General features: G+C 49.8%; 1 protein-coding gene and 4 long non-coding RNA genes across 7 annotated transcripts in view; 1 reads left to right on the forward strand and 4 right to left on the reverse strand.

The window, feature by feature from the left end:
* The window catches only part of LOC127462123 (uncharacterized), a 2,838-nt gene extending 1,097 nt beyond the window's left edge, over window positions 1-1,741 (reverse strand). The window contains exons 1-2 of one of the 2 annotated variants that reach the window (XM_051770537.1): window positions 1,424-1,741; window positions 1-658 (exon numbers count right to left, since the gene is read on the reverse strand). The exon at window positions 1-658 is cut by the window's left edge and continues 1,097 nt beyond it. In XM_051770537.1, the coding sequence (XP_051626497.1) occupies window positions 371-658; window positions 1,424-1,669 (534 nt within the window). In that variant the 5' untranslated portion in view covers window positions 1,670-1,741 and the 3' untranslated portion in view covers window positions 1-370. The remainder of the gene's footprint in view (window positions 659-1,423) is intronic. The other variant, XM_051770536.1, reaches the window with a different exon arrangement.
* A 4,246-nt stretch (window positions 1,742-5,987) lies between these two features.
* On the reverse strand, window positions 5,988-18,854 carry LOC127462136 (uncharacterized). 2 transcript variants are annotated; one of them, XR_007900301.1, is made up of 3 exons: window positions 18,000-18,854; window positions 6,681-6,861; window positions 5,988-6,328 (listed from the first exon to the last, which is right to left on the reverse strand). It is a non-coding gene; the product is annotated as an uncharacterized LOC127462136 (long non-coding RNA). The 2 variants fall into 2 exon arrangements; XR_007900302.1 differs by having other exon boundaries at window positions 17,698-18,854.
* Window positions 10,933-83,532, forward strand: LOC127462142 (uncharacterized). The gene is made up of 3 exons (XR_007900308.1): window positions 10,933-11,070; window positions 75,066-75,158; window positions 83,432-83,532. It is a non-coding gene; the product is annotated as an uncharacterized LOC127462142 (long non-coding RNA).
* LOC127462152 (uncharacterized) lies at window positions 72,863-74,846 on the reverse strand. Its single transcript, XR_007900320.1, has 3 exons — window positions 74,565-74,846; window positions 73,438-73,607; window positions 72,863-72,999 (listed from the first exon to the last, which is right to left on the reverse strand). It is a non-coding gene; the product is annotated as an uncharacterized LOC127462152 (long non-coding RNA).
* On the reverse strand, window positions 75,526-81,106 carry LOC127462137 (uncharacterized). Its single transcript, XR_007900303.1, has 3 exons — window positions 80,908-81,106; window positions 77,386-77,423; window positions 75,526-76,708 (listed from the first exon to the last, which is right to left on the reverse strand). It is a non-coding gene; the product is annotated as an uncharacterized LOC127462137 (long non-coding RNA).
* Window positions 83,533-118,307: the final 34,775 nt, after the last annotated feature.

The raw sequence follows: 118,307 nt of genomic DNA on the forward strand, positions 1-118,307 counted from the left end.
TTAGTCATTATTTCCCGAGTTGTGTTTATCATGTGTATTTCTACATACCTATAATCAAAACTCCTTTGAATCCAAACTACACACATGTATGTCCCTTCTACGGTTTTAGACACCTCAGGTACCTGCAGGACGGTATAACCCTTTTGTTGTGTCGCATCCCAAACTGTTGTCACTCCTTCTGTTATGATTCGATCTTGATCCCTCCGTCTCCACTTGACGTGGACATCTCTTAATTCAGCTCCCTGGTCATCTGAAAACAGACAAGTTAAGTTTACATCAGTGTGTTCTGGTGCAAACAAATAAGGATCTGGGGTCTCAATTCTCACGGTGGTCTCTGCTAAACTTATCAACCCCAGGAATACCACAATCTTCAATTGTTGGCTCGAAATACCATCTTTGTAGGTGAGAGAGGTTCTACCGACCATGAGACTGGAACCTTCTTGACTCGGGTGTAATGGATCCAATTGTCGATTCCCTCGACTTTCACCGCCGTATAAGTGGTCATTATCACCTGGCGAGGACCGTCCCATGTTTCCTTTAATGGTTCCACTGACCAGTTTTTCACATAGACTTGGTCTCCTGGAGAAATGTCATGAACCGGATTCTCCAGGGGCAGAGGCCGATTCCACTGCAGCGCTCCTCTGAGGGCTGTGAGGGTCTTATTCAAAGATAACACATAGTTAAATACTGCCTGATCACCCACTACATGAGGATCCCCTTGGTAAGTAGCCGCATGATAGGGCTTGCCATACAATATTTCGTATGGACTTACTCCTATTCTTTCCCTTGGTTTAATCCTAACTCTCAGCAGAGCGAGGGGTACTGCTTGGGGCCACTGGATTTTGGCTTCCTGACAGATCTTCTTCAATTGACCTTTTAATGTCTGATTCATTCTTTCTACTTGTCCACTAGACTGCGGTCTCCATGGTGTATGGAGATTCCATGTTATCCCTAATACAGCTGACACATCTTGGACTATCCCTGCTGTAAAGTGCGGTCCTCGATCAGAGGACAGCCCTAGGGGAACTCCAAATCTTGGGATGATTTCCTTCAGAAGGGTTTTCACTACTTCTTTTGCCTGATTGGTCCTGCATGGAAAAGCTTCTGGCCACCCTGAGAAGGTACAAACATACACTAGCAGATATTTAAAAGTTTGGGCCTTAGGCAACTCAGAAAAATCTACTTGCCAATAGTCTCCTGGTAACTGTCCTACTTGTAGTTTTCCCATTTGTACTTGCTTCCTGACTACTGGATTATTCTTTATACACATAGGACATATTGCATTCACCCTTTTAGCTAGTGTTAACATCTGGTTTGAGAAAATTTCGTTTTTCAAGAATTTCACTAGTGCTTCTGCACCCCAGTGGCACTTGTTGTGTTCCATTTCAAGCACTGCTTTCATTATTCTGACTGGTAAAATTACCTGTCTCGTAGGAGTGATATACCACCCCCTGATATTTTTCTTCGCTTCCATCATCACAGCTAATTTCTCATCTTCAGGTGAATAATGCGGTTTCTCTTCCATGAATGCTATTGCTGGATTATTCCGGGTTGGTAAAAGAACCATTTGAGTCCATACCTCTCTCGCAGCCCTCCTGGCTGCTTGGTCAGCGTATCGATTTCCCTGAAACTCTCGTCCTGGATCAGCCTGGTGTCCTCTGACATGCATTATTGCCACTGCTGAGGGCTTATGTATTGCCTCTAGCAATTGTAAAATTTCTTCCCGATGTTTAATCGTTGTCCCCTGAGAAGGAAGAAGTCCTCTCTCCTTCCAGAGTGCTCCGTGAACATGAACTGGTGCCATTTTCCACAAAACTAGATCCGTCGGTGTACAGCTCCCAGTCAGGATCTGTCAGTGGTTCGTCCTTCAAGTCTCTTCTGCTCGCGTAGACTTGTTCAATGGTCTCTACACAGTCATGCTCCAGGGTGCCTTCTTCCTGTGTAGACCTAAGGAATTCTGCTGGGTTGAGATGGTTAGTAATTTTCAGTTCAACATCATCTTGTTCTCTCAACAAAGCCTGGTATTGCAACATGCGGCTGGAGGAGAGCCAATGCCCCCCTTTTTGCTCTAGAACTGCTATGACCATGTGGGGCACGTACACTATCATGTGTTTTCCCAGAGTCAATTTGCGCGCTTCCTGTATTAAAATGACCGTCGCTGCCACAGCTCTGAGACACCCCGACCATCCCCCACTTACTGCGTCTAGCCGTTTGGAGAAGTACCCAACCGGTCTCTTCCAGGATCCTAATCGCTGAGTGAGTACTCCTAAGGCCATTCGCTGTCTCTCACAAACATAGAGCTGAAATTCCTTGGTTGGGTCCGGTAGTCCCAGGGCAGGTGCTTCCTGGAGGGCTTTCTTCAGTTCCTGGAATGCTTTTTCTTGCTCTGTCCCCCAGGTTAGCTTGGACTCCTTTGCTGCTTCATACAGTGGTCGAACAGTCAGTCCGAAGTTAGGAATCCACAGCCTGCACCATCCGACCATTCCTAGAAAAGATCTCAGTTCTTGATTATTTCTAGGCACAGGTATAGCACATATTGCTTGAATTCTATTTGTTCCCAGGTGCCGGACTCCTTGGGAAATTTCACATCCCAGATAGATAACTTTCCGTTTTACTAATTGTGCTTTTTCTTTTGAGACTCGGTAGCCTGCTTGGCCCAGCATGTTTAACAGTTCAATAGTTAACTGACGACAAAGTCCCTGTTCTGTAGCCCCCAAAAAGACGTCATCAACATACTGAAGCACTATATAAGAAAAAGGAGATTCTTTTACCTGCGTCATCTTCCACTCCTCAAGTTCCTTTGCCAACTGGTTACCAAATATTGTAGGAGAACACTTGAATCCTTGTGGTAATCTGGTCCAAGCGAGCTGTCTCTTTCGTCCTGTCTCTGGACTTTCCCATTCAAAGGCAAAGATTTTCCAACTTTCTCGTGCCAGTGGTATGCAGAAGAAAGCATCTTTCAAATCAACCACAGTAAACCACTGAAACTTCTCAGAAACAGATGTTAGCAAGGTATAAGGATTTGCTACAACCGGGTGAATATCTTTTGTAATAAGATTTACTGCTCTCAAATCTTGTACTAATCTATATTTACCGTTTGGCTTTTTAATTGGAAAAATAGGGGTATTAAATTCTGATTCACATTCTGGTAATATTCCTAGAGTTAGGAACTGTGAAATCATAGGGGCTATTCCCTTTCTTGCTTCTAAACTAATTGGGTATTGCCTAACTCTGACAGGTTGTGCTCCTTCCTTCAACTCTATTTTAACTGGGGTGGCTGCTTTAGATTTCCCAGGAACCCCGGTCTCCCACACCCAGGGTACAACAGCCTGTTCAATCTCTTGGGGTATTTCTTCCTTTTCCACTTCTTTCACAACAAAAATTTTTGCTAAATTTTCTTCTGGAATTTCTATCTTGACTCTCCCTTTTTCAAATATAATTTTAGCTTGCAAGGCTGAAAGCAAATCCCTTCCTAATAAACATTCAGGACTGTTGGGCATGTACAGAAATTGATGATCTAATTCTCTTCCCTTAAATTTGATATCTAGAGGTCGCAGAAATGTTCTTTCCTCTATCTGTCCTGAAACTCCCACTACTTGTACGGTTGAATCACTTAATGGCCCCATCAATTTATTCATTGCCGAAAAACTAGCTCCAGTATCTATTCTAAATTCCGTCGGCTCCCCCTCTACTTCCAAAACAACCTTTAAGTCTGAATCTAGCCGACTCTGTCTTCCACAACTCCCTAACATAAATGCTTGGGCGACACCCTGTGGCGTGCCCATACCAACAGGGTTTTGTGGATTCACAAAGCTTTGAGGATTCCAAGGATTCATTCCATTTCCAGCATTTAATGGGCATTCGTTTTTCCAATGTCCTTGTCCTTTACAAAGAGCACACTGATTTGGTCCTATTCTACCACGTCCTCCCCCATATTGATTTCCAAATCCCGACTGATTGTTAAATCCTCTACCCATTCCTCCCCTTCCCCTTCCCCTTCTGCCACGTCCTCTTCCCCTACTACCGACCCCGTTGTTCTCTCTTGAAGCTTGTAAAAGTGCCAACAAGCTCGCTTGCTGTTTCTTAGTACTTTCCTTTTCCCGATTGTTATATGCTTTCCAAGCCACTTCTAACAATTTCTCTAAATCTCTTGTTTCTCTCCCTTCCAGTTTTTGAAATTTCTTTCTAATATATTCTTGTGATTGTCCCATAAAGATCAATGTTAATTGTAATTTTCCAGACTCGTCTTCAACATCTAAATCTGTATACTTCCGAGCTGTTTCCTTTAGCCTTTCTAAAAAGGCAGAAGGGGACTCAGTCTTATCTTGCATTACTGAATATAACTTAGACCAATTCAACGTTTTTGGAATGCCACATCGCACTCCCTCTACCAATAATTCCTGGTAAATTTTTAACTTTTTATAATCTGCGGGGTTATTAGCGTCCCAGTCGGGGTCCTCCCGCGGTACAAAATCGTTTACCGTCCCCCGCGCTGCCCAGGGCAGGGTACGAATCCTTTCCTTTGCTCTCTCCACCATCACCTTTAATACCATTTCTTTTTCTGTTGAATCTAAAATTGTATCTATTAATACCTGTAAATCATTCCAGTCCGGGTCTTGTGTTTTTATAACCATTTTTATAACACGAGTCACCCGCTCAGGATTTTCTCTATATGTCCCAGCTGACTGTTTCCAAATTAGTAAATCATTAGGCGAAAAAGGAACTTTTATCATGATTTTTCCCCTGCCTGCTCCAACCGCTTCTCGCAAGGGAGCCATCAATCTAGGGGGTGAGAGTGAAACGTCTGTCTCCCTCCCCCCTCCCCGTCTTCTTTCCCTCTCCCTTCGCCCTCTCCGAGTCCGTTCTGCTAGAGGAGTTCTGTCACATTCCCGCCCCCCTGTTTCTTCCTCATCCGAGGATGATTCTAACGGGGGCATGGTGTGTGATTGTGCCCTTGCACGTGAAGGGAGACTATTTCTCGGGGGCGCACTTGGAGTTACTCCGGGGGAGACTAACAAAGACACATCCTCCTCTGGTTCTGAAAACCGTATTTTCCGCTCATGTTTATCATCCAATCCTTTCAATATCTTTATACTCCGCTCTTGACATTTCTTACATTTATCATCCTCCAGTTCCAGTTCTTTCGACACTAAGATACCACATTCCTTTTGCCATTCAGTGTTTTGTTCTAAATAATAAAACAAATCCAGATACGGTATTTCATCCCACTTCTCATTCTCTCGTAAATATCGCATCAAAGGGGTTATAATTTCCAAAGTCAGTGAACCATTTCTAGGCCACTGCATCCCTGAGGGTGGGGGAGGGGCAGGAGGGACCCCGAGGTGGGGGGAGGGGCAGGAGGGTCCTGAGGGTTGGGGAGGGGCAGGGAGGGACCCCGAAAGTGAAGGAGGGGCCCTGAGGGTCCCTGAGGGTGGGGGAAGGGTAGGAAGTTCCCCGAGGGTGGGGGAGGGGCAGGAGAGTCTCTGAGGTTGGGGGAGGGGTCCTGAGGGCCGCTGAAGGTGGGGGAGGGGCAGGGAGGGCTCCTGAGAGTGGGGGAGGGGTAGCAGGTTCACTGGGGGGAGGGGAAGGAAGGGACCCTGAGGGTGGGGGAGGGACAGGAGGGACCCTGAGGGTTGGGGAGGTGCAGGAAGGGGGGGGAGGGGTTTTGGGGGGGCCCTTAAAGGTGGGGGGAGGGGCTGAAAGTGGGTCCATCATTGGGAGGGGACACGCCCACCCAAAACCCAGTAAGTCTCAGTTGAGCTCCCAGTTCAGGGAGGGGGAGAGGATGCAAAAGACACGCCCACTTGCAGAGGCTATGGCCACCTTGGGATGGGACACGCCTATCAGGGAGAGACCACGCCCACCTAAAGAAGGGACACGCCCACCCCCAAACCACTAAGTCCCAGCTGAGTTCTGCCTTAACTGGTCCTTACTGGTCCCACCACCCCATTCCGCGTTCCACTGACCTGTACTGGTCCATGCTGGTTTATACTGGTCTATCCTGGTTTATACTGGTCTGTACTGGTCTGACCTTGATGGAGATGCTGAAGTGCCCCCAACCCCCTTAACTGGTCCTTACTGGTCCCACCGCCCCATTCCCCGTTCCAGTCACCTGTACTGGTCCATACTGGTTTATACCGGTTTATACTGGCCCATACTGGTCTATACGGGTTTATACTGACCTGACCTTGATGGAGATGCTGAAGTGCCCCCAACCCCCTTAACTGGTTCTTACTGGTCCCACCACCCCATTCCCCGTTCCAGGGACCCGTACTGGTTTATACTGGTTTATACTGCTCTACCCTGGTTTATACTGGTCTGTACTGGTCTGACCTTGATGGAGATGCTGAAGTGCCCCCAACCCCCTTAACTGGTCCTTACTGGTCCCACTGCCCCATTCCCCAATCCAATGACCCGTACCGGTCTGTACTGGTTTATACTGGTCTATACCGGTCTATACCAGTCCATACTGGTCTATACTGGTTTATACTGGTCTGTACTGGTCTGACCTTGACGGAGATGATGAAGCGCCCCCAACCCCCTTAACTGGTCCTTACTGATCCCACCACCCCACTCCCTGTTTCAGTGACCCGTACTGGTTTATATCGGTTTATGCTGCTCTACCCTGGTTTATACCGGTTTATACTGGCCCATAGTGGTCTATACGGGTTTATACTGACCTGACCTTGATGGAGATGCTGAAGTGCCCCCAACCCCCTTAACTGGTCCTTACTGGTCCCACTGCCCCATTCCCCATTCCAATGACCCGTACCGGTCTGTACTGGTTTATACTGGTCTATACCGGTCTATACCAGTCCATACTGGTCTATACTGGTTTATACTGGTCTGTACTGGTCTGACCTTGACGGAGATGATGAAGCGCCCCCAACCCCCTTAACGGGTCCTTACTGATCCCACCACCCCACTCCCTGTTTCAGTGACCCGTACTGGTTTATATCGGTTTATACTGCTCTACCCTGGTTTATACTGGTCTATACTGGTCCATACTGGTTTGTACCGGTCTGTACTGGTCTGACCTTGATGGAGATGCTGAAGTGCCCCCAACCCCCTTAACTGGTCCTTACTGGTCCCACCACCCTGCTCGCTGTTCTAGTGACCTGTACTGGTCCGTACTGGTTTTTTACTGGTCTATACTGGTCCATACTGGTTTATACTGGTCTATACCGATCTATACTGGTCTATGCTGCTCTGTACTGGTCTGACCTTGATGGAGATGCTGAAGTGCCCCCAACCCCCTAAACTGGTCCTTACTGGTCCCACCGCCCTGCTCCCCATTCCATTGACCCATACTGGGTCGTGGTGGCAAGAACCCCAGCAGGAGCCAGGTGGGGTCTCTCCTGCCATTGGATGAGTGCTCTGGGAGGTCAGGGCTGCTCACAGATCCAGATCACAGCAGCACATTTCCAAGAACACTGTCAAATGGGAAGGGCAAAGCACAATTATTAGGAAGGAATGGAGCTTTTCTCAGTCAGTGTTTCCAGTTTCCTACTCCTGAGGAATCTGGGGGTTGAGAAATGGAAAAGAAACTCTCATGTTGGACAAGTCACTGAGACTCCTGAGCTGTAACTTGGAATGCACAAGTGCTTCTGTAAGCAACTTCCTAAAGTGCTTTCGGTCTCTGCTCTGCTTTTGACAGAAGCAGCATCACTTCTGCTGGACCCATCTGTTTTTTCTTTATCTACCCTTTTCCACCTTCCTGAGGTTTCTCTCAGGTCAAAGTGAGAGCACAGACATTTGGATGGAGTGCTGACAGGGAAGTCATGAATGGATTTCTGATGTTGAATCTACTGTTTTGAAATCAGAAAATGTGGTACTGAAGTCATCGTTAACCTTTGAGAGGGAAACAGGAGAAAAATCGGATAAACTTGTTGCTAAAAATGAGCTGCTTCAAACTGAGGTTGACCACCTTCAAAGTCTTGTTGCGCCAGAGTGCAGAGAGAAAACTGTTGCTAAAAAAAACAGGCTCCTGGTTTGGTCAGGCAACTTCATAAACCAGTGTCTTACCCTGGCATTGAGACTTGGGAAACCACAGAGAACCCTGATTCTAAGTCTCAGGAGAGAAAGAAACAAGGAGAATTTGAAGTTCAACTGATGTTTCTAGAGTCTCCCAGCTTTCCTCACATTAATGAAAATACACTGAGTGATCCCTGTGATAATGAACAAAGGGAAGATTATTCTTTACCTCCCTCAATTTCCTTTGTGCCTGATACTGAATCCACTAAAAAACCTTGGACTCAAAAAGAGAACCCGACCCAGAAAACAACTCAATTCATTCTGATTCAAGTGGTTAAAGAGCAGAAGCATTATGGCGATAAACCTGGACAAATTAAAAGCCAACCAGTGAAATCCTATCAATATATCACATACCTTCGGATTCCACTTTGTTCTCATCAACAGTTAATACAATTTCCAATGGATATGGGGACAAAATGTTGGCAGCAAAATGCCAAAGATGGGATTAAAACCCAGACGAAAAAGAATTAAAATCACTGGAGAAAAAGAAGAAACCAGTCTTCAACCAAGAGCTTCACCCTGTTACTGTTTTGTTGATATTACCTTTTTGCTTTTTATTCTAATAATCATATTGTATGTTAAAATTTGGATGATTATGAAACAGTCAGCTCACTGATTACCCCCATCAATACTAGACAATGCCCGCAGTATACACCCGTCCCAACCCCTCCAGGAACCCTCAAATCCCATCCTGGTCCCACAGGACACTCCCAACTTCCCCTCAAACACTCCGAGGCCCCCAGATTGACTCCCAGATCCAGAAAACTCTTGCTGCCTGCCCATGGAGTGCCCAGTGTGGCCCACCAACTGCACCACAAAGCCAAAGCTTCCAGGCTTTCTTTCCTGGGAATTAGGGCTCTTGTTTCCTGTTTTCAGCCATGCCTCCCAGCTGATAGCCCAACTCCCAAACTGCTAGCATGCCTGTTGATACAGAATTGTTAAAATAAACCTTGCCAGTATATGTTTTCAGACACCGATTATTTAGTGTCGTTTCATTTTAATCCACCCCAAGGGAATTATTAATAAAAACCTGAGTTATCCCCTCTCCCCTTTTCCTGGGGCGGGTTCTAACACCAATCAGCACTGACTCCGCCCAGTAGGCATAGCAAAGGAAGTTTCCTTTTGGTTTAGGGTTTAGTGTTAGGGTTAGGGTTAGGGTTAGAGTTTAGGGTTAGGGTTAGGGTTAGGGTTAGGGTTAGGGTTAGGTTTTGAGTTAGGGTTAGGGTTAGAAAGGGTTAGGGTTAGGGTTAGGAAATTTAGGCTTAGGGTTAGAGTTAGCATAAGTTAGGGTTAGGGTTACGGTTAGGGTTAGGGTTAGCAAAAGACAGGGTTACTGTTAGGGTAAGGATTAGGGTGAGGAAGAATTTGTCTCAGTGCGCGATCTAACAATCGTGGTTTTAGCCCATTCTGGACACGCAGCGCTGCCCAATAAGCCCCTCTGGGGCTATAAGCCCGATTCACTGCCCACCGCTGTCAGAATCTTTTGCTTTTTCTCTTGGGTCTCTGCTTTTGCTGTTGCTGTTCTGTTGCGTGTCTGGCAGAATACCCACCGCCGTCCAGTATGTACTCTGCTTCTATAGAGCACTGTCCCCCGACCCCAACATTAAAAGAGAGACTGGAAGCTATGTGCAAACCCTGTTCCTTAACCCTAACCCTAACCAAGAGACTGCAAGCTATGCGCAAACCTTTTTCCCTAACCCTAACGTTAAAAGTGAGAATGCAAGCTATGCGCAAACCCTTTTCCCTAACCCTAACCCTAAAAACGAGACTGCAAGTTATGCGCAAACCCTCTTCCCTAACCCTAACCTTAAAAAAGAGACTGCAAACTATGCGCAAACCCTGTTACCTAACCCTAACCTTAAAAAAGAGACTGCAAGCTATACGCAAACCCTTTTCTCTGAACCTAACCTTAAAAAAGAGACTGCAAGCTATGCTTTCGGCCTCTGCTCTGCTTTTGACAGAAGCAGCATCACTTCTGCTGGACCCATCTGTTTTTTCTTTATCTGCCCTTTTCCACCTGCAAAAAGAAAAGTTGCCCAGTCAGTGCGCTGCAAACAGGCAGGTTTCTCTCAGGTCACAGTGAGTCCACAGACATTCGGATGGAGTGGTGACAGGGAAGTCATGAATGGATTTCTGATGTTGAATCTCCTGTTTTGAAATCAGAAAATGTGGTGTTGAAGTCATCGTTAGCCTTTGAGAGGGAAACAGGAGAAAAATCGGATAAATTTGTTGCTAAAAATGAGCTGCTTCAAACAGAGGTTGACCACCTTCAAAGTCTTGTTCAAATTTGGATGATTATGAAACAGTCAACTCACGGATTACCCCCATCAATACTAGACAATGCCCGCAGTATAAAGGCAAAAAGCCCTCCCAGCCCCTCCAGGAACCCTCAAATCCCATCCCGGTCCCACAGGACACTCCCAACTTCCCCTTAAACCCTCCGAGGCCCCCAGACTGCCTCCCAGACCCACAAAAACCCACAAGATGCCCCCAAACCCCTCCCAGTTACCTCCAGCCCTCCCAGGACCTTTCAAACCCTCTCCTAGTTGCCCCCTTCCCCTTGAGTATGCCCCCAAACTCTCTCCCAGTTCCTTCGCGCATCCCCGACGATTCCCCAAAACCCCTCACAGCTGCCCCAATCTCCCCAACCTCCCTCCCAAACCCCCAAACTCCCCCAAACACCTTCCCAGTTACCCCCACGACCTCCAAGCCCTTCTCAGCCTCCCCATTCCTTCCCAAAGCCCCTCCCAGTTGCCGGCCCGTCCCCCAGGCTCGGGTGAGGAGGTGCCCCAGGCTGACGGGCCCGCCCAGACAGGGGCAGTTCCAGCAGCATGTCAGGAGCCACCCCCTGCCCCGAAAGCTCCCGCCCGCCCTGGAGCCACCTCAGCTGCCCCTGCAGGGGAGAAATCCAGGCCGGAGCAGAGCAGGGGGCAGGGCCGGGCTGGGACCTCGATGCCCTTTCCTGGGCACTTGAACACTCTCTGCACCCCCGTTCCCGGCCGTGCCGGCTGTCCTTCCTCCCCAAGCCATGAACAGGTTTTGGGGCTCCCTCGTTGGTCGCAGCCAATAGAACGGCTCTGCTGGAATGACGTCATTGCCAAATTCTGCTGGGCCCCTGTCCTTGTGCCGGTGAGTCACCCAATAGAACGTCGAAACTTCCGCGGGGGCTGCCGGGAGCGGGGCGGTGATGGCGGGGGAGGGGAGGATCGGGATTGAACCCAATTGCTACCGATCGATCCCGGCCCCAGGGTCTCCCCCCGCCGCGCTGTTTTTCACGTGTGGCCCCAACGAGGCCATGATGGTGTGGGGTGAGTTCAGGGGGTCCGGGGGCTCCTGGTGACCCCTCCGAATCTCCCCCAAGACTCTTGGGAACCGCCCAGATCCCCCCCAAGACTCCTGGGGACCCTCCGCCTTTCCCCCTCCTCCCCCAAATCTCCTGTGCATCCCCTTAACCCTTGAAAATCTCCTGGGACTACCTCAGACCCCCAGACTCCCTCCTGGGGGCCCCCAAACACTCTTCAGGACTCCGGGGCCCCTCCCGACCCCCTCCTAGAGTCTTTTGGGTGTCACCAACCCTTTACGGCGGATTCCTCCGTCCATTTTTCCACCCCGGACTGCTGGGGGTCCGCCCCCCCAAGAAACTACTGGGAACTCCCCAGTGTCCCACCACGAGATTCCTGGGTCCCTCCCCCCCCCCAACCCCCTGTGGGTGCCCCCATCCTTTCTTCCCCTCGAAAATATTCTTGGGGGTCCCCCAATGTCTCCTCCAGCCCCCATCCTGCCAGGGATGGATTTGGGGGGATCTCCTTCCCCTTCCCTCTGGCCCGAAGGCAAATGCCCTCCCTGTCCTTCTTCCTTCGCCCCCAGGCAGAAAAGAGAAGAGAAACAGCCAGTTGGCCCTGGCAGGTGTGGGTGTGTGCAGGCTGTGGTTGAGTGGTTGAGAAGGGAGAGGAGGGCGCTGGTGTTTGGGCCAAGTCCAGCAGGTGATGTCTTTTGTATCTGGCAGTCCTTGGTCCGCTCCACGACCATCCAGCTGTCAGTGTTCATGACATACCCATCAGCCCTTCTCTTCTTGGCTCCTACACTTGCCAACCCTAAGCTGCTCCTAAGTTCTCTTGCTGTCAGTTCATAAAGAGGTCTTGTCAAGTGTTACTGATTTAGAAACTAAACCCTGACATCTTTGTCTTTGCCAAAGATGTGTGTGAAAGGGCAGTGCGGTTGCAAAGCAGTGTTGAGCTTCACATTGGGTGACTTGGCAGCTTCCTCTGCATCACCCATGCACCCTGGGTTTCTTTGAAAAGTACTTTTCACTCCAAATGTGACACCACATTAGCCTGTAGGACATCCTGTCCCCAAATGGATAACTGTAAATATTAATAATTAAAAAGTGACCCCCTCCATTATTCAAGAAAAGCTTGTATCTCTGTCCTAAAAGCATCCAAGGGTCACGTCCCCCAGTTTTCTATCTGACAAGGGTTTGGAGGGGCTGCTTTGTGCAGGGAACCCTTTGGAGGCCCCTTGCACATGGGTAGGGCTGCACTCTGGGGGTGTGGGGCTTTGGTTCTTTGGTTGCCAGGGGCCACTGTGAGTCACTGAGCCGGGGTGGGGACAATGGGCAGGGCTGGCTGGGACAGGCTGTGGCACCTGTGACATAAAAGGGAAGTGTCCCCGTGGGGCAGCTCTGCAGGGCCCATCAGGGGATGCTGCCCAGTGCAGCCTGTGCTGTGGGGAGCACGCACACAGGGAGAGGCTGGGCCGGACGAGGGCCGGGGAACAAGGCCGCCCCAGGGAGTGGGTTCTGCCCCTGCCTGCAGGGCCCAGCCCCTGGCAGGAGTGCCTTGGGCAGGGCCCGGTGCTGCTGCTGGGGCAGGGGGTGAGGTCTTGCCGCCTGCCAGCTGCCTGGGCCCCTGTCCTTGCTGCACCACATCCCCGAGGCTCCATCCCCGCTCCCCCAGCGCCAGCTCCCTCCTTCCCAGCCCCAACCAAGCCCTTCTCTGTGTCCTCCTGCAGGCCATGGCTTTCACAACATTCCTTTTGGTGCTTGTGCAAAGCATCATCCAGTCCCTGCAGGCGGTCGGGGAGGGGCTGCACAAGACTCAGTGAGCTTGGAGGTCTTTTCCAAGCTGAAGGACTCTTGGATTCTGTGATTGTGTGCTGGATTCAGCTGGGTCCGTGTTAGCAGCATTAGTTTGCTCCCAAAGTTTCCTTGCTGTCAGCTCTTGTGGCCTAAGGCTTGAGCTCCTTTAACTCCTTGTGCTGAGCTACTGATGGGAAACGAGAGGCCTCTGCGAGCAGATTCCTGGTGTTCCCTGTAGAACAGTGAGGGAGAAGGTGTAGTCAAGTGGGAAGAGGAGTACTGTTTGTGTGTGGCCTCCTATGTGGCCTTGGCGCCTTTGAGGGGCTTGAAGGAGAAAAGAGCTTTGTTAAAGTGAGAAGTGAAATAGTGTGTTGGCTGTTCTCTCTGCAGGGAGAAGCTGTCGGTGGGGGAGGGGTCACCGAGTGGGGGAGAGGCCATAAAGTGGGGGAGGGGCCACAGAGTGGGAGAGGGGTCACAGAATGGGGGAGGGGTCACAGAGTGGGGGAGGAGCCACAGAGTGGGGGAGGGGCCATAAAGTGGGGGAAGGGTCTGAGAGTGGGGGAGGGGTCAGAGAGTGGGGGGGGGGCCATGAAGTGGGAGAGGGGTCACAGAGTGGGGTAGGGGCTACAGAATGGGGTAGGGGCCACAGAATGGGGAAGGGACCATAAAGTGTGGGAGGGGCCACAGGGTGGGGGAGGGGTGACAGCCTGGACTCGGGGGGTCAGGGCAGTGACCTCGGGGAGGGGGAGGGGTCAGGGCATGGGGTAGGGGTCTCACCTGATCCCGGGGCTATCGGGGCCATGGCGGGGCCGAACCTGGTGGGGACACCCAAGTTTTTCCCAAATTTCCCCTCATTTTTCCCAGTTTTTCATCCATTTCTCCCAAATTTCCCACTCTTTCCCCAATTTTCCCCCCATTTCCTCCATTTTTCCCAAATTTCCCCATTTTTATCAATTTTTCCCCATTTCTTTTCCAAATTCCTTCCATTGTTCCCAAATTTCCCCCATTTTTTCCCATTTTCCCCAAATTTCCCCCCATTTTTCCCAACTTTCCCCAATTTTTCATCCAATTTTACCCAAATTCCCCCATTTTTTTCTCAATTCACCCCATTTTTCCCAAATTTCCCCATTTTCCCCAAATTCCCCCATTTTTTCCCAATTTTTTCCTAAATTTCCCCTAATTTTTCCCCATTATTCCCCATTTTTCCTGATTTTTCACCCGTTTTCCCCAAATTTCTTACTCTTTTCCCAATTTTCCCTCCATTTCCCCTCAAAATCCCCCATTTCCCCAAATTTCTGACTTTTTCCCCAAAATTTCCCCCGTTTGTCCACATTTTCCCGGATTTTCCCCCAGTTTTCCTAAATTTCCCTCCATTTTTCCCCATTTTTATCAATTTTCCCCAAATTTCCCACTTTTTTCACAAATTTTCCCCCATTTTTCCCAATTTTTCATTCGTGTTCACCAAATTTCCCACTTTTTTCCCCAATTTTTCCCCATTTCCCCCAAAATTCCTGTTTTTTCCCCCCCATTTTTTCCCACTGGGGAAATTTGGGAAATTTGGAAAACTGGGGACCCAAAAATCCAAGAAAATGCGGGGAAATGGGGGATAAATGGGGGGAAAATCTGGAGAAAAATGTGTGAAAATGTGGGCAAAATGGGGGGAAAATCAGGAAAATGGTGAAAAATCTGGGAAAATGTGGGCAAATGGGGAAATTGCGGAAAATTCTGGGAAAAATGTGAGAAAAATCCGGGGAAATGGGACAAAATGGGGGAAAATGTGGGAAATTCTGGGGAAAATGGGGAAAAATATGGGAAAATCTGGAAAAATGAGGAAAAAAGGGGGAAAATGGGGAAAAATGTGTGAAAATCTGGGAAAATGTGGGGAAAATGGGGGGAAAATCTGGGAAAATGGGGGGAAATCGAGAAAAACTCTGGGAAAATGGGGAAAAAATTGGGAAAAAACTGGGAAAATGGGGAAAAATTGGGAAAAAACCTGGGAAATTCTGGGGAAAATGGGAGAAAATCTGGGAGAAATGTGGAAAAAATGGGGGGGAAAGGGGAAAAAATGGAAAAAATCTGGGAAAAATGGGGAAAAATGAGGAAAAATCTGGGAAAATGTGGGAAAAATCATGGAAAATGGGGGGAAATTGGGAAAAAATCCGGGGAAATGTGGGAAAAAAAGGGGGGAAATGCGGGAAAATGGGGAAAATAATTGGGAAAAAATCTGGGAAAAAATGGGAAAACTGAGGAAAAATCTGGGGAAAGAGGGAGAAAATCTGGGAAAATGTGGGGAAAAATTTGGGAAAATGTGGGAAAATGGGAAAAAATCGGAGAAAATGGGGGCGAAATGGGGAAAAATCTGGGGAAAATGGGGAAAAATCTGGGAAAATGTGAAAAAATTGGGAAAAACTGTGTGAAAATGGGGGAAATGAGGAATTAATCAGTGAAAATGGGGGGAAATGAGGAAAAATGTGTGAAAATGGGAAAAAATGGGAAAAAAATCCGGCAAAATGGGGAAAATCGGGAAAAATCAAGAAAAATGTGGGAAAATGTGGGAAAATGTGGGAAAACCTGGAAGAAAATCTGGAAGAAAATCTGAGAGAGAAATCTGAGAAAATGTGGGAAAAATAGGAAAAAATGTGGGAAAAATCTGGGAAAATGTGGGAAATTCTGGGAAAAGTGGAGGAAAAATCTGGGAAAAATCCGGGAAAATGTGGAAAAAATTGGGAAAAATCTGGGAAAATGGGGGGAAAATCTGGGAAAATGGGGACAAAATGGGGAAAAATCTGGGAAAATGGGGTAAAAATGGGAAAAAATCTGGGAAAATGTAGGAAAATTGGGAAAAATCTGGAAAATGGGGGGGAAATGGGGAAAAATTCAGGCAAATGTGGAAAAATGGGGGAAAATCTGGGAAAAATGGGGAAAATGGGGGGAAATGTGGAAAAATGGGGAAAAATGTGGAAAAACTGGGTTAAACTGGGAGGAACTGGGAGAAACTGGGCCAGAGGGAAAGGGATGTTGCCATGGAAATGTGAGCCCGCCCCTCCCCCACCCGGCCCAGGGCCCACGGGGGGGGGAACTGGGTTAAACTGGGACATACTGGGAGGCACTGGAGAGGACACTGGGAGTTACTGGGAGCTACTGGAAGCTACTGGGGGGGTCACTGGGGTTACTGGGATGGACACCGGAGTTACTGGGAGCTACTGGGGGGGTCACTGGGGTTACTGGGATGGACACTGGGGTTACTGGGAGCTACTGGAGGGGTCACTGGGGTTACTGGGAGTTACTGGGAGCTACTGGGGGGCTTACTGGGAGTTCCTGGGAGCTACTGGGGGGGTCACTGGGGTTACTGGGATGGACACTGGGGTTACTGGGAGCTACCGGGGGGGTCACTGGGGTTACTGGGAGTTACTGGGAGCTACTGGGGGGCTTACTGGGAGTTCCTGGGAGCTACTGGCTGGACACTGGGGTTACTGGGAGCTACTAGGAGCTACTGGGGGGGTGACTGGGGTTACTGGGGGGGTCGCTGGAGATACCAGAGGCATTACTGGGGTTACTGGGAGCTACTGGGAGCCACTGGGAGCGGCCCATCCCCCTCCCTCCCCAAGGTCACCCCAAGGAAACGGAGGGGGGGCGGGGGGGAAGCCCTGCCCCCTCCCAGTCCCTCCCAGTCCCTCCCAGTTCCCTCCCAGTCCCTCCCAGTACCTGAACTGGTCACACTGGGAGCGGCTCCAGGTCCCCCCTCCAGTTTGGGCCCCCGGGGCTATTTTTGGGACCCGGTGACGTCACTGGGGGGGAGGGGCCTCGAGGGGGCGTCCCCTCCCCTCTCCCTTCCCAGTACAGACCAGTAAGGGACCAGTAACGGCCCCAGTGGGGGGGGGAGGGGAAGGAGGGAACACTGAGGGTGGGGATGGAGCAGGATGGTCCTTGAGCGTGGGGGAAGGGCAGGAGGTTCCCTGAGGGTGGGGGAAGGGCAGGACCGTCCCTGAGGGTGGGGGAGGGGTAGGCGGGTCCCTGAGGGTGGGGGAGGGGCAGGAGGGACCCCGAGGTGGGGGGAGGGGCAGGAGGGTCCTGAGTGTTGGGGAGGGGCAGGGAGGGACCCCGAAAGTGAAGGAGGAGCCCTGAGGGTCCCTGAGGGTGGGGGAAGGGTAGGAAGTTCCCCGAGGGTGGGGGAGGGGCAGGAGAGTCTCTGAGGTTGGGGGAGGGGTCCTGAGGGCCCCTGAAGGTGGGGGAGGGACAGGGAGGGCTCCTGAGAGTGGGGGAGGGATAGCAGGTTCACTGGGGGGAGGGGAAGGAAGGGACCCTGAGGGTGGGGGAGGGACAGGAGGGACCCTGAGAGTTGGGGAGGTGCAGGAAGGGGGGGGAGGGGCTTTGGGGGGGCCCTTAAAGGTGGGGGGAGGGGCTGAAAGTGGGTCCATCATTGGGAGGGGACACGCCCACCCAAAACCCAGTAAGTCCCAGTTGAGTTCTGCCTTAACTGGTCCTTACTAGTCCCACCACCCCATTCCGCGTTCCACTGACCTGTACTGGTCCATACTGGTTTATACTGGTCTATCCTGGTTTATACTGGTCTGTACTGGTCTGACCTTGATGGAGATGCTGAAGTGCCCCCAACCCCCTTAACTGGTCCTTACTGGTCCCACCGCCCCATTCCCCGTTCCAGTAACCTGTACTGGTCCATACTGGTTTATACCGGTTTATACTGGCCCATACTGGTCTATACGGGTTTATACTGACCTGACCTTGATGGAGATGCTGAAGTGCCCCCAACCCCCTTAACTGGTTCTTACTGGTCCCACCACCCCATTCCCCGTTCCAGGGACCCGTACTGGTTTATACTGGTTTATACTGCTCTACCCTGGTTTATACTGGTCTGTACTGGTCTGACCTTGACGGAGATGATGAAGCGCCCCCAACCCCCTTAACTGGTCCTTACTGATCCCACCACCCCACTCCCTGTTTCAGTGACCCGTACTGGTTTATATCGGTTTATACTGCTCTACCCTGGTTTATACTGGTCTATACTGGTCCATACTGGTTTGTACCGGTCTGTACTGGTCTGACCTTGATGGAGATGCTGAAGTGCCCCCAACCCCCTTAACTGGTCCTTACTGGTCCCACCACCCTGCTCGCTGTTCTAGTGACCTGTACTGGTCCATACTGGTCCATACTGGTCCGTACTGGTTTTTTACTGGTCTATACTGGTCCATACTGGTCTATACTGGTCTATACCGATCTATACTGGTCTATGCTGCTCTGTACTGGTCTGACCTTGATGGAGATGCTGAAGTGCCCCCAACCCCCTTAACTGGTTGTCATGGTTTGAATCTTGTTTTCCCCCAGAGGCTAGAAAAGTGGTAGACCCCAAGGGGTGGAAACCCCTGGAAGTTTTGGAGTTCTGTCCAATGGGCGCTCCTGCAGAAATGTAAACATATCACAAGCTCACCGGAAAAGAAGAGTAGTAGTTTTGGTTGTTGTTGGAGAGGTGGCCATGTTGTGAGCCACGAGGAAGGGGCTCTGAGCCCCTTGGGCCCTCTGGGCCCTCCCAGCCCCTGGCTGGGGGGCTGCAGGGACCTGGAACAGCATAAAGCTGGGCTAGGTGCCTGTAGTTATGCCGGGAGATGTTTTCTCCATGGGCGCAGAGCAGCAACCGGCACTGACCAGAGAAATGGTGGCAGAGAGCCAGGAGAGATAACACCTGAACTGAAGGAGCAGCAGAAGCAACATGCAGCACCAGAGAAAGGACTCCTGGAAGGAGAGCCGGGAGGAAGAGAGAGCCAGCAGCCTGAGAGACAGAGTTCTGGGGGTAAGACTGTACCAACCCCCCCAAAACTCCTTTGAGATCCCTCTGAGAAAAGAGGGAGATGGACTCCTATTAAGGAGAAGAGTTTTAGACATGCAGCACTGGAGAGAGAGAGAGAGGAACTGAGAAGCTCAGAGTGTCCCGGAGCTGGACCGGGACGGCCAGAGGAATGCGGGGGGAGTTGACCTTGGCTCCCCCCCCTTGCACTGCTGCCACAGTGGCAGCCTGAGAGACAGGGCACAGAGACCCTGCAAGGAGCTGAGTCTCCTGGAGATACCAGACCATCACGAAGACCCCCCTGTGTCTTCGTGATATGACGTGGTGATACGACCTTGTCTGGGGTTACGAAGCCCACGGAAGACCCCTCGGTTGGAGGCGATGGGGCCGAGAGAGGCTTGAATACCTCCCTCGTGAGTGCTGGCAGAAATCCAGCTATCAGCTGCTGCATGTGGAGAAGACAGACAGACTGCTGCCTCAGAAGATGCTGCTGTTCAGAGACTGGAAGGGATCTGTCCTTCTTTCCCTCCTGGACTTTTATTTGGAGGGGAGAAGAGATCTGATCATTGTAAATACATATGTCATGGTAGAGATAGTTTGTGATCATGTGTATAGTGTGATATGGTATTTATTTATACAGTCATTGTAATATATTCCCTTTCCCCCACTTTGAGTCTGGTGTGTGTTTTGTCTGGAAAAACCCATCTCACATTAGGTTGAGATGTGGGAGGGGGGATGGAGCTAGGGAATTGGATTTTGGGGCTATCTCAAACCATGACACTGGTCCTTACTGGTCCCACCGCCCTGCTCCCCATTCCATTGACCCATACTGGGTCGTGGTGGCAAGAACCCCAGCAGGAGCCAGGTGGGGTCTTCCTGCCATTGGATGAGTGCTCTGGGAGGTCAGGGCTGCTCACAGATCCAGATCACAGCAGCACATTTCCAAGAACACCGTCAAATGGGAAGGGCAAAGCACAATTATTAGGAAGGAATGGAGCTTTTCTCAGTCAGTGTTTCCAGTTTCCTACTCCTGAGGAATCTGGGGGTTGAGAAATGGAAAAGAAACTCTCATGTTGGACAAGTCACTGAGACTCCTGAGCTGTAACTTGGAATGCACAAGTGCTTCTGTAAGCAACTTCCTAAAGTGCTTTCGGTCTCTGCTCTGCTTTTGACAGAAGCAGCATCACTTCTGCTGGACCCATCTGTTTTTTCTTTATCTGCCCTTTTCCACCTGCCTGAGGTTTCTCTCAGGTCAAAGTGAGAGCACAGACATTTGGATAGAGTGCTGACAGGGAAGTCATGAATGGATTTCTGATGTTGAATCTACTGTATTGAAATCAGAAAATGTGGTGCTGAAGTCATCGTTAGCCTTTGAGAGGGAAACAGGAGAAAAATCGGATAAATTTGTTGCTAAAAATGAGCTGCTTCAAACTGAGGTTGACCACCTTCAAAGTCTTGTTGCGCCAGAGCGCAGAGAGAAAACTGTTGCTAAAAAAAACAGGCTCCTGGTTTGGTCAGGCAACTTCATAAACCAGTGTCTTACCCTGGCATTGAGACTTGGGAAACCACAGAGAAGCCTGATTCTAAGTCTCAGGAGAGAAAGAAACAAGGAGAATTTGAAGTTCAACTGATGTTTCTAGAGTCTCCCAGCTTTCCTCACGTTAATGAAAATACACTGAGTGATCCCTGTGATAATGAACAAAGGGAAGATTATTCTTTACCTCCCTCAATTTCCTTTGTGCCTGATACTGAATCCACTAAAAAACCTTGGACTCAAAAAGAGAACCCGACCCAGAAAACAACTCAATTCATTCTGATTCAAGTGGTTAAAGAGCAGAAGCATTATGGCGATAAACCTGGACAAATTAAAAGCCAGCCAGTGAAATCCTATCAATATATCACATACCTTGGGATTCCACTTTGTTCTCATCAACAGTTAATACAATTTCCAATGGATATGGGGACAAAATGTTGGCAGCAAAATGCCAAAGATGGGATTAAAACCCAGACGAAAAAGAATTAAAATCACTGGAGAAAAAGAAGAAACCAGTCTTCAACCAAGAGCTTCACCCTGTTACTGTTTTGTTGATATTACCTTTTTGCTTTTTATTCTAATAATCATATTGTATGTTAAAATTTGGATGATTATGAAACAGTCAGCTCACTGATTACCCCCATCAATACTAGACAATGCCCGCAGTATACACCCGTCCCAACCCCTCCAGGAACCCTCAAATCCCATCCTGGTCCCACAGGACACTCCCAACTTCCCCTCAAACACTCCGAGGCCCCCAGATTGACTCCCAGATCCAGAAAACTCTTGCTGCCTGCCCATGGAGTGCCCAGTGTGGCCCACCAACTGCACCACAAAGCCAAAGCTTCCAGGCTTTCTTTCCTGGGAATTAGGGCTCTTGTTTCCTGTTTTCAGCCATGCCTCCCAACTGATAGCCCAACTCCCAAACTGCTAGCATGCCTGTTGATACAGAATTGTTAAAATAAACCTTGCCAGTATATGTTTTCAGACACCGATTATTTAGTGTCGTTTCACTTTAATCCACCCCAAGGGAATTATTAATAAAAACCTGAGTTACCCCCTCTCCCCTTTTCCTGGGGTGGGTTGTAACACCAATCAGCACTGACTCCTCCCAGTAGTCGAAGCCAGTGACGCAGAACAATCAACACGGACTCCACCTCTTGACTCCACCCAGTGGGCGGGGCCAGTGCTCTATAGAAGCAGAGTACATACTGGACAGCGGTGGGTATTCTGCCAGACACGCAACAGAACAGCAACAGCAAAAGCAGAGACCCAAGAGAAAAAGCAAAAGATTCTGACAGCGGTGGGCACTGAATCGGGCTTATAGCCTGAGAGGGGCTTATTGGGCACCGCTGCGTGTCCAGAATGGGCTAAAACCACGATTGTTAGATCGCCCACTGAAACAAATTCTTCCTAACCCTAACCCTTACCCATAACCCTAACCCTAACCCTAACCCTAACCCTAACAGTAACCCTGTCTTTTGCTAACCCTAACCCTAACCCTAACTTTTGCTACCTCTAACCCTAACCCTAAATTTCCTAACCCTAACCCTAACCCTTTCTAACCCTAACCCTAACTCAAAACCTAACCCTAACCCTAACCCTAACCCTAACCCTAACCCCTAACCCTAACCCTAACCCTAATCCTAACCCTAAATCTAGCCTTAGTAGCTTGCAGTCTCTTTTTTAAGGTGAGGGGTAGGGGAAAGGGTTTGCGCATAGCTTGCAGGTTTTTTTTAGGGTTAGGGAACCGAGTTTGCGCATAGCTTGCAGTCTCTTTTTTAGGGTTAGGGTTAGGGAAAAGGGTTTGCGCACAGCTTGCAGTCTCGTTTTTAGTGTTAGGGTTAGGGAAAAGGGTTTGCGCATAGCTTGCAGTTACTGTGTGGACCAATCAGCACTGACTCCACCCAGTGGGCAAAGCCAATGACGCAGAACAATCAGCACTGACTCCACCTCTTGACTCCACCCAGTGGGCGGGGCCAGTACTCTATAGAAGCAGAGTACATACCGGACGGCGGTGGATATTCTGCCAGACACGCAACAGAACAGCAACAGCAAAAGCAGAGACCCAAGAGAAAAAGCAAAAGATTCTGACAGCGGTGGGCAGTGAATCGGGCTTATAGCCCCAGAGGGGCTTATTGGGCACCGCTGCATGTCTGGAATGGGCTAAGCCCGCGATTGTTAGATCGCACATTGAGACCGATTCTGCCTAACCCTAATCCTAACCCTAACACTAAACCCTAACCCAAACCCACACCCCAACCTTAAACCCCAAACCGTAAACCCTAAAACCTAAACCCTAACCCTTGCTAACCTTAACCCTAACCCTAACCCTAACATCTCATAGCAGAGGGAGGGAGGGGCCTGATTCCTCATCAGATATATCAACAGTCAAAAGCCTGTAAGCTCAGCTCTTGCCTTTTCAGGGCTTCACACCGTCAACACTGGAGGGAGGGAGGGGCCCGACTGCTCATCAGAGGTATCATGCAAGTCAAAAGCCTGAAAAGTCTCCTAGAATGCATAAATCATTTCAGTCTCTGACAATTGGTCCACACAGTAACTGCAAGCTATGCTCAAAGCCTGTTCCCTAACCTTAGAAGAGAGACTGCAACCCTCGAGATGTTGGAGGCTCGAGGCATGGTCCGTGACACTAATCATGGCTATAACTCATAACTTCTTGGAGTATGGGGACTTCCCTCCTTCACCCCCGGCAGATCAAGGCCACCACTTCAACTGACAGACATGGAAGCATCGCTGGACCCCGTGGGCGGTGACTATTCATCTGTCCACTCAGCTTTTCTTTCTCTTACTCTCCCTTGCTCTTATCCTGCCTTTCTCTCCCCTATGCATTTTCTTTCCCCCCACCAAAGGTTATCTCTGTGTGTAGCAGTACCTTTGGATACATGTCCGGAATAAAGACAAGTGCCAAAAAATACTCAAGCACACAAAATATCTTTTATTACAGTGAGAATAATAATAATAGTAATAAACTTAGCAAGAGGAATTAAAAACTAAAAAAGGATACAAAGTAACTATCTTATCGGGTGGCATTAAAACAAATACTACAAACAGCATTTAATACAGTATTAACTAGTGAAAAGGGATACCAAAAAAAAAAAAAGGATCTTAGTAAAAGGGGAAACTAAAGGAAAAATACGATAAACATAAAAGGGGAATTAAAGGAACACTAAAAGGATATTAAAAAAGTTTGTTCTCTCAGTTGCTTCCTATCAAAAAACTGTGCTTACCCACACAGACAGGCCAGGGCTGTCAGGATCTGCAGCAGCTGGTCGGTACCCATGCTTAGCGGGCGTCCCCGTGGAGCAACACAGTCTCGGTGGTAGGATGAGTATCGCTCAACTCAGCAGCTCCGACACCCCATTTTTATCAGTTCCACATTACACGACGTAGGGCCAGTACGCAGTATAAGGTGATGCCTGAATGGCAGCCAAACACCGCCTGATCATTACCTCGTGGCAGCAGTCTGCGCATGCCCTACTTGTAGGGCAAGGGGCGAGCGACCCCTGCCCACATAATCTTCCTCCCATCATCATCTTTCTCACCCCTATGGATGACCTCTACCATTGTGTCTCAAGGGTAGATGTATCTATCTTGCAATATGTAACAAAACCAAGGAAGAACTCAGCTCTGATAATAGGGGATATCAGGCTGACTTGCTAAAAAGCAAAATGGACCTTACAATTAGCTTGTGCCATGAAGTTACATTGTACCATACTCTAGCTGGTTTCACATCCTAATATGATTCCGTTCTCACGCCTCTATGCTCCATTGATCATCTAATTCAAAAGTACCCCCCTTACATACCACCGCGTGATCAATGGTAGCAAGAGGGTGATAACGAACTACTCAAAATTGCAACGCATTTAGCCTGGTGTTTATCATTTGACGTACGCATGTTAGTATACAGGGAATCATGCACAATATGCATGTTATTATACATCCAACTATTGACAAGCCTATTAACGCTTTTCGTAACCAGGGCCATCCCCATTTCCAATCACCAAAGAGGTTCCATTCATCATGAACATGTAATTGTTGAGTAAGGGCTTTTAATTTCTGGATGCTAGCATGAACAGATTCAGAATGATCACTTAAATTCATGCAACACATGCCCTCAGAATCTTGACAGCCATGTACCTGGGCTAACAACAAAAAAAAAAATCAATAGCAGCTCTATTTTGTAAACTTGCATGTCTAACAGAGTCTACATCTGTGAGCAATGCACTCAAAGCAGCAGAAGTAGCATTAGCTTCTTTAGCCAACCAGCATCCTAGTTTATTTAGAGAAGCCAAAGCATGAGCAGTCCCTATCTGAGATATTACACTAGCAGTTATTCTTTCAGCCTTATTCCAAAACTCTACATCAGAGTTACAGTCTGGAATAAATCACCGTGTGCTATGTCTGCGTCTTCTTAGTTTAGGCAAGGTTACGCTGCGAGGATGAAAAAAAGTTAATCGTCCAAAGGTACAAGGGCCTCCTACAGCCTTTCCCGGAATACCTTTCCATACTCTTTGTCCACAAATGAGAAACAGATCCTTTGGGAGACCTATTGCATCAGATCCAGGAATAAATTGTTTTTGCAGAGTCTCATTGCACCAAGTTGATGCGTTCTGGTATATATCTCTAAGAAAAAATGTCAACTCCTGGATATGTGCAGTTTGCTAACATGGTCTCATTATATAGAGTTCCCCACCAGTAGTTATCAATGGGTACTCCAACCAGACAGGTGCGAAAAGGACTCGTGGGAGTTACCATGGACACACATATCACGTCCATCTTCGTCACGTTGGCCAGGGTGGTCCACACATTGACATCTAAAACAGAAGTCAGCAAAGAAGCAAAGTATAGCTGATATCTTTCTGGAAGGTACAGTTGGGTCTGGAAAAGGCCCTGCTGCTCTGCACCCTCAGGGGAGAAACCAGCTCCTGGGGGCTGTTGGATTCCATCCCACCGCGTGGTCCATGGTTGGACCATGACACTGGTGAATGACTCCAACAGTGTATTGATGAAGTGTCATTTCTAAAAATGTAAACAACATAACAACTGAGTAACAGTGAAAATACAGACAATAATATAATCATGTCCATCCCCAGTGAGGAGATCTAAGTGGATTACAGTGGTCATTTACTTGGAGTCAACAGTACTTGAGATAATCTTTTGCCGGTTGGCAGACCTAGTTTCCAAGTTTGGACAGGTGAACAGGTGTGTCCAATCGTATGGGCCCGGACAACACAATGAATCTCAGGAATTTCTGCAAAATAGAAAGTCTAGTACAACAGAACTTCTCATTTCAGAATTTTATAGTCTGGATTCATCTTTTATAGTATGAAGTGGTTGACTGCCAGTCACACGTTTATAGGTCTGTTAGGAGCTATCACAGGCAATGTTTATCTGGAGTTTGATGCAACACCAGACAACATCCTGGTCTCACCAACCACTCCCACAGAAAGCTTGCACTCTCTGTACAGATTCCAGGCCTCATCGGGAGCAAACCGTCCTGCCCCAGTTTACCCCTGACTGCAGTCAATCCCCCTTCACCTCATGGAGTGATAGTACAGGTTATCTCTTGCCTCCATGCTATAAAAGAATTTTATCCATCTTCATATTAACTATACCATTGAGTGTGAAATCATTTCTGTACTTAACTAGAATATTACCAGTTCATCATAAGAAAATTGTAAACATGATGCGAGCCAGAGCCCATAGGGAGGTCCACAAACATCAGTCCTTCATTTGCAGTCTCACCAACCAGCTTTTCAACATAAGCTTTTCTTCTGCGAGGCCCAGCACCTCACACATGGTTATTTCACAATCACATATATTCTTGTATAGACTCATAAGCCAAAAGGTTTCTGTCATTTGTTGATTCCAAATAATTCTTGCCACTTGCTGTAACACTACCGGGATGAAACACATACAAATATGAGCACTGCAAAACAATCAGTGTCTGATTTAGAATTCCCAAACCACACCGTTCTGCCTGATCTTCACAAACATCATTGGTGTGGCATGAATAGCACAGAAACAGATCATTCTATACAGTGATGACCATTAGGCTTCAGGATGTTACAAGTTTTATAGTTTTCTATTGTCTTCTTTCCCCCCTTAATGGCACGTCTGCCCCATCCCAGGAGACAAAACCAAGTACAATTGCAGTCCCTCTGCACACGGCATCACATATGTCCTTCACTTCTTGAAGCCAGGGCTTAGCTTTAGCCTTTACCTTTAACACTGCTGCCAGAACAACTTGGCAGCACACTGTTCAGGAATAAGATTCCAATTCTGATTGTTGCTTACCAGTAATACAAAACGAAGCATACAGATCGTTGGTGCAACTCATCTAAGAAATATAAACCTTCTTATCTCTGGAGCAGTAGATCCAGGGATCTATTGGGACACGAGACTTGCTATGCAGGAAAGAATAACCAATCCATCTTGTTATTCAAGATACATGACCTGCACTGAATAGGCTAATGCAGGAGTAATCATGGCTTTGGTAGCTATAGCCTCCCAGCCTCTGGCCAGGACATTGTTCATTACATAAATCACAACATCAGGTGTGGACAAGACACACGAGAGACAGGTACACGATAACTGAGTCATTACACCAGTTAGCAAAAGTTAGTAGACACAATTAATTATATTTAGGATATGTTTTTCTTCCATGTGATATTCGGGCTGGTCTTGTGCTGCTCAGCATTCACTGATCTCTGTCCAGAATTCTTGCCGCTCATGATAAGGTTTCATCAAACATGCTGGAAGCCAGCAGGGTCCTGTGGGAGACAAAACACAAACAACTCCCCCCTTCCAAATACTAACAACTTAATATTTACTTGAGGTATCATATTACCCCTCCTCATTACAACAGTATCAAGTTAAGGTTTTGTTCTGTGGGTGGGAGGCCTGGAAGGTCACCAAGTTGCTGCAACCTCTCTATGATCTCTTCTATGGGTACCCCTGAGTTAGACACTAACAGTGGAATAATGTATGGTTTCCAGGGTACAGGACAGCCTTCTAACAATTTGTTTTGCATTACTGGAATTAAAGGCTGTTGCATGTAAAGTTCAGGGCTTTGCAGCTCAATAGCTATTTTCATTTCTTCCCCCTTTAATATTTTGATTGCTTGATGCAGAGTTACCCAGGATGAACTTCCATCCTGCCATGATCCATCATTAGTAAAACGGTCACTGAGACCTTCAGCAATAACTGAAACCAAAGTTCTATCAACTCCTGGTGTTCGTCTTAAACGCCGAAGGGCATTTTGTACATATACATCATTAGTTAACCCTAAAAACTTCGTGGCATCAACATCGTCTATTATCACAGAGTCAGCCCCTTGCTCTGTGTGCCAACTCATCTGATGTTGATAACTTCTCTGAATTTTCTATAAAATCGTCCTCATCAGAATCATCACTACTACTCTATATGTTACTATCCCACTTCTCTGGATCTCAATCAGGGGAAGTGATTATAGCTCGCACCCCTGGTCCCTGATCACTTGGGTCTATTTTCCTTTGTCTGTGCCGAACAGTTCTCACAGCATATTTCTCAGCTAAAGTAACACATTTATCTTCTACCCTGTTCTTTTAGGCCTGAAGGTCAAGTAAAGTCTGGCGTTGTACCAGCTGAGTGGCTCTTACAGCATTCAGCTGCTCCTGCAGTTTTTTGCATTTTTCCACAGTTAACTTGTATGCAGTAAGCAGTGCACCCCCCATTCGTCCAACCTGTTCCAGATTACTGCTTGATTTAGTAGTAGGGGTAAACTGCTCCCAGTATTGCAATACCTCCATTGGGGTCTGCTGCCCCCAATACTCAAGAGGAATCTTTGTACATACTTCCCACTTATTCTACAAAGTAATCTATGGCTCCTGCCCCAATTCTATTAATTCACGGGGAGGAGCTTTCTTAGGTTCATTGCCGCCTGCGGCTGACCCTCCTAACCACTTTTTCATCTTAATCTACTAATGTTCTCACTAACGGAACAATGACAAAAGATTCTCAATTTTCAAGCTAAACACAATGAGACACACTAATCCACAAACTATGGCTCTTACATCACAAACAAGCCTAACTACACATACACATCAAATCTAAAATCTTTATATACCAACCACAAAATACACACTCTACAGTAACTCTAAATGAATCCTCAGAAAGACATATCTATGAGTGAAACAACAATAAAACCTAATCCACTGGGTATCTTCTAGGCTTTGATTCGCTCCACACCGAATACAATAAAAATTTAAAGTCCGATCTAGCCTTATCTCCTGGCTGCCTCTAGGTCCCAAGATATATTTATTACAATTAATACAACAAAGTCGTACATATAAACAACAGTTGCAAAAAAGGACAAATCTTAATTCTAGGTCTCAAGAAGTGTGGTATACTCACAATTAATTGCTCAGAACTACCTCCAATATGCAAAAAACAAACAAAGCATATAAAACACAAGCATTGCCACCCATATAGTAACTTAATCAACAAGAACAACAAAAACCACTTTAAAACAAAACAATTATAAGATATGAACCCAGACACTGGCACTCACGGCACCCACACAGAGTTCACCACACACACAGGGACGCGGCTTCCCAGGCTATGCCCTCCACCTGAGAATCTCCCTTTTACATAACACACACGGGGACGCGGCTCTCCAGGCTGTGCACTCCACCTGAAGATCTCCCACCAATACACAGGGACACGTCAGCTGAGTACTCCACCAACGAATTCCCTGGGGCACTGCTTATTCCTCCATGTATCCTGCCGACTACGCCAATTTATGTAGCAGTACGTTCGGATACATGTCCGGAATAAAGACAAGCGCCAAAAATACTCAAGTACACAAAATATCTTTTATTACAGTGAGAATAATAACACTAGTAATAAACTTAACAAGAGGGATTAAAAACTAAAAAGAAAAAGGGATACAAAATAACTATCTTATCGGGTGGCATTAAAACAAATACTACGAACATCATTTAATACAGTATTAACTAGTGAAAAAGGGATACCAAAGAAGGATCTTAACACAATATTATGGATAACACGATATTGGTTAGTAAAAAGGGAAAATTAAAGGAAAAATACGATAAACATAAAAGGGGAATTAAAGGAACACTAAAAGGATATTAAAAAAGTTTGTTCTCTCAGTTGCTTCCTATCAAAAAACTGTGCTTACCCACACAGACAGGCCAGGGCTGTCAGGATCTGCAGCAGCTGGTCGGTACCCATGCTTAGCGGGCGTCCCCACGGAGCAACACAGTCTCGGTGGTAGGATGAGTATCGCTCAACTCAGCAGCTCCGACACCCCATTTTTATCAGTTCCACATTACACGACGTAGGGCCAGTACGCAGTATAAGGTGATGCCTGAATGGCAGCCAAACACCGCCTGATCATTACCTCATGGCAGCAGTCTGCGCATGCCCTACTTGTAGGGCAAGGGGCGAGCGACCCCTGCCCACATAATCTTCCTCCCATCATCATCTTTCTCACCCCTATGGATGACCTCTACCATTGTGTTTCAAGGGTAGATGTATCTATCTTGCAATATGTAACAAAACCAAGGAAGAACTCAGCTCTGATAATAGGGGATATAAGGCTGACTTGCTAAAAAGCACAATGGACCTTACAATTAGCTTGTGCCATGAAGTTACATTGTACCATACTCTAGCTGGTTTCACATCCTAATATGATTCCGTTCTCACGCCTCTATGCTCCATTGATCATCTAATTCAAAAGTACCCCCCTTACACTGTGTCACATTGTGGTATGACAGCACCCAAACTGTTAGCATGCCTGTTGATACAGAACTGTTAAAATAAACCTTGCCAGTATATGTTTTCAGACACCGATTATTTAGTGTCGTTTCACTTTAATCCACCCCAAGGGAATTATTAATAAAAACCTGAGTTACCCCCTCTCCCCTTTTCCTGGGGCGGGTTGTAACACCAATCAGCACTGACTCCGCCTAGTAGTCGAAGCCAGTGACGCAGAACAATCAACACGGACTCCACCTCTTGAGTCCACCCAGTGGGCAGGGCCAGTGCTCTATAGAAGCAGAGTACATACCGGACGGCGGTGGGTATTCTGCCAGACACGCAACAGAACAGCAACAGCAAAAGCAGAGACCCAAGAGAAAAAGCAAAAGATTCTGACAGCGGTGGGCACTGAATCGGGCTTATAACCTGAGAGGGGCTTAGTGGGCACCACTGCGTTCCTGGAATGGGGTAAACCCGCGATAGTTAGATCGCGCATTGAGACAGATTCTGACTAACCCTAACCCAAACCCCAACCCTAACCCCTAACCCTTACCCTAACCCGAACCTTAACCCTAACCAGAATCCTAACCCTAACCCGAACCCGAACCCGAACCCGAACCTAACCCTAACCCTAACCCTAAACCCTAACCCCAACCCTAACCCTAACCCTAACCCTAACCCTAACCCTAACCCTAACCCTAACCCTAGTAGCTTGCAGTCTCTTTTTTAAAGTTAGGGTTAGGGAACTGGTTTTGTGCATAGCTTGCAGTCTCTTTTTTAAAGTTAAGGTTAGGGAACAGGGTTTGCACATAGCTTGCATTCACTTTTTTAGGATTAGGGTCAGGGAATCGGGTTTGCGCATAGCTTGCAGTCTCTTTTTTAAGGTTAGGGTTAGGGAAGAGGGTTTGCGCATAACTTACAGTCTCGTTTTTAGGGTTAGGGTTAGGGAAAAGGGTTTGCGCATAGTTTGCATTCTCACTTTTAACGTTAGGGTTAGGGAAAAAGGTTTGCTCATAGCTTGCAGTCTCTTGGTTAGGGTTAGGGTTAGGGAACAGGGTTCGCGCATAACTTCCAGTCTCTCTTTTAATGTTGGGGTTAGGGGACAGTGCTCTATAGAAGCAGAGTACATACTGGACGGCGGTGGGTATTCTGCCAGACACGCAACAGAACAGCAACAGCAAAAGCAGAGACCCAAGAGAAAAAGCAAAAGATTCTGACAGCGGTGGGCAGTAAATCGGACTTATAGTCCCAGAGGGGCTTATTGGGCACTGCTGCGTGTCCAGAATGGGCTAAAACCACGATTGTTAGATCACGCACTGAGACAAATTCTTCCTAACCCTAACCGTTGCCCATACCCCTAACCCTAACCCTAACCCTAACCCTAACGCTAACAGTAACCCTGTCTTTTGCTAACCCTAACCCTAACCCTAACCCTAACTTTTGCTACCTCTAACCCTAACCCTAAATTTCCTAACCCTAACCCTAACCCTTTCTAACCCTAACCCTAACTCAAAACCTAACCCTAACCCTAACCCTAAACCTAACCCTAACCCTAACTCAAAACCTAACCCTAACCCTAACCCTAACCCTAACCCTAACCCTAAACCCTAACCCTAACCCTAACACTAAACCCTAAACCAAAAGGAAACTTCCTTTGCTATGCCTACTGGGCGGAGTCAGTGCTGATTGGTGTTACAACCCGCCCCAGGAAAAGGGGAGAGGGGGTAACTCAGGTTTGTATTAATAATTCCCTTGGGGTGGATTAAAGTGAAACGACACTAAATAATCGGTGTCTGAAAACATATACTGGCAAGGTTTATTTTAACAATTCTGTATCAACAGGCATGCTAGCAGTTTGGGAGTTGGGCTATCAGCTGGGAGGCATGGCTGAAAACAGGAAACAAGAGCCCTAATTCCCAGGAAAGAAAGCCTGGAAGCTTTGGCTTTGTGGTGCAGTTGGTGGGCCACACTGGGCACTCCATGGGCAGGCAGCAAGAGTTTTCTGGATCTGGGAGTCAATCTGGGGGCCTCGGAGTGTTTGAGGGGAAGTTGGGAGTGTCCTGTGGGACCAGGATGGGATTTGAGGGTTCCTGGAGGGGTTGGGACGGGTGTATACTGCGGGCATTGTCTAGTATTGATGGGGGTAATCAGTGAGCTGACTGTTTCATAATCATCCAAATTTTAACATACAATATGATTATTAGAATAAAAAGCAAAAAGGTAATATCAACAAAACAGTAACAGGGTGAAGCTCTTGGTTGAAGACTGGTTTCTTCTTTTTCTCCAGTGATTTTAATTCTTTTTCGTCTGGGTTTTAATCCCATCTTTGGCATTTTGCTGCCAACATTTTGTCCCCATATCCATTGGAAATTGTATTAACTGTTGATGAGAACAAAGTGGAATCCCAAGGTATGTGATATATTGATAGGATTTCACTGGTTGGCTTTTAATTTGTCCAGGTTTATCGCCATAATGCTTCTACTCTTTAACCACTTGAATCAGAATGAATTGAGTTGTTTTCTGGGTCGGGTTCTCTTTTTGAGTCCAAGGTTTTTTAGTGGATTCAGTATCAGGCACAAAGGAAATTGAGGGAGGTAAAGAATAATCTTCCCTTTGTTCATTATCACAGGGATCACTCAGTCTATTTTCATTAATGTGAGGAAAGCTGGGAGACTCTAGAAACATCAGTTGAACTTCAAATTCTCCTTGTTTCTTTCTCTCCTGAGACTTAGAATCAGGGTTCTCTGTGGTTTCCCAAGTCTCAATGCCAGGGTAAGACACTGGTTTATGAAGTTGCCTGACCAAACCAGGAGCCTGTTTTTTTAGCAACAGTTTTCTCTCTGCACTCTGGCGCAACAAGACTTTGAAGGTGGTCAACCTCAGTTTGAAGCAGCTCATTTTTAGCAACAAGTTTATCCGATTTTTCTCCTGTTTCCCTCTCAAAGGCTAACGATGACTTCAGTACCACATTTTCTGATTTCAAAACAGTAGATTCAACATCAGAAATCCATTCATGACTTCCCTGTCAGCACTCCATCCAAATGTCTGTGCTCTCACTTTGACCTGAGAGAAACCTCAGGAAGGTGGAAAAGGGTTGATAAAGAAAAAACAGATGGGTCCAGCAGAAGTGATGCTGCTTCTGTCAAAAGCAGAGCAGAGACCGAAAGCACTTTAGGAAGTTGCTTACAGAAGCACTTGTGCATTCCAAGTTACAGCTCAGGAGTCTCAGTGACTTGTCCAACATGAGAGTTTCTTTTCCATTTCTCAACCCCCAGATTCCTCAGGAGTAGGAAACTGGAAACACTGACTGAGAAAAGCTCCATTCCTTCCTAATAATTGTGCTTTGCCCTTCCCATTTGACAGTGTTCTTGGAAATGTGCTGCTGTGATCTGGATCTGTGAGCAGCCCTGACCTCCCAGAGCACTCATCCAATGGCAGGAGAGACCCCACCTGGCTCCTGCTGGGGTTCTTGCCACCACGACTCAGTACGGGTCAATGGAATGGGGAGCAGGGCGGTGGGACCAGTAAGGACCAGTTAAGGGGGTTGGGGACACTTCAGCATCTCCATCAAGGTCAGACCAGTACAGAGCAGCATAGACCAGTATAGATCGGTATAGACCAGTATAAACCAGTATGGACAAGTATAGACCAATATGGGTCACTGGAATGGGGAATGGGGCAGTGGGACCGATAAGGACCAGTTAAGGGGGTTGGGGGCACTTCAGCATCTCCATCAAGGTCAGACCATTATAGACCAGTATAGACCCGTGTAGACCGGTATAGACCAGTACAGACCAGTATAGACCAGTAAAAAACCAGTACGGACCAGTATGGACCAGTATGGACCAGTACAGGTCACTAGAACAGCGAGCAGGGTGGTGGGACCAGTAAGGACCAGTTAAGGGGGTTGGGGGCACTTCAGCATCTCCATCAAGGTCAGACCAGTACAGACCGGTACAAACCAGTATGGACCAGTATAGACCAGTATAAACCAGGGTAGAGCAGTATAAACCGATATAAACCAGTACGGGTCACTGAAACAGGGAATGGGGTGGTGGGATCAGTAAGGACCAGTTAAGGGGGTTGGGGGCACTTCATCATCTCCGTCAAGGTCAGACCAGTACAGACCAGTATAAACCAGTATAGACCAGTATGGACTGGTATAGACCGGTATAGACCAGTATAAACCAGTACAGACCAGTACGGGTCATTGGATTGGGGAATGGGGCAGTGGGACCAGTAAGGACCAGTTAAGGGGGTTGGGGGCACTTCAGCATCTCCATCAAGGTCAGACCAGTACAGACCAGTATAAACCAGGGTAGAGCAGTATAAACCAGTATAAACCAGTACGGGTCCCTGGAACGGGGAATGGGGTGGTGGGACCAGTAAGAACCAGTTAAGGGGGTTCGGGGCACTTCAGCATCTCCATCAAGGTCAGGTCAGTATAAACCCGTATAGACCAGTATGGGCCAGTATAAACCGGTATAAACCAGTATGGACCAGTACAGGTGACTGGAACGGGGAATGGGGCGGTGGGACCAGTAAGGACCAGTTAAGGGGGTTGGGGGCACTTCAACATCTCCGTCAACGTCAGACCAGTACAGACCAGTATAGACCAGTATAGATTAGTATAAACCAGTATGGACCAGTATAGACCAATATAAACCAGTACGGGTCACTGGAACACGGAATAGGGTGGTGGGACCAGTAAGGACCAGTTAAGGGGGTTGGGAGCACTTCAGCATCTCCATCAAGGTCAGACCAGTACAGACCAGTATAAACCAGGGTAGACCAGTATAAACCAGTATGGACCAGTACGGGTCACTGGAACGCGGAATGGGGTGGTGGGACCAGTAAGGACCAGTTAAGGCAGAACTCAGCTGGGACTTAGTGGTTTGGGGGTGGGCGTGTCCCTTGTTTAGGTGGGCGTGGTCTCTCCCTGGTGGGCGTGTCCCATCCCAAGGTGGCCATAGCCTCTGCAAGTGGGCGTGTCTTTTGCATCCTCTCCCCCTCCCTGAACTGGGAGCTCAACTGGGACTTACTGGGTTTTGGATGGGCGTGTCCCCTCCCAATGATGGACCCACTTTCAGCCCCTCCCCCCACCTTTAAGGGCCCCCCCAAAGCCCCTCCCCCCCCTCCTGCACCTCCCCAACCCTCAGGGTCCCTCCTGTCCCTCCCCCACCCACCCTCAGGGTCCCTTCCTTCCCCTCCCCCCAGTGAACCTGCTACCCCTCCCCCACTCTCAGGAGCCCTCCCTGTCCCTCCCCCACCTTCAGGGGCCCTCAGGACCCCTCCCCCAACCTCAGAGACTCTCCTGCCCCTCCCCCACCCTCGGGGAACTTCCTACCCTTCCCCCACCCTCAGGGACCCTCAGGGCTCCTCCTTCACTTTCGGGGTCCCTCCCTGCCCCTCCCCAACCCTCAGGACCCTCCTGCCCCTCCCCCCACCTCGGGGTCCCTCCTGCCCCTCCCCCACCCTTAGGGACCCGCCTACCCCTCCCCCACCCTCAGGGAACCTCCTGCCCTTCCCCCACGCTCAAGGACCATCCTGCTCCATCCCCACCCTCAGTGTTCCCTCCTTCCCCTCCCCCCCCCACTGGGGCCGTTACTGGTCCCTTACTGGTCTGTACTGGGAAGGGAGAGGGGAGGGGACGCCCCCTCGAGGCCCCTCCCCCCCAGTGACATCACCGGGTCCCAAAAATAGCCCCGGGGGCCCAAACTGGAGGGGGGACCTGGAGCCGCGCCCAGTGTGACCAGTTCAGGTACTGGGAGGGACTGGGAGGGAACTGGGAGGGAACTGGGAGGGACTGGGAGGGGGCAGGGCTTCCCCCTCGCCCCCCCTCCGTGTCCTTGGGGTGACCTTGGGGAGGGAGGGGGATGGGCCGCTCCCAGTGGCTCCCAGTAGCTCCCAGTAACCCCAGTAATGCCTCCGGTATCTCCAGCGACCCCCCCAGTAACCCCAGTCACCCCCCCAGTAGCTCCTAGTAGCTCCCAGTAACCCCAGTGTCTATCCCAGTAGCTCCCAGTAACTCCCAGTAAGCCCCCCAGTAGCTCCCAGTAACTCCCAGTAACCCCAGTGACCCCCCCAGTAGCTCCCAGTAACCCCAGTGTCCATCCCAGTAACCCCAGTGACCCCCCCAGTAGCTCCCAGTAACTCCGGTGTCCATCCCAGTAACCCCAGTGACCCCCCCAGTAGCTTCCAGTAGCTCCCAGTAACTCCCAGTGTCCCCCCCAGTGCCTCCCAGTATGTCCCAGTTTAACCCAGTTCCCCCCCCCCGTGGGCCCTGGGCCGGGTGGGGGAGGGGCGGGCTCACATTTCCATGGCAACATCCCTTTCCCTCTGGCCCAGTTTCTCCCAGTTCCTCCCAGTTTAACCCAGTTTTTCCACATTTTCCCCCATTTTTCCACATTTCCCCCCATTTTCCCCATTTTTCCCAGATTTTCCCCCATTTTTCCACATTTTCCTGAATTTTTCCACTTTTTACCCATTTTTCCCAGATTTTCCCCCATTTTTCCACATTTTCCTGAATTTTTCCCAATTTCCCCCCCATTTTCAAGATTTTTCCCAATTTTCCTACATTTTCCCAGATTTTTTCCCAGTTTTACCCCATTTTCCCAGATTTTTCCCCATTTTGTCCCCATTTTCCCAGATTTTTCCCCATTTTCCCAGATTTTTCCCCATTTTTTCCACATTTTCCCAGATTTTTCCCAGATTTTTCCTCCACTTTTCCCAAAATTTCCCACATTTTCCCAGATTTTTCCCACATTTTTTCCCATTTTTTCCACATTTTCTCAGATTTCTCTCCAGATTTTCTTCCAGATTTTCTCCAGATTTTCCCACATTTTCCCAGTTTTTCCCCCATTTTTCTTGATTTTTCCCGATTTTCCCCATTTTGCCGGATTTTTTTCCCATTTTTTCCCATTTTCACACATTTTTCCTCATTTTCCCCCATTTTCACGGATTTCTCCTCATTTCCCCCATTTTCACACAGTTTTTCCCAATTTTTTCACATTTTCCCAGATTTTTCCCCATTTTCCCCAGATTTTTCCCCATTTCGCCCCCATTTTCTCAGATTTTTTCCCATTTTCCCACATTTTCCCAAATTTTTTCCCACATTTTCCCAGATTTTCTCCCTCTTTCCCCAGATTTTTCCTCAGTTTTCCCATTTTTTCCCAGATTTTTTCCCGATTATTTTCCCCATTTTCTCAGATTTCCCCCCTTTTTTTCCCACATTTCCCCAGATTTTTTCCCAATTTCCCCCCATTTTCCATGATTTTTCCCACATTTTCCATGATTTTTCCTCATTTTTCTCAGATTTTTCCCAGATTTTTTCCATTTTTTCCCCTTTCCCCCCCATTTTTTCCACATTTTTCCCAGATTTTCTCCCATTTTCCCCAGAATTTCCCAGGTTTTTTCCCAATTTTTCCCCATTTTCCCAGTTTTTTCCCAATTTTTTCCCCATTTTCCCAGAGTTTTTCTCGATTTCCCCCCATTTTCCCAGATTTTCCCCCCATTTTTCCCACATTTTCCCAGATTTTCACACATTTTTCCCCATTTTCCCCCTTTTTTCCTCATTTTTCCAGATTTTCCCATATTTTTCCCCATTTTCCCCAGAATTTCCCACATTTCCCCCCATTTTGTCCCATTTCCCCGGATTTTTCTCACATTTTTCCCAGAATTTTCCGCAATTTCCCCATTTGCCCACATTTTCCCAGATTTTTCACCATTTTCCTGATTTTCCCCCCATTTTGCCCACATTTTCACACATTTCTCTCCAGTTTTTTCCCCCCATTTTTCCCCCATTTCCCCACATTTTCTTGGATTTTTGGGTCCCCAGTTTTCCAAATTTCCCAAATTTCCCCAGTGGGAAAAAATGGGGGGGAAAAAAACAGGAATTTTGGGGAAAATGGGGAAAAATTGGGGAAAAAAGTGGGAAATTTGGTGAACATGAATGAAAAATTGGGAAAAATGGGGGAAAATTTGAGAAAAAAGTGGGAAATTTGGGGAAAATTGATAAAAATGGGGAAAAATGGGGGGAAATTTAGGAAAACTGGGGGAAAATCCGGGAAAATGTGGACAAACGGGGGAAATTTTGGGGAAAAAGTCAGAAATTTGGGGAAATGGGGGATTTTGAGGGGAAATGGAGGGAAAATTGGGAAAAAAGTAAGAAATTTGGGGAAAACGGGTGAAAAATCAGGAAAAATGGGGGATAATTGGGAAAAATTAGGGGAAATTTAGGAAAAAATTGGGAAAAAATGGGGGAATTTGGGGAAAATGGGGAAATTTGGGAAAAATGGGGTGAATTGAGAAAAAAATGGGGGAATTTGGGTAAAATTGGATGAAAAATTGGGGAAAGTTGGGAAAAATGGGGGGAAATTTGGGGAAAATGGGAAAAAATGGGGGAAATTTGGGAACAATGGAAGGAATTTGGAAAAGAAATGGGGAAAAATTGAGAAAAATGGGGAAATTTGGGAAAAATGGGGGAAATGGGGGGAAAATTGGGGAAAGAGTGGGAAATTTGGGAGAAATGGATGAAAAACTGGGAAAAATGAGGGGAAATTTGGGAAAAACTTGGGTGTCCCCACCAGGTTCGGCCCCGCCATGGCCCCGATAGCCCCGGGATCAGGTGAGACCCCTACCCCATGCCCTGACCCCTCCCCCTCCCCGAGGTCACTGCCCTGACCGCCCGAGTCCAGGCTGTCACCCCTCCCCCACGCCGTGGCCCCTCCCACACTTTATGGCCCCTTCCCCATTCTGTGGCCCCTACCCCATTCTGTAGCCCCTACCCCACTCTGTGACCCCTCTCCCACTTCATGGCCCCTCCCCCACCCTCTGACCCCTCCCCCACTCTCAGACCCTTCCCCCACTTTATGGCCCCTCCCCCACTCTGTGGCTCCTCCCCCACTCTGTGACCCCTCCCCCATTCTGTGACCCCTCTCCCACTCTGTGGCCCCTCCCCCACTTTACGGCCTCTCCCCCACTCGGTGACCCCTCCCCCACCGACAGTTTCTCCGTGCAGAGAGAACAGCCAACACACTATTTCACTTCTCACTTTAACAAAGCTCTTTTCTCCTTCAAGCCCCTCAAAGGCGCCAAGGCCACATAGGAGGCCACACACAAACAGTACTCCTCTTCCCACTTGACTACACCTTCTCCCTCACTGTTCTACAGGGAACACCAGGAATCTGCTCGCAGAGGCCTCTCGTTTCCCATCAGTAGCTCAGCACAAGGAGTTAAAGGAGCTCAAGCCTTAGGCCACAAGAGCTGACAGCGAGGAAACTTTGGGAGCAAACTAATGCTGCTAACACGGACCCAGCTGAATCCAGCACACAATCACAGAATCCAAGAGTCCTTCAGCTTGGAAAAGACCTCCAAACTCACTGAGTCTTGTGCAGCCCCTCCCCGACCGCCTGCAGGGACTGGATGATGCTTTGCACAAGCACCAAAAGGAATGTTGTGAAAGCCATGGGCTGCAGGAGGACACAGAGAAGGGCTTGGTTGGGGCTGGGAAGGAGGGAGCTGGCGCTGGGGGAGCGGGGATGGAACCTCGGGGATGTGGCGCAGCAAGGACAGGGGCCCAGGCAGCTGGCAGGGGGCAAGGCCTCACCCCCTGCCCCAGCAGCAGCACCGGGCCCTGCCCAAGGCGCTCCTGCCAGGGGCTGGGCCCTGCAGACAGGGGCAGAACCCACTCCCTGGGGCGGCCTTGTTCTTCGGCCCTCGTCCGGCCCAGCCTCTCCCTGTGTGCGTGCTCCCCACAGCACAGGCTGCACTGGGCAGCATCCCCTGATGGGCCCTGCAGAGCTGCCCCACGGGGACACTTCCCTTTTATGTCACAGGTGCCACAGCCTGTCCCAGCCAGCCCTGCCCATTGTCCCCACCCCGGCTCAGTGACTCACAGTGGCCCCTGGCAACCAAAGAACCAAAGCTCCACACCCCGAGAGTGCAGCCCTACCCATGTGCAAGGGGCCCCCAAAGGGTTCCCTGCACAAAGCAGCCCCTCCAAACCCTTGTCAGATAGAAAACTGGGGGACGTGACCCTTGGATGCTTTTAGGACAGAGATACAAGCTTTTCTTGAATAATGGAGGGGGTCACTTTTTAATTATTAATATTTACAGTTATCCATTTGGGGACAGGATGTCCTACAGGCTAATGTGGTGTCACATTTGGAGTGAAAAGTACTTTTCAAAGAAACCCAGGGTGCATGGGTGATGCAGAGGAAGCTGCCAAGTCACCCAATGTGAAGCTCAACACTGCTTTGCAACAGCACTGCCCTTTCACACACATCTTTGGCAAAGACAAAGATGTCAGGGTTTAGTTTCTAAATCAGTAACACTTGACAAGACCTCTTTATGAACTGACAGCAAGAGAACTTAGGAGCAGCTTAGGGTTGGCAAGTGTAGGAGCCAAGAAGAGAAGGGCTGATGGGTATGTCATGAACACTGACAGCTGGATGGTCGTGGAGCGGACCAAGGACTGCCAGATACAAAAGACATCACCTGCTGGACTTGGCCCAAACACCAGCCCCCTCCTCTCCCTTCTCAACCACTCAACCACAGCCTGCACACACCCACACCTGCTGTTACGACCCGCCCCAGGAAAAGAGAGGGGGGGGGTAACCCAGGTTTTATCAAAAATTCCTTTGGGGTGGATTAAAGCGAAGCGACACTAAATAATCGGTGTATGAAAATATATAAGATTTATTTTAACAGTTTTGTATCAACAGGTAAGTTAACATTTTTTGGGTGCTGTCATAATCAATAGGTAAACTAACACTTTTGGGTGCTGTCATAACCTTTCTGGGGAGGAGAAAAATGCATAGGGGAGAGAAAGGCAGGATAAGAGCCAGGGAGAGTAAGGGAAAGAAAAGCTGAGAGTAGACAGATGTCCATAGTCACCGCCCACGGGGTCCAGCGATGCTTGAGAGTGATGGTCTTGATTCGCAGGCGGTGGGGGAGAAGAACTCCCAAATTCCCAAAGTCACTAGTCAGTTTATATGCTCTGGCGCCTCCCTGGCATGAGGGGTTGTTTTTCTCTTTTTTGGGCTTAGTCCTCCAGAGGCACATTGTCTTTTCAGTTGTTGTTTTCAGGACAGTGTAACTAATCGCCCAGCAGAGGTGTCAACAGCCCAAGGTCAGTTGTTGTTTTCAGGACAGTGTAACTACTCGCCCAGCAGAGGTGCCAATAGCCCAAGGTCAGTTGTTGTTTTCAGGACAGTGTAACTAATCGCCCAGCAGAGGTGTGTCAAGAACCTGAGAATGCATAAATCATCAACTATCTCAGTCTCTGACACCACCCCGTGATTTATGCATTCAATAGTTTTTCTTCTTTTGTCGTTCTCTGTGAATCTTCTTTGTGGGCAGTGCTTTTCGTATAGTGGACAGGGAGACAGAAGAGTGAAGGAAAGGAAGAGATTGCCCTAATGCATTACAATTCTCCCCCCCTTCAAAAAACAACCTAATAACATAGTAAGCTAATTTGCATTAGTTACTCTCTCCACCCTGTGGGTCGTCATAGGGGATGTAATAGGATCTCAATGGTTACAATCAAATTTCTTAACATAAATGAGGTTACAAACATACAAATATTTGAGATTATACATCAAAAAACACTGAGTTACTTGGGAGCTGGTAAAAGGCTTTCTTATGTTTTCTTTTAGGCCTAAATTTAGTTCCGTTTTTGTTAAATTTAACCAAATATAAAATTCAATGCCTTTCAAGGCAGAAGGCTAATGTATATAATGCATATTCATATAATTCTAAATATGCATAAATACTTGTACTAACTCCCAGGTTATATTTGGTTGAGTTTCTCAATCGAAAGAGATATTTAAAAGGACAAAATGAACTTGACAAAAATCAAATTAATAGTACATCTTATACAATTTTACCAGTAAGTTGCTCACATTCAAAAGCTTCTCCCAAACTAACCTGCCCCCCAACAAAATAATAAAACAAACTTGGCAAAACGAAACTAGCAGTACATAAAATGGCTCGTCTTACACAATCTTATAAGCTGATAACACAAGTAATTCTGGGAGTAGAGGGAGCACAAACACAATGTTTGTGGCAAACTTTTACATACATATAGGCATGCATATTACAAGGTTATTAAGATAAAAACATTAAGAACAGTATAAGTCTTCAGTCTTGTTGCTATTTCGTTTTCTCATGGAGTACTTGTAAGTTGATAATAGAAGCAGTTGTGGGGGTAGTTATCTCTTCTGCCTCTTGCTGTAATTGAGGCTCCATTGGTTTCATGCAGTTTGATCTCATCTGCTGGCAGGTTCCTGCAAAAGAACAAATCTGACCCACTACGGACCCATTATTAAAAAGAAGGAACTATCTATTTATCCAACTCCTTTTCTTATCTGGCATAATGTTACTAGGGCAATAATAATAGAGAAGTTTGGAACATGTTTTCTCCAAAAAACAAATAAACTCAGACGGACAGAGAGGGATGGGAGACCAAACACCCATTCTCTCCCTCTGGCATCTCTCCAGGCTCGACCCTTTAATAAATCTAACCCCAGGATGTTAGCTGGTAGTGGCCCCACAATCATGGTAGTTTCTGGGGCTGTCTCATCTCCAGGTAACCAGCATTTCACTCGAGCAGTGTATTGGGGTTGGGATTTGCCAAAGGCATCAGTTACCCATATTTCCTTTTTGTCTGGCTTAATGCCACACTGGGTAGCAGCTTCAGTTTGGAGTGCTGAGACCTGTGCACCCGTGTCTACCATGAATGTAACTAAAGATTTAAAAGGGCCAAGAGGAAAAGTGATTACCAAATCTCCCTGGTTGTTTTCTGTAAGCTTTCTCTCATAAACCCACTGGCTATTTTTTGGCTTATTTACTTGAGGGCAGTAAGTCCAGTTCCTTGACTCAGAACTGGTCAAACTGGTTAGTCCGGTTTCTGGAGAGGCTGAGGGGATCACAGTGTTGGACTCTTTAGAGGGGCTGCCCTTAGGGGGTGCCTTGTGCTCTTTGATCTTATCCCAGTGCTTTATCAAGTATTCTAAATTAGCAGTGGGTAATTTATCCATCACTTCTAGAGGAATTCCTTTTGCAACACCTTCTCTCCACAGACTGTATCTCTTTCTTCCGCTAGATGACACATTTTGTTGACAAATACCTGGCGAGGCAGGTTTTTGGACTTTCCCTGCCCTCCTGCAGTGTATTCTCTGGCCATTGGTACCAGGGAGCCCCAGTTGCTGACCAGTAGCTATTAATTCTTGGGCTATTTCCAACCAGGTTATTCCTGATGGAGCACCCCTTCCTCTAGGTCTGGGGGTTGCCTTTATGCGCTCCTGTAATTGTTTAGCATAAACTTTTAGTGCATCAGGCAGGCCTCGAATTAAAACTGGAAATCTCTGTGGATCTGCCTCGAGTTCCATTGAGGAATTTCGTTGTGGGTCTAATAATTTTGTATGCATTAACTGGAGACATGCGGTTTTTTGTACACTTTTTACAATGTGGCCAATTGTGGGTGTTTTAATCGTGTAAGGATCTCCCCTTTCTATAGGGTCTAACCCACCTGCCCAGTAGGCAGCTCTCTGGGTCAGGGACCACGGGGCTCGGTTATCATTTGTGGTCAGGAAAACCCCTGGGCCCCAAAATCCTCTGGCCTCATCTTCACTTAATAAAATTCGGTCTCCCCCAGTAAGGGACACCCTCCACACATATTCAGTCTCTGATTCGCTGGCCTTACGGCTGTATTTCTCCTGAATTCTGGCCAGTGCTTCCCCCGTGTACGGGGTAGTTCGTGTGGTAGTTTGCCGATCTGCCCCCAGGCCAGTGGTTTCAGTTTTAATGAGGGGACGCATATGTATTACCCCGTCCTCCGGGTAACTTTGCTTCAACTCTTCTAATTCCCCAGAGGGGTACAGGGATTTGTTAACATCTGCCGGTTTAGGGTATTTTGAATGAATGTCTCGCAATTCACAATTTTTCATTTCCAGTATCTTTTTAAGCCTTTCATTTTGTTCCTCCTCATCTTCAAGGGCTGACCTAAGCAATGAGTTAATCTCTCTCTCTTTCTCCAGTGCCTGACGTTCAGCAGTTAACTGCAGGCGTTCTTTTTCTAATTGCTCCTGTAATGCCTTCATTGTCTCTTGAAGAGACCTTATCACCTCACCGGTAGATTTTTGAATAGCCTCTTTTCCTAGTTGGTCCTGCAAAGTTCTCATTGACTCTTGGAAAGATTCTATCACTTCACTTACAGATTTTTGAATAGCTAATTTTTGCCTTTGCACTGCTCTAAGGAATACGCCTAAGACAGCACCCAAAAAAAACAGTTCTAAACCAAGGATAGCTATCAGGAGGGAATAATCCCCATATAACTCAACCCGGGGTGTCATCATCCCCTTCGCCTCAGTCATTAACCCAGCTTAGGTTAATGTCTTTCTCCCCCTTAACCCTCTGAGGGCTGGTTTGACTCTCTCCTGGAAAACCTTTCAACAGGTCCAGGTACCAGAGAACCTTTCAACAGGTCCAGGCCACACCAGGAAACCTTTCAACAGGTCTGATGTGCCCGGGTCACACCGAGAGGAGAAAAATTCTTACTATAATTTTACTGCGAGGGGACAGTCACCATTTGACTCGCCCTCGGTACCAGTTTTAGACTACACCGATTACTCCACCACATCCAAAGTATCCTGTCCGTGACGCCAAAAATGTTACGACCCGCCCCAGGAAAAGAGAGGGGGGGGGTAACCCAGGTTTTATCAAAAATTCCTTTGGGGTGGATTAAAGCGAAGCGACACTAAATAATCGGTGTATGAAAATATATAAGATTTATTTTAACAGTTTTGTATCAACAGGTAAGTTAACATTTTTTGGGTGCTGTCATAATCAATAGGTAAACTAACACTTTTGGGTGCTGTCATATCCTTTCTGGGGAGGAGAAAAATGCATAGGGGAGAGAAAGGCAGGATAAGAGCCAGGGAGAGTAAGGGAAAGAAAAGCTGAGAGTAGACAGATGTCCATAGTCACCGCCCACGGGGTCCAGCGATGCTTGAGAGTGATGGTCTTGATTCGCAGGCGGTGGGGGAGAAGAACTCCCAAATTCCCAAAGTCACTAGTCAGTTTATATGCTCTGGCGCCTCCCTGGCATGAGGGGTTGTTTTTCTCTTTTTTGGGCTTAGTCCTCCAGAGGCACATTGTCTTTTCAGTTGTTGTTTTCAGGACAGTGTAACTAATCGCCCAGCAGAGGTGTCAACAGCCCAAGGTCAGTTGTTGTTTTCAGGACAGTGTAACTACTCGCCCAGCAGAGGTGCCAATAGCCCAAGGTCAGTTGTTGTTTTCAGGACAGTGTAACTAATCGCCCAGCAGAGGTGTGTCAAGAACCTGAGAATGCATAAATCATCAACTATCTCAGTCTCTGACACCTGCCAGGGCCAACTGGCTGTTTCTCTTCTCTTTTCTGCCTGGGGGCGAAGGAAGAAGGACAGGGAGGGCATTTGCCTTCGGGCCAGAGGGAAGGGGAAGGAGATCCCCCCAAATCCATCCCTGGCAGGATGGGGGCTGGAGGAGACATTGGGGGACCCCCAAGAATATTTTCGAGGGGAAGAAAGGATGGGGGTACCCACAGGGGGTTGGGGGGGGGAGGGACCCAGGAATCTCGTGGTGGGACACTGGGGAGTTCCCAGTAGTTTCTTCGGGGGGTAGATCCCCAGCAGTCCGGGGTGGAAAAATGGACGGAGGAATCCGCCGTAAAGGGTTGGTGACACCCAAAAGACTCTAGGAGGGGGTCGGGAGGGGCCCCGGAGTCCTGAAGAGTGTTTGGGGGCCCCCAGGAGGGAGTCTGGGGGTCTGAGGTAGTCCCAGGAGACTATCAAGGGTTAAGGGGATGCACAGGAGATTTGGGGGAGGAGGGGGAAAGGCGGAGGGTCCCCAGGAGTCTTGGGGGGGATCTGGGCGGTTCCCGAGAGTCTTGGGGGAGATTCGGAGGGGTCACCAGGAGCCCCCGGACCCCCTGAACTCACCCCACACCACCATGGTCTCGTTGGGGCCGCACGTGAAAAACAGCGCGGCGGGGGGAGACCCTGGGGCCGGGATCAATCGGGACCAATCGGGTTCAATCCCGATCCTCCCCTCCCCCGCCATCACCGCCCCGCTCCCGGCAGCCCCCGCGGAAGTTTCGACATTCTATTGGGTGACTCACCGGCACAAGGACAGGGGCCCAGCAGAATTTGGCAATGACTTCATTCCAGCAGAGCCGTTCTATTGGCTGCGACCCGCGAGGGAGCCCCAAAACCTGTTCATGGCTTGGGGAGGAAGGACAGCCGGCACGGCCGGGAACGGGGGTGCAGAGAGTGTTCAAGTGCCCAGGAAAGGGCATCGAGGTCCCAGCCTGGCCCTGCCCCCTGCTCTGCTCCGGCCTGGATTTCTCCCCTGCAGGGGCAGCTGAGGTGGCTCCAGGGCGGGCGGGAGCTTTCGGGGCAGGGGGTGGCTCCTGACATGCTGCTGGAACCGCCCCTGTCTGGGCGGGCCCGTCAGCCTGGGGCACCTCCTCACCCGAGCCTGGGGGACGGGCCGGCAACTGGGAGGGGCTTTGGGAAGGAATGGGGAGGCTGAGAAGGGCTTGGAGGTCGTGGGGGTAACTGGGAAGGTGTTTGGGGGAGTTTGGGGGTTTGGGAGGGAGGTTGGGGAGATTGGGGCAGCTGTGAGGGGTTTTGGGGAATCGTCGGGGATGTGGGAAGGAACTGGGAGAGAGTTTGGGGGCATACTCAAGGGGAAGGGGGCAACTAGGAGAGGGTTTGAAAGGTCCTGGGAGGGCTGGAGGTAACTGGGAGGGGTTTGGGGGCATCTTGTGGGTTTTTGTGGGTCTGGGAGGCAGTCTGGGGGCCTCGGAGGGTTTAAGGGGAAGTTGGGAGTGTCCTATGGGACCGGGATGGGATTTGAGGGTTCCTGGAGGGGCTGGGAGGGCTTTTTGCCTTTATACTGCGGGCATTGTCTAGTATTGATGGGGGTAATCCATGAGTTGACTGTTTCATAATCATCCAAATTTTAACAAGACTTTTAAGGTGGTCAACCTCAGTTTGAAGCAGCTCATTTTTAGCAACAAATTTATCCGATTTTTCTCCTGTTTCCCTCTCAAAGGCTAACAATGACTTCAACACCACATTTTCTGATTTCAAAACAGTAGACTCAACATCAGAAATCCATTCATGACTTCCCTGTCACCACTCCATCCGAATGTCTGTGCACTCACCGTGACCTGAGAGAAACCTGCATGTTTGCAGCGCACTGACTGGGCAACTTTTCTTTTTGCAGGTGGAAAAGGGCAGATAAAGAAAAAACAGATGGGTCCAGCAGAAGTGATGCTGCTTCTGTCAAAAGCAGAGCAGAGGCCGAAAGCATAGCTTGCAGTCTCTTTTTTAAGGTTAGGTTCAGAGAAAAGGGTTTGCGTATAGCTTGCAGTCTCTTTTTTAAGGTTAGGGTTAGGTAACAAGGTTTGCGCATAGTTTGCAGTCTATTTTTTAAGGTTAGGGTTAGGGAAGAGGGTTTACGCATAACTTGCAGTCTCGTTTTTAGGGTTAGGGTTAGGGAAAAGGGTTTGCGCATAGCTTGCATTCTCACTTTTAAGGTTAGGGTTAGGGAAAAAGGTTTGCGCATAGCTTGCAGTCTCTTGGTTAGGGTTAGGGTTAGGGAACAGGGTTTGCACATAGCTTCCAGTCTCTCTTTTAATGTTGGGGTCGGAGGACAGTGCTCTATAGAAGCAGAGTACATACTGGACGGCGGTGGGTATTCTGCCAGACACGCAACAGAACAGCAACAGCAAAAGCAGAGACCCAAGAGAAAAAGCAAAAGATTCTGACAGCGGTGGGCAGTGAATCGGGTTTATAGCCCCAGAGGGGCTTATTGGGCAGCGCTGCGTGTCCAGAATGGGCTAAAACCACGATTGTTAGATCGCGCACTGAGACAAATTCTTCCTCACCCTAACCCTTACCCTAACAGTAACCCTGTCTTTTGCTAACCCTAAACCTAACCCTAACCCTAACCCTAACTTATGCTAACTCTAACCCTAACCCTAAATTTCCTAACCCTAACCCTAACCCTTTCTAACCCTAACCCTAACTCAAAACCTAACCCTAACCCTAACCCTAACCCTAACCCTAACCCTAAACCCTAACCCTAACCCTAACCCTAACACTAAACCCTAAACCAAAAGGAAACTTCCTTTGCTATGCCTACTGGGCGGAGTCAGTGCTGATTGGTGTTACAACCCGCCCCAGGAAAAGGGGAGAGGGGGTAACTCAGGTTTTTATTAATAATTCCCTTGGGGTGGATTAAAATGAAACGACACTAAATAATCGGTGTCTGAAAACATATACTGGCAAGGTTTATTTTAACAATTCTGTATCAACAGGCATGCTAGCAGTTTGGGAGTTGGGCTATCAGTTGGGAGGTATGGCTGAAAACAGGAAACAAGAGCCCTAATTCCCAGGAAAGAAAGCCTGGAAGCTTTGGCTTTGTGGTGCAGTTGGTGGGCCACACTGGGCACTCCATGGGCAGGCAGCAAGAGTTTTCTGGATCTGGGAGTCAATCTGGGGGCCTCGGAGTGTTTGAGGGGAAGTTGGGAGTGTCCTGTGGGACCAGGATGGGATTTGAGGGCTCCTGGAGGGGCTGGGACGGGTGTATACTGCGGGCATTGTCTAGTATTGATGGGGGTAATCAGTGAGCTGACTGTTTCATAATCATCCAAATTTTAACATACAATATGATTATTAGAATAAAAAGCAAAAAGGTAATATCAACAAAACAGTAACAGGGTGAAGCTCTTGGTTGAAGACTGGTTTCTTCTTTTTCTCCAGTGATTTTAATTCTTTTTCGTCTGGGTTTTAATCCCATCTTTGGCATTTTGCTGCCAACATTTTGTCCCCATATCCATTGGAAATTGTATTAACTGTTGATGAGAACAAAGTGGAATCCCAAGGTATGTGATATATTGATAGGGTTTCACTGGTTGGCTTTTAATTTGTCCAGGTTTATCGCCATAATGCTTCTGCTCTTTAACCACTTGAATCAGAATGAATTGAGTTGTTTTCTGGGTCGGGTTCTCTTTTTGAGTCCAAGGTTTTTTAGTGGATTCAGTATCAGGCACAAAGGAAATTGAGGGAGGTAAAGAATAATCTTCCCTTTGTTCATTATCACAGGGATCACTCAGTGTATTTTCATTAATGTGAGGAAAGCAGGGAGACTCTAGAAACGTCAGTTGAACTTCAAATTCTCCTTGTTTCTTTCTCTCCTGAGACTTAGAATCAGGGTTCTCTGTGGTTTCCCAAGTCTCAATGCCAGGGTAAGACACTGGTTTATGAAGTTGCCTGACCAAACCAGGAGCCTGTTTTTTTAGCAACAGTTTTCTCTCTGCACTCTGGCGCAACAAGACTTTGAAGGTGGTCAACCTCAGTTTGAAGCAGCTCATTTTTAGCAACAAATTTATCCGATTTTTCTCCTGTTTCCCTCTCAAAGGCTAACGATGACTTCAGCACCACATTTTCTGATTTCAAAACAGTAGATTCAACATCAGAAATCCATTCACGACTTCCCTGTCAGCACTCCATCCAAATGTCTGTGCTCTCACTTTGACCTGAGAGAAACCTCAGGCAGGTGGAAAAGGGTTGATAAAGAAAAAACAGATGGGTCCAGCAGAAGTGATGCTGCTTCTGTCAAAAGCAGAGCAGAGACCGAAAGCACTTTAGGAAGTTGCTTACAGAAGCACTTGTGCATTCCAAGTTACAGCTCAGGAGTCTCAGTGACTTGTCCAACATGAGAGTTTCTTTTCCATTTCTCAACCCCCAGATTCCTCAGGAGTAGGAAACTGGAAACACTGACTGAGAAAAGCTCCATTCCTTCCTAATAATTGTACTTTGTCCTTCCCATTTGACAGTGTTCTTGGAAATGTGCTGCTGTGATCTGGATCTGTGAGCAGCCCTGACCTCCCAGAGCACTCATCCAATGGCAGGAAGACCCCACCTGGCTCCTGCTGGGGTTCTTGCCACCACGACCCAGTATGGGTCAATGGAATGGGGAGCAGGGCGGTGGGACCAGTAAGGACCAGTAAAGGGGGTTGGGGGCACTTCAGCATCTCCATCAAGGTCAGACCAGTACAGAGCAGCATAGACCAGTATAGATTGGTATAGACCAGTATAAACCAGTATGGACCAGTATAGACCAATATGGGTCACTGGAATGGGGAATGGAACAGTGGGACCGATAAGGACCAGATAAGGGGCTTGGGGGCACTTCAGAATCTCCATCAAGGTCAGACCATTATAGACCAGTATAGACCAGTGTAGACCAGTATAGACCAGTATAGACCAGTATAGACCAGTAAAAAACCAGTACGGACCAGTATGGACCAATATGGACCAGTACAGGTCACTAGAACAGCGAGCAGGGTGGTGGGACCAGTAAGGACCAGTTAAGGGGGTTGGGGGCACTTCAGCATCTCCATCAAGGTCAGACCAGTACAGAGCAGCATAGACCAGTATAGATCGGTATAGACCAGTATAAACCAGTATGGACCAGTATAGACCAGTAAAAAACCAGTACGGACCAGTATGGACCAGTATGGACCAGTACAGGTCACTAGAACAGCGAGCAGGGTGGTGGGACCAGTAAGGACCAGTTAAGGGGGTTGGGGGCACTTCAGCATCTCCATCAAGGTCAGACCAGTACAGACCGGTACAAACCAGTATGGACCAGTATAGACCAGTATAAACCAGGGTAGAGCAGTATAAACCGATATAAACCAGTACGGGTCACTGAAACAGGGAATGGGGTGGTGGGATCAGTAAGGACCAGTTAAGGGGGTTGGGGGCGCTTCATCATCTCCGTCAAGGTCAGACCAGTACAGACCAGGATAAACCAGTATAGACCAGTATGGACTGGTATAGACCGGTATAGACCAGTATAAACCAGTACAGACCGGTACGGGTCATTGGAATGGGGAATGGGGCAGTGGGACCAGTAAGGACCAGTTAAGGGGGTTGGGGGCACTTCAGCATCTCCATCAAGGTCAGGTCAGTATAAACCCGTATAGACCAGTATGGGCCAGTATAAACCGGTATAAACCAGTATGGACCAGTACAGGTTACTGGAACGGGGAATGGGGCGGTGGGACCAGTAAGGACCAGTTAAGGGGGTTGGGGGCACTTCAGCATCTCCATCAAGGTCAGACCAGTACAGACCTGTATAAACCAGGATAGACCAGTATAAACCAGTATGGACCAGTTCGGGTCACTGGAACGCGGAATGGGGTGGTGGGACCAGTAAGGACCAGTTAAGGCAGAACTCAGTTGGGACTTAAGTGGTTTGGGGGTGGGCGTGTCCCTTGTTTAGGTGGGCGTGGTCTCTCCCTGGTGGGCGTGTCCCATCCCAAGGTGGCCATAGCCTCTGCAAGTGGGCGTGTCTTTTGCATCCTCTCCCCCTCCCTGAACTGGGAGCTCAACTGGGACTTACTGGGTTTTGGATGGGCCTGTCCCCTCCCAATGATGGACCCACTTTCAGCCCCTCCCCCCACCTTTAAGGGCCCCCCCAAAGCCCCTCCCCCCCCTTCCTGCACCTCCCCAACCCTCAGGGTCCCTCCTGTCCCTCCCCCACCCACCCTCAGGGTCCCTTCCTTCCCCTCCCCCCAGTGAACCTGCTACCCCTCCCCCACTCTCAGGAGCCCTCCCTGTCCCTCCCCCACCTTCAGGGGCCCTCAGGACCCCTCCCCCAACCTCAGAGACTCTCCTGCCCCTCCCCCACCCTCGGGGAACTTCCTACCCTTCCCCCACCCTCAGGGACCCTCAGGGCTCCTCCTTCACTTTCGGGGTCCCTCCCTGCCCCTCCCCAACCCTCAGGACCCTCCTGCCCCTCCCCCCACCTCGGGGTCCCTCCTGCCCCTCCCCCACCCTCCGGGAACCTCCTGCCCTTCCCCCACGCTCAAGGACCATCCTGCTCCATCCCCACCCTCAGTGTTCCCTCCTTCCCCTCCCCCCCCCACTGGGTCGTTACTGGTCCCTTACTGGTCTGTACTGGGAAGGGAGAGGGGAGGGGCCGCCCCCTCGAGGCCCCTCCCCCCAGTGACGTCACCGGGTCCCAAAAATAGCCCCGGGGGCCCAAACTGGAGGGGGGACCTGGAGCCGCTCCCAGTGTGACCAGTTCAGGTACTGGGAGGGACTGGGAGGGAACTGGGAGGGACTGGGAGGGGGCAGTAACCCCAGTGTCCATCCCAGTAACCCCAGTGACCCCCCCAGTAGCTCCCAGGAACTCCCAGTAAGCCCCCCAGTAGCTCCCAGTAACTCCCAGTAACCCCAGTGACCCCCCCAGTAGCTCCCAGTAACCCCAGTGTCCATCCCAGTAACCCCAGTGACCCCCCCAGTAGCTCCCAGTAGCTCCCAGTAACTCCCAGTGTCCCCCCCAGTGCCTCCCAGTATGTCCCAGTTTAACCCAGTTCCCCCCCCGTGGGTCCTGGGCCGGGTGGGGGAGGGGCGGGCTCACATTTCCATGGCAACATCCCTTTCCCTCTGGCCCAGTTTCTCCCAGTTCTTCCCAGTTTAACCCAGTTTTTCCACATTTTTCCCCATTTTTCCACATTTCCCCCCATTTTCCCCATTTTTCCCAGATTTTCCCCCATTTTTCCACATTTGCCTGAATTTTTCCCCATTTCCCCCCCATTTTCCAGATTTTTCCCAATTTTCCTACATTTTCCCAGATTTTTTCCCATTTTTACCCCAGTTTCCCAGATTTTTCCCCATTTTTTCCACATTTTTCCCACATTTTCACACATTTTTCTCCAGATTTTCCCAGATTTTTTTTCCCATTTTTTCCACATTTTCCCCGATTTTTTCTCACATTTTTCCCAGATTTGCCCAGATTTTTTCCCCCATTTTCCTGGATTTTTCCCAGAATTTCCCATATTTTCCCCATTTTTCCAAATTTTTTTATCTTTCCCCATTTTTCCCCATTTCCTGGATTTTCTCCCATTTTTTCCACATTTTCCCACATTTTTCCTCATTTTTCCCAGATTTTCCCAGATTTTTCCCCATTTTTCCCAGATTTTCCCAAGATTTTTTCCCATTTTTTAAATCTTTCCCCATTTTTCCCCATTTTCTGGGATTTTTTTCTCATTTTTCTCCATTTCCCCCCATTTTTCCCAGAATTTCCAGCATTTTTCCCAGAATTTCCAGCATTTCCCCCCCAGTTTGTCCCCATTTTCCCAGATTTCTCCCCCCATTTTCCCAGATTTTTCCCCATTTTTTCCACATTTTCCCGGATTTTTCCCAGATTTTTCCCCATTTTCCCAGAATTTCCCACATTTTCCCAGATTTTTCCCACTTTTTTTCCCATTTTTTTCACATTTTCTCAGATTTTTCTCCAGATTTTCTTCCAGATTTTCCCACATTTTCCCACATTTTCCCACATTTTCCCACATTTTTCTTGATTCTTCCCGATTTTCCCCATTTTTCCGGATTTTTTTACAATTTTTTTCCCATTTTCACACATTTTTCCTCATTTTCCCCCATTTTCACGGATTTCTCCTCATTTCCCCCATTTTCCCACAGTTTTTCCCAATTTTTTCACATTTTCCCAGATTTTTCCCCATTTCGCCCCCATTTTCTCCGATTTTTCCCCATTTTCACACATTTTCCCAAATTTTTCCCCACATTTTCCCAGATTTTCTCCCTCTTTCCCCAGATTTTTCCTCAGTTTTCCCATTTTTTCCCAGATTTTTTCCCGATTATTTTCCCCATTTTCCCGCATTTCCCCCCTTTTTTTCCCACATTTCCCCGGATTTTTTCCCAATTTCCCCCCATTTTCCATGATTTTTCCCACATTTTCCCAGATTTTTCCTCATTTCCCCCCATTTTCCCCAGAATTTCCCAAGTTTTTTCCCAATTTTTCCCCATTTTCCCAGAGTTTTTCTCGATTTCCCCCCATTTTCCCAGATTTTCCCCCCATTTTTCCCACATTTTCCCAGATTTTCACACATTTTTCCCCATTTTCCCCCTTTTTTCCTCATTTTTCCAGATTTTCCCATATTTTTCCCCATTTTCCCCAGAATTTCCCACATTTCCCCCCATTTTGTCCCATTTCCCCGGATTTTTCTCACATTTTTCCCAGAATTTTCCGCAATTTCCCCATTTGCCCACATTTTCCCAGATTTTTCACCATTTTCCTGATTTTTCCCCCATTTTGCCCACATTTTCACACATTTTTCTCCAGATTTTCCCCCCATTTATCCCCCATTTCCCCACATTTTCTTGGATTTTTGGGTCCCCAGTTTTCCAAATTTCCCCAGTGGGAAAAAATGGGGGGAAAAAACCAGGAATTTTGGGGGAAATGGGGAAAAATTGGGGAAAAAAGTGGGAAATTTGGTGAACACGAATGAAAAATTGGGAAAAATGGGGGAAAATTTGAGAAAAAAGTGGGAAATTTGGGGAAAATTGATAAAAATGGGGAAAAATGGGGGGAAATTTAGGAAAACTGGGGGAAAATCCGGGAAAATGTGGACAAACGGGGGAAATTTTGGGGAAAAAGTCAGAAATTTGGGGAAATGGGGGATTTTGAGGGGAAATGGAGGGAAAATTGGGAAAAAAGTAAGAAATTTGGGGAAAACGGGTGAAAAATCAGGAAAAATGGGGAATAATTGGGAAAAATTAGGGGAAATTTAGGAAAAAATTGGGAAAAAATGGGGGAATTTGGGGAAAATGGGGAAATTTGGGAAAAATGGGGTGAATTGAGAAAAAAATGGGGGAATTTGGGTAAAATTGGATGAAAAATTGGGGAAAGTTGGGAAAAATGGGGGGAAATTTGGGGAAAATGGGAAAAAATGGAGGAAATTTGGGAACAATGGAAGGAATTTGGAAAAGAAATGGGGAAAAATTGAGAAAAATGGGGAAATTTGGGAAAAATGGGGGAAATGGGGGGAAAATTGGGGAAAGAGTGGGAAATTTGGGAGAAATGGATGAAAAACTGGTAAAAATGAGGGGAAATTTGGGAAAAACTTGGGTGTCCCCACCAGGTTCGGCCCCGCCATGGCCCCGATAGCTCCAGGATCAGGTGAGACCCCTACCCCATGCCCTGACCCCTCCCCCTCCCCGAGGTCACTGCCCTGACCGCCCGAGTCCAGGCTGTCACCCCTCCCCCACCCTGTGGCCCCTCCCCCACTTTATGACCCCTCATCCACTTTATGGCCCCTCCCCCACTCTCAGACCCTTCCCCCACTTTATGGCCCCTCCCCCACTCTGTGGCTCCTGCCCCATTCTGTGACCCCTCCCCCATTCTGTGACCCCTCTCCCACTCTGTGGCCCCTCCCCCACTTTACGGCCTCTCCCCCACTCGGTGACCCCTCCCCCACCGACAGCTTCTCCCTGCAGAGAGAACAGCCAACACACTATTTCACTTCTCACTTTAACAAAGCTCTTTTCTCCTTCAAGCCCCTCAAAGGCGCCAAGGCCACATAGGAGGCCACACACAAACAGTACTCCTCTTCCCACTTGACTACACCTTCTCCCTCACTGTTCTACAGGGAACACCAGGAATCTGCTCGCAGAGGCCTCTCGTTTCCCAGCAGTAGCTCAGCACAAGGAGTTAAAAGAGCTCAAGCCTTAGGCCACAAGAGCTGACAGCGAGGAAACTTTGGGAGCAAACTAATGCTGCTAACACGGACCCAGCTGAATCCAGCACACAATCACAGAATCCAAGAGTCCTTCAGCTTGGAAAAGACCTCCAAGCTCACTGAGTCTTGTGCAGCCCCTCCCCGACCGCCTGCAGGGACTGGATGATACTTTGCACAAGCACCAAAAGGAATGTTGTGAAAGCCATGGGCTGCAGGAGGACACAGAGAAGGGCTTGGTTGGGGCTGGGAAGGAGGGAGCTGGCGCTGGGGGAGCGGGGATGGAACCTCGGGGATGTGGCGCAGCAAGGACAGGGGCCCAGGCAGCTGGCAGGCGGCAAGGCCTCACCCCCTGCCCCAGCAGCAGCACCGGGCCCTGCCCAAGGCGCTCCTGCCAGGGGCTGGGCCCTGCAGGCAGGGGCAGGACCCACTCCCTGGGGCGGCCTTGCTGCCCCGGCCCTCGTCCGGCCCAGCCTCTCCCTGTGTGCATGCTCCCCACAGCACAGGCTGCACTGGGCAGCATCCCCTGATGGGCCCTGCAGAGCTGCCCCACGGGGACACTTCCCTTTTATGTCACAGGTGCCACAGCCTGTCCCAGCCAGCCCTGCCCATTGTCCCCACCCCGGCTCAGTGACTCACAGTGGCCCCTGGCAACCAAAGAACCAAAGCCCCACACCCCCAGAGTGCAGCCCTACCCATGTGCAAGGGACCCCCAAAGGGTTCCCTGCATAAAGCAGCTCCTCCAAACCCTTGTCAGATAGAAAACTGGGGGACGTGACCCTTGGATGCTTTTAGGACAGAGATACAAGCTTTTCTTGAATAATGGAGGGGGTCACTTTTTAATTATTAATATTTACAGTTATCCATTTGGGGACAGGATGTCCCACAGGGGGCTGGGGGGGGGGGGAGGGACCCAGGAATCTCGTGGTGGGACACTGGGGAGTTCCCAGTAGTTTCTTGGGGGGGTGGACCCCCAGCAGTCCGGGGTGGAAAAATGGACGGAGGAATCCACCGTAAAGGGTTGGTGACACCCAAAAGACTCTAGGAGGGGGTCGGGAGGGGCCCCGGAGTCCTGAAGAGTGTTGGGGGCCCCCAGGAGGGAGTCTGGGGGTCTGAGGTAGTCCCAGGAGACTATCAAGGGTTAAGGGGATGCACAGGAGATTTGGGGGAGGAGGGGGAAAGGCGGAGGGTCCCCAGGAGTCTTGGGGGGGATCTGGGCGGTTCCCGAGAGTCTTGGGGGAGATTCGGAGGGGTCACCAGGAGCCCCCGGGCCCCCTGAACTCACCCCACACCACCATGTCCTCGTTGGGGCCGCACGTGAAAAACAGCGCGGCGGGGGGAGACCCTGGGGCCGGGATCAATCTGGACCAATCGGGTTCAATCCCGATCCTCCCCTCCCCCGCCATCACCGCCCCGCTCCCGGCAGCCCCCGCGGAAGTTTCGACGTTCTATTGGGTGACTCACCGGCACAAGGACAGGGGCCCAGCAGAATTTGGCAATGACGTCATTCCAGCAGAGCCGTTCTATTGGCCGCGACCCACGAGGGAGCCCCAAAACCTGTTCATGGCTTGGGGAGGAAGGACAGCCGGCACGACCGGGAACGGGGGTGCAGAGGGTGTTCAAGTGCCCAGGAAAGGGGCAAAAAACTTTCCCCTCTCCCTCCCAGTGCCCCCTCAGCCCATCCCAGTGTCTCCCCTCTCTCCCAGTGCCCTCTCAGCCCATCCTGGTCTCACCCCTGCTCTCCCAGTGGCCCCGTCCATCGAGGTCCCAGCCCGGCCCTGCCCCCTGCTCTGCTCCGGCCTGGATTTCTCCACTGCAGGGGCAGCTGAGGTGGCTCCAGGGCGGGCGGGAGCTTTCGGGGCAGGGGGTGGCTCCTGACATGCTGCTGGAACCGCCCCTGTCTGGGCGGGCCCGTCAGCCTGGGGCACCTCCTCACCCGAGCCTGGGGGACAGGCCGGCACCTGGGAGGGGCTTTGGGAAGGAATGGGGAGGCTAAGAAGAGGTTGGAGGTCGTGGGGGTAACTGGGAAGGTGTTTGGGGGAGTTTGGGGGTTTGGGAGGGAGGTTGGGGAGATTGGGGCAGCTGTGAGGGGTTTTGGGGAATCGTCGGGGATGTGGGAAGGAACTGGGAGAGAGTTTGGGGGCATACTCAAGGGGAAGGGGGCAACTAGGAGAGGGTTTGAAAGGTCCTGGGAGGTCTGGAGGTAACTGGGAGGGGTTTGGGGGCATCTTGTGGGTTTTTGTGGGTCTGGGAGGCAGTCTAGGGGCCTTGGAGGGTTTAAGGGGAAGTTGGGAGTGTCCTGTGGGACCGGGATGGGATTTGAGGGTTCCTGGAGGGGCTGGGAGGGCTTTATGCCTTTATCCTGCGGGCATTGTCTAGTATTGATGGGGGTAATCCGTGAGTTGACTGTTTCATAATCATCCAAATTTGAACAAGACTTTGAAGGTGGTCAACCTCAGTTTGAAGCAGCTCATTTTTAGCAACAAATTTATGCGATTTTTCTCCTGTTTCCCTCTCAAAGGCTAACGATGACTTCAACACCACATTTTCTGATTTCAAAACAGTAGATTCAACATCAGAAATCCATTCATGACTTCCCTGTCACCACTCCATCCGAATGTCTGTGCACTCACTGTGGCCTGAGAGAAACCTACCTGTTTGCAGCGCACTGACTGGGCAACTTTTCTTTTTGCAGGTGGAAAAGGGCAGATAAAGAAAAAACAGATGGGTTCAGCAGAAGTGATGCTGCTTCTGTCAAAAGCAGAGCAGAGGCCGACAGCACTTTAGGAAGTTGCTTACAGAAGCACTTGTTCATTCCAAGTTACAGCTCAGGAGTCTCAGTGACTTGTCCAACATGGGAGCTCCTTTTCCATTTCTCAACCCCCAGATTCCTCAGGAGTAGGAAACTGAAAACACTGACTCAGAAAAACTCCATTCCTTCCTAATAATTGTGCTTTGTCCTTCCCATTTGACAGTGCTCTTTGAAATGTGCTGGTGTGATCTGGATCTGTGAGCAGCCCTGACCTCCCACAGCCCTGACCACACACACCTCATGCAACGGTAGGAAGAACCTGCCTGGCTCCTGCTGGGGTTCTCTCCACCCACCAACAAGCTTCTCCCTGCAGAGGGGTGGGCAACTACCCAGGTAGGATGAGACCTGACCCCAGCAGGCAGCAAAGTCCCTGCCCTGGCACAAAGAACCCCGGAGCACAGGGACCCTGCTCTGCAGGACAGCCCCGGGCATCCCTGACTGCACCCCCACCTTCCCACCCCGCAGCCATCCCTGGGAGAAGGAGCCCACCTGCTCTGTCCCTCTGACGGTGCTGCAGGGAAGGCCTACCCTGGAGAACATCCTCCTCCGGCGCAACAGAGAAACTGGGAGAGTCCTGACAGATGTGCAAGGCTGTGGGATGTGGTAGCTTTAGGAGATTCCTCCAGGAACACAAGCGACATTGCCCTGCACCTGTAGACTCACTCTGCAGAGGAGTGTGAAGTTGTGTCCCCAAGTTGTGTCTCAGCTGAACACCTCCCATCTTTCTGCTGCCTTTAACCTCCCTTTGCCTTTCTTCTCTTCTCTCGTGCCTACAGGCAGTGCCCTCGGCCCTGCTGGGCTGTGCAGAGGAGCTGCTCCTGGGCAGAGCTGTCTTTCTGCAGTGCTGCCCGCTTGCCAGGATTTCCCTGTGTGCCAGGAGCCCGGCCCAGCTGAGCAGCACAGCAAGAGCCAAAGGCAGCCCTTTCTCTGCCCCTCTGGGTTCCCCGCAGGTGTCCCTGGGGCTCCAGGAGAACCTGCTGTGGAACAGACTGAAGGAAACAATGATGTTCCCTCTTCTCACCTCTTCAGTGACACTTCTTTCCAACAGTGACACTTCTTTCCAGCAGTGACATTTCTCCTCTTAGAAAATTACCAGGGTATGATGATCACCTTTTCTAGTTTCATCATTACACAGGACACCAGGAGGGTGACAGCAAAGGATCTGGTAACTCCCTGGCACAGCCGGGGTTTTCCTGGAGTCACACAGAGAAATGTGTCAGGGCTCTGAGAGGTGTCCAACCCTGAGCTGGACTGATGCACACACGGGGGTGTTCAGAGACACGAGTCCTTCCCTGGCACACACACAGGCAGTTCATTGCAGCAGGGACAGTGTCTCCCTGGGCTCCTGCTACCACTCCCAGAGCCTGGAGCCACCTCAGCCCTGTAATGCTCCCACCCTGCCCACTCCTACACTTCAGATGAACATTGGGGTTTTCTAGTCACTGGAACTGCCCAGACCAGCCCCTCCCTGGTCCCCCCATCTCCCTGCCCCGCCCCAGCCCAGCAGAGCAGCACAGTCGTTTCTGGTCCTGCAGCAAGAAAGGGAGGCAAGAGAGGACAGGGACAGTGACTGCATGTCTGGACTGCTCAGGAGATCATCAGCTCAGGCGGCAGCTCCTGCAGCCCCAGGGCCAGACCCTCTTCCCAGTGGCCCAGGTAGCTGCTGCCACGTGGGCACAAGCTCTGCTGCCCAGGAGGGTCCTGTAGTGAAGGGCTTTGCAGATGGCCACGTAGCGGTCATAGGACATGATGGTGAGAAGGGCAAGCTCTGCTGTGATCAAGAAGAAAAGCAAAAAACACCTGTGCAGCTCATCCTGAGTAGGACATGCCCCTGGTGTTCCAGAGGGAATTGGCCATGGCTTTGGGGAGAGTGGTGCAGATGCAGCCCGGGTGTGTGAGGGAGAGGTGGAGCAGGAAGAAGTCCCTGGGGGGTGTGCAGGTGGTGGTGCCAGACTACGGCGCTGAGGATGAGGCTGTTGCCCAGGAGGGCAGCCAGGGTGATGCCCAGGAAGAAGCAGAAGTGCAAGAGCTGCAGCCAGGAGGAGGAAGTGGGGGATGGAGCTGCTGTTGGACATGAGCTTCCTCTGGGTATCAGGAAATGTCCAAGGAGGAAAAGGCAGTGAAAACTTTGGGACAGGTTTCCTAGATCAAACCCATGAATTCCTCTGAGCATCTACCCTCATCCCAAGTATCTGCAGTCACACATATATAGATTCTGGACTGTGGAAGACAGGCTTAGCATGACTTTAAGATGATTTCTTCTCAATTTTTTGATTTATTTTTCTACTGCCAGGTCTGAGAGGGGCATCGTGGAACCAAAGGAACCCTGAGACATTTCAGAATCCCACATGCATTGGGTCTGTCTGAGCTGGAGTTCATTTTCTCACTGCAGGCGTCACAGTGCTGTGCTTTGCATTGGGAGCTACAAAGGGGTTAATCACACCAGTGCTTTGGCAACTGCTGAGCAGGGCTGGTGCAGTATCTGCATTGTCGGCTTCGTCCCCTGAATCGGGGGCAAGATCATGGGAGGCGATACAGACAGGTCAGTTGAGCCAAATGGACCAAAGGGACATTGCAGAATATATGGCGTCAGCTCAGCTACAAGAGCTCAGGAAAGGAACAGGAAAGGGGGAAAATCCATTTTTTTACAATACTTGCCTTCTGAGCGGCTTCTCTGTGTGGTGAAGCCCTGCTTCCCATGAAGTGGCCAGGTATCGCTGTTGACAGGAAGTAGAGAGAAAATCTTTTTATTTTCCTCTTCACTTATGCATGCGAAACTTTGGTTTTTGCTTTAGTAAAGTGCCTGATCTCAAGGTAGAAATAATTTTCCATCTTATTCTGTCTCTTCTGTCTGGCTGGGAAGGGCAGCAATAGAGCAGCTTGGTGGGCACCTGGCATCCAGGTAAGGTCAACCCACTGCAACATTGCAGGGTCTCATGGAACCAAAGGACTGCTGGGAGACTGGGGGAACTCACGGAATCAAGTGGCCGTCGTGGCACTGCCCTGCATCATAGAAGCAAATGTTCCCTGGGAAACTACAGAAACCAGGGACTTAAGGGACATCATTGGGATGTGTGGGACCTCATGGAATTAAACAAAGCGTGGGATATCTTTGGAACTTCATGGAATCAAAGGGATAAAACAAAAGAATTAAACCCCATGACCAGAAACCACTGGATCGAACATTTCTTTAATATACCAGCTGGGGATTCGTGGGGGTACTCTACCATGCATGAATCAAAGAATCAGTATAAATTTCGGAGTATAAATACAGTGATACTTGAAAGACCCTCCCCTTCACAAGCAGTCCAAAATTCTCTTATGATTTTAGGGTCAAATAGCCTCTTGGATTTTATTCGTGGAGCAAGACTGCCATCTAGCGTCCATTTCTTCTGGGAGGGGCAGTCATTTTCACAGAGTGGTCTTCTCCCTTAGCAGGCCTCGTAGCATCTCTGATTGATCTATCCGACCCCTAATCCCTAAACTAAATGCTTTAGGACCAGCTAAGACGTGTCTTAGAACTTCCCATTTGCTTAAACAATGTATAATTGACCTTCTTCTTAACAGAACAATCTCTTATTAAAGAAGTTTTCTGAGGCCTGTAACCTAATTAATTGAAGATGGGCATATGATACACTCTCTATTAGTTTCCATGTATCATCTACATTCTCTCTCCTACAACTAATTGTAGTCTTAAAAGAAAGGAAAAGACTGCTACCATGCCAAGAAAGCAAACCCCTTTGTTGATTAGGATTTTTATCTAAGAAAAACTTCTGATTTACGAAGCCATTAAGGATAGAAATCCTCTCTCATTTCAGTGCCATTGTGACAATATGGGGCCTCATGTAACACATGGAACACAGAACACTGCACATTCCCAAGCAATCAGGGCCTCATGGAAGACGGAGGCCCCGCAGAGAGATCTCAAATCAGAGGTTTGGGCAGTCCTCAACCAGAGGAAGTTCAACAAGGGGAAGTGCCAGATTCTGTCCCTGGGATGGGGCAACCCCGAATGTCCGGACAGACTGGGAATGATATTCTGCATAGCAGCGCTGGAAAATGACCTCTGGGGTCCTGGTGGATGGCCAGTCAGTGGTGCCCTGGCGGGGGCTCTCTGCTCTGTCACAGGAGGGTTTTCAGGCACACGAGTCCTTCGCTTGCACACAGACACAGACAGTTCATGGCAACAGGGGCAGTATCTCCTGGGGTTCCTGCTGCCACGCCAGGAGCCCGGATGCACCTAAGCCCTTGTGGGGTGCCACCTGCTCTGCCACTATCTGAGATGCCCCACCGCCTCAGAGATGGAAACGCGGAGCTCTGTCCAAGAGAAGCACATCCCAGAGCTGCACGCATGGGCTTTGCCAGGATTTAGAACCGTAAATGCAATGTGACACCAAGACACTCTTTGTCCCACCTAACTTTAAGGTCTCCCCAGGAGGTTGATGGCAATTGTTCTTGCTCAGGGTCATCTCCCCACACCAACAGCAGGTGTGTGCTCAAGACTTGTCTGTGCAATGCAAACAGACACACGCTGTCTTGTTCTTCCGGTCTCTCCAAGGAAGGCAAAAGCATCTCTGTGTGCCGGGTGAGAAGCCAGTGCTGGAAGTTGTGGTTCTATTGTGAGTGCCAAGAGCGGACGGTAGGTCTGTGATGATTGCCCTGAGGAGATGACCTGGGTTTTCCAGTGCACATGGCAATAGATCACACCCTGCTTTGGTGGTCATTTATGTCCTACGGAACTGATAGAGATGGGAAAGAGAATGAAATTTTTGAATGTGCCTCTGAGTGCCCCTCAACCTGCTGCAAATGTGCAGATTCCAGTACATCCAGTTCAGGTGTGAGAGGCTGTTCCCTGGTCCTCTGAGCAAGAAGAGCTGGACGAGGGACACAGCAGAACTCGTTTACTGAGACTGCATCTTCATGAATCCCAAAGCAAGTGCGAGGGGTTATGCCACGTCCGAGTTTTCTCAGGGGAAGGTGTTTCTCCCATGCACTACTTCCCCGTGGCACTGGTGCCACAGCCCCCGACAAAACCACAAGTGGTCTTTGTCCCTAGCAAAAGTGCTCCTGCAGAGCAGGGACCGCAGCCGCGCTGCCGCCGCTGTCGCCTGGCCTCCACCTCCAGCCAGCTCCCGAGGAGAGCCCGAGAGGCTTCGGCGCCTGTCCCAGCCCCGGGACGGATTTGTCGGAGGAGGACAGGGGAGGAGGGAGAGGAAGGCAGAGGAGGCGGAGAGGTGGCGGCCCACCAGGAGCAGAGAGTCGGGGCAGGCGGGGGCTGCGGGGCGCCGGGAAGCGGATCGGCGGCTGCGGCGCTGTCGGGGAGCGGGGCTGGCGGCTCTGGCCGCGGTTTTGATCTGTGCGCAGGTTGGCAACCGGAGACCTTAGGAGCAGGGGTAGCCCCCTGGGGTGGACGTGCATATTCCTCGAGGCTGCCCTCCTGTCTTTTAGGTTCTTCACAAAGCTCTTCTCCCGAACTATCTTCCCAGCCCTCCCTCCCTCTGGTCCATAAAGTATTCCCTGGGAACACTCATTGCTTTTTTCTTTGTCGAGCCCTTATTCTTTCCTTGCTTTACTCTCTGTCCTTCAGTGAATTCGTGCAGTCCGTCCTTCTGCTTTCCGACTTTTCTTCCTCTCTTCGCTTGGCTTAATCCCGCAGCATTCCATTCTTCAGTGACTTCACCAATCCACTTCTCTTTTCCGCTCACCTCTCTCCAGTAAATATTAATGGACATTTCAACTACTACACCCCTTTATATCCTCTTAAAATTTTTCTCCGTATTGGCTTGACTGCTGCTGTGCCCTTTGTTTTGGGAAAAAATATCCAGTGCAAAAACACTTCCGACGGCTAATCTTCATCTCCCTGCCAGTGTCTGCAGTTAGAGCCCAGGTGCAGCAGGACCCATTGGTAGAGACCACCGAGAGCAATGAAATCACCAAGTGCTCACATGCCAACATACGAAATGGTGAATTTATCCATTGTTACCGGCAGCTGCCGGGACACAGCCCCGAGTTCCTCCGTGCTAAATGCTCCAGAGAGCTGCTAAATGGTCCAGAGAGCTGCGGGCGCAAACGGGGCGGCTGTGGGTGACGGGTGATGGTCTTTCCACCGTCCTCTGGCTCTCCGGGTACCGTCATGGAGACGAGTTGGGTATTAGCGCTTCTAGTAAAACAGGTTTTTCAGCCATACGAAGAGAACAGGTTTGAGTACCTGGGTGCCAATTGACGTAAAAAACACAGCTCAGCGCAAGAGGCACCAGTGCTAGAACACTGAATTTACCCCTGGCCTATCAAATCCTCATCTCACTAAACTTTATAATGCGTCAGATTCTGCTTCCACGCTGCCTCTGGTACGACTACAGTTTTCTCCAGGCTACCCAAATAGTTAGAGCTCTCTGTTTTCAGGACAAGCATACATATTTCAGGTGTTCCCTAATCTTCTGGGCAGGAGAAGTGACACAACTGGGATCTCATCACGGAGACTGTATCTCCATTGGTCCAAAGCGGGTGGGAGATGCCATACCGTGATTTCTCATGGGCAGGTGCTTCACCCATGCACTGTTTCGGCGTAGAACTGGTGTCACAACCCAAGTCTAGAACTAAGGTGCTATTTGTCTCCAGCAGAAATGCTCCTGCTGACAGCTCCGCTCGCCACAGACGTCGATCGGTCTCCCGGTGTATCGCAGCCCCCGTAAGCCATGGTCCACTGCAAACAGAGAGATTTGAATATGTTGCCAGCCGGGGAAAACTGGAAGTCGTGCCAGAGGCAGCCTGCAGGCAGAAAGGGATGCATTAATAAAGTTAGTGAGATGAGAGTTTGATAGACCTGGAGCAGCTTTGGAATGATCTCCTGATTTTTTGAAAAGGAGAAATGCGTGACTGCAGAGAGAGCTGAGATATCTTTTGGTGGCAGCATGTGGAGGAGAGGACAGACGGAGAGGGATAGTGAAGTTGAAGTGGCGAGCAGAGAGAGAGAAGGAGGCCTGAGCTTTCTCTTCTTTCCCTCTTTATTTCTTTAGAGAAGATCGCTTGGAGTGAACACATGAAAGACAGCAAGTACATGATCTGCAGCGATGTTTTTCTATTCAGTTTTATTCCCCCACGGGGCCTGAAAAGGTAGTTGAATATTTCCTGGGAGGAAAAATAATGCATTTATGAAAAGCTGGTATATAGAGAGGAGGTGTACCAGGCAGAAAGTGACGACGAGGTAGCCAAAATTCATGCTGAGACAAACCTGCCTGTTTGCTGAGAGTGTCAGAAATCTTCACCCTGTACCGAGAGAAGAGAGCTGCCGGAAACGAATCTCTTAGAGGGGGAGCAAAGGAAGCAGGAGGGCCGAGAAATGAACTGTACTTTCAGTACCTCAAATGCTCTCTTTGGGTTTCTCCCTCCCCAAGAAGCAGCCTGTCTGGCTCCCACAAACGATGGCATTCTGAGCATTGCCTGGCTCTGGGGTCTCACTCATGGGCAGAGATTGTTCCCGGTCAGCTCGCAGTGCAGTCCTCCCCTCCCCAGTTGCAATCGCCTGCTCTGCTGCACACCCACAGATGTGCTTTTGGGAACTCCGGGCTTCTACCCTTCTGCATCTTTCACATCTTCCCGTGCTGTCCTCAGCTCTCTGGGATGCTTGCAGCTTCCTCGGGGAACACGTGTCTCCTCCGCTTCTGTGGCTTTTCCCCTGTCCTTATTCATCTGCCTGGGAAGAATGCCTCTCTCCCAGCTCCCCGAGAAAGGGAGATGAGCCCTGCTGGGCAGCAGCCCAGTGTCTCTAGATTTGCCTTTCTCTTCTGCGAAAACGCAAGGTCTGAGAGGAATGTGGCTCCAGCAGGGCTGCTGGATATCCCAGCTCCAGCGATGGCAAGGAGAGCATATACCCTAGGGAATGTACTGAGGGATGAGCAGGGAACAGGATGAGGACCCTGACGCACATGCAGGGAGCACATGGGGCAACTGCCAGAATGCTGCTTGCGAGTGCTGGGGCTAGGAGGGCCCTGGCCCACCCAGAGCAGTTGAGGGTCTGGGGGCTTGGCAGATGGAGACCCTTACACCCAGCCCCTTCCTTAAACCAAGTCCAGAGGGATCCCAGGCACCCATCACACCACAGGAAACAGAGGTTTTCTCATGCTTCCCAGGTGGAAGAGCATTATCGAGTTCACCCTCCTTATGTCTGTGTGCTCCTGAAAATTTTCTACCATCTTAAGTATCAGAGGAGGGATAACACATTTAGAGGAAGCTGAGAATTCTGCATTTTTACTGAGAGGCTAATGAAGGATGGTCCTGCAACCATCCTTCCTGAGGCCAGGGCCACATGGTTGGAGGTCTCTCCTTTCTTACTGCTTTGCTTTCCTCTCTCACCACCTCTAACGCTTGGTCTGGCTTGGTTGCACCTCGCTCCTTCGCACTGTCTGACTTCACAGCTTCTTCACAACACGTCCGAGATGTAGTGTTCAGATCCTTGACGAGTGACACTCCAAATCTTGCGGACCCTTACTCTCTGTCTTTTCCACACTCCAGGCAACGCAAGAACCTCTCCTCCTATCCAAAGAGAAAGATCTTAATGAACTAGAGAATCGCGGCTCCTGCCTGGAGTGGATCAGAGTAACCAGGAGACGATGCCTCAAGAGAAGCTAGGAACACACATGGCAGTTGACTGCAGGATGCCCAGATTTTCGCTGCCCTGAACTGTATAAATCACTTTGCACTCAGGCATTCTGTCGCAAGCCTGCGTTCTGTATAGGAATAAAAACCCTTGTTTTCATTAGGGGTGCTAATTTGCTCTGCCGTAGAACCAATTAACCGAGTTTTGTTTCTAAGAGAATCCCCTGAAATCTCTGAAGACGACAGTGTCAATGAGTCCGTGTCCGCCAGGGCCCAGGAATACAGAACCGCGTTCCCATGATGAGGTCCGGAGAGCCAAAGGACGGCGGAAAGACCGTTGGTGTCCGCAGCTCTCTGGACCATTTAGCAGTGCGCACGAGAAGCTCGGGTCTGTGACCCGGGAGTTGCCGGTAGCAATGGATAAATTCACCATTTCGTATGTTGGCGTGTGAGCACTTGGTGATTTCACTGCTCTCGGTGGTCTCTACCATTGGGTCCTGCTGCACCTGGGCTCTAACTGCAGACACTGGCAGGGAGATGAAGAAAAACCGTCGGAAGTGTTTTTGCACTGGAGTTTTTTTCCCAAAACAAAGGGCACAGCAGCAGTCAAGCCAATACAGAGAAGAATTTTAAGAGGGTATAAAGGAGTGTAGTAGTTGAAATGTCCATTAATACTTACTGGAGAGAGGTGAGCGGAGAAAAGGAGTGGATTGGTGAAGTCACTGAAGAATGAAAAGCTGCGGCATTAAGCCAAGCGAAGAGAGGAAGAAATATAGGAAAGGGGAAGGAAGGACTGCACGAATTCACTGAAGGACAAAGAGTAAAGCAAGGAAAGAATAACGGCTCGACAAAGAAAAAAACGATGAGTGTTCCCAGGGAATACTTTATGGACCAGAGGGAGGGAGGGCTGGGAAGATAGTTCGGGAGAAGAGCTTTGTGAAGAACCTACCAGACAGGAGGGTAGCCTCGAGGAATATGCAAATCCACCCCAGGGGAGTGCCCCGGCCCCTACGGTCTCCGGCCGCCAACCCTGCGCACAGATCAAAACCGCGGCCAGCTCAGCCAGCCCCGCTCCCCGACACCGCCGCAGCCGCCGATCCGCTTCCCGGCGCCTCACTGCCCTCGCCAGCCCCGACTCTCTGCTCCTGGTGGGCCACCTCCTCTCCGCCTCCTCTGCCTTCCTCTCCCTCCTCCCTTGTCCTCCTCCCACAAATCCGCCCCGGGGCTGGGACAGGTGCCGGCGTCTCTCGGGCTCTCCTCGGGTGCTGGCTGGTGGCGGAGACTAGGCGACCGTGGTGGCAGCGCTACGGTCGTCCGTGCTCTGCACCGTAGAACCGGTGGGGCCGGGCTGGGCTTGCGAGAATGGTCGAGGGGCACGAGAGGCAGAACATCCGTCCGGGTTCAGTGCCCTCCGGGTGCAACCTCTCCTGGCCTTTCCCTTGGATCATCCCTGCTAGCAGTAGGATCACTTTTACTAGGGACAAAGACCACTTGTGGTTTTGTCGGGGGCTGTGGCACCTCTGCCACGGGGAGGCAGTGCATGGGAGAAACACCTTCCCCTGGGAAAACTCGGACGTGGCATAACCCCTCGCACTTGCTTTGGGAATCATGGAGATGCAGTCTCAGTAAGCGAATTCTGCTGTGTCCCTTGTCCAGTTCTTCTTGCTCAGAGGACCAGGGAACAACCTCTCACACCTGAACTGGATGTACTGGAATCTGCACATTTGCAGCAGGTTGAGGGGCACTCAGAGGCACATTCAAAAATTTCATTCTCTTTCCCATCTCTATCAGTTCCGTAGGACATAAATGACCACCAAAGCAGGGTGTGATCTATTGCCATGTGCACTGGAAAACCCAGGTCATCTCCTCAGGGCATTCATCACAGACCTACCATCCGCTCACAGTAGAACCACAACTTCCAACACTGGCTTCTCACCCGACACACAGAGATTCTTTTGCCTTCCTTGGAGAGACCGGAAGAACTAGACAGCATGTATCTGTTTGCATTGCACAGACAAGTCTTGAGCACACACCTGCTGTTGGTGTGGGGAGATGACCCTGAGCAAGAACAATTGCCATCAACCTCCTGGGGAGACCTTAAAGTTATGTGGGACAAAGAGTGTCTCGGTGTCACATTGCATTTACGGTTCTAAATCCTGGCAAAGCCCATGTGTGCAGCTCTGGGATGTGCTTCTCTTGGACAGAGCTCCGCGTTTCCATCTCTCAGGCGGTGGGGCATCTCAGATAGTGGCAGAGTAGGTGGCACCCCACAAGGGTTTAGGTGCATCCGGGCTCCTGGCGTGGCAGCAGGAACCCCAGGAGATACTGCCCCTGTTGCCATGAACTGTCTGTGTCTGTGTGCAAACGAAGGACTCGTGTGTCTGAAAACCCTCCTGTGACCGAGTAGGGAGCCCCCGCCAGGGCACCACTGACTCTTGGCCAACTGGCCATCCACCAGGACCCCAGAGGTCATTTTCCAGCGCTGCTATGCAGAATATCATTCCCAGTCTGTCCGGACATTCGGGGTTGCCCCATCCCAGGGACAGAATCTGGCACTTCCCCTTGTTGAACTTCCTCTGGTTGAGGACTGCCCAAACCTCTGATTTGAGGTCTCTCTGCGGGGCCTCCATCTTCCATGAGGCCCTGGAGTGTTACAATGGCCCCTTGATTGCTTGGGAATGTGCAGTGTTCTGTGTTCCATGTGTTACATGAGGCCCCATATTGTCACAATGGCACTGAAATGAGAGAGGATCTCTATCCTTAATGGCTTCGTAAATCAGAAGTTTTTCTTAGATAAAAATCCTAATCAACAAAGGGGTTTGCTTTCTTGGCATGGTAGCAGTCTTTTCTTTTCTTTTAAGACTACAATTAGTTGTAGGAGAGAGAATGTAGATGATACATGGAATCTAATAGAGAGTGTATCATATGCCCATCTTCAAGAAATTAGCTTACAGGCCTCAGAAAACTTCTTTAATAAGAGATTGTTCTGTTAAGAAAAAGTCAATTATACATTGTTTAAGCAAATGGGAAGTTCTAAGACACGTCTTAGCTGGTCCGAAAGCATTTAATTTAGGGATTAGGGTCGGATAGATCAATCAGAGATGCTACGAGGCCTGCTAAGGGAGAAGACCACTCTGTGAAAATGACTGCCCCTCCCAGAAGAAATGGACGCTAGATGGCAGTCTTGCTCCACGAATAAAATCCAAGAGGCTATTTGACCCTAAAATCATAAGAGAATTTTGGACTGCTTGTGAAGGGGAGGGTCTTTCAAGTATCACTGTATTTATACTCCGAAATTTATACTGATTCTTTGATTCATGCATGGTAGAGTACCCCCACGAATCCCCAGCTGGCATATTAAAGAAATGTTCAATCTAATGGTTTCTGGTCATGGGGTTTAAACCCTTTGATTCCATGAAGTTCCAAAGATATCCCACGCTTTGTTTAATTCCATGAGGTCCCGCACATCCCAATGATGTCCCTTAAGTCCCTGGTTTCTGTAGTTTCCCAGGGAACATTTGCTTCTATGATGCAGGGCAGTGCCACGACGGCCACTTGATTCCGTGAGTTCCCCCAGTCTCCCAGCAGTCCTTTGGTTCCATGAGACCCTGCAATGTTGCAGTGGGTTGACCTTACCTGGATGCCAGGTGCCCACCAAGCTGCTCTATTGCTGCCCTTCCCAGCCAGACAGAAGAGACAGAATAAGATGGAAAATTATTTCTACCTTGAGATCAGGCACTTTACTAAAGCAAAAGCCAAAGTTTCGCATGCATAAGTGAAGAGGAAAATAAAAAGATTTTCTCTCTACTTCCTGTCAGCAGCGATACCTGGCCACTTCATGGGAAGCAGGGCTTCACCACACAGAGAAGCCGCTCAGAAGGCAGGTATTGTAAAAAAATGGATTTTCCCCCTTTCCTGTTCCTTTCCTGAGCTCTTGTAGCTGAGCTGACGCCATATATTCTGCAATGTCCCTTTGGTCCATTTGGCTCAACTGACCTGTCTGTATCGCCTCCCATGATCTTGCCCCCGATTCAGCGGACGAAGTTGACAATGCAGATGCTGCACCAGCCCTGCTCAGCAGTTGCCAAAGCACTGGTGTGATTAACCCCTCTGTTGCTCCCAATGCAAAGCACAGCACTGTGACGCCTGCAGTGAGAAAATGAACTCCAGCTCAGACAGACCCAATGCATGTGGGATTCTGAAATGTCTCAGGGTTCCTTTGGTTCCACGATGCCCCTCTCAGACCTGGCAGTAGAAAAATAAATCAAAAAATTGAGAAGAAATCATCTTAAAGTCATGCTAAGCCTGTCTTCCACAGTCCAGAATCTATATATGTGTGACTGCAGATACTTGGGATGAGGGTAGATGCTCAGAGGAATTCATGGGTTTGATCTAGGAAACCTGTCCCAAAGTTTTCACTGCCTTTTCCTCCTTGGACATTTCCTGATGCCCGGAGGAAGCTCATGTCCAACAGCAGCTCCATCCCCCACTTCCTCCTCCTGGATGCAGCTCTTGCACTTCTGCTTCTTCCTGGGCATCTCCCTGGCTGCCCTCCTGGGCAACGGCCTCATCCTCAGTGCCGTAGCCTGCCACCACCACCCGCACACCCCCAGGGACTTCTTCCTGCTCCACCTCTCCCTCACACACCCGGGCTGCATCTGCACCACTCTCCCCAAAGCCATGGCCAATTCCCTCTGGAACACCAGGGGCATGTCCTACTCAGGATGAGCTGCACAGGTGTTTTTTGCTTTTCTTCTTGATCACAGCAGAGCTTGCCCTTCTCACCATCATGTCCTATGACCGCTACGTGGCCATCTGCAAAGCCCTTCACTACAGGACCCTCCTGGGCAGCAGAGCTTGTGCCCACGTGGCAGCAGCTGCCTGGGCCACTGGGAAGAGGGTCTGGCCCTGGGGCTGCAGGAGCTGCCGCCTGAGCTGATGATCTCCTGAGCAGTCCAGAGATGCAGTCACTGTCCCTGTCCTCTATTGCCTCCCTTTCTTGCTGCAGGACCAGAAACGACTGTGCTGCTCTGCTGGGCTGGGGCGGGGCAGGGAGATGGGGGGACCAGGGAGGGGCTGGTCTGGGCAGTTCCAGTGACTAGAAAACCCCAATGTTCATCTGAAGTGTAGGAGTGGGCAGGGTGGGAGCATTACAGGGCTGAGGTGGCTCCAGGTTCTGGGAGTGGTAGCAGGAGCCCAGGGAGACACTGTCCCTGCTGCAATGAACTGCCTGTGTGTGTGCCAGGGAAGGACTCGTGTCTCTGAACACCCCCGTGTGTGCATCAGTCCAGCTCAGGGTTGGACACCTCTCAGAGCCCTGACACATTTCTCTGTGTGACTCCAGGAAAACCCCCGCTGTGCCAGGGAGTTACCAGATCCTTTGCTGTCACCCTCCTGGTGTCCTGTGTAATGATGAAACTAGAAAAGGTGATCATCATACCCTGGTAATTTTCTAAGAGGAGAAATGTCACTGCTGGAAAGAAGTGTCACTGCTGGAAAGAAGTGTCACTGAAGAGGTGAGAAGAGGGAACATCATTGTTTCCTTCAGTCTGTTCCACAGTAGGTTCCTCTGGAGCCCCAGGGACACCTGCGGGGAACCCAGAGGGGCAGAGAAAGGGCTGCCTTTGGCTCTTGCTGTGCTGCTCAGCTGGGCCGGGCTCCTGGCACACAGGGAAATCCTGGCAAGCGGGCAGCACTGCAGAGAGACAGCTCTGCCCAGGAGCAGCTCCTCTGCACAGCCCAGCAGGGCCGAGGGCACTGCCTGTAGGCACGGGAGAAGAAAGGCAAAGGGAGGTTAAAGGCAGCAGAAAGATGGGAGGTGTTCAGCCGAGACACAACTTGGGGACACAACTTCACACTCCTCTGCAGAGTGAGTCTACAGGTGCAGGGCAATGTCGCTTGTGTTCCTGGAGGAATCTCCTAAAGCTACCACATCCCACAGCCTTGCACATCTGTCAGGACTCTCCCAGTTTCTCTGTTGCGCCGGAGGAGGATGTTCTCCAGGGCAGGCCTTCCCTGCAGCGCCGTCAGAGGGACAGCGCAGGTGGGCTCCTTCTCCCAGGGATGACTGCGGGGTGGGAAGGTGGGGGTGCAGCCAGGGATGCCCGGGGCTGTCCTGCAGAGCAGGGTCCCTGTGCTCCGGGGTTCTTTGTGCCAGGGCAGGGACTTTGCTGCCTGCTGGGGTCAGGTCTCATCCTACCTGGGTAGTTGCCCACCCCTCTGCAGGGAGAAGCTTGTTGGTGGGTGGAGAGAACCCCAGCAGGAGCCAGGCAGGTTCTTCCTACCGTTGGATGAGGTGTGTGTGGTCAGGGCTGTGGGAGGTCAGGGCTGCTCACAGATCCAGATCACACCAGCACATTTCAAAGAGCACTGTCAAATGGGAAGGACAAAACACAATTATTAGGAAGGAATGGAGTTTTTCTGAGTCAGTGTTTTCAGTTTCCTACTCCTGAGGAATCTGGGGGTTGAGAAATGGAAAAGGAGCTCCCATGTTGGACAAGTCACTGAGACTCCTGAGCTGTAACTTGGAATGCACAAGTGCTTCTGTAAGCAACTTCCTAAAGTGCTGTCGGCCTCTGCTCTGCTTTTGACAGAAGCAGCATCACTTCTGCTGGACCCATCTGTTTTTTCTTTATCTGCCCTTTTCCACCTGCAAAAAGAAAAGTTGCCCAGTCAGTGCGCTGCAAACAGGTAGGTTTCTCTCAGGCCACAGTGAGTGCACAGACATTCGGATGGAGTGGTGACAGGGAAGTCATGAATGGATTTCTGATGTTGAGTCTACTGTTTTGAAATCAGAAAATGTGGTGTTGAAGTCATCGTTAGCCTTTGAGAGGGAAACAGGAGAAAAATCGGATAAACTTGTTGCTAAAAATGAGCTGCTTCAAACTGAGGTTGACCACCTTCAAAGTCTTGTTCAAATTTGGATGATTATGAAACAGTCAACTCATGGATTACCCCCATCAATACTAGACAATGCCCGCAGGATAAAGGCATAAAGCCCTCCCAGCCCCTCCAGGAACCCTCAAATCCCATCCCGGTCCCACAGGACACTCCCAACTTCCCCTTAAACCCTCCGAGGCCCCTAGACTGCCTCCCAGACCCACAAAAACCCACAAGATGCCCCCAAACCCCTCCCAGTTACCTCCAGACCTCCCAGGACCTTTCAAACCCTCTCCTAGTTGCCCCCTTCCCCTTGAGTATGCCCCCAAACTCTCTCCCAGTTCCTTCCCACATCCCCAACGATTCCCCAAAACCCCTCACAGCTGCTCCAATCTCCCCAACCTCCCTCCCAAACCCCCAAACTCCCCCAAACATCTTCCCAGTTACCCCCACGACCTCCAAGCCCTTCTCAGCCTCCCCATTCCTTCCCAAAGCCCCTCCCAGTTGCCGGCCCGTCCCCCAGGCTCGGGTGAGGAGGTGCCCCAGGCTGACGGGCCCGCCCAGACAGGGGCGGTTCCAGCAGCATGTCAGGAGCCACCCCCTGCCCCGAAAGCTCCCGCCCGCCCTGGAGCCACCTCAGCTGCCCCTGCAGGGGAGAAATCCAGGCCGGAGCAGAGCAGGGGGCAGGGCCGGGCTGGGACCTCGATGGACGGGGCCACTGGGAGAGCAGGGGAGAGACCGGGATGGGCTGAGAGGGCACTGGGAGAGCAGGGGTGAGACCAGGATGGGCTGAGAGGGCACTGGGAGAGAGGGGAGACACTGGGATGGGCTGAGGGGGCACTGGGAGGGAGAGGGGAAAGTTTTTTGCCCCTTTCCTGGGCACTCGAACACCCTCTGCACCCCCGTTCCCGGCCGTGCCGGCTGTCCTTCCCCCCAAGCCATGAACAGGTTTTGGGGCTCCCTCGTGGGTCGCAGCCAATAGAACGGCTCTGCTGGAATGACGTCATTGCCAAATTCTGCTGGGCCCCTGTCCTTGTGCCGGTGAGTCACCCAATAGAACGTCGAAACTTCCGCGGGGGCTGCCGGGAGCGGGGCGGTGATGGCGGGGGAGGGGAGGATCGGGATTAAACCCGATTGGTCCCCATCGATCCCGGCCCCAGGGTCTCCCCCCGCCGCGCTGTTTTTCACGTGCGGCCCCAACGAGGCCATGGTGGTGTGGGGTGAGTTCAGGGGGTCCGGGGGCTCCTGGTGACCCCTCCAAATCTCCCCCAAGACTCTCGGGAACCGCCCAGATCCCCCCCAAGACTCCTAGGGACCCTCCGCCTTTCCCCCTCCTCCCCCAAATCTCCTGTGCATCCCCTTAACACTTGAAAATCTCCTGGGACTACCTCAGAACCCCAGACTCCCTCCTGGGGACCCCCAAACACTCTTCAGGACTCCGGGGCCCCTCCCGACCCCCTCCTAGAGTCTTTTGGGTGTCACCAACCCTTTACGGCGGATTCCTCCGTCCATTTTTCCACCCCGGACTGCTGGGGGTCCACCCCCCCAAGAAACTACTGGGAACTCCCCAGTGTCCCACCACGAGATTCCTGGGTCCCTCCCCCCCCCCAGCCCCCTGTGGAACATCCTGTCCCCAAATGGATAACTGTAAATATTAATAATTAAAAAGTGACCCCCTCCATTATTCAAGAAAAGCTTGTATCTCTGTCCTAAAAGCATCCAAGGGTCACGTCCCCCAGTTTTCTATCTGACAAGGGTTTGGAGGGGCTGCTTTGTGCAGGGAACCCTTTGGGGGCCCCTTGCACATGGGTAGGGCTGCACTCTGGGGGTGTGGGGCTTTGGTTCTTTGGTTGCCAGGGGCCACTGTGAGTCACTGAGCCGGGGTGGGGACAATGGGCAGGGCTGGCTGGGACAGGCTGTGGCACCTGTGACATAAAAGGGAAGTGTCCCCGTGGGGCAGCTCTGCAGGGCCCATCAGGGGATGCTGCCCAGTGCAGCCTGTGCTGTGGGGAGCACGCACACAGGGAGAGGCTGGGCCGGACGTGGGCCGGGGCAGCAAGGCCGCCCCAGGGAGTGGGTCCTGCCCCTGCCTGCAGGGCCCAGCCCCTGGCAGGAGTGCCTTGGGCAGGGCCCGGTGCTGCTGCTGGGGCAGGGGGTGAGGCCTTGCCGCCTGCCAGCTGCCTGGGCCCCTGTCCTTGCTGCGCCACATCCCCGAGGCTCCATCCCCGCTCCCCCAGCGCCAGTTCCCTCCTTCCCAGCCCCAACCAAGCCCTTCTCTGTGTCCTCCTGCAGGCCATGGCTTTCACAACATTCCTTTTGGTGCTTGTGCAAAGCATCATCCAGTCCCTGCAGGCGGTCGGGGAGGGGCTGCACAAGACTCAGTGAGCTTGGAGGTCTTTTCCAAGCTGAAGGACTCTTGGATTCTGTGATTGTGTGCTGGATTCAGCTGGGTCCGTGTTAGCAGCATTAGTTTGCTCCCAAAGTTTCCTCGCTGTCAGCTCTTGTGGCCTAAGGCTTGAGCTCCTTTAGCTCCTTGTGCTGAGCTACTGATGGGAAACGAGAGGCCTCTGCGAGCAGATTCCTGGTGTTCCCTGTAGAACAGTGAGGGAGAAGGTGTAGTCAAGTGGGAAGAGGAGTACTGTTTGTGTGTGGCCTCTTATGTGGCCTTGGCGCCTTTGAGGGGCTTGAAGGAGAAAAGAGCTTTGTTAAAGTGAGAAGTGAAATAGTGTGTTGGCTGTTCTCTCTGCAGGGAGAAGCTGTCGGTGGGGGAGGGGTCACCGAGTGGGGGAGAGGCTGTAAAGTGGGGGAGGGGCCACAGAGTGGGAGAGGGGTCACAGAATGGGGGAGGGGTCACAGAGTGGGGGAGGAGCCACAGAGTGGGGGAGGGGCCATAAAGTGGGGGAAGGGTCTGAGAGTGGGGGAGGGGTCATAAAGTGGATGAGGGGTCATAAAGTGGGGGAGGGGTCAGAGAGTGGGGGAGGGGCCATGAAGTGGGGGAAGGGTCTGAGAGTGGGGGAGGGGCCATAAAGTGGATGAGGGGCCATAGAGTGGGGGAGGGGTAAGAGAGTGGGGGAGGGGCCATGAAGTGGGAGAGGGGTCACAGAGTGGGGTAGGGCTACAGAATGGGGTAGGGGCCACAGAATGGGGAAGGGGCCATAAAGTGTGGGAAGGGTCACGGCGTGGGGGAGGGGTGACAGCCTGGACTCGGGGGGTCAGGGCAGTGACTTCGGGGAGGGGGAGGGGTCAGGGCATGGGGTAGGGGTCTCACCTGATCCCGGGGCTATCGGGGCCATGGCGGGGCCGAACCTGGTGGGGACACCCAAGTTTTTCCCAAATTTCCCCTCATTTTTCCCAGTTTTTCATCCATTTCTCCCAAATTTCCCACTCTTTCCCCAATTTTCCCCCCATTTCCCCCATTTTTCCCAAATTTCCCCATTTTTCTCAATTTTTCCCCATTTCTTTTCCAAATTCCTTCCATTGTTCCCAAATTTCCCCCATTTTTTCCCATTTTCCCCAAATTTCCCCCCATTTTTCCCAACTTTCCCCAATTTTTCATCCAATTTTACCCAAATTCCCCCATTTTTTTCTCAATTCACCCCATTTTTCCCAAATTTCCCCATTTTCCCCAAATTCCCCCATTTTTTCCCAATTTTTTCCTAAATTTCCCCTAATTTTTCCCCATTATCCCCCATTTTTCCTGATTTTTCACCCGTTTTCCCCAAATTTCTTACTCTGTTCCCAATTTTCCCTCCATTTCCCCTCAAAATCCCCCATTTCCCCAAATTTCTGACTTTTTCCCCAAAATTTCCCCCGTTTGTCCACATTTTCCCGGATTTTCCCCCAGTTTTCCTAAATTTCCCCCCGTTTTTCCCCATTTTTATCAATTTTCCCCAAATTTCCCACTTTTTTCTCAAATTTTCCCCCATTTTTCCCAATTTTTCATTCGTGTTCACCAAATTTCCCACTTTTTTCCCCAATTTTTCCCCATTTTCCCCAAAATTCCTGGTTTTTTCCCCCCATTTTTTCCCACTGGGGAAATTTGGGAAATTTGGAAAACTGGGGACCCAAAAATCCAAGAAAATGTGGGGAAATGGGGGAAAAATGGGGGGAAAATCTGGAGAGAAATGTGTGAAAATGTGGGCAAAATGGGGGGAAAATCAGGAAAATGGTGAAAAATCTGGGAAAATGTGGGCAAATGGGGAAATTGCGGAAAATTCTGGGAAAAATGTGAGAAAAATCCGGGGAAATGGGACTAAATGGGGGAAAATGTGGGAAATTCTGGGGAAAATGGGGAAAAATATGGGAAAATATGGGAAAATGAGGAAAAAAGGGGGAAAATGGGGAAAAATGTGTGAAAATCTGGGAAAATGTGGGAAAAATGGGGGAAAATCTGGGAAAATGGGGGGAAATCGAGAAAAACTCTGGGAAAATGGGGAAAAATTGGGAAAAAACCTGGGAAATTCTGGGGAAAATGGGAGAAAATCTGGGGAAAATGTGGAAAAAAATGGGGGGGAAAATATGGGAAAATATGGGAAAAATCTGGGAAAATAGGGACAAAATGGGGGGAAAATGGGGAATATTCTGGGAAAATCTGGAAATATGGGGAAAAAAATCTGGGAAAAATGGGGGGAAATGAGGAAAAATCTGGGAAAATGTGGGAAAAATCATGGAAAATGGGGGGAAATTGGGAAAAAATGCGGGGAAATGTGGGAAAAAAAGGGGGGAAATGCGGGAAAATGGGGAAAATAATCGGGAAAAATCTGGGAAAAAATGGGAAAAATGAGGAAAAATCTGGGGAAAGAGGGAGAAAATCTGGGAAAATGAGGGGAAAAATTTGGGAAAATGTGGGAAAATGGGGAAAAATCCGAGAAAATGGGGGCGAAATGGGGAAAAATCTGGGGAAAATGGGGAAAAATCTGGGAAAATGTGAAAAAATTGGGAAAAACAGTGGGAAAATGGGGGAAATGAGGAGAAATCCGTGAAAATGGGGGAAAATGAGGAAAAATGTGTGAAAATGGGGAAAAAATGGTAAAAAAATCCGGCAAAATGGGGAAAATGGGGAAAAATCAAGAAAAATGGGGGAAAATGTGGGAAAATGTGGGAAAATGTGGGAAAATCTGGAAGAAAATCTGGAGAAAAATCTGAGAAAATGTGAAAAAAATGGGAAAAAAAGTGGGAAAAATCTGGGAAAATGTGGGAAATTCTGGGAAAATGGGGAAAAATCTGGGAAAAGTCCGGGAAAATGTGGAAAAAATTGGGAAAAATCTGGGAAAATGGGGGGAGAAATCTGGGAAAATGGGGACAAACTGGGGGGGAAATGCTGGAAATTCTGGGAAAAATGGGGGGAAATGGAGAAAAATGAGAAAAAAATCCCAGAAAATGGGGAAAAATGGGGAAAGATTTAAAAAAATGGGAAAAAATCTTGGGAAAATCTGGGAAAAATGGGGAAAAATCTGGGAAAATCTGGGAAAAATGAGGAAAAATGTGGGAAAATGTGGAAAAAATGGGAGAAAATCCAGGAAATGGGGAAAAATGGGGAAAGATAAAAAAAATTTTGGAAAAATGGGGAAAATATGGGAAATTCTGGGAAAAATCCAGGAAAATGGGGAAAAAATCTGGGCAAATCTGGGAAAAATGTGAGAAAAAATCAGGGAAAATGTGGAAAAAATGGGAAAAAAAATCTGGGAAAATCTGGAGAAAAATGTGTGAAAATGTGGGAAAAATGTGGAAAAAATGGGGAAAAATCTGGGAAACTGGGGGGAAAATCTGGGAAAATCTGGACAAAATGGGGAAAAATCTGGGAAAATGGGGTAAAAATGGGAAAAAATCTGGGAAAATGTAGGAAAATTGGGAAAAATCTGGAAAATGGGGGGGAAATGGGGAAAAATTCAGGCAAATGTGGAAAAATGGGGGAAAATCTGGGAAAAATGGGGAAAATGGGGGGAAATGTGGAAAAATGGGGAAAAATGTGGAAAAACTGGGTTAAGCTGGGAGGAACTGGGAGAAACTGGGCCAGAGGGAAAGGGATGTTGCCATGGAAATGTGAGCCCGCCCCTCCCCCACCCGGCCCAGGGCCCACGGGGGGGGGGGAACTGGGTTAAACAGGGACATACTGGGAGGCACTGGGGGGGACACTGGGAGTTATTGGGAGCTACTGGAAGCTACTGGGGGGGTCACTGGGGTTACTGGGATGGACACCGGAGTTACTGGGAGCTACTGGGGGGGTCACTGGGGTTACTGGGATGGACACTGGGGTTACTGGGAGCTACTGGGGGGGTCACTGGGGTTACTGGGAGTTACTGGGAGCTACTGGGGGGCTTACTGGGAGTTCCTGGGAGCTACTGGGGGGGTCACTGGGGTTACTGGGATGGACACTGGGGTTACTGGGAGCTACTGGGGGGGTCACTGGGGTTACTGGGAGTTACTGGGAGCTACTGGGGGGCTTACTGGGAGTTCCTGGGAGCTACTGGCTGGACACTGGGGTTACTGGGAGTTACTGGGATGGACACTAGGATTACTGGGAGCTACTGGGAGCTACTGGGATAGACACTGGGGTTACTGGGAGCTACTAGGAGCTACTGGGGGGGTGACTGGGGTTACTGGGGGGGTCGCTGGAGATACCGGAGGCATTACTGGGGTTACTGTGAGCTACTGGGAGCCACTGGGAGCGGCCCATCCCCCTCCCTCCCCAAGGTCACCCCAAGGACACGGAGGGGGGGCGGGGGGGAAGCCCTGCCCCCTCCCAGTCCCTCCCAGTCCCTCCCAGTTCCCTCCCAGTCCCTCCCAGTACCTGAACTGGTCACACTGGGAGCGGCTCCAGGTCCCCCCTCCAGTTTGGGCCCCCGGGGCTATTTTTGGGACCCGGTGACGTCACTGGGGGGAGGGGCCTCGAGGGGGCGGCCCCTCCCCTCTCCCTTCCCAGTACAGACCAGTAAGGGACCAGTAACGGCCCCAGTGGGGGGGGGAGGGGAAGGAGGGAACACTGAGGGTGGGGATGGAGCAGGATGGTCCTTGAGCATGGGGGAAGGGCAGGAGGTTCCCTGAGGGTGGGGGAAGGGCAGGACCGTCCCTGAGGGTGGGGGAGGGGTAGGCGGGTCCCTGAGGATGGGGGAGGGGCAGGAGGGACCCCGAGGTGGGGGGAGGGGCAGGAGGGTCCTGAGGGTTGGGGAGGGGCAGGGAGGGACCCTGAAAGTGAAGGAGGGGCCCTGAGGGTCCCTGAGGGTGGGGGAAGGGTAGGAAGTTCCCCGAGGGTGGGGGAGGGGCAGGAGAGTCTCTGAGGTTGGGGGAGGGGTCCTGAGGGCCCCTGAAGGTGGGGGAGGGACAGGGAGGGCTCCTGAGAGTGGGGGAGGGGTAGCAGGTTCACTGGGGGGAGGGGAAGGAAGGGACCCTGAGGGTGGGTGGGGGAGGGACAGGAGGGACCCTGAGGGTTGGGGAGGTGCAGGAAGGGGGGGGAGGGGCTTTGGGGGGGCCCTTAAAGGTGGGGGGAGAGGCTGAAAGGGGTCCATCATTGGGAGGGGACACGCCCACCCAAAACCCAGTAAGTCCCAGTTGAGCTCCCAGTTCAGGGAGGGGGAGAGGATGCAAAAGACACGCCCACTTGCAGAGGCTATGGCCACCTTGGGATGGGACACACCCACCAGGGAGAGACCACGCCCACCTAAACAAGGGACACGCCCACCCCCAAACCACTAAGTCCCAGCTGAGTTCTGCCTTAACTGGTCCTTACTGGTCCCACCACCCCATTCCGCGTTCCACTGACCTGTACTGGTCCATACTGGTTTATATTGGTCTATCCTGGTTTATACTGGTCTGTGCTGGTCTGACCTTGATGGAGATGCTGAAGTGCCCCCAACCCCCTTAACTGGTCCTTACTGGTCCCACCGCCCCATTCCCCGTTCCAGTAACCTGTACTGGTCCATACTGGTTTATACCGGTTTATACTGACCCATACTGGTCTATACGGGTTTATACTGACCTGACCTTGATGGAGATGCTGAAGTGCCCCGAACCCCCTTAACTGGTTCTTACTGGTCCCACCACCCCATTCCCCGTTCCAGGGACCCGTACGGGTTTATACTGGTTTATACTGCTCTACCCTGGTTTATACTGGTCTGTACTGGTCTGACCTTGACGGAGATGCTGAAGTGCCCCCAACCCCCTTAACTGGTCCTTACTGGTCCCACTGCCCCATTCCCCATTCCAATGACCCGTACCGGTCTGTACTGGTTTATACTGGTCTATACCGGTCTATACCAGTCCATACTGGTCTATACTGGTTTATACTGGTCTGTACTGGTCTGACCTTGACGGAGATGATGAAGCGCCCCCAACCCCCTTAACTGGTCCTTACTGATCCCACCACCCCACTCCCTGTTTCAGTGACCCGTACTGGTTTATATCGGTTTATACTGCTCTACCCTGGTTTATACTGGTCTATACTGGTCCATACTGGTTTGTACCGGTCTGTACTGGTCTGACCTTGATGGAGATGCTGAAGTGCCCCGAACCCCCTTAACTGGTTCTTACTGGTCCCACCACCCTGCTCGCTGTTCTAGTGACCTGTACTGGTCCATACTGGTCCATACTGGTCCGTACTGGTTTTTTACTGGTCTGTACTGGTCCATACTGGTTTATACTGGTCTATACCGATCTATACTGGTCTATGCTGCTCTGTACTGGTCTGACCTTGATGGAGATGCTGAAGTGCCCCCAACCCCCTTAACTGGTCCTTACTGGTCCAACCACCCTGCTCGCTGTTCTAGTGACCTGTACTGGTCCATATTGGTCCATACTGGTCCGTACTGGTTTTTTACTGGTCTATACTGGTCTATACTGGCCTATACTGGTCTACACTGGTCTACACTGGTCTATAATGGTCTGACCTTGATGGAGATGCTGAAGTGCCCCCAACCCCCTTAACTGGTCCTTACTGGTCCCACCGCCCTGCTCCCCATTCCATTGACCCGTACTGGGTCGTGGTGGCAAGAACCCCAGCAGGAGCCAGGTGGGGTCTTCCTGCCATTGGATGAGTGCTCTGGGAGGTCAGGGCTACTCACAGATCCAGATCACAGCAGCACATTTCCAAGAACACTGTCAAATGGGAAGGACAAAGCACAATTATTAGGAAGGAATGGAGCTTTTCTCAGTCAGTGTTTCCAGTTTCCTACTCCTGAGGAATCTGGGGGTTGAGAAATGGAAAAGAAACTCTCATGTTGGACAAGTCACTGAGACTCCTGAGCTGTAACTTGGAATGCACAAGTGCTTCTGTAAGCAACTTCCTAAAGTGCTTTCGGTCTCTGCTCTGCTTTTGACAGAAGCAGCATCACTTCTGCTGGACCCATCTGTTTTTTCTTTATCTACCCTTTTCCACCTTCCTGAGGTTTCTCTCAGGTCAAAGTGAGAGCACAGACATTTGGATGGAGTGCTGACAGGGAAGTCGTGAATGGATTTCTGATGTTGAATCTACTGTATTGAAATCAGAAAATGTGGTGCTGAAGTCATCGTTAGCCTTTGAGAGGGAAACAGGAGAAAAATCGGATAAATTTGTTGCTAAAAATGAGCTGCTTCAAACTGAGGTTGACCACCTTCAAAGTCTTGTTGCGCCAGAGTGCAGAGAGAAAACTGTTGCTAAAAAAAACAGGCTCCTGGTTTGGTCAGGCAACTTCATAAACCAGTGTCTTACCCTGGCATTGAGACTTGGGAAACCACAGAGAACCCTGATTCTAAGTCTCAGGAGAGAAAGAAACAAGGAGAATTTGAAGTTCAACTGATGTTTCTAGAGTCTCCCAGCTTTCCTCACATTAATGAAAATACACTGAGTGATCCCTGTGATAATGAACAAAGGGAAGATTATTCTTTACCTCCCTCAATTTCCTTTGTGCCTGATACTGAATCCACTAAAAAACCTTGGACTCAAAAAGAGAACCCGACCCAGAAAACAACTCAATTCATTCTGATTCAAGTGGTTAAAGAGCAGAAGCATTATGGCGATAAACCTGGACAAATTAAAAGCCAACCAGTGAAACCCTATCAATATATCACATACCTTGGGATTCCACTTTGTTCTCATCAACAGTTAATACAATTTCCAATGGATATGGGGACAAAATGTTGGCAGCAAAATGCCAAAGATGGGATTAAAACCCAGACGAAAAAGAATTAAAATCACTGGAGAAAAAGAAGAAACCAGTCTTCAACCAAGAGCTTCACCCTGTTACTGTTTTGTTGATATTACCTTTTTGCTTTTTATTCTAATAATCATATTGTATGTTAAAATTTCGATGATTATGAAACAGTCAACTCACTGATTACCCCCATCAATACTAGACGATGCCCGCAGTATACACCCGTCCCAGCCCCTCCAGGAACCCTCAAATCCCATCCTGGTCCCACAGGACACTCCCAACTTCCCCTCAAACACTCCGAGGCCCCCAGATTGACTCCCAGATCCAGAAAACTCTTGCTGCCTGCCCATGGAGTGCCCAGTGTGGCCCACCAACTGCACCACAAAGCCAAAGCTTCCAGGCTTTCTTTCCTGGGAATTAAGGCTCTTGTTTCCTGTTTTCAGCCATGCCTCCCAACTGATAGCCCAACTCCCAAACTGCTAGCATGCCTGTTGATACAGAATTGTTAAAATAAACCTTGCCAGTATATGTTTTCAGACACCGATTATTTAGTGTCGTTTCATTTTAATCCACCCCAAGGGAATTATTAATAAAAACCTGAGTTATCCCCTCTCCCCTTTTCCTGGGGTGGGTTCTAACACCAATCAGCACTGACTCCGCCCAGTAGGCATAGCAAAGGAAGTTTCCTTTTGGTTTAGGGTTTAGTGTTAGGGTTAGGGTTAGGGTTAGAGTTTAGGGTTAGGGTTAGGGTTAGGGTTAGGGTTAGGGTTAGGTTTTGAGTTAGGGTTAGGGTTAGAAAGGGTTAGGGTTAGGGTTAGGAAATTTAGGCTTAGGGTTAGAGTTAGCATAAGTTAGGGTTAGGGTTACGGTTAGGGTTAGGGTTAGCAAAAGACAGGGTTACTGTTAGGGTAAGGGTTAGGGTGAGGAAGAATTTGTCTCAGTGCGCGATCTAACAATCGCGGTTTTAGCCCATTCTGGACACGCAGCGCTGCCCAATAAGCCCCTCTGGGGCTATAAGCCCGATTCACTGCCCACCGCTGTCAGAATCTTTTGCTTTTTCTCTTGGGTCTCTGCTTTTGCTGTTGCTGTTCTGTTGCGTGTCTGGCAGAATACCCACCGCCGTCCAGTATGTACTCTGCTTCTATAGAGCACTGTCCCCCGACCCCAACATTAAAAGAGAGACTGGAAGCTATGTGCAAACCCTGTTCCTTAACCCTAACCCTAACCAAGAGACTGCAAGCTATGCGCAAACCTTTTTCCCTAACCCTAACGTTAAAAGTGAGAATGCAAGCTATGCGCAAACCCTTTTCCCTAACCCTAACCCTAAAAACGAGACTGCAAGTTATGCGCAAACCCTCTTCCCTAACCCTAACCTTAAAAAAGAGACTGCAAACTATGCGCAAACCCTGTTACCTAACCCTAACCTTAAAAAAGAGACTGCAAGCTATACGCAAACCCTTTTCTCTGAACCTAACCTTAAAAAAGAGACTGCAAGCTATGCTTTCGGCCTCTGCTCTGCTTTTGACAGAAGCAGCATCACTTCTGCTGGACCCATCTGTTTTTTCTTTATCTGCCCTTTTCCACCTGCAAAAAGAAAAGTTGCCCAGTCAGTGCGCTGCAAACAGGCAGGTTTCTCTCAGGTCACAGTGAGTCCACAGACATTCGGATGGAGTGGTGACAGGGAAGTCATGAATGGATTTCTGATGTTGAATCTCCTGTTTTGAAATCAGAAAATGTGGTGTTGAAGTCATCGTTAGCCTTTGAGAGGGAAACAGGAGAAAAATCGGATAAATTTGTTGCTAAAAATGAGCTGCTTCAAACAGAGGTTGACCACCTTAAAAGTCTTGTTCAAATTTGGATGATTATGAAACAGTCAACTCACGGATTACCCCCATCAATACTAGACAATGCCCGCAGTATAAAGGCAAAAAGCCCTCCCAGCCCCTCCAGGAACCCTCAAATCCCATCCCGGTCCCACAGGACACTCCCAACTTCCCCTTAAACCCTCCGAGGCCCCCAGACTGCCTCCCAGACCCACAAAAACCCACAAGATGCCCCCAAACCCCTCCCAGTTACCTCCAGACCTCCCAGGACCTTTCAAACCCTCTCCTAGTTGCCCCCTTCCCCTTGAGTATGCCCCCAAACTCTCTCCCAGTTCCTTCGCGCATCCCCGACGATTCCCCAAAACCCCTCACAGCTGCCCCAATCTCCCCAACCTCCCTCCCAAACCCCCAAACTCCCCCAAACACCTTCCCAGTTACCCCCACGACCTCCAAGCCCTTCTCAGCCTCCCCATTCCTTCCCAAAGCCCCTCCCAGTTGCCGGCCAGTCCCCCAGGCTCGGGTGAGGAGGTGCCCCAGGCTGACGGGCCCGCCCAGACAGGGGCAGTTCCAGCAGCATGTCAGGAGCCACCCCCTGCCCCGAAAGCTCCCGCCCGCCCTGGAGCCACCTCAGCTGCCCCTGCAGGGGAGAAATCCAGGCCGGAGCAGAGCAGGGGGCAGGGCCGGGCTGGGACCTCGATGCCCTTTCCCGGGCACTTGAACACTCTCTGCACCCCCGTTCCCGGCCGTGCCGGCTGTCCTTCCTCCCCAAGCCATGAACAGGTTTTGGGGCTCCCTCGTTGGTCGCAGCCAATAGAACGGCTCTGCTGGAATGACGTCATTGCCAAATTCTGCTGGGCCCCTGTCCTTGTGCCGGTGAGTCACCCAATAGAACGTCGAAACTTCCGCGGGGGCTGCCGGGAGCGGGGCGGTGATGGCGGGGGAGGGGAGGATCGGGATTGAACCCAATTGCTACCGATCGATCCCGGCCTCAGGGTCTCCCCCGCCGCGCTGTTTTTCATGTGTGGCCCCAACGAGGCCATGATGGTGTGGGGTGAGTTCAGGGGGTCCAGGGGCTCCTGGTGACCCCTCCGAATCTCCCCCAAGACTCTTGGGAACCGCCCAGATCCCCCCCAAGACTCCTGGGGACCCTCCGCCTTTCCCCCTCCTCCCCCAAATCTCCTGTGCATCCCCTTAACCCTTGAAAATCTCCTGGGACTACCTCAGAACCCCAGACTCCCTCCTGGGGGCCCCCAAACACTCTTCAGGACTCCGGGGCCCCTCCCGACCCCCTCCTAGAGTCTTTTGGGTGTCACCAACCCTTTACGGCGGATTCCTCCGTCCATTTTTCCACCCCGGACTGCTGGGGGTCCACCCCCCCAAGAAACTACTGGGAACTCCCCAGTGTCCCACCACGAGATTCCTGGGTCCCTCCCCCCCCCCAACCCCCTGTGGGTGCCCCCATCCTTTCTTCCCCTCGAAAATATTCTTGGGGGTCCCCCAATGTCTCCTCCAGCCCCCATCCTGCCAGGGATGGATTTGGGGGGATCTCCTTCCCCTTCCCTCTGGCCCGAAGGCAAATGCCCTCCCTGTCCTTCTTCCTTCGCCCCCAGGCAGAAAAGAGAAGAGAAACAGCCAGTTGGCCCTGGCAGGTGTGGGTGTGTGCAGGCTGTGGTTGAGTGGTTGAGAAGGGAGAGGAGGGCGCTGGTGTTTGGGCCAAGTCCAGCAGGTGATGTCTTTTGTATCTGGCAGTCCTTGGTCCGCTCCACGACCATCCAGCTGTCAGTGTTCATGACATACCCATCAGCCCTTCTCTTCTTGGCTCCTACACTTGCCAACCCTAAGCTGCTCCTAAGTTCTCTTGCTGTCAGTTCATAAAGAGGTCTTGTCAAGTGTTACTGATTTAGAAACTAAACCCTGACATCTTTGTCTTTGCCAAAGATGTGTGTGAAAGGGCAGTGCTGTTGCAAAGCAGTGTTGAGCTTCACATTGGGTGACTTGGCAGCTTCCTCTGCATCACCCATGCACCCTGGGTTTCTTTGAAAAGTACTTTTCACTCCAAATGTGACACCACATTAGCCTGTAGGACATCCTGTCCCCAAATGGATAACTGTAAATATTAATAATTAAAAAGTGACCCCCTCCATTATTCAAGAAAAGCTTGTATCTCTGTCCTAAAAGCATCCAAGGGTCACGTCCCCCAGTTTTCTATCTGACAAGGGTTTGGAGGGGCTGCTTTGTGCAGGGAACCCTTTGGGGGCCCCTTGCACATGGGTAGGGCTGCACTCTGGGGGTGTGGGGCTTTGGTTCTTTGGTTGCCAGGGGCCACTGTGAGTCACTGAGCCGGGGTGGGGACAATGGGCAGGGCTGGCTGGGACAGGCTGTGGCACCTGTGACATAAAAGGGAAGTGTCCCCGTGGGGCAGCTCTGCAGGGCCCATCAGGGGATGCTGCCCAGTGCAGCCTGTGCTGTGGGGAGCACGCACACAGGGAGAGGCTGGGCCGGACGAGGGCCGGGGAACAAGGCCGCCCCAGGGAGTGGGTTCTGCCCCTGCCTGCAGGGCCCAGTCCCTGGCAGGAGTGCCTTGGGCAGGGCCCGGTGCTGCTGCTGGGGCAGGGGGTGAGGCCTTGCCGCCTGCCAGCTGCCTGGGCCCCTGTCCTTGCTGTGCCACATCCCCGAGGCTCCATCCCCGCTCCCCCAGCGCCAGCTCCCTCCTTCCCAGCCCCAACCAAGCCCTTCTCTGTGTCCTCCTGCAGGCCATGGCTTTCACAACATTCCTTTTGGTGCTTGTGCAAAGCATCATCCAGTCCCTGCAGGCGGTCGGGGAGGGGCTGCACAAGACTCAGTGAGCTTGGAGGTCTTTTCCAAGCTGAAGGACTCTTGGATTCTGTGATTGTGTGCTGGATTCAGCTGGGTCCGTGTTAGCAGCATTAGTTTGCTCCCAAAGTTTCCTCGCTGTCAGCTCTTGTGGCCTAAGGCTTGAGCTCCTTTAACTCCTTGTGCTGAGCTACTGATGGGAAACGAGAGGCCTCTGCGAGCAGATTCCTGGTGTTCCCTGTAGAACAGTGAGGGAGAAGGTGTAGTCAAGTGGGAAGAGGAGTACTGTTTGTGTGTGGCCTCCTATGTGGCCTTGGCGCCTTTGAGGGGCTTGAAGGAGAAAAGAGCTTTGTTAAAGTGAGAAGTGAAATAGTGTGTTGGCTGTTCTCTCTGCAGGGAGAAGCTGTCGGTGGGGGAGGGGTCACCGAGTGGGGGAGAGGCCATAAAGTGGGGGAGGGGCCACAGAGTGGGAGAGGGGTCACAGAATGGGGGAGGGGTCACAGAGTGGGGGAGGAGCCACAGAGTGGGGGAGGGGCCATAAAGTGGGGGAAGGGTCTGAGAGTGGGGGAGGGGTCATAAAGTGGATGAGGGGTCATAAAGTGGGGGAGGGGTCACAGAGTGGGGTAGGGGCTACAGAATGGGGTAGGGGCCACAGAATGGGGAAGGGACCATAAAGTGTGGGAGGGGCCACGGCGTGGGGGAGGGGTGACAGCCTGGACTCGGGGGGTCAGGGCAGTGACCTCGGGGAGGGGGAGGGGTCAGGGCATGGGGTAGGGGTCTCACCTGATCCCGGGGCTATCGGGGCCATGGCGGGGCCGAACCTGGTGGGGACACCCAAGTTTTTCCCAAATTTCCCCTCATTTTTCCCAGTTTTTCATCCATTTCTCCCAAATTTCCCACTCTTTCCCCAATTTTCCCCCCATTTCCCCCATTTTTCCCAAATTTCCCCATTTTTCTCAATTTTTCCCCATTTCTTTTCCAAATTCCTTCCATTGTTCCCAAATTTCCCCCATTTTTTCCCATTTTCCCCAAATTTCCCCCCATTTTTCCCAACTTTCCCCAATTTTTCATCCAATTTTACCCAAATTCCCCCATTTTTTTCTCAATTCACCCCATTTTTCCCAAATTTCCCCATTTTCCCCAAATTCCCCCATTTTTTCCCAATTTTTTCCTAAATTTCCCCTAATTTTTCCCCATTATCCCCCATTTTTCCTGATTTTTCACCCGTTTTCCCCAAATTTCTTACTCTTTTCCCAATTTTCCCTCCATTTCCCCTCAAAATCCCCCATTTCCCCAAATTTCTGACTTTTTCCCCAAAATTTCCCCCGTTTGTCCACATTTTCCCGGATTTTCCCCCAGTTTTCCTAAATTTCCCTCCATTTTTCCCCATTTTTATCAATTTTCCCCAAATTTCCCACTTTTTTCACAAATTTTCCCCCATTTTTCCCAATTTTTCATTCGTGTTCACCAAATTTCCCACTTTTTTCCCCAATTTTTCCCCATTTCCCCCAAAATTCCTGTTTTTTCCCCCCCATTTTTTCCCACTGGGGAAATTTGGGAAATTTGGAAAACTGGGGACCCAAAAATCCAAGAAAATGCGGGGAAATGGGGGAAAAATGGGGGGAAAATCTGGAGAAAAATCTGTGAAAATGTGGGAAAAATGGGGGGAAAATCAGGAAAATGGTGAAAAATCTGGGAAAATGTGGGCAAATGGGGAAATTGCGGAAAATTCTGGGAAAAATGTGAGAAAAATCCGGGGAAATGGGACAAAATGGGGGAAAATGTGGGAAATTCTGGGGAAAATGGGGAAAAATATGGGAAAATATGGAAAAATGAGGAAAAAAGGGGGAAAATGGGGAAAAATGTGTGAAAATCTGGGAAAATGTGGGAAAAATGGGGGGAAAATCTGGGAAAATGGGGGGAAATCGAGAAAAACTCTGGGAAAATGGGGAAAAAATTGGGAAAAAACTGGGAAAATGGGGAAAAATTGGGAAAAAACCTGGGAAATTCTGGGGAAAATGGGAGAAAATCTGGGAAAAATGTGGAAAAAATGGGGGGGAAAGGGGAAAAAATGGAAAAAATCTGGGAAAAATGGGGAAAAATGAGGAAAAATCTGGGAAAATGTGGGAAAAATCATGGAAAATGGGGGGAAATTGGGAAAAAATCCGGGGAAATGTGGGAAAAAAAGGGGGGAAATGCGGGAAAATGGGGAAAATAATTGGGAAAAAATCTGGGAAAAAATGGGAAAAATGAGGAAAAATCTGGGGAAAGAGGGAGAAAATCTGGGAAAATGTGGGGGAAAATTTGGGAAAATGTGGGAAAATGGGAAAAAATCGGAGAAAATGGGGGCGAAATGGGGAAAAATCTGGGGAAAATGGGGAAAAATCTGGGAAAATGTGAAAAAATTGGGAAAAACTGTGTGAAAATGGGGGAAATGAGGAATTAATCAGTGAAAATGGGGGGAAATGAGGAAAAATGTGTGAAAATGGGAAAAAATGGGAAAAAAATCCGGCAAAATGGGGAAAATCGGGAAAAATCAAGAAAAATGTGGGAAAATGTGGGAAAATGTGGGAAAATCTGGAAGAAAATCTGGAAGAAAATCTGAGAGAGAAATCTGAGAAAATGTGGGAAAAATGGGAAAAAATGTGGGAAAAATCTGGGGAAATGTGGGAAATTCTGGGAAAAGTGGAGGAAAAATCTGGGAAAAATCCGGGAAAATGTGGAAAAAATGGGGAAAAATCTGGGAAAATGGGGGGAAAATCTGGGAAAATGGGGACAAAATGGGGAAAAATCTGGGAAAATGGGGTAAAAATGGGAAAAAATCTGGGAAAATGTAGGAAAATTGGGAAAAATCTGGAAAATGGGGGGGAAATGGGGAAAAATTCAGGCAAATGTGGAAAAATGGGGGAAAATCTGGGAAAATGGGGAAAATGGGGGGAAATGTGGAAAAATGGGGAAAAATGTGGAAAAACTGGGTTAAACTGGGAGGAACTGGGAGAAACTGGGCCAGAGGGAAAGGGATGTTGCCATGGAAATGTGAGCCCGCCCCTCCCCCACCCGGCCCAGGGCCCACGGGGGGGGGGAACTGGGTTAAACTGGGACATACTGGGAGGCACTGGAGAGGACACTGGGAGTTACTGGGAGCTACTGGAAGCTACTGGGGGGTCACTGGGGTTACTGGGATGGACACCGGAGTTACTGGGAGCTACTGGGGGGGTCACTGGGGTTACTGGGATGGACACTGGGGTTACTGGGAGCTACTGGAGGGGTCACTGGGGTTACTGGGAGTTACTGGGAGCTACTGGGGGGCTTACTGGGAGTTCCTGGGAGCTACTGGGGGGGTCACTGGGGTTACTGGGATGGACACTGGGGTTACTGGGAGCTACTGGGGGGGTCACTGGGGTTACTGGGAGTTACTGGGAGCTACTGGGGGGCTTACTGGGAGTTCCTGGGAGCTACTGGCTGGACACTGGGGTTACTGGGAGCTACTAGGAGCTACTGGGGGGGTGACTGGGGTTACTCGGGGGGTCGCTGGAGATACCGGAGGCATTACTGGGGTTACTGGGAGCTACTGGGAGCCACTGGGAGCGGCCCATCCCCCTCCCTCCCCAAGGTCACCCCAAGGACACGGAGGGGGGGCGGGGGGGAAGCCCTGCCCCCTCCCAGTCCCTCCCAGTCCCTCCCAGTTCCCTCCCAGTCCCTCCCAGTACCTGAACTGGTCACACTGGGAGCGGCTCCAGGTCCCCCCTCCAGTTTGGGCCCCCGGGGCTATTTTTGGGACCCGGTGACGTCACTGGGGGGGAGGGGCCTCGAGGGGGCGTCCCCTCCCCTCTCCCTTCCCAGTACAGACCAGTAAGGGACCAGTAACGGCCCCAGTGGGGGGGGGAGGGGAAGGAGGGAACACTGAGGGTGGGGATGGAGCAGGATGGTCCTTGAGCGTGGGGGAAGGGCAGGAGGTTCCCTGAGGGTGGGGGAAGGGCAGGACCGTCCCTGAGGGTGGGGGAGGGGTAGGCGGGTCCCTGAGGGTGGGGGAGGGGCAGGAGGGACCCCGAGGTGGGGGGAGGGGCAGGAGGGTCCTGAGTGTTGGGGAGGGGCAGGGAGGGACCCCGAAAGTGAAGGAGGGGCCCTGAGGGTCCCTGAGGGTGGGGGAAGGGTAGGAAGTTCCCCGAGGGTGGGGGAGGGGCAGGAGAGTCTCTGAGGTTGGGGGAGGGGTCCTGAGGGCCCCTGAAGGTGGGGGAGGGACAGGGAGGGCTCCTGAGAGTGGGGGAGGGATAGCAGGTTCACTGGGGGGAGGGGAAGGAAGGGACCCTGAGGGTGGGGGAGGGACAGGAGGGACCCTGAGGGTTGGGGAGGTGCAGGAAGGGGGGGGAGGGGCTTTGGGGGGGCCCTTAAAGGTGGGGGGAGGGGCTGAAAGTGGGTCCATCATTGGGAGGGGACACGCCCACCCAAAACCCAGTAAGTCCCAGTTGAGTTCTGCCTTAACTGGTCCTTACTAGTCCCACCACCCCATTCCGCGTTCCACTGACCTGTACTGGTCCATACTGGTTTATACTGGTCTATCCTGGTTTATACTGGTCTGTACTGGTCTGACCTTGATGGAGATGCTGAAGTGCCCCCAACCCCCTTAACTGGTCCTTACTGGTCCCACCGCCCCATTCCCCGTTCCAGTAACCTGTACTGGTCCATACTGGTTTATACCGGTTTATACTGGCCCATACTGGTCTATACGGGTTTATACTGACCTGACCTTGATGGAGATGCTGAAGTGCCCCCAACCCCCTTAACTGGTTCTTACTGGTCCCACCACCCCATTCCCCGTTCCAGGGACCCGTACTGGTTTATACTGGTTTATACTGCTCTACCCTGGTTTATACTGGTCTGTACTGGTCTGACCTTGACGGAGATGATGAAGCGCCCCCAACCCCCTTAACTGGTCCTTACTGATCCCACCACCCCACTCCCTGTTTCAGTGACCCGTACTGGTTTATATCGGTTTATACTGCTCTACCCTGGTTTATACTGGTCTATACTGGTCCATACTGGTTTGTACCGGTCTGTACTGGTCTGACCTTGATGGAGATGCTGAAGTGCCCCCAACCCCCTTAACTGGTCCTTACTGGTCCCACCACCCTGCTCGCTGTTCTAGTGACCTGTACTGGTCCATACTGGTCCATACTGGTCCGTACTGGTTTTTTACTGGTCTATACTGGTCCATATTGGTCTATACTGGTCTATACCGATCTATACTGGTCTATGCTGCTCTGTACTGGTCTGACCTTGATGGAGATGCTGAAGTGCCCCCAACCCCCTTAACTGGTTGTCATGGTTTGAATCTTGTTTTCCCCCAGAGGCTAGAAAAGTGGTAGACCCCAAGGGGTGGAAACCCCTGGAAGTTTTGGAGTTCTGTCCAATGGGCGCTCCTGCAGAAATGTAAACATATCACAAGCTCACCGGAAAAGAAGAGTAGTAGTTTTGGTTGTTGTTGGAGAGGTGGCCATGTTGTGAGCCACGAGGAAGGGGCTCTGAGCCCCTTGGGCCCTCTGGGCCCTCCCAGCCCCTGGCTGGGGGGCTGCAGGGACCTGGAACAGCATAAAGCTGGGCTAGGTGCCTGTAGTTATGCCGGGAGATGTTTTCTCCATGGGCGCAGAGCAGCAACCGGCACTGACCAGAGAAATGGTGGCAGAGAGCCAGGAGAGATAACACCTGAACTGAAGGAGCAGCAGAAGCAACATGCAGCACCAGAGAAAGGACTCCTGGAAGGAGAGCCGGGAGGAAGAGAGAGCCAGCAGCCTGAGAGACAGAGTTCTGGGGGTAAGACTGTACCAACCTCCCCAAAACTCCTTTGAGATCCCTCTGAGAAAAGAGGGAGATGGACTCCTATTAAGGAGAAGAGTTTTAGACATGCAGCACTGGAGAGAGAGAGAGAGGAACTGAGAAGCTCAGAGTGTCCCGGAGCTGGACCGGGACGGCCAGAGGAATGCGGGGGGAGTTGACCTTGGCTCCCCCCCCTTGCACTGCTGCCACAGTGGCAGCCTGAGAGACAGGGCACAGAGGCCCTGCAAGGAGCTGAGTCTCCTGGAGATACCAGACCATCACGAAGACCCCCCTGTGTCTTCGTGATATGACGTGGTGATACGACCTTGTCTGGGGTTACGAAGCCCACGGAAGACCCCTCGGTTGGAGGCGATGGGGCCGAGAGAGGCTTGAATACCTCCCTCGTGAGTGCTGGCAGAAATCCAGCTATCAGCTGCTGCATGTGGAGAAGACAGACAGACTGCTGCCTCAGAAGATGCTGCTGTTCAGAGACTGGAAGGGATCTGTCCTTCTTTCCCTCCTGGACTTTTATTTGGAGGGGAGAAGAGATCTGATCATTGTAAATACATATGTCATGGTAGAGATAGTTTGTGATCATGTGTATAGTGTGATATGGTATTTATTTGTACAGTCATTGTAATATATTCCCTTTCCCCCACTTTGAGTCTGGTGTGTGTTTTGTCTGGAAAAACCCATCTCACATTAGGTTGAGATGTGGGAGGGGGGATGGAGCTAGGGAATTGGATTTTGGGGCTATCTCAAACCATGACACTGGTCCTTACTGGTCCCACCGCCCTGCTCCCCATTCCATTGACCCATACTGGGTCGTGGTGGCAAGAACCCCAGCAGGAGCCAGGTGGGGTCTTCCTGCCATTGGATGAGTGCTCTGGGAGGTCAGGGCTGCTCACAGATCCAGATCACAGCAGCACATTTCCAAGAACACCGTCAAATGGGAAGGGCAAAGCACAATTATTAGGAAGGAATGGAGCTTTTCTCAGTCAGTGTTTCCAGTTTCCTACTCCTGAGGAATCTGGGGGTTGAGAAATGGAAAAGAAACTCTCATGTTGGACAAGTCACTGAGACTCCTGAGCTGTAACTTGGAATGCACAAGTGCTTCTGTAAGCAACTTCCTAAAGTGCTTTCGGTCTCTGCTCTGCTTTTGACAGAAGCAGCATCACTTCTGCTGGACCCATCTGTTTTTTCTTTATCTGCCCTTTTCCACCTGCCTGAGGTTTCTCTCAGGTCAAAGTGAGAGCACAGACATTTGGATAGAGTGCTGACAGGGAAGTCATGAATGGATTTCTGATGTTGAATCTACTGTATTGAAATCAGAAAATGTGGTGCTGAAGTCATCGTTAGCCTTTGAGAGGGAAACAGGAGAAAAATCGGATAAATTTGTTGCTAAAAATGAGCTGCTTCAAACTGAGGTTGACCACCTTCAAAGTCTTGTTGCGCCAGAGCGCAGAGAGAAAACTGTTGCTAAAAAAAACAGGCTCCTGGTTTGGTCAGGCAACTTCATAAACCAGTGTCTTACCCTGGCATTGAGACTTGGGAAACCACAGAGAACCCTGATTCTAAGTCTCAGGAGAGAAAGAAACAAGGAGAATTTGAAGTTCAACTGATGTTTCTAGAGTCTCCCAGCTTTCCTCACATTAATGAAAATACACTGAGTGATCCCTGTGATAATGAACAAAGGGAAGATTATTCTTTACCTCCCTCAATTTCCTTTGTGCCTGATACTGAATCCACTAAAAAACCTTGGACTCAAAAAGAGAACCCGACCCAGAAAACAACTCAATTCATTCTGATTCAAGTGGTTAAAGAGCAGAAGCATTATGGCGATAAACCTGGACAAATTAAAAGCCAGCCAGTGAAATCCTATCAATATATCACATACCTTGGGATTCCACTTTGTTCTCATCAACAGTTAATACAATTTCCAATGGATATGGGGACAAAATGTTGGCAGCAAAATGCCAAAGATGGGATTAAAACCCAGACGAAAAAGAATTAAAATCACTGGAGAAAAAGAAGAAACCAGTCTTCAACCAAGAGCTTCACCCTGTTACTGTTTTGTTGATATTACCTTTTTGCTTTTTATTCTAATAATCATATTGTATGTTAAAATTTGGATGATTATGAAACAGTCAGCTCACTGATTACCCCCATCAATACTAGACAATGCCCGCAGTATACACCCGTCCCAACCCCTCCAGGAACCCTCAAATCCCATCCTGGTCCCACAGGACACTCCCAACTTCCCCTCAAACACTCCGAGGCCCCCAGATTGACTCCCAGATCCAGAAAACTCTTGCTGCCTGCCCATGGAGTGCCCAGTGTGGCCCACCAACTGCACCACAAAGCCAAAGCTTCCAGGCTTTCTTTCCTGGGAATTAGGGCTCTTGTTTCCTGTTTTCAGCCATGCCTCCCAACTGATAGCCCAACTCCCAAACTGCTAGCATGCCTGTTGATACAGAATTGTTAAAATAAACCTTGCCAGTATATGTTTTCAGACACCGATTATTTAGTGTCGTTTCACTTTAATCCACCCCAAGGGAATTATTAATAAAAACCTGAGTTACCCCCTCTCCCCTTTTCCTGGGGTGGGTTGTAACACCAATCAGCACTGACTCCTCCCAGTAGTCGAAGCCAGTGACGCAGAACAATCAACACGGACTCCACCTCTTGACTCCACCCAGTGGGCGGGGCCAGTGCTCTATAGAAGCAGAGTACATACTGGACAGCGGTGGGTATTCTGCCAGACACGCAACAGAACAGCAACAGCAAAAGCAGAGACCCAAGAGAAAAAGCAAAAGATTCTGACAGCGGTGGGCACTGAATCGGGCTTATAGCCTGAGAGGGGCTTATTGGGCACCGCTGCGTGTCCAGAATGGGCTAAAACCACGATTGTTAGATCGCCCACTGAAACAAATTCTTCCTAACCCTAACCCTTACCCATAACCCTAACCCTAACCCTAACCCTAACCCTAACAGTAACCCTGTCTTTTGCTAACCCTAACCCTAACCCTAACTTTTGCTACCTCTAACCCTAACCCTAAATTTCCTAACCCTAACCCTAACCCTAAATTTCCTAACCCTAACCCTAACCCTTTCTAACCCTAACCCTAACTCAAAACCTAACCCTAACCCTAACCCTAACCCTAACCCCTAACCCTAACCCTAACCCTAATCCTAACCCTAAATCTAGCCTTAGTAGCTTGCAGTCTCTTTTTTAAGGTGAGGGGTAGGGGAAAGGGTTTGCGCATAGCTTGCAGGTTTTTTTTAGGGTTAGGGAACCGAGTTTGCGCATAGCTTGCAGTCTCTTTTTTAGGGTTAGGGTTAGGGAAAAGGGTTTGCGCACAGCTTGCAGTCTCGTTTTTAGTGTTAGGGTTAGGGAAAAGGGTTTGCGCATAGCTTGCAGTTACTGTGTGGACCAATCAGCACTGACTCCACCCAGTGGGCAAAGCCAATGACGCAGAACAATCAGCACTGACTCCACCTCTTGACTCCACCCAGTGGGCGGGGCCAGTACTCTATAGAAGCAGAGTACATACCGGACGGCGGTGGGTATTCTGCCAGACACGCAACAGAACAGCAACAGCAAAAGCAGAGACCCAAGAGAAAAAGCAAAAGATTCTGACAGCGGTGGGCAGTGAATCGGGCTTATAGCCCCAGAGGGGCTTATTGGGCACCGCTGCATGTCTGGAATGGGCTAAGCCCGCGATTGTTAGATCGCACATTGAGACCGATTCTGCCTAACCCTAATCCTAACCCTAACACTAAACCCTAACCCAAACCCACACCCCAACCTTAAACCCCAAACCGTAAACCCTAAAACCTAAACCCTAACCCTTGCTAACCTTAACCCTAACCCTAACCCTAACATCTCATAGCAGAGGGAGGGAGGGGCCTGATTCCTCATCAGATATATCAACAGTCAAAAGCCTGTAAGCTCAGCTCTTGCCTTTTCAGGGCTTCACACCGTCAACACTGGAGGGAGGGAGGGGCCCGACTGCTCATCAGAGGTATCATGCAAGTCAAAAGCCTGAAAAGTCTCCTAGAATGCATAAATCATTAACCATTTCAGTCTCTGACAATTGGTCCACACAGTAACTGCAAGCTATGCCCAAAGCCTGTTCCCTAACCTTAGAAGAGAGACTGCAACCCTCGAGATGTTGGAGGCTCGAGGCATGGTCCGTGACACTAATCATGGCTATAACTCATAACTTCTTGGAGTATGGGGACTTCCCTCCTTCACCCCCGGCAGATCAAGGCCACCACTTCAACTGACAGACATGGAAGCATCGCTGGACCCCATGGGCGGTGACTATATACATCTGTCCACTCAGTTTTTCTTTCTCTTACTCTCCCTTGCTCTTATCCTGCCTTTCTCTCCCCTATGCATTTTCTTTCCCCCCACCAAAGGTTATCTCTGTGTGTAGCAGTACCTTTGGATACATGTCCGGAATAAAGACAAGTGCCAAAAAATACTCAAGCACACAAAATATCTTTTATTACAGTGAGAATAATAATAATAGTAATAAACTTAGCAAGAGGAATTAAAAACTAAAAAAGGATACAAAGTAACTATCTTATCGGGTGGCATTAAAACAAATACTACAAACAGCATTTAATACAGTATTAACTAGTGAAAAGGGATACCAAAAAAAAAAAAAGGATCTTAGTAAAAGGGGAAACTAAAGGAAAAATACGATAAACATAAAAGGGGAATTAAAGGAACACTAAAAGGATATTAAAAAAGTTTGTTCTCTCAGTTGCTTCCTATCAAAAAACTGTGCTTACCCACACAGACAGGCCAGGGCTGTCAGGATCTGCAGCAGCTGGTCGGTACCCATGCTTAGCGGGCGTCCCCGCGGAGCAACACAGTCTCGGTGGTAGGATGAGGATCGCTCAACTCAGCAGCTCCGACACCCCATTTTTATCAGTTCCACATTACACGACGTAGGGCCAGTACGCAGTATAAGGTGATGCCTGAATGGCAGCCAAACACCGCCTGATCATTACCTCGTGGCAGCAGTCTGCGCATGCCCTACTTGTAGGGCAAGGGGCGAGCGACCCCTGCCCACATAATCTTCCTCCCATCATCATCTTTCTCACCCCTATGGATGACCTCTACCATTGTGTCTCAAGGGTAGATGTATCTATCTTGCAATATGTAACAAAACCAAGGAAGAACTCAGCTCTGATAATAGGGGATATCAGGCTGACTTGCTAAAAAGCAAAATGGACCTTACAATTAGCTTGTGCCATGAAGTTACATTGTACCATACTCTAGCTGGTTTCACATCCTAATATGATTCCGTTCTCACGCCTCTATGCTCCATTGATCATCTAATTCAAAAGTACCCCCCTTACATACCACCGCGTGATCAATGGTAGCAAGAGGGTGATAACGAACTACTCAAAATTGCAACGCATTTAGCCTGGTGTTTATCATTTGACGTACGCATGTTAGTATACAGGGAATCATGCACAATATGCATGTTATTATACATCCAACTATTGACAAGCCTATTAACGCTTTTCGTAACCAGGGCCATCCCCATTTCCAATCACCAAAGAGGTTCCATTCATCATGAACATGTAATTGTTGAGTAAGGGCTTTTAATTTCTGGATGCTAGCATGAACAGATTCAGAATGATCACTTAAATTCATGCAACACATGCCCTCAGAATCTTGACAGCCATGTACCTGGGCTAACAACAAAAAAAAAAATCAATAGCAGCTCTATTTTGTAAACTTGCATGTCTAACAGAGTCTACATCTGTGAGCAATGCACTCAAAGCAGCAGAAGTAGCATTAACTTCTTTAGCCAACCAGCATCCTAGTTTATTTAGAGAAGCCAAAGTATGAGCAGTCCCTATCTGAGATATTACACTAGCAGTTATTCTTTCAGCCTTATTCCAAAACTCTACATCAGAGTTACAGTCTGGAATAAATCGCCGTGTGCTACGTCTGCATCTTCTTAGTTTAGGCAAGGTTACGCTGCGAGGATGAAAAAAGGTTAATCGTCCAAAGGTACAAGGGCCTCCTACAGCCTTTCCCGGAATACCTTTCCATGCTCTTTGTCCACAAATGAGAAACAGATCCTTTGGGAGACCTATTGCATCAGATCCAGGAATAAATTGTTTTTGCAGAGTCTCATTGCACCAAGTTGATGCGTTCTGGTATATATCTCTAAGAAAAAATGTCAACTCCTGGATATGTGCAGTTTGCTAACATGGTCTCATTATATAGAGTTCCCCACCAGTAGTTATCAATGGGTACTCCAACCAGACAGGTGCGAAAAGGACTCGTGGGAGTTACCATGGACACACATATCACGTCCATCTTCGTCACGCTGGCCAGGGTGGTCCACACATTGACATCTAAAACAGAAGTCAGCAAAGAAGCAAAGTATAGCTGATATCTTTCTGGAAGGTACAGTTGGGTCTGGAAAAGGCCCTGCTGCTCTGCACCCTCAGGGGAGAAACCAGCTCCTGGGGGCTGTTGGATTCCATCCCACCGCGTGGTCCATGGTTGGACCATGACACTGGTGAATGACTCCAACAGTGTATTGATGAAGTGTCATTTCTAAAAATGTAAACAACATAACAACTGAGTAACAGTGAAAATACAGACAATAATATAATCATGTCCATCCCCAGTGAGGAGATCTAAGTGGATTACAGTGGTCATTTACTTGGAGTCAACAGTACTTGAGATAATCTTTTGCCGGTTGGCAGACCTAGTTTCCAAGTTTGGACAGGTGAACAGGTGTGTCCAATCGTATGGGCCCGGACAACACAATGAATCTCAGGAATTTCTGCAAAATAGAAAGTCTAGTACAACAGAACTTCTCATTTCAGAATTTTATAGTCTGGATTCATCTTTTATAGTATGAAGTGGTTGACTGCCAGTCACACGTTTATAGGTCTGTTAGGAGCTATCACAGGCAATGTTTATCTGGAGTTTGATGCAACACCAGACAACATCCTGGTCTCACCAACCGCTCCCACAGAAAGCTTGCACTCTCTGTACAGATTCCAGGCCTCATCGGGAGCAAACCGTCCTGCCCCAGTTTACCCCTGACTGCAGTCAATCCCCCTTCACCTCATGGAGTGATAGTACAGGTTATCTCTTGCCTCCATGCTATAAAAGAATTTTATCCATCTTCATATTAACTATACCATTGAGTGTGAAATCATTTCTGTACTTAACTAGAATATTACCAGTTCATCATAAGAAAATTGTAAACATGATGCGAGCCAGAGCCCATAGGGAGGTCCACAAACATCAGTCCTTCATTTGCAGTCTTACCAACCAGCTTTTCAACATAAGCTTTTCTTCTGCGAGGCCCAGCACCTCACACATGGTTATTTCACAATCACATATATTCTTGTATAGACTCATAAGCCAAAAGGTTTCTGTCATTTGTTGATTCCAAATAATTCTTGCCACTTGCTGTAACACTACCGGGATGAAACACATACAAATATGAGCACTGCAAAACAATCAGTGTCTGATTTAGAATTCCCAAACCACACCATTCTGCCTGATCTTCACAAACATCATTGGTGTGGCATGAATAGCACAGAAACAGATCATTCTATACAGTGATGACCATTAGGCTTCAGGATGTTACAAGTTTTATAGTTTTCTATTGTCTTCTTTCCCCCCTTAATGGCACGTCTGCCCCATCCCAGGAGACAAAACCAAGTACAATTGCAGTCCCTCTGCACACGGCATCACATATGTCCTTCACTTCTTGAAGCCAGGGCTTAGCTTTAGCCTTTACCTTTAACACTGCTGCCAGAACAACTTGGCAGCACACTGTTCAGGAATAAGATTCCAATTCTGATTGTTGCTTACCAGTAATACAAAACGAAGCATACAGATCGTTGGTGCAACTCATCTAAGAAATATAAACCTTCTTATCTCTGGAGCAGTAGATCCAGGGATCTATTGGGACACGAGACTTGCTATGCAGGAAAGAATAACCAATCCATCTTGTTATTCAAGATACATGACCTGCACTGAATAGGCTAATGCAGGAGTAATCATGGCTTTGGTAGCTATAGCCTCCCAGCCTCTGGCCAGGACATTGTTCATTACATAAATCACAACATCAGGTGTGGACAAGACACACGAGAGACAGGTACACGATAACTGAGTCATTACACCAGTTAGTAAAAGTTAGTAGACACAATTAATTATATTTAGGATATGTTTTTCTTCCATGTGATATTCGGGCTGGTCTTGTGCTGCTCAGCATTCACTGATCTCTGTCCAGAATTCTTGCCACTCATGATAAGGTTTCATCAAACATGTTGGAAGCCAGCAGGGTCCTGTGGGAGACAAAACACAAACAACTCCCCCCTTCCAAATACTAACAACTTAATATTTACTTGAGGTATCATATTACCCCTCCTCATTACAACAGTATCAAGTTAAGGTTTTGTTCTGTGGGTGGGAGGCCTGGAAGGTCACCAAGTTGCTGCAACCTCTCTATGATCTCTTCTATGGGTGCCCCTGAGTTAGACACTAACAGTGGAATAATGTATGGTTTCCAGGGTACAGGACAGCCTTCTAACAATTTGTTTTGCATTACTGGAATTAAAGGCTGTTGCATGTAAAGTTCAGGGCTTTGCAGCTCAATAGCTATTTTCATTTCTTCCCCCTTTAATATTTTGATTGCTTGATGCAGAGTTACCCAGGATGAACTTCCATCCTGCCATGATCCATCATTAGTAAAACGGTCACTGAGACCTTCAGCAATAACTGAAACCAAAGTTCTATCAACTCCTGGTGTTCGTCTTAAACGCCGAAGGGCATTTTGTACATATACATCATTAGTTAACCCTAAAAACTTCGTGGCATCAACATCGTCTATTATCACAGAGTCAGCCCCTTGCTCTGTGTGCCAACTCATCTGATGTTGATAACTTCTCTGAATTTTCTATAAAATCGTCCTCATCAGAATCATCACTACTACTCTATATGTTACTATCCCACTTCTCTGGATCTCAATCAGGGGAAGTGATTATAGCTCGCACCCCTGGTCCCCGATCACTTGGGTCTATTTTCCTTTGTCTGTGCCGAACAGTTCTCACAGCATATTTCTCAGCTAAAGTAACACATTTATCTTCTACCCTGTTCTTTTAGGCCTGAAGGTCAAGTAAAGTCTGGCGTTGTACCAGCTGAGTGGCTCTTACAGCATTCAGCTGCTCCTGCAGTTTTTTGCATTTTTCCACAGTTAACTTGTATGCAGTAAGCAGTGCACCCCCCCCATTCGTCCAACCTGTTCCAGATGACTGCTTGATTTAGTAGTAGGGGTAAACTGCTCCCAGTATTGCAATACCTCCATTGGGGTCTGCTGCCCCCAATACTCAAGAGGAATCTTTGTACATGCTTCCCACTTATTCTACAAAGTAATCTATGGCTCCTGTCCCAATTCTATTAATTCACGGGGAGGAGCTTTCTTAGGTTCATTGCCGCCTGCGGCTGACCCTCCTAACCACTTTTTCATCTTAATCTACTAATGTTCTCACTAACGGAACAATGACAAAAGATTCTCAATTTTTAAGCTAAACACAATGAGACACACTAATCCACAAACTATGGCTCTTACATCACAAACAAGCCTAACTACACATACACATCAAATCTAAAATCTTTATATACCAACCACAAAATACACACTCTACAGTAACTCTAAATGAATCCTCAGAAAGACATATCTATGAGTGAAACAACAATAAAACCTAATCCACTGGGTATCTTCTAGGCTTTGATTCGCTCCACACCGAATACAATAAAAATTTAAAGTCCGATCTAGCCTTATCTCCTGGCTGCCTCTAGGTCCCAAGATATATTTATTACAATTAATACAACAAAGTCGTACATATAAACAACAGTTGCAAAAAAGGACAAATCTTAATTCTAGGTCTCAAGAAGTGTGGTATACTCACAATTAATTGCTCAGAACTACCTCCAATATGCAAAAAACAAACAAAGCATATAAAACACAAGCATTGCCACCCATATAGTAACTTAATCAACAAGAACAACAAAAACCACTTTAAAACAAAACAATTATAAGATATGAACCCAGACACTGGCACTCACGGCACCCACACAGAGTTCACCACACACACAGGGACGCGGCTTCCCAGGCTATGCTCTCCACCTGAGAATCTCCCTTTTACACAACACTCACGGGGACGCAGCTCTCCAGGCTGTGCACTCCACCTGAAGATCTCCCACCAATACACAGGGACACGTCAGCTGAGTACTCCACCAACGAATTCCCTGGGGCACTGCTTATTCCTCCATGTATCCTGCCGACTACGCCAATTTATGTAGCAGTACGTTCGGATACATGTCCGGAATAAAGACAAGCGCCAAAAATACTCAAGCACACAAAATATCTTTTATTACAGTGAGAATAATAACACTAGTAATAAACTTAACAAGAGGGATTAAAAACTAAAAAGAAAAAGGGATACAAAATAACTATCTTATCGGGTGGCATTAAAACAAATACTACGAACATCATTTAATACAGTATTAACTAGTGAAAAAGGGATACCAAAGAAGGATCTTAACACAATATTATGGATAACACGATATTGGTTAGTAAAAAGGGAAAATTAAAGGAAAAATACGATAAACATAAAAGGGGAATTAAAGGAACACTAAAAGGATATTAAAAAAGTTTGTTCTCTCAGTTGCTTCCTATCAAAAAACTGTGCTTACCCACACAGACAGGCCAGGGCTGTCAGGATCTGCAGCAGCTGGTCGGTACCCATGCTTAGCGGGCGTCCCCGCGGAGCAACACAGTCTCGGTGGTAGGATGAGTATCGCTCAACTCAGCAGCTCCGACACCCCATTTTTATCAGTTCCACATTACAAGATGTAGGGCCAGTACGCAGGATAAGGTGATGCCTGAATGGCAGCCAAACACCGCCTGATCATTACCTCATGGCAGCAGTCTGCGCATGCCCTACTTGTAGGGCAAGGGGCGAGCGACCCCTGCCCACATAATCTTCCTCCCATCATCATCTTTCTCACCCCTATGGATGACCTCTACCATTGTGTCTCAAGGGTAGATGCATCTATCTTGCAATATGTAACAAAACCAAGGAAGAACTCAGCTCTGATAATAGGGGATATCAGGCTGACTTGCTAAAAAGCAAAATGGACCTTACAATTAGCTTGTGCCATGAAGTTACATTGTACCATACTCTAGCTGGTTTCACATCCTAATATGATTCCGTTCTCACGCCTCTATGCTCCATTGATCATCTAATTCAAAAGTACCCCCCTTACACTGTGTCACATTGTGGTATGACAGCACCCAAACTGCTAGCATGCCTGTTGATACAGAACTGTTAAAATAAACCTTGCCAGTATATGTTTTCAGACACCGATTATTTAGTGTCGTTTCACTTTAATCCACCCCAAGGGAATTATTAATAAAAACCTGAGTTACCCCCTCTCCCCTTTTCCTGGGGCGCGTTGTAACACCAATCAGCACTGACTCCGCCCAGTAGGCGGAGCCAGTGACGCAGAACAATCAACACGGACTCCACCTCTTGAGTCCACCCAGTGGGCGGGGCCAGTGCTCTATAGAAGCAGAGTACATACCGGACGGCGGTGGGTATTCTGCCAGACACGCAACAGAACAGCAACAGCAAAAGCAGAGACCCAAGAGAAAAAGCAAAAGATTCTGACAGCGGTGGGCACTGAATCGGGTTTATAGCCCGAGAGGGGTTTAGTGGGCACCACTGCGTTCCTGGAATGGGGTAAACCCGCGATAGTTAGATCGCGCATTGAGACAGATTCTGACTAACCCTAACCCAAACCCCAACCCTAACCCCTAACCCTTACCCTAACCCGAACCTTAACCCTAACCCTAACCCTTACCCTAACCCTAACCCTAACCCTAGTAGCTTGCAGTCTCTTTTTTAAAGTTAGGGTTAGGGAACTGGTTTTGTGCATAGTTTGCAGTCTCTTTTTTAAGGTTAAGGTTAGGGAACAGGGTTTGCACATAGCTTGCATTCGCTTTTTTAGGATTAGAGTCAGGGAATCGGGTTTGCGCATAGCTTGCAGTTGCTTTTTTAAGGTTAGGGTTAGGGAAGAGGGTTTGCGCATAACTTGCAGTCTCGTTTTTAGGGTTAGGGTTAGGGAACAGGGTTTGCACATAGCTTCCAGTCTCTCTTTCAATGTTGGGGTTAGGGGACAGTGCTCTATAGAAGCAGAGTACATACTGGACGGCGGTGGGTATTCTGCCAGACACGCAACAGAACAGCAACAGCAAAAGCAGAGACCCAAGAGAAAAAGCAAAAGATTCTGACAGCGGTGGGCAGTGAATCGGGCTTATAGCCCCAGAGGGGCTTATTGGGCACTGCTGCGTGTCCAGAATGGGCTAAAACCACGATTGTTAGATCGCGCACTGAGACAAATTCTTCCTAACCCTAACCGTTACCCATACCCCTAACCCTAACCCTAACCCTAACCCTAACCCTAACCCTAACAGTAACCCTGTCTTTTGCTAACCCTAACCCTAACCCTAACCCTAACTTGTGCTAACTCTAACCCTAACCCTAAATTTCCTATCCCTAACCCTAACCCTTTCTAACCCTAACCCTAACTCAAAACCTAACCCTAACCCTAACCCTAACCCTAACCCTAACCCTAACCCTAACCCTAAACCCTAACCCTAACGCTAACACTAAACCCTAAACCAAAAGGAAACTTCCTTTGCTATGCCTACTGGGCGGAGTCAGTGCTGATTGGTGTTACAACCCGCCCCAGGAAAAGGGGAGAGGGGGTAACTCAGGTTTTTATTAATAATTCCCTTGGGGTGGATTAAAGTGAAACGACACTAAATAATCGGTGTCTGAAAACATATACTGGCAAGGTTTATTTTAACAATTCTGTATCAACAGGCATGCTAGCAGTTTGGGAGTTGGGCTATCAGTTGGGAGGCATGGCTGAAAACAGGAAACAAGAGCCCTAATTCCCAGGAAAGAAAGCCTGGAAGCTTTGGCTTTGTGGTGCAGTTGGTGGGCCACACTGGGCACTCCATGGGCAGGCAGCAAGAGTTTTCTGGATCTGGGAGTCAATCTGGGGGCCTCGGAGTGTTTGAGGGGAAGTTGGGAGTGTCCTGTGGGACCAGGATGGGATTTGAGGGTTCCTGGAGGGGTTGGGACGGGTGTATACTGCGGGCATCGTCTAGTATTGATGGGGGTGATCACTGAGCTGACTGTTTCATAATCATCCAAATTTTAACATACAATATGATTATTAGAATAAAAAGCAAAAAGGTAATATCAACAAAACAGTAACAGGGTGAAGCTCTTGGTTGAAGACTGGTTTCTTCTTTTTCTCCAGTGATTTTAATTCTTTTTCGTCTGGGTTTTAATCCCATCTTTGGCATTTTACTGCCAACATTTTGTCCCCATATCCATTGGAAATTGTATTAACTGTTGATGAGAACAAAGTGGAATCCCAAGGTATGTGATATATTGATAGGGTTTCACTGGTTGGCTTTTAATTTGTCCAGGTTTATCGCCATAATGCTTCTGCTCTTTAACCACTTGAATCAGAATGAATTGAGTTGTTTTCTGGGTCGGGTTCTCTTTTTGAGTCCAAGGTTTTTTAGTGGATTCAGTATCAGGCACAAAGGAAATTGAGGGAGGTAAAGAATAATCTTCCCTTTGTTCATTATCACAGGGATCACTCAGTGTATTTTCATTAATGTGAGGAAAGCTGGGAGACTCTAGAAACATCAGTTGAACTTCAAATTCTCCTTGTTTCTTTCTCTCCTGAGACTTAGAATCAGGGTTCTCTGTGGTTTCCCAAGTCTCAATGCCAGGGTAAGACACTGGTTTATGAAGTTGCCTGACCAAACCAGGAGCCTGTTTTTTTAGCAACAGTTTTCTCTCTGCACTCTGGCGCAACAAGACTTTGAAGGTGGTCAACCTCAGTTTGAAGCAGCTCATTTTTAGCAACAAGTTTATCCGATTTTTCTCCTGTTTCCCTCTCAAAGGCTAACGATGACTTCAGCACCACATTTTCTGATTTCAAAACAGTAGATTCAACATCAGAAATCCATTCACGACTTCCCTGTCACCACTCCATCCAAATGTCTGTGCTCTCACTTTGACCTGAGAGAAACCTCAGGCAGGTGGAAAAGGGCAGATAAAGAAAAAACAGATGGGTCCAGCAGAAGTGATGCTGCTTCTGTCAAAAGCAGAGCAGAGACCGAAAGCACTTTAGGAAGTTGCTTACAGAAGCACTTGTGCATTCCAAGTTACAGCTCAGGAGTCTCAGTGACTTGTCCAACATGAGAGTTTCTTTTCCATTTCTCAACCCCCAGATTCCTCAGGAGTAGGAAACTGGAAACACTGACTGAGAAAAGCTCCATTCCTTCCTAATAATTGTGCTTTGCCCTTCCCATTTGACAGTGTTCTTGGAAATGTGCTGTTGTGATCTGGATCTGTGAGCAGCCCTGACCTCCCAGAGCACTCATCCAATGGCAGGAGAGACCCCACCTGGCTCCTGCTGGGGTTCTTGCCACCACGACTCAGTACGGGTCAATGGAATGGGGAGCAGGGCGGTGGGACCAGTAAGGACCAGTTAAGGGGGTTGGGGGCACTTCAGCATCTCCATCAAGGTCAGACCAGTACAGAGCAGCATAGACCAGTATAGATCGGTATAGACCAGTATAAACCAGTATGGACCAGTATAGACCAATATGGGTCACTGGAATGGGGAATGGGGCAGTGGGACCGATAAGGACCAGTTAAGGGGCTTGGGGGCACTTCAGCATCTCCATCAAGGTCAGACCATTATAGACCAGTGTAGACCAGTGTAGACCAGTATAGGCCAGTACAGACCAGTATAGACCAGTAAAAAACCAGTATGGACCAGTATGGACCAGTATGGACCAGTACAGGTCACTAGAACAGCGAGCAGGGTGGTGGGACCAGTAAGGACCAGTTAAGGGGGTTGGGGGCACTTCAGCATCTCCATCAAGGTCAGACCAGTACAGACCGGTACAAACCAGTATGGACCAGTATAGACCAGTATAAACCAGGGTAGAGCAGTATAAACCGATATAAACCAGTACGGGTCACTGAAACAGGGAATGGGGTGGTGGGATCAGTAAGGACCAGTTAAGGGGGTTGGGGGCGCTTCATCATCTCCGTCAAAGTCAGACCAGTACAGACCAGTATAAACCAGTATAGACCAGTATGGACTGGTATAGACCGGTATAGACCAGTATAAACCAGTACAGACCGGTACGAGTCATTGGATTGGGGAATAGGGCAGTGGGACCAGTAAGGACCAGTTAAGGGGGTTGGGGGCACTTCAGCATCTCCATCAAGGTCAGACCAGTACAGACCAGTATAAACCAGGGTAGACCAGTATAAACCAGTATGGACCAGTACGGGTCACTGGAACGCGGAATGGGGTGGTGGGACCAGTAAGGACCAGTTAAGGCAGAACTCAGCTGGGACTTAGTGGTTTGGGGGTGGGCGTGTCCCTTCTTTAGGTGGGCGTGGTCTCTCTCTGGTGGGCGTGTCCCATCCCAAGGTGGCCATAGCCTCTGCAAGTGGGCGTGTCTTTTGCATCCTCTCCCCCTCCCTGAACTGGGAGCTCAACTGGGACTTACTGGGTTTTGGGTGGGCGTGTCCCCTCCCAATGATGGACCCACTTTCAGCCCCTCCCCCCACCTTTAAGGGCCCCCCCAAAGCCCCTCCCCCCCTCCTGCACCTCCCCAACCCTCAGGGTCCCTCCTGTCCCTCCCCACCCTCAGGGTCCCTTCCTTCCCCTCCCCCCAGTGAACCTGCTACCCCTCCCCCACTCTCAGGAGCCCTCCCTGTCCCTCCCCCACCTTCAGGGGCCCTCAGGACCCCTCCCCCAACCTCAGAGACTCTCCTGCCCCTCCCCCACCCTCGGGGAACTTCCTACCCTTCCCCCACCCTCAGGGACCCTCAGGGCCCCTCCTTCACTTTCGGGGTCCCTCCCTGCCCCTCCCCAACCCTCAGGACCCTCCTGCCCCTCCCCCCACCTCGGGGTCCCTCCTGCCCCTCCCCCACCCTCAGGGACCCGCCTACCCCTCCCCCACCCTCAGGGACGGTCCTGCCCTTCCCCCACCCTCAGGGAACCTCCTGCCCTTCCCCCACGCTCAAGGACCATCCTGCTCCATCTCCACCCTCAGTGTTCCCTCCTTCCCCTCCCCCCCCCACTGGGGCCGTTACTGGTCCCTTACTGGTCTGTACTGGGAAGGGAGAGGGGAGGGGACGCCCCCTCGAGGCCCCTCCCCCCCAGTGACGTCACCGGGTCCCAAAAATAGCCCCGGGGGCCCAAACTGGAGGGGGGACCTGGAGCCGCTCCCAGTGTGACCAGTTCAGGTACTGGGAGGGACTGGGAGGGAACTGGGAGGGACTGGGAGGGACTGGGAGGGGGCAGGGCTTCCCCCCCGCCCCCCCTCCGTGTCCTTGGGGTGACCTTGGGGAGGGAGGGGGATGGGCCGCTCCCAGTGGCTCCCAGTAGCTCCCAGTAACCCCAGTAATGCCTCCAGTATCTCCAGCGACCCCCCCAGTAACCCCAGTCACCCCCCCAGTAGCTCCTAGTAGCTCCCAGTAACCCCAGTGTCTATCCCAGTAGCTCCCAGTAACTCCCAGTAAGCCCCCCAGTAGCTCCCAGTAACTCCCAGTAACCCCAGTGACCCCCCCAGTAGCTCCCAGTAACTCCGGTGTCCATCCCAGTAACCCCAGTGACCCCCCCAGTAGCTTCCAGTAGCTCCCTGTAACTCCCAGTGTCCCCCCCAGTGCCTCCCAGTATGTCCCAGTTTAACCCAGTTCCCCCCCCCCCCGTGGGCCCTGGGCCGGGTGGGGGAGGGGCGGGCTCACATTTCCATGGCAACATCCCTTTCCCTCTGGCCCAGTTTCTCCCAGTTCCTCCCAGTTTAACCCAGTTTTTCCACATTTTTCCCCATTTTTCCACATTTCCCCCCATTTTTCCCAGATTTTCCCCCATTTTTCCACATTTTCCTGAATTTTTCCCCATTTCCCCCCCATTTTCCAGATTTTTCCCAATTTTCCTACATTTTCCCAGATTTTTTCCCATTTTTACCCCATTTTCCCAGATTTTTCCCCATTTTGTCCCCATTTTCCCAGATTTTCCCCCCATTTTCCCAGATTTTTCCCCATTTTTTCCACATTTTCCCGGATTTTTCCCAGATTTTTCCTCCACTTTTCCCAGAATTTCCCACATTTTCCCACATTTTTCCCACATTTTTTCCCATTTTTCCCACATTTTCTCAGATTTTTCTCCAGATTTTCTTCCAGATTTTCCCACATTTTCCCACATTTTCCCACATTTTTCTTGATTTTTCCCGATTTCCCCCATTTTGCCGGATTTTTTTACCATTTTTTCCCATTTTCACACATTTTTCCTCATTTTCCCCCATTTTCACAGATTTCTCCTCATTTCCCCCATTTTCCCACAGTTTTTCCCAATTTTTTCACATTTTCCCAGATTTTTCCCCATTTTCCCCATTTTCCCCAGATTTTTCCCCATTTCGCCCCCCTTTTCTCCGATTTTTCCCCATTTTCCCACATTTTCCCAAATTTTTCCCCACATTTTCCCAGATTTTCTCCCTCTTTCCCCAGATTTTTCCTCATTTTTCCCATTTTTTCCCAGATTTTTTCCCGATTATTTTCCCCATTTTCCCGCATTTCCCCCCTTTTTTTCCCACATTTCCCCGGATTTTTTCCCAATTTCCCCCCATTTTCCATGATTTTTCCCACATTTTTTCCACATTTGTCCAGATTTTTCCTCATTTCCCCCCATTTTTCCCAGATTTTTCCCCATTTTTCTCAGATTTTTTCCCCATATTTCCAGATTTTCCCAGAATATTCCCCATTTTCCCCCCATTTTTCCCCTATATTCCCAGATTTTTTCCATTTTTTCCCCTTTCCCCCCCATTTTTTCCACATTTCTCCCAGATTTTCTCCCATTTTCCCCAGAATTTCCCAGGTTTTTTCCCAATTTTTCCCCATTTTCCCAGTTTTTTCCCAATTTTTTCCCCATTTTCCCAGAGTTTTTCTCGATTTCCCCCCATTTTCCCAGATTTTCCCCCCATTTTTCCCACATTTTCCCAGATTTTCACACATTTTTCCCCATTTTCCCCCTTTTTTCCTCATTTTCCCGTATTTTCCCATATTTTTCCCCATTTTCCCCAGAATTTCCCACATTTTCCCCCATTTTGTCCCATTTCCCCGGATTTTTCTCACATTTTTCCCAGAATTTTCCGCAATTTCCCCATTTGCCCACATTTTCCCAGATTTTTCACCATTTTCCTGATTTTCCCCCCATTTTGCCCACATTTTCACACATTTTTCTCCAGATTTTCCCCCCATTTATCCCCCATTTCCCCGCATTTTCTTGGATTTTTGGGTCCCCAGTTTTCCAAATTTCCCAAATTTCCCCAGTGGGAAAAAATGGGGGGGAAAAAACAGGAATTTTGGGGGAAATGGGGAAAAATTGGGGAAAAAAGTGGGAAATTTGGTGAACACGAATGAAAAATTGGGAAAAATGGGGGAAAATTTGAGAAAAAAGTGGGAAATTTGGGGAAAATTGATAAAAATGGGGGAAAATGGGGGGAAATTTAGGAAAACTGGGGGAAAATCTGGGAAAATGTGGACAAACGGGGGAAAATTGGGAAAAAAGTAAGAAATTTGGGGAAAACGGGTGAAAAATCAGGAAAAATGGGGGATAATTGGGAAAAATTAGGGGAAATTTAGGAAAAAATTGGGAAAAAATGGCGGAATTTGGGGAAAATGGGGAAATTTGGGAAAAATGGGGTGAATTGAGAAAAAAATGGGGGAATTTGGGTAAAATTGGGTGAAAAATTGGGGAAAGTTGGAAAAAATGGGGGGAAATTTGGGGAAAATGGGAAAAAATGGGGGAAATTTGGGAACAATGGAAGGAATTTGGAAAAGAAATGGGGAAAAATTGAGAAAAATGGGGAAATTTGGGAAAAATGGGGGAAATGGGGGGAAAATTGGGGAAAGAGTGGGAAATTTGGGAGAAATGGATGAAAAACTGGGAAAAACGAGGGGAAATTTGGGAAAAACTTGGGTGTCCCCACCAGGTTCGGCCCCGCCATGGCCCCGATAGCCCCGGGATCAGGTGAGACCCCTACCCCATGCCCTGACCCCTCCCCCTCCCCGAGGTCACTGCCCTGACCCCCCGAGTCCAGGCTGTCACCCCTCCCCCACGCTGTGGCCCCTCCCACACTTTATGGCCCCTTCCCCATTCTGTGGCCCCTACCCCATTCTGTAGCCCCTACCCCACTCTGTGACCCCTCTCCCACTTCATGGCTCCTCCCCCACTCTCTGACCCCTCCCCCACTTCATGGCCCCTCATCCACTTTATGGCCCCTCCCCCACTCTCAGACCCTTCCCCCACTTTATGGCCCCTCCCCCACTCTGTGGCTCCTGCCCCACTCTGTGACCCCTCCCCCATTCTGTGACCCCTCTCCCACTCTGTGGCCCCTCCCCCACTTTACGGCCTCTCCCCCACTCGGTGACCCCTCCCCCACCGACAGCTTCTCCCTGCAGAGACAACAGCCAACACACTATTTCACTTCTCACTTTAACAAAGCTCTTTTCTCCTTCAAGCCCCTCAAAGGCGCCAAGGCCACATAGGAGGCCACACACAAACAGTACTCCTCTTCCCACTTGACTACACCTTCTCCCTCACTGTTCTACAGGGAACACCAGGAATCTGCTCGCAGAGGCCTCTCGTTTCCCATCAGTAGCTCAGCACAAGGAGTTAAAGGAGCTCAAGCCTTAGGCCACAAGAGCTGACAGTGAGGAAACTTTGGGAGCAAACTAATGCTGCTAACACGGACCCAGCTGAATCCAGCACACAATCACAGAATCCAAGAGTCCTTCAGCTTGGAAAAGACCTCCAAGCTCACTGAGTCTTGTGCAGCCCCTCCCCGACCGCCTGCAGGGACTGGATGATGCTTTGCACAAGCACCAAAAGGAATGTTGTGAAAGCCATGGCCTGCAGGAGGACACAGAGAAGGGCTTGGTTGGGGCTGGGAAGGAGGGAGCTGGCGCTGGGGGAGCGGGGATGGAGCCTCGGGGATGTGGTGCAGCAAGGACAGGGGCCCAGGCAGCTGGCAGGCGGCAAGGCCTCACCCCCTGCCCCAGCAGCAGCACCGGGCCCTGCCCAAGGCGCTCCTGCCAGGGGCTGGGCCCTGCAGGCAGGGGCAGGACCCACTCCCTGGGGCGGCCTTGCTGCCCCGGCCCTCGTCCGGCCCAGCCTCTCCCTGTGTGCGTGCTCCCCACAGCACAGGCTGCACTGGGCAGCATCCCCTGATGGGCCCTGCAGAGCTGCCCCACGGGGACACTTCCCTTTTATGTCACAGGTGCCACAGCCTGTCCCAGCCAGCCCTGCCCATTGTCCCCACCCCGACTCAGTGACTCACAGTGGCCCCTGGCAACCAAAGAACCAAAGCCCCACACCCCCAGAGTGCAGCCCTACCCATGTGCAAGGGGCCCCCAAAGGGTTCCCTGCACAAAGCAGCCCCTCCAAACCCTTGTCAGATAGAAAACTGGGGGACGTGACCCTTGGATGCTTTTAGGACAGAGATACAAGCTTTTCTTGAATAATGGAGGGGGTCACTTTTTAATTATTAATATTTACAGTTATCCATTTGGGGACAGGATGTCCTACAGGCTAATGTGGTGTCACATTTGGAGTGAAAAGTACTTTTCAAAGAAACCCAGGGTGCATGGGTGATGCAGAGGAAGCTGCCAAGTCACCCAATGTGAAGCTCAACACTGCTTTGCAACAGCACTGCCCTTTCACACACATCTTTGGCAAAGACAAAGATGTCAGGGTTTAGTTTCTAAATCGGAGGGGTCACCAGGAGCCCCCGGACCCCCTGAACTCACCCCACACCACCATGGCCTCGTTGGGGCCGCACGTGAAAAACAGCGCGGCGGGGGGAGACCCTGGGGCCGGGATCGATCGGGACCAATCGGGTTCAATCCCGATCCTCCCCTCCCCCGCCATCACCGCCCCGCTCCCGGCAGCCCCCGCGGAAGTTTCGACGTTCTATTGGGTGACTCACCGGCACAAGGACAGGGGCCCAGCAGAATTTGGCAATGACGTCATTCCAGCAGAGCCGTTCTATTGGCTGCGACCCACGAGGGAGCCCCAAAACCTGTTCATGGCTTGGGGGGGAAGGACAGCCGGCACGGCCGGGAACAGGGGTGCAGAGGGTGTTCAAGGTCCCAGGAAAGGGGCAAAAAACTTTCCCCTCTCCCTCCCAGTGCCCCCTCAGCCCATCCCAGTGTCTTCCCTCTCCCCCAGTGCCCCCTCAGCCCATCCCGGTCTCTCCCCTGCTCTCCCAGTGCCCCCTCAGCCCATCCCGGTCTCTCCCCTGCTCTCCCAGTGCCCCCGTCCATGGAGGTCCCAGCCCGGCCCTGCCCCCTGCTCTGCTCCGGCCTGGATTTCTCCCCTGCAGGGGCAGCTGAGGTGGCTCCAGGGCGGGCGGGAGCTTTCGGGGCAGGGGGTGGCTCCTGACATGCTGCTGGAACCGCCCCTGTCTGGACGGGCCCGTCAGCCTGGGGCACCTCCTCACCCGAGCCTGGGGGACGGGCCGGCAACTGGGAGGGGCTTTGGGAAGGAATGGGGAGGCTGAGAAGGGCTTGGAGGTCGTGGGGGTAACTGAGAAGGTGTTTGGGGGAGTTTGGGGGTTTGGGAGGGAGGTTGGGGAGATTGGGGCAGCTGTGAGGGGTTTTGGGGAATCGTCGGGGATGTGGGAAGGAACTGGGAGAGAGTTTGGGGGCATACTCAAGGGGAAGGGGGCAACTAGGAGAGGGTTTGAAAGGTCCTGGGAGGGTTGGAGGTAACTGGGAGGGGTTTGGGGGCATCTTGTGGGTTTTTGTGGGTCTGGGAGGCAGTCTGGGGGCCTCGGAGGGTTTAAGGGGAAGTTGGGAGTGTCCTGTGGGACCGGGATGGGATTTGAGGGTTCCTGGAGGGGCTGGGAGGGCTTTATGCCTTTATACTGCAGGCATTGTCTAGTATTGATGGGGGTAATCCGTGAGTTGACTGTTTCATAATCATCCAAATTTGAACAAGACTTTTAAGGTGGTCAACCTCTGTTTGAAGCAGCTCATTTTTAGCAACAAATTTATCCGATTTTTCTCCTGTTTCCCTCTCAAAGGCTAACGATGACTTCAACACCACATTTTCTGATTTCAAAACAGTAGACTCAACATCAGAAATCCATTCATGACTTCCCTGTCACCACTCCATCCGAATGTCTGTGCACTCACTGTGGCCTGAGAGAAACCTCGGGCAGGTGGAAAAGGGCAGATAAAGAAAAAACAGATGGGTCCAGCAGAAGTGATGCTGCTTCTGTCAAAAGCAGAGCAGAGACCGAAAGCACTTTAGGAAGTTGCTTACAGAAGCACTTGTGCATTCCAAGTTACAGCTCAGGAGTCTCAGTGACTTGTCCAACATGAGAGTTTCTTTTCCATTTCTCAACCCCCAGATTCCTCAGGAGTAGGAAACTGGAAACACTGACTGAGAAAAGCTCCATTCCTTCCTAATAATTGTGCTTTGTCCTTCCCATTTGACAGTGCTCTTTGAAATGTGCTGCTGTGATCTGGATCTGTGAGCAGCCCTGACCTCCCAGAGCACTCATCCAATGGCAGGAAGACCCCACCTGGCTTCTGCTGGGGTTCTTGCCACCACGACCCAGTATGGGTCAATGGAATGGGGAGCAGGGCGGTGGGACCAGTAAGGACCAGTTAAGGGGGTTGGGGGCACTTCAGCATCTCCATCAAGGTCAGACCAGTACAGAGCAGCATAGACCAGTATAGACCAGTATAAACCAGTATGGACCAGTATAGACCAATATGGGTCACTGGAATGGGGAATGGGGCAGTGGGACCGATAAGGACCAGTTAAGGGGGTTGGGGGCACTTCAGCATCTCCATCAAGGTCAGACCATTATAAACCAGTGTAGACCAGTATAGACCAGTATAGACCAGTATAGACCGGTACGGGTCATTGGATTGGGGAATGGGGTGGTGGGACCAGTAAGAACCAGTTAAGGGGGTTGGGGGCACTTCAGCATCTCCATCAAGGTCAGGTCAGTATAAACCCGTATAGACCAGTATGGGCCAGTATAAACCAGTATAAACCAGTATGGACCAGTACAGGTGACTGGAACGGGGAATGGGGCGGTGGGACCAGTAAGGACCAGTTAAGGGGGTTGGGAGCACTTCAGCATCTCCATCAACGTCAGACCAGTACAGACCAGTATAGACCAGTATAGATTAGTATAAACCAGTATGGACCAGTATAGACCAATATAAACCAGTACGGGTCACTGGAACACGGAATAGGGTGGTGGGACCAGTAAGGACCAGTTAAGGGGGTTGGGGGCACTTCAGCATCTCCATCAAGGTCAGACCAGTACAGACCAGTATAAACCAGGGTAGACCAGTATAAACCAGTATGGACCAGTACGGGTCACTGGAACGCGGAATGGGGTGGTGGGACC

The sequence above is a fragment of the Manacus candei genome, unplaced genomic scaffold (genome assembly GCF_025592945.1).
Source record: "Manacus candei isolate 608988 ecotype Guabito, Panama unplaced genomic scaffold, ASM2559294v1 h1tg000119l, whole genome shotgun sequence".
Lineage (NCBI taxonomy): Eukaryota > Metazoa > Chordata > Aves > Passeriformes > Pipridae > Manacus > Manacus candei.